The 121,896-nt window shown below is 34.2% G+C and overlaps 20 protein-coding genes across 30 annotated transcripts; 13 read left to right on the forward strand and 7 right to left on the reverse strand.

Annotated features, from left to right (window-relative positions):
• Window positions 1-2,362: 2,362 nt before the first annotated feature.
• LOC18610035 (vacuolar iron transporter 1-like) lies at window positions 2,363-4,685 on the forward strand. The gene is made up of 4 exons (XM_007045468.3): window positions 2,363-2,768; window positions 3,018-3,103; window positions 3,211-3,325; window positions 4,241-4,685. The coding sequence occupies exons 1-4, from the start codon at window positions 2,521-2,523 to the stop codon at window positions 4,536-4,538; spliced, it is 747 nt and encodes a 248-aa protein (XP_007045530.1). The 5' UTR covers window positions 2,363-2,520; the 3' UTR covers window positions 4,539-4,685.
• A 1,126-nt stretch (window positions 4,686-5,811) lies between these two features.
• HSFA8 (heat shock transcription factor A8) lies at window positions 5,812-9,782 on the reverse strand. The gene is given in 4 exon segments (XM_018115616.2): window positions 5,812-6,010; window positions 6,013-6,955; window positions 9,380-9,607; window positions 9,722-9,782. Coding segments are annotated over 4 exon segments (1,242 nt in total). The 5' UTR covers window positions 9,773-9,782; the 3' UTR covers window positions 5,812-5,990.
• A 1,089-nt stretch (window positions 9,783-10,871) lies between these two features.
• Window positions 10,872-12,573, forward strand: CCOAMT (caffeoyl-CoA 3-O-methyltransferase). Its single transcript, XM_007045470.3, has 5 exons — window positions 10,872-11,085; window positions 11,207-11,292; window positions 11,376-11,520; window positions 11,951-12,082; window positions 12,186-12,573. The coding sequence occupies exons 1-5, from the start codon at window positions 11,029-11,031 to the stop codon at window positions 12,474-12,476; spliced, it is 711 nt and encodes a 236-aa protein (XP_007045532.3). The 5' UTR covers window positions 10,872-11,028; the 3' UTR covers window positions 12,477-12,573.
• On the reverse strand, window positions 12,121-14,487 carry LOC18610038 (UDP-glycosyltransferase 74G1-like). 2 transcript variants are annotated; one of them, XM_088803798.1, is made up of 3 exons: window positions 13,717-14,487; window positions 12,944-13,610; window positions 12,121-12,412 (listed from the first exon to the last, which is right to left on the reverse strand). In XM_088803798.1, exons 1-3 carry the CDS (start codon window positions 14,365-14,367, stop codon window positions 12,399-12,401), a joined length of 1,332 nt encoding a protein of 443 aa, XP_088659924.1. In that variant the 5' UTR covers window positions 14,368-14,487; the 3' UTR covers window positions 12,121-12,398. The 2 variants fall into 2 exon arrangements, with proteins under 2 accessions (XP_088659924.1, XP_007045533.3); XM_007045471.3 differs by lacking the exon at window positions 12,121-12,412 and having other exon boundaries at window positions 12,814-13,610; window positions 13,717-14,484.
• A 1,934-nt stretch (window positions 14,488-16,421) lies between these two features.
• ADA2A (ADA2 2A) lies at window positions 16,422-22,984 on the forward strand. Of its 6 annotated transcripts, none has more exons than XM_007045476.3 (14): window positions 16,422-16,530; window positions 16,641-16,726; window positions 16,860-16,918; window positions 17,253-17,440; window positions 18,768-18,833; window positions 18,979-19,104; window positions 19,234-19,309; window positions 19,546-19,606; window positions 19,696-19,754; window positions 19,874-19,966; window positions 20,342-20,564; window positions 21,320-21,530; window positions 21,975-22,256; window positions 22,519-22,984. In XM_007045476.3, the coding sequence occupies exons 2-14, from the start codon at window positions 16,674-16,676 to the stop codon at window positions 22,708-22,710; spliced, it is 1,689 nt and encodes a 562-aa protein (XP_007045538.1). In that variant the 5' UTR covers window positions 16,422-16,530; window positions 16,641-16,673; the 3' UTR covers window positions 22,711-22,984. The 6 variants fall into 6 exon arrangements, with proteins under 6 accessions (XP_007045538.1, XP_017971760.1, XP_017971762.1 ...); XM_018116271.2 differs by having other exon boundaries at window positions 16,423-16,530; window positions 16,857-16,918; XM_018116273.2 differs by having other exon boundaries at window positions 16,428-16,530; window positions 16,661-16,726.
• Window positions 22,985-28,390: 5,406 nt separating this feature from the next.
• LOC18610041 (alpha,alpha-trehalose-phosphate synthase [UDP-forming] 6-like) lies at window positions 28,391-32,711 on the forward strand. The gene is made up of 3 exons (XM_007045480.3): window positions 28,391-31,150; window positions 31,242-31,515; window positions 32,187-32,711. The coding sequence occupies exons 1-3, from the start codon at window positions 29,124-29,126 to the stop codon at window positions 32,472-32,474; spliced, it is 2,589 nt and encodes an 862-aa protein (XP_007045542.3). The 5' UTR covers window positions 28,391-29,123; the 3' UTR covers window positions 32,475-32,711.
• Window positions 32,712-36,047: 3,336 nt separating this feature from the next.
• On the forward strand, window positions 36,048-42,541 carry LOC18610042 (MAC/Perforin domain-containing protein). Its single transcript, XM_007045482.3, has 8 exons — window positions 36,048-36,531; window positions 36,635-36,876; window positions 39,493-39,685; window positions 40,022-40,099; window positions 40,577-40,760; window positions 41,086-41,255; window positions 41,504-41,568; window positions 41,652-42,541. Exons 1-8 carry the CDS (start codon window positions 36,292-36,294, stop codon window positions 42,262-42,264), a joined length of 1,785 nt encoding a protein of 594 aa, XP_007045544.1. The 5' UTR covers window positions 36,048-36,291; the 3' UTR covers window positions 42,265-42,541.
• Window positions 42,542-47,535: 4,994 nt separating this feature from the next.
• On the forward strand, window positions 47,536-51,255 carry LOC18610043 (loganic acid O-methyltransferase-like). The gene is made up of 3 exons (XM_007045483.3): window positions 47,536-47,714; window positions 49,806-50,465; window positions 50,791-51,255. The coding sequence occupies exons 1-3, from the start codon at window positions 47,577-47,579 to the stop codon at window positions 51,127-51,129; spliced, it is 1,137 nt and encodes a 378-aa protein (XP_007045545.3). The 5' UTR covers window positions 47,536-47,576; the 3' UTR covers window positions 51,130-51,255.
• Window positions 51,256-53,817: 2,562 nt separating this feature from the next.
• LOC18610044 (loganic acid O-methyltransferase-like) lies at window positions 53,818-56,524 on the forward strand. Its single transcript, XM_007045484.3, has 3 exons — window positions 53,818-54,004; window positions 55,306-55,965; window positions 56,082-56,524. Exons 1-3 carry the CDS (start codon window positions 53,888-53,890, stop codon window positions 56,418-56,420), a joined length of 1,116 nt encoding a protein of 371 aa, XP_007045546.3. The 5' UTR covers window positions 53,818-53,887; the 3' UTR covers window positions 56,421-56,524.
• A 503-nt stretch (window positions 56,525-57,027) lies between these two features.
• ABO5 (ABA Overly-Sensitive 5) lies at window positions 57,028-61,465 on the forward strand. Of its 2 annotated transcripts, none has more exons than XM_007045485.3 (3): window positions 57,028-57,866; window positions 58,353-59,595; window positions 61,086-61,465. In XM_007045485.3, the coding sequence occupies exons 1-2, from the start codon at window positions 57,126-57,128 to the stop codon at window positions 59,556-59,558; spliced, it is 1,947 nt and encodes a 648-aa protein (XP_007045547.3). In that variant the 5' UTR covers window positions 57,028-57,125; the 3' UTR covers window positions 59,559-59,595; window positions 61,086-61,465. The 2 variants fall into 2 exon arrangements, with proteins under 2 accessions (XP_007045547.3, XP_088660116.1); XM_088803990.1 differs by lacking the exon at window positions 61,086-61,465 and adding an exon at window positions 60,872-61,071.
• Window positions 61,466-65,017: 3,552 nt separating this feature from the next.
• On the forward strand, window positions 65,018-67,996 carry LOC18610046 (acid phosphatase 1-like). The gene is made up of 3 exons (XM_007045487.3): window positions 65,018-65,469; window positions 67,081-67,290; window positions 67,452-67,996. Exons 1-3 carry the CDS (start codon window positions 65,075-65,077, stop codon window positions 67,627-67,629), a joined length of 783 nt encoding a protein of 260 aa, XP_007045549.1. The 5' UTR covers window positions 65,018-65,074; the 3' UTR covers window positions 67,630-67,996.
• A 950-nt stretch (window positions 67,997-68,946) lies between these two features.
• Window positions 68,947-70,330, forward strand: LOC18610047 (loganic acid O-methyltransferase-like). Its single transcript, XM_007045488.3, has 3 exons — window positions 68,947-69,036; window positions 69,148-69,807; window positions 69,950-70,330. Exons 1-3 carry the CDS (start codon window positions 68,968-68,970, stop codon window positions 70,286-70,288), a joined length of 1,068 nt encoding a protein of 355 aa, XP_007045550.3. The 5' UTR covers window positions 68,947-68,967; the 3' UTR covers window positions 70,289-70,330.
• Window positions 70,331-71,387: 1,057 nt separating this feature from the next.
• On the forward strand, window positions 71,388-74,530 carry LOC18610048 (loganic acid O-methyltransferase-like). 2 transcript variants are annotated; one of them, XM_088804045.1, is made up of 3 exons: window positions 71,388-71,646; window positions 73,593-73,877; window positions 74,000-74,530. In XM_088804045.1, the coding sequence occupies exons 1-3, from the start codon at window positions 71,557-71,559 to the stop codon at window positions 74,336-74,338; spliced, it is 714 nt and encodes a 237-aa protein (XP_088660171.1). In that variant the 5' UTR covers window positions 71,388-71,556; the 3' UTR covers window positions 74,339-74,530. The 2 variants fall into 2 exon arrangements, with proteins under 2 accessions (XP_088660171.1, XP_007045551.3); XM_007045489.3 differs by having other exon boundaries at window positions 71,395-71,646; window positions 73,218-73,877.
• Window positions 74,531-74,905: 375 nt separating this feature from the next.
• Window positions 74,906-84,395, reverse strand: RDR1 (RNA-dependent RNA polymerase 1). Of its 2 annotated transcripts, XM_007045490.3 has the most exons (6): window positions 84,238-84,386; window positions 83,400-83,492; window positions 82,644-83,203; window positions 79,805-81,636; window positions 78,479-78,629; window positions 74,906-75,988 (listed from the first exon to the last, which is right to left on the reverse strand). In XM_007045490.3, the coding sequence occupies exons 3-6, from the start codon at window positions 83,154-83,156 to the stop codon at window positions 75,155-75,157; spliced, it is 3,330 nt and encodes a 1,109-aa protein (XP_007045552.3). In that variant the 5' UTR covers window positions 83,157-83,203; window positions 83,400-83,492; window positions 84,238-84,386; the 3' UTR covers window positions 74,906-75,154. The 2 variants fall into 2 exon arrangements, with proteins under 2 accessions (XP_007045552.3, XP_017970690.2); XM_018115201.2 differs by lacking the exon at window positions 83,400-83,492 and having other exon boundaries at window positions 84,238-84,395.
• A 693-nt stretch (window positions 84,396-85,088) lies between these two features.
• On the reverse strand, window positions 85,089-89,817 carry LOC18610050 (putative RNA-dependent RNA polymerase 1). Its single transcript, XM_007045493.3, has 5 exons — window positions 89,670-89,817; window positions 89,030-89,583; window positions 86,511-88,354; window positions 86,185-86,335; window positions 85,089-86,057 (listed from the first exon to the last, which is right to left on the reverse strand). The coding sequence occupies exons 2-5, from the start codon at window positions 89,552-89,554 to the stop codon at window positions 85,200-85,202; spliced, it is 3,378 nt and encodes a 1,125-aa protein (XP_007045555.3). The 5' UTR covers window positions 89,555-89,583; window positions 89,670-89,817; the 3' UTR covers window positions 85,089-85,199.
• Window positions 89,818-90,852: 1,035 nt separating this feature from the next.
• Window positions 90,853-94,801, reverse strand: LOC18610051 (semialdehyde dehydrogenase family protein). The gene is made up of 7 exons (XM_007045494.3): window positions 94,009-94,801; window positions 93,239-93,325; window positions 93,076-93,120; window positions 92,883-92,978; window positions 92,653-92,754; window positions 91,335-91,489; window positions 90,853-91,257 (listed from the first exon to the last, which is right to left on the reverse strand). Exons 1-7 carry the CDS (start codon window positions 94,564-94,566, stop codon window positions 91,176-91,178), a joined length of 1,125 nt encoding a protein of 374 aa, XP_007045556.1. The 5' UTR covers window positions 94,567-94,801; the 3' UTR covers window positions 90,853-91,175.
• A 1,218-nt stretch (window positions 94,802-96,019) lies between these two features.
• Window positions 96,020-97,640, forward strand: LOC18610052 (uncharacterized). Its single transcript, XM_007045495.3, has one exon. It carries the CDS (start codon window positions 96,078-96,080, stop codon window positions 97,263-97,265), a length of 1,188 nt encoding a protein of 395 aa, XP_007045557.3. The 5' UTR covers window positions 96,020-96,077; the 3' UTR covers window positions 97,266-97,640.
• A 411-nt stretch (window positions 97,641-98,051) lies between these two features.
• On the reverse strand, window positions 98,052-114,593 carry LOC18610053 (ADP-ribosylation factor GTPase-activating protein AGD4-like). 2 transcript variants are annotated; one of them, XM_007045496.3, is made up of 19 exons: window positions 114,363-114,593; window positions 113,855-113,931; window positions 113,100-113,200; window positions 111,312-111,382; window positions 110,289-110,351; window positions 108,982-109,026; window positions 108,452-108,517; window positions 107,768-107,815; window positions 107,563-107,658; window positions 107,413-107,454; window positions 106,457-106,672; window positions 106,202-106,333; window positions 104,660-104,875; window positions 103,132-103,218; window positions 102,763-103,017; window positions 101,879-101,997; window positions 100,423-100,513; window positions 99,397-99,860; window positions 98,052-98,516 (listed from the first exon to the last, which is right to left on the reverse strand). In XM_007045496.3, the coding sequence occupies exons 1-19, from the start codon at window positions 114,408-114,410 to the stop codon at window positions 98,402-98,404; spliced, it is 2,352 nt and encodes a 783-aa protein (XP_007045558.3). In that variant the 5' UTR covers window positions 114,411-114,593; the 3' UTR covers window positions 98,052-98,401. The 2 variants fall into 2 exon arrangements, with proteins under 2 accessions (XP_007045558.3, XP_088659533.1); XM_088803407.1 differs by lacking the exon at window positions 114,363-114,593 and having other exon boundaries at window positions 113,100-113,195.
• A 177-nt stretch (window positions 114,594-114,770) lies between these two features.
• On the forward strand, window positions 114,771-116,880 carry LOC18610055 (uncharacterized). Its single transcript, XM_007045500.3, has 3 exons — window positions 114,771-114,904; window positions 115,261-115,796; window positions 116,027-116,880. The coding sequence occupies exons 2-3, from the start codon at window positions 115,371-115,373 to the stop codon at window positions 116,444-116,446; spliced, it is 846 nt and encodes a 281-aa protein (XP_007045562.3). The 5' UTR covers window positions 114,771-114,904; window positions 115,261-115,370; the 3' UTR covers window positions 116,447-116,880.
• Window positions 116,881-119,714: 2,834 nt separating this feature from the next.
• Window positions 119,715-121,362, reverse strand: LOC18610057 (gibberellin 2-beta-dioxygenase 8-like). Its single transcript, XM_007045504.3, has 3 exons — window positions 120,786-121,362; window positions 120,357-120,678; window positions 119,715-120,255 (listed from the first exon to the last, which is right to left on the reverse strand). The coding sequence occupies exons 1-3, from the start codon at window positions 121,226-121,228 to the stop codon at window positions 119,947-119,949; spliced, it is 1,074 nt and encodes a 357-aa protein (XP_007045566.1). The 5' UTR covers window positions 121,229-121,362; the 3' UTR covers window positions 119,715-119,946.
• Window positions 121,363-121,896: the final 534 nt, after the last annotated feature.

The raw sequence follows: 121,896 nt of genomic DNA on the forward strand, positions 1-121,896 counted from the left end.
AAATTTAAAATCTTATTTTTTATATCCCATAATGATATGCTGTAATTCCATTTTTTTTTCACTTTTTGGTATTAATATTTATACAGCAACGATATTGCAAATATAATAAATTTTATTTTATTTTTCTTATTAAACTATGTACAAACCAAGGAAGATGTTAATTATTAATAGACAGAGTATATATGCTAAAAAGAAGTTACAAAATACCAATATTAATACTTTCGCATGTATACCAAATGAGAAAATATATGACAATACAACAATTAAATCTACTTCAAATTATTTGCAAACGGATCAACTCAAATTCAATTCTTTTTTTTATTGAATTATCTAAGTAAAAGGAAAGTCAATTTACTTGCTTTTAAAATAATAATCATGACATCAATCCGCTACGAGAGGTATCTTTCATGATTACTTTGAGAATTGGAAATGTGATTTCTTGATAAATTCAGATGTTGTTCCATATATCGAGTAGAATTATAGGATGTTAATTGGGATTTTGTTGATAGTATAGGATAAGAGATGTCGTAAGATAATCTTGGTTATGGATTAAAATCGCTACACAAATGATTCAACTCAAAACAGATAAACTAAATGTTAATTCAGATTTGACTTTGAATATTAAAAAATCTTTTAGAGAAGGAATGACAAGTCTATTTTTCATATGTATCGCAAATTCAATCGTTGGATGAATTTTCTTGTGAATATGACTTTTCAATATATTGTGCTTTTCAGGGAAACTCCTAGAAGCGGTGCTTTAATTTTATTAAACAATGTTCTGAAAATTTTATTCTCAAGCGTTATTTTAACATAAATATATTATTTTTTATTTCCTTGTAAAATATAGTAATCATGATGAATCAAACACTTAGGGTGCGTTTAGTATAAGAGATGTAAAGTCACATTCCCTGCAATGTGCCCAATTAAATTACATTACAGTGTTTATTTTATAACATACCACTACAATGTAAGATTGCAATGTAATTACATTGCAGTCAATGGATGTAATGTGATTATAATCCAAAATTAATACAATCATATTACATTACACTCTACAATATTTTTAAAGATATTTTTACTCATCATCTTTTAAACAAATTACTCACAATCGAAGCAAACAAAGCGTAGGGATGCGAATAAACCTCAACAAAACCCTGTCCTTGCTCCCCGCTCCCCGAAGATGGCCTAGGTCCCGCTCCAATTCCGTTAACAGCAGTGGCATGAAGTTCGCCGTGAAGGCATGGAGCACCGGAAGAGCACAGGCAGGTGTGCTCCACCTGGGCTGCTGCCCAACCCCCATCGAGACTCCATCTCTTCTCCTCTCCACCCGTAAAGGCCTGCCCCTTTTCATCTCTCCTGACCTTCTCTCTTCCTTCCCTTCCCCTGACTCCCGTCTCCTCCATGTTAGCCCCCTTCACTTGTAAGTTCTTTCTTTTTGCCTTTGATTTATCTTTCATTCCTTGTTTGCTAAAAACATTTTGTATATTTTGCAGCTTGGAAGGCCTTTCGATCAAAACAATATAAAAAATCGGAGGGCTTCACCAACTGCTCGGTTTGCATGAATATGGGTTTGTGGCTGTACCCAGGGATTCCAATCAATGCCTTCCGGAAGCTATAAGAGTAGTTTAATAAATAAGGATAGTTTTGAAAATTAACATTACATACCCTATAAAGTACTTGTAAAATAAATATTGTAATGTTATATTCTCTACATTTTAATTATTATATTACTTATATACCAAACACTGTAATGTTATCTATAAGCACATTACATTGTAAAATACAAACGCTACCTCATGACAAGTGACTCTAATAATTAATTTTACACTATTATATAATTGACAAGTCAAGTAACACAAATTCAGTTATAAAAATTATAAAAAAAATATTAATAAAAATACCAAATTAACATTGTATTAGTCATTTAACTTCCTATATATTAAGATTGACACTTCACATGCACTAAAAGAAAATCTTTTTACTTAAAAAAAATACAGTAGTGACTGTGTCACAAATTTTAGCTATATTTTAATCCAATTTCTTTTTTGATTTAAAAAAGAAGAAATTCATATACTTTTTAGAGTAAAATATACACGAACTTATCATTGAGTCAAACAGACGTATTGTTTTAATCCAATTTCAAGTCATAACAAAATTCAAGTTCACTTAAGGGTGTGCCTGTGTGTGTCTATGTGTGTATATTTTGGATTTAAATTGAAGTCATTGAGAGTGGTTTTCAATTTGTTGATGTTATTCTTAATCAAGGTTGGTATAATCTGAAAGGACCAAACCACTTTGTTGCTATTACTCACGTGTGGTCGCAATTTTGGTATCTGAGACCCACCCAAGCAGGAAACACACCAACGTCTGTTTTCCAATTTAGTACTCGCACCAAGGCAACCTTTTCTTCCCATTTATTTCCACCATTTCATCATTTGGATTTAGGCATTCATCATTCAGTGAGTTACCAAACAACAACAAGAAAAGAAGAGAAAAAAAAAAAAAACGCGGGTTTTCGCCATGGCTGGAGAAGAAATCATCAGAGGAAACATTGAACCCGAGAAGCAAAGCCTTCTCAATCAGCACAAGGAAAAGCATTTCACTGCCGGGGAGATTGTCCGCGACATCATCATCGGCGTATCCGACGGTCTCACCGTGCCCTTTGCTCTTGCCGCTGGATTGTCTGGTGCCAATGCCACCTCTTCCATTGTTCTCACCGCTGGCATCGCTGAGGTTGCCGCTGGTGCCATCTCCATGGGACTTGGCGGGTAGGTATCTATTAGAATTTCAATGGTTTAGTCTGATTGTTTAGTGTTGTAATATGTTCATTGACGGATACCGTTTGGTTACTAAGAAACTATACGAGAAAGAAAATCGAACGGTGGAAAGAGATTGACACCATTAATGACTGCAATTAGTTTCGCAGTTTCCCAAAGGAAAAGGAAGTGTAAACTGTAAAGATGTTAGTAGGATTTTATGGGCTGTGTTTGACTGTATCATAATGATTTCGTGTACAGGTACCTAGCGGCTAAAAGTGAAGCCGATCATTATGCGAGGGAGTTGAGAAGAGAGGAAGAAGAAATCATTTCCGTGCCTGATACAGGTAACCAAATAAGTAAATTTGAGCCTTTGATTTCGTTTTTGGTTTGTTTGATTAAGTTAAGGATGACATGCACTTGCGAATTAATGGGTTTGTTTCGGAAAATGCAGAGGCGGCGGAGGTGGCTGAAATACTGGCGGGGTATGGGATAGAACCCCATGAATATGCGCCCGTAGTCAACGCTCTCAGGAAAAGGCCTCAGGCTTGGCTTGATTTCATGATGAAGTAAGTCCATTCTCTCTGCGAATTCTTAGGTCAAAACACACATTAAAAACTTACAAATCTTGGTTGGGGGGCTTCATCCCCTCAGGGCTGAGCCACAAAACGAAACAAGTGTTTTGTTTTTCTGTGAATGAACACAGAGTCAACATTACTAGACTTTGACAAATTTGAGTGGCTCCACTGTCACTCCCCTAAAGCAGAATAAAGTGCCAAATTTGCTTTTGAAATGCTCAGATAAAAGGCTGGCTGCCCTTTCCATATGGAGACAAAGCCCATGTGGTCCGGAGACAGGGTTGATGGCAATGGCATGCAACTTGGGCCTTATATTTTAAGGAAAACAAAATATTCTGTTGGTTACAGAGAATTCGACCTTTTTCTTACATAGATTCATTACTTGGGACACTTTTCGGATATTGTCATATTGATCCAATCCTAAAATATTCATTCTTCATCTCCAGTGGATTATTGAAAGGTAAAGGCAGCTTGGTTTTCAGGAGCTTTGCTCCTCTCTAAGTACTAAATGCCATCGTAATTGAAGCTAATTTATTATATAATGGAAAGATTTACTTGGGCATTTACAATGGAACAGTATCTCTGCATATTTGACTAAAAAGTTTATTGTAAGTATGTGAATAGTAGAAACGGTTAAACTATCACTATCTTTTTTTTTTTTTTCTTTTGGGGGTTGTATGAATTGTCACCATCTTTATCATCCAGGTGGCTTTCGCAATTTCTCCATGGCTTTTGTCTTCACAAGTTGTGTGTGTTTAACTGATATAATGGTTAAGCATGTAATTTTCTGATTCTTGAGTGAGATTCGTTCGCAACCTGTCGAGCTTCCCTGTCCCCATTGTTTTAACGGAAACGACATACATACACATACAGGCAACCATTGATAAATGCTCCTGGTAAATTCAGGTTTGAGCTGGGATTAGAGAAGCCAGACCCAAGAAGAGCATTACAGAGCGCATTCACCATTGCTGTTGCTTACATTTTGGGTGGATTGGTGCCCCTCTTTCCTTATATGTTCATTCCAAGAGCTAGGGATGCTGTGGCTGCATCAGTGATCTTAACCATAGCAGCACTCCTGATCTTTGGCTACGCCAAGGGTTACTTCACCGGCAACAAACCCGTAAAAAGTGCTTTGCAAACTGCTTTCATTGGTGCCATTGCATCTGCTGCTGCTTTTGGCTTGGCTAAGGTTGTCCATCCATAGGTCATACCAATGTATGAACTAGATAGTTATCTTGCTTTTTACGGAAGTTTATTCGTGCCTGTTCTTAACAACAGAATTATCTGGATTTGTTTTCATCTGTTTAATGTGCTTAATTAGATTAAATCCGATATGATCGGTATTTTTCTCCTCCTGTTCTTATTGCCACCTACTGTGAATTAGTTGCGATCAAAGTGCTGCTCCAGACTGGTACTAATCATCATCTTGTTGACATGACGTGCAACATGTTCACAAGTGGAAAGATAACAATGCAATAGTTTTGAAAGGCATAACATTGATTTTGGAGATCTAAACCTCGAAGGGTGAGATCCACCAATCAGAGCTACCTGCTTTAGCTGAGTGACTCAAGGAGGGGGGAAATGCCCTTCCATTTGCTAGCAATATAACTCAGTTCTTGTGTGCTTGTGTGTGCGTGTGTTTGTATTTTTTTTTTACTATTCCAACCCAAACCAAAGGAAATACTTGTCAAATTATTTCTTTCACAAAAGCAACAGGAGAAAATCAGAGTAATTGGCTTTGCAAACATCAATGCATAAAGTAGAAGATACATCTTTTGAATACGACACAGTCAGGAATGTCCTATCCATAATAAAGTGAACGAAAAAAGTTATAAAGTTAGGAATATACTAGTGCGCGGATAATCTCATCCAGTCTCAAGAATTTTGCAGATAGGACAAGCAAGCTAAATGGTCCCATTTTGCAATCAACAAGCACGCATGCAACCATGTGCACACCAAAAGAGAGAGGGAGGGAGAGTGATCTCAGCACTAAGAACAACAGATTTGTCCTTGCATATGCCAGTGTATGCATTTGTGTATGTTTCTTTGCGTGTGTTTGTGTGTGCACCTGCACGCTGAGTTAGCGTTCATATCAAGAATCCATTCGGTTGTGGCAAAATCAAGTGATAATCTCAGTCAATAGCACTTTCCTTATGCAACAAAATTATACTTAAAATACAAAAAGAGGGTAGTTATGATTTTTTTTTTGTACAGTGGGTAATTAGGTATCATAAACAGTACTAGTATTCTCATGCAAATACATAATTTCTATCATAATAAATCCTGAGATTGTTTCAGAACTCTATTGACACATGCTTGTAAGCAATTGAGAATAGAAGGCCACAAGTTTAAAATGAAAACTTCTTTTGTGGCAATTTCCTTAGATAGCTACAGCTACTTTGGCATAAACAGAGTCACATATTATCCTCTCACTAGTCACTAGTTGCATTACAATTGTATAAATTGCTAGGCAGCCCTTTCATGAAGAATATGGTGCATGTATTTAGATATGGTGTAATGAAAAGAATAGAAATGTATAGAAACAACTTACATATAAATTGGATATAGTCTAAGAGAAAACATAATGTGAGGAGATCACAGGACAAGCATTCTGCACAAGAAATCCCAAGTACCTTTCTAAGGAGTTCCTTGTAGTTTAGTACTTTTGGAAGTCAGATGTCCCATTTGTTCTGTCAGAAGTTCAAAGTCCTGATAGTTCTCCAACTGTGATTCATTTACCAGTGGTTGAATCTCCAGGTTTTGTGATTTCCCCATATTTTGTAGTATAAGTTCAAAATTATGAGATTTTTCCAAATGGGTTCCAGAACCTGTTACCTCCATTTCCATACCAGAGTTGACGGGCCTTTCTTTATCTAGATTTCCATCATCATTATTCTCTACAAAAGTATTAGCTAAAAGAAGCTTTTCCCATGCACCATCATCTTGCAAATCTGGTGGAATGAAAGGTATATGACTTTCATCCATAAGCACTTTCACAAAATCAATATTCATCCAAAAATCTTTTGTTGCATCTGAAGAATTATCAGATTCATGAGGATTTTCAGAATCTACCATTGGTGTGAGTACCGGCTTTGATGTTCCATCGATTGGTGGCTGGTACCTTACTATCATATGATCAAAAGGCACTGATTCACCATCCTCTGGAACTTGTTCTAGCATATTGCTTGCTTCAGCCATGCACCAATTATTTTCGTTTGGTTGAATCAGTTGGACCAAAAAGCCTGGACTTTGCATGGCCATTACTAAGAATGACAGCAACTGCTGCTGACTTTTCTCCATCCCGTGAAGACGATCCTTCAAAAGAAGCATCTTATTGTCTGCAGTCTCCTGGTGCTGCCTAAGTTTAACCAACTCCTGCATAAGAGCATTTTTGTCAGTCTTCAAATTCTCAACTTCTTTCCACAGCCCAACATTTTCATTGTTTTCACATGATCCAACAGAGTTCTCCAGCTGCTGTGGTGGCTGCTGCTGCAATGATTTACGCTGATCAGATCCCTGGGAGTATTTCCGTCTAGCAATATTCTTCAGCAAGTCCTTTTGACCTCTGACAAACCCATCATTTGCAAATTCCCAACGATCTGTATCAATTTTTCTAAAACCCTGGAAAAACTTGAAGGGTTACAAATGTCTTCTCCAATGGTTAACAGTCCAAATAGAACACCCATGCATACACACACTCACCCAACAAATGCTTTCTAATGACATGCACACACATAGAGACACATGCACAATTCACAGAAACAGAGATGCTACATTTGCTCACCAAAATTTTACCGTTCGAATTCTATTATAAGCAAATCTATCACAATTAATAAGACTTTCTATTTATTACTCAATTAGTATAGTCCTCTTTTGGTTCACAGAAATTACAAGAGCTACAATAGGTTCATAACCATGCCTGCAATTGTTTAATGTCGAAGATAGCTCAAGTGAAGTAGCCAATGTCCCACTAAGAATATCAAATTTTACTGTATAGGCTCATGCATCAGATACAAACTAAGCTACCTACTCTGTTTAGGCTCAGCATCAGACATTTAAATTTGGCAATTTATGGAATTTGCAACTACTTCAAATGTCAAATTAATGCCCTAGCCAGCTAAATTGCAATCAAACAGCACAACTATTTTGGCACCAGTTGTTTGAATAATGCCCTAGTAGATGCCTGAACTAGTGAGAAACTTCTATTACAATAGCAACTATTTTTGCACATTATGTATGAAAGAAAACACAGATGCAAATTTTAATGATAGGGTTGTTGGCCATAATTACCACAATAATTAGCTAGAAAAAAGAGGTAATCAATCAAATGGGCTAATCAACCAAGCTCAACCTATATGCTTATTAACTAATGAAAAGGCATCCCATGAAAGAATAAACATAGCATGAAGACTACAGTAGGCTATTGAAACTCATATCTTTAATTCTTCATGATGGTACAGATATAAAGGGATCTTTTATCAAACAATGGAACATTGAACAATGATGGAGAAACCAAAATAAAAAAAAAGACCAAGACAATGTCAACCTAAATTCTAGTAGAAAAAAGCCACATATATTTAAGCATTTGCTTCTGCCTCTCTTCCCACTCGCAACAAAGTACAATGGAAAAGGTCTAACAAACTTGCAGAAATTCCTTATGAGTACTTCCTAAAGAAGCAAGAAACAATAAATCATTGAAAAGATATGACAACTTCAACGAATTAATTATTACATTCAGTGTTGTTAGGGTGCGCACCTAGGCGCTAAGACACAGCGCCAGATAACTGAAAAGATATTAGACAACATTTAGATGTTGCTTATTCTTACAACTGTGAGAGTAACCATAAATGGCACCACACACAACCAACAATTTTCACTAGATTCAAAGGGTTACCAAATTTAGCTACTGCTAATCAGTATAGTGTCTCTAACAGATTTGAACCTAGCATAGAAAGATTGCGTTCATTTCATTCTTACTAATATTGCCCTAATAATAGAAAATAATTAGTTATTTTCCTTTTTTCTACTCTTTTTAAGTTAGAAAACCTAGAAGTATCAATACAGAGAAATGCAAATTGTGGACTATGCTTCATTATCATTTTCTCTAAACATTATTACTCTAGGAACCTGTGAATCTGACCTAGGTGTGTGAGTTTTTTATGTGCATTCCTTCTAACATTAAGTCAAAAAAAAGTTTCAAAAAAAACTAGTAGAAAAATGCATACAGGAAAGCAATTGTTGAGTTCCCTAGACTACTGACATCTACTAGCTCTTTTACCCTTTCATCCTAAATTAGGCATACAAGTTCAGAATTGAAAGCAAATAATTTCCCCCCTCTTGCAAACTTCTTCCTTTCCTATCCTATTTTACTGCTACCATCAAGAAAACTTTATAGGGCAATATATATTGAACAGCACCATCCCATGAAAATGAAAACGTCTATCTAGCAAAACTGTCGGACTATCTTTGGCACAACATTACAACAAAGAAGGTAATAAAGCCGAGAAATTTATCAGGCCAATAAATTTTTTTGCTTTTTCACACAGTTCAAACTGATACTCCCTCACCATTACAGCAAAATTGAGCAAAGGTTCACCTAGAAATACTGCTAGCAAAAATTTCTTTCCACCACTAAAGTAGAAATGGAAAACAAGCAAAAATACCTCTACAAATTTACACTTAAAAACTTGAGTTCCCACTACTTAAAAACATAACATCCAAGACTGCAACTTGAACACACAACCAAGCTCTCACAAGCAAGAAACAAATCTCAAAACTAATAGCAAGCAATGTTAACAAAGGCCGTAAGCAAGAAAACAAAACCCAATTGATCAAATAACCAGCATTAAAATAACAAAAAATAACTTCAACAAGGAAAATAATAATAACAAAAACGAACCCAGTAACAGTTCGCAAACAACACACTCAAAACCCGTTTCAGAACTCCAAAATCCAAAACCCAACCCAACGAAAAAAATCCCAACTTTGACATGGTTTATAACGAAAATAAATACCCATTAAAAATTAGAATGAAAAAAGACTCACATAAATATTGAGTTGCCTGATGAAAGAAGAGAAATTGCTGTGCTTGAAGTACTTAGGAAGCAAATGAATTGAAAATTCCGTCATATCCCAAATTATAAAACTATCACTGTTTTGGCTCCATGAAATTACTGAATCCGTGGCCTCATCATCTACCATTTCATAACATTTCTTTAGAAAAGGTGCTATTGACTGAGACCCATTCTCACTTGGTTTCACCATAACTGAAATCTGCTAAGAACCACAAAGAAATTTGACAGTGAGGAACTTCCTTTTCTATATATTTAACAAAGAGAATGAGAAGGGTAAGTTGGGAATTCTATAAATGGAGACAATTGTACGGGCCTTGAAGGAAAGTCCTTGCTCAACCGCGTGAAGTTTGGAATATGCTTTCATGGAAAAAACAAAAGCACTTTTCCTTTTTGTTTTCGAAGAGGCAAAGATACTTTAGAGGAATGGTGTTTCGCCGTTGGTCCCCGCAGTGTGGTCGTTTCGGCACCAATCAGTGAATGTCACGTGGAGGATGTTTGTATTTTAGCTTCGTAATTATTCACTTTTACATCGATTTGTTCTGTTCTGGGAACTGGGAAGGGACAGCGAAGTTACCTTGCAATTGGGGAGGATGATTGTGATTGACGATTCTGACTGACTGGCCTAGTGTTTGTGTTCTTCGTCCATATTGGGAGACTTTCTTTTTGGTTAAGTTCGAGTTTGCTACATGTATCATATCCATTTCATGGATTTAATCTCTCTATTATAATCTTAATTTTATTTTATAATAAATTAAAAATAATCATTATCACAATAATATGAATATTCAACTGTTAAATTAAGTGACTGGCGTAATCTTAAGCATTTAACGTGACACATGAATTTTTATATTAATTGACTACATATTCTGCATATTTACAACTATAATTAGTGATTAATAATCGAAAGAAGTGGTTAGTTAGCAAAATACACTCAATGTAACTAAAATAATGTCGCCACATCAATAAATTTAATGATTCAATATTCAAGTCAACGAAATTAATTACATATTCTGAACACTTACAACTATAATTAACGATTAATAATTGAAAGAAGTGGCTCGTTAGCAAAATTCACTCCATGTAAGCAAAATAAGTCACCACGTCAATAAATTTAATGATTCAATATCCAGGTTGATGATTATTATATATAAATTAAATTCAGTAAAAATTTTGATGTAAAGATTAAAACTTTATTATTGAAATAATACATACTTCAATGTTATATATCAATGTTGTTTTGTAAAAAAAAAATTTAAAAAGAGAAATTTGAATCTTACTTTTTAAATAAAAAAAGTATGCACCGTTTAATAAATTACATTTAAATGTGTACGTATTGTACAATGTTTTATCCGAAGAATCGAGTTTAAATTTTATTTTAATTTCTTTACAAATGTTGATTTGTCGATGGAATTTTTGCATGCATGTCATAACACGCGGCGGAGTTGCCCCTTGGAAGAGCGAGCAATACGTTACCTCGACGCCGTCAACTACGCGGGAGTTGGTTGCTATTTAAGCTGAAGAGCATTTTTGTACACATACACTCATCATCTTCTTCAGCAAATTATCTTTTTGCAGAGTCTCTGACAGAGAGTGATAGAAGCCGCAAATTAACCCTTTGCAATGGCAAACATGAACACTTCTTCTAAAGGTCTTCTCAAAAGCGAAGCTCTAAAAAAGGTTACTAAACCCATCTTCCCCTATCTCTCATTCTTTCTGTATATGCCAACTATATGTTAAAAGTGCCTCAATTTATATATTTGATAGTGCATTTATGATTTACCCATTTTCATGGAAGCAGTACATCTTGAATACTAGTGCATATCCTAGAGAGCATGAGCAACTTAAAGGGATAAGAGATGCAACAGCACAGAAGTATCCTAACCTGTAAGTTGGATATTTCTTCTTTGAAAACAATTTTGAAGGTATATATGACATGGGATTTAGATTGTTTTTTTGGGAGGTTTCAGATGCGCAATGGGTGTGCCAGTAGACGAGGGACAGTTCCTATCGATGCTTTTGAAGCTCATGAATGCCAAGAGGACAATGGAGATTGGCGTTTTCACAGGCTACTCTCTGCTTGCAACTGCCCTTGCATTGCCTGATGATGGCAAGGTGGGTTTACTTAAACCAATTAATTAGAACAATGATTTCAATTGATTCGATTTGATGATCACATTGTTTTTCTATTATCACTTTTGGTGTGCTGAATTGGTTTTGCTGAAAATGAAAATTGCAATTGACAAGCTGCCAGTGTATGTCAATTGACAATACATCTTGAGTCGAGACTGATGTAGATCATCATATATATTGTTCTTTGCAACCAACAAATTCTGCTCAAAGTACCTTAATTATTCCCATAAACCCCTTATCCTGACTAAATATCAAATCTGATCTTAGAATTTTGGTACATCAAAATGTTGGTTTTGCCCCTTTGGTTGTTCTTTCTTTCCAATCTCAGTTCTTTAGAGTTGCAAAACTTTCAATATTTTTGTGATCAACATGAATCTAGCAATTTCACTGTCTCTCTCTTTTCCTCATTCAGATAACAGCAATAGACACGAGCTGGGAGTTCTTTGAAGTGGGGCTGCCATTCATTAAGAAAGCAGGCATGGAGCATAAGATCAATTTTATCGAGTCAGATGCCATGAAGGTTCTAAAAGAAATGTCGAGCAATGTAAGTTCTCTAATATCAACCCGATGTAAGCTGCCATATAAGAAAGAGAATATATCAAATCTCAATTTTCTGCATGCTGATGATTACAATTCTTTTGTTGCAGGATAAGCAAAAACCAGAGTTCGACTTTGTTTTCGTGGATGCTGACAAAACCAGTTACATGAAATATCATGAACATATAAAGAAACTTGTGAAGATTGGTGGTGTAGTTGCATATGATAACACATTATGGTTTGGCTTTCTTGCTCAAGAAGAAGCAGAGGTGCCGGAGAGTGCCAGGGCTTCACGAAAGGCCATGTTGAATTTCAATGTGAACTTAGCTTCCGATCCCTGCATGGAGGTTTCCCAAGTTTCAATCGGTGATGGTGTTACACTATGTAGAAGGATTAGTTAAATTAGAACCAGTATCACCTTTACAAAATGTCTATGCTGCTCTTTTTAATATGTTGACTTCTGTCTTAATTTGAGGTGAATTTGATCCATCATCTCAACTAAATTGGTAAATTTGTACTTTAATTTAATAAAATAAAAGCATATACCAAGAGAAACCCACCTTACAACATAACTCAAAAAATCACATTTCAATCCAATTATGAAGTATTCTACCATTGTTTGTTGAACAAGTCTTTGAGCACAAGATTTATAATGAAGTAAAAATTAATTATGCTTTAATTGTTCACCATAATCGAGAAACAAAATTAGTGATAGAAATACTAGCTACGCATCTATAATGAAGCAGAAATTAATTATGCTTTAATTGTTCATTATATTAATTGAGAAAGAAAAGTAATGACAGAAAAACTTGCTAGGCATGGAGTAGTTTAGCCACAAATTCGTCAATGTTCTTATCTGAACTTCCACCTTCATCAGTTGCGTCTCTAGCCAAATTCTTCCACTTGTTTGCATTCTCCTTAACCTGTTTGCCCCTTTCTCCTTCCATTAGTTCCTTTATGCACTGTTGTATAATCTCTCCTCTCACAATACCTTTCTCATCAGGGAAGGCTCTAATTCCAATTCCCCAAATCTCTTCAACGTGCTTTGCATTTGTGGCTTGGTCAGCCCATTGCGGCATTCCCAGCATTGGAACCCCTAAACACAATGCTTCAAGAACAGAATTATAGCCACAATGAGTAAGAAAGCATCCCACAGAGTCATGTGCCAGCACCTCCAACTGAGGGCACCATTCCACCATCAAACCCTTCTCCCCAGTCTCCTCTTTGAAATTATATGGCAGCTTGGTCTCTTCTGATTCCCTCACTACCCACAAGAAATAGAAATTGCTTACTTTCAAACCCCAAGCTATCTCTGCCATTTCTTCGACTCCTAGATCTGCCAAGCTCCCAAATGAGACATAGACCACTGAGCCATTTGGCTTGCCATTTAGCCAATTCATGCAAGTGTTGGTGTTCGGGTTGAAAAGATTCATGCCATAGTCTTTGTTACCTTCTAGCCTTCTGTCCAAGTGCATGGATGGAATGGTTGGTCCTACTGTCCCTAGCTTCCAGATTTCTGACATCCAATCTACAACCTAAATAAAAAACGACGACGCAATAATTTCTTTCCATCTGTCATGTCCGCAAAATTAAGAAACATTTAAAAACAAAGTCAACCAGGCTTTAAGAAGATAAGGGTACCTCTTTCTCCAATTCGTAAAAAGTGTTTACCAGAACCCAATCAGCTGCATCAATGTTGGAGAATTGATTCACGATCATATCAAACCAGGCCGGGTGTGATCCATAAAGATACACCACAGATGGCAGCTCGGAAACTTTATATAGAGGTAATCCAGGAAGGGAAACATTAGGTCCTTCAAGTGGCAGCTTAAGAAGCCCCTCGCTCACATGGTAATTTATGCTGTTAACAGCACAAGACTGCGTGAAAAACACTGCTCCGAGTAACCCTAACTGCCTTGCAACATCAAGTGCCCAAGGCAGAAATGAATCATAGATAATGGCATCAAATGGAAAATCAGTATCACCAAGTTTCTGGATTAAACTTGCTAGACTTTGCGAGCCTACTGACCGGAAAGTTGACAGGTAAGCACCAGGGCTTCCGGCCTGAGCAAAACCACCTTCGTCGAAGCCATCAGATATTGTCTGGAGATCAATAGAGCTGGTTGGGTCGGAAAGAATGGAGTTGTAGAGGAAGATGGTGGTTACCAGTGTGGCTTTGACGCCTTTGGAGACTAAGCGTTTGGCGAACTGAAGCATAGGGTTGATGTGGCCTTGGCCTGGATACGGAAGGACAAGAACATGACCTTTGTTGGCCTTGTTTTCCTGCGCCATCAATTGGACTTTCAGGGCGTCCTCCACTTTGGTCGCCTTGTTTAGCCCACTTTTAATGTATGCATAGTGTAAATATACAAAAGCAGATTCCCTTTGCTTTTTTTCTTGATAAGAGCATTATCTCCTCCACAATTTCTACATAGAAAGTGTTTTATCTTTTCCTTTTTTGTGTTATTTTATATTTCTCTTCCTCCTATTCTACAATATTTTTCCTGTATCATGTTTCATCTTACTCTTTTTCGTTTTCACTACCAAGACCCGCAAATCCTATTAAAACAAGGAGCTACGTCATCCCAACCTCCATTATTTGTTGCCCTTTATGCCATTATCTCTCTTTATTTATTTATTTTTTTTAAAAAAAAAGTAGTATATTTCATCGCATAATTAAGGGAGTTAATAGAGGTAGTACTTGCTTCAATTTAATTCTTTTAATATTTTTCGTTTAAATTTATCATTACATGTGACGTTGACATATCATATAATGCTTATGTGATAATACCACATCAATATGTCAAGGTGACGATAAAATGTGATATTATTAAGATTTGAATCAAGACCTCTAATAAACATATAAGATCTTTTACCCCCACAACCAAAGCCTTACTTTTAATTGCAATTTGCTTGTATTTTATTTCTTCTTTTCTTTTCTCTTGTCTTTTTTATTTTTTTTCTTCATTCCTCAAAACTACATCATTTTAAAGTATTTTTACATTTTTAAAAATCTTAATTATAAAAACCCTTCGAAGCCTTCTTCTCTAAAAAAAAAAAAACTCCAAAATGACATAGTTTTGAAAAAAAAAATAAAATAGAAAAAGAGAAAAATAAAGAACAAAAAAAAAACATAAGCAAATTACAACTACAAGTAAGAGTTTGGGTGTAATGGTAAAAGCTTGGCATACTTATTGGAAATTAATTTAAATAAAAAATATCAAGACTAAAATGTTATGATTTTGAATAGAAAAATTAAATAGAAGGAAACACCCTCATCCAAAAACTTTCCAAGTATTTTGAGTGGGTACGGAGACTATTGTGCATTTTTTTTTTATTGTAGTAAGTCTTGGAAATTATGGGGTTCAATAGTTCTGTCAATATCACTGATTTGACACTAATGCAATTTTCCCAAAACAACCAAATAACAAAATATATTTTACAAAATCATTCAAACAATAAAAAATGTAACTTTTTGAAAAAAAATATTAATACTTTCACAAAATTATTTTCTAGAAACCCATTTTTTTAAAATTATTTTCTAAAAAAGATTTCATAAATTTTTTTCCTTTTTTTTTTTTTTCATATTTGGCCATCCATAGCAAGTTGTACTGAAGAATGGTTTATCATGTTATTGGTTTTTGTAATCAATTTGTCTCCAACGTAAGCCTAGTAAGTTTTAGTCATATTTGATGATGCTACCTTGCCCGGTAATTTCATTTGAAATAAGATGGAGCCTCATGAGAGTATAATAAAATAAGAATGAACCCAAATTAGAGCAAAATGGAAAGTGTGGCTTTAAAAAATTGAAATCGAGCTAAACCATCAAGAAATATTACCATTGCAATTTAAATTGAATTGACCCATCCCATGAAATGAAAATGAAAACATCTTTTTAGTAAAAATTGTCATGACTTTGTTTAAATCGAAGATACATTAATAAAATTTTAAAATAAAAAATAACAAAAAATTACTTAAAAAAAGAACCCAATAATCGTTGCATTCAAAATACTTAAAACTCTAATTCAAAACTTTAAAAATTTAAAATCATAAACACATATATTAGTATTATGATATTTCATATCGGATAGATAAAAGAAGGGTCTTTGAGTTTACAAGTGTTTAACTTTTTAAAATAGCTTAATAATTTTGTTATAAATTAGTATTGAAGTCAACTTGAATCCAACTTCAAAGTCATACCAAGTGTTTTAAATAAATCACGAGTGAAAGTAATTTTCACTATGAATGTGTAACGTGAAATTTCATAATTTTTAAAAACTTAAAAAATCATCGGGAGGAGTCAATTGATGACAACTTAATAAATAGAGGATTTAATCGAAACAATTTAAAGTTAGGAGCATCAAACGTGAAAATAATACAACTTCTGGGTTCAGGTCAAAAGGTCCGAGTTTCGCCAACTTCTCGCCCCTTACCGCCTCGCTTTGCCCTTCCTCAGTAAGCAGTTACCGTTAAAAGTTCACAACTTTTTTTTTAAAAAAAAAATCAATGAATATAGTTATAGTTTCTTGATTCTCTGTTTCGAGCAATTAAGCGTTTTTGTGTAGTTACTCTTTGGTGGAACCAGGTGAATTGAAGGCATGGGTCGGTCGCGGACAGTCTCTCGTTCCACTGAAGATGATCTCAATCAAAGGTTTCTTTTTAATTTTGTTTAAATTTCAATTCTTCTCTCAAAAAATTTCCCTTCAAAATCTTGTTTTTAATTGCAAATTTTGCCCCCTTTTCTGGGTTTTTTATTTGTATTTTGATTTCGATCGTTCCAGTAGATCCAAAAGGAAAAGGACCGCGTATGGTGGCGTCGAGAATCTAGAGCTTCCACCTTCAGGTATCGGATAATTTGGGCCCCATTCAATTGTTTTATTATTTGCTTGTTGTTAATCAAACGTAATTTTACTTTACTTTTTTAACAATTTTTGGAAATATTAAATAACAAGAAATCAAGCAACAAAAGCAACAATCAAATGGAACCCTAATTGTCTGTAAAATTATTTATAAAAAATAAAATGCTACTGGTTTATCTACTCGGTTGCTTTTGCTCGTTTTAGTTTTGAAATCTTACTTTCTGTTTTAGTTGTAGAAGTTATGAACTTATATACAAGGATGTAAATGTGTCTCTGCTAATCTTGTTCTTCTCCACTGATTCCATTTCTTTCAATAAGGTGTTGGACAAGTAGCGAATGAAGCGAAAGGGCCAGCATTATATCACTGTAATTATTGCAACAAGGATATTTCTGGAATGGTTCGGATTAAATGTGCAGTTTGTCCAGATTTTGACCTTTGTGTGGAGTGCTTTTCTGTTGGAGCTGAGGTTACTCCTCACAAGGGCAATCATCCATACAGGGTTATGGTTAGTTGCCTTCTTTAGAGTTACTTTTTCCCTTGTCATTTAAGCAATTCATGGTCATTGCATGATTGCAGGTGGTTAGCTCCAATTAAGATTGTTTGCCATCAGTCTTATCTGAAATCTGAAACCTGCTGTTTCTTCTCATCCTGCTTGGGGAGTATATACAAAATTCAGGAACAGAACAAAGGAATCTTTGTATTTGAAATATTTCCAGTCTTTCATTTTTTATTTCAGCAAGTTGTTAGCTCTATAGTACAGAGAAGTGATGTAATTTGAATAAATGGAGACTTTTTTTTTTTTTAAGAAATAGTAAATGAAACTGTGGACATTCATTGATAAATAGACGTTGTAAGAACTGTTTATCTGTATTCCTGTTTATTTTGACATAAAATAAAAGCATTAAATGTGCATAATGCATAAATCAACTAGAACTTGCTTTGCAAAACAAACTTAAATCATCAGAAGATGTCTAATCTCCATTGAACATTTTGGCATCTGCTTAGTGGCAAAAGGTTCACTTTAATAAGCTAAATCATCAGAAGATTCACAATCTTGTGCTTCATGTCATTTGCTTGGTCACAAAGGATTGCCATCAAAGTGCAAGTCTCTGTCCAGGCTTTCTTGTTCAATTCTCAGGAAAAAATAAGCAATGTGAGCATCCTGTTTTAGTAAATTTTAAGTCATTTTAGACTAGAAAGTACAGTCATCTGGTTTTCAGACACAAGTGCAGGGTGGAAGAGATAAAGAAGTCTCTCTTTGGCAGATATCGGAGCTGGTTCTTTGTCAACACTTCTGTCTATATACCTCTAGATTGAAGTATGAGGGTGTGCTTGGGCTGTAAATGCATGGAAATGGAAATTAATTTCAGGTTTGACTTATTTTTTAAAAGAGTCCCACAAAGGTAAATGAGTATAGCATACTAGAGCACTTGAAAAGAAGTCAAAGAAACATGGTTACATAGATTATAAGTGAGTTAAGAACAGATTAGTTTTCAGTTTACTACCATTGGCATTTTGAGCTGAAGTTCAAACCATAGATTTCATATGTGTGTCACAACTGCATCCCCCACCCTCTCTCCTTTTTTGTGTAATGGTGGAAAATTCTCTTATTCACATTGCCTGAATATCTCACTTTGGTGGGACATAAATGGGTGATGACCACCTGTAAATTTCTCTACTAATTGGTTCATTAAAGCAGTCATTTTTTCATCATCTCCTCTATTTCCTTCAGCAAGTCTCAGGATAAATGACTTCAAGCATTGTTTTGTCCCTTTTGCTATTGGTTTGGTAGACATGTTATGGGCATATGTTAATCATTTTCTTCCATGCAGGACAATTTGTCTTTCCCTCTGATTTGTCCTGACTGGAATGCAGATGAGGAGATATTACTTCTTGAGGTCTTCCTATACACTATAATCGCTGCATTTTTGAGGCAAATTTTTTTTTTGATTGATCAATATATCCGGTAAATGCTGCTTGTATTGCTCCTGATTCTGCTTTCCATTGGATTTGATGGTTAGAGGGTGGCTGTCTTTATTTCAGGGAATTGAAATGTATGGATTTGGGAATTGGACTGAAGTTGCAGAACATGTTGGAACCAAGAGCAAATCGCAATGTATTGATCACTATAATGCTATATACATGAACTCTCCATGCTTTCCTCTCCCGGTAAGACTTTTGCCATAATCTTGGCTTTGAAGACATAACCCACATAAGAACATGCAAATGCACAGAAGCACATACATAAACATGCAATTTCCTAGTAATAACAATGATATTCCATGGTTATTTTCTTAGGACTTATCTCATGTTATGGGAAAGAGCAGAGAGGAACTCGTTGCTATGGCCAAAGGGAATGGTCAAGTCAGAAAAGGTTAGAAAAAACCCTTTCAAGTAATTCTCTTGTCACTGATGTGTTGTATTGACATGATTTTATGGCTGTTTTCCTTCCCACCGTGACTTTTTTTTTTTTTCCTTTTTTTTGTGGGGAATATGGGTAATCTGCAAAATGTCAATATTCTTGTCTGATATCTTTGGTTTCTGAGAGTCCTAGTTTTTACATGTGCTTTTGTGAAATGAGATTGCTAGACTAAATGTTTATTTCTGCAGAGTTCACTGCACATGGTGAGCATACCCTGAAAGAAGAGTCTTCCGTTGCTGCAAAAGTCAAGTAATCTTCCCTGTGCTGTCTTTTTTTTTACTTCAATTTTACATTTTTTTTGGATATTTATTTACTCTCCTCCTGCTGTGCTTGATCAGATATGACGCACCCAGAAAGGACGATCCAGCTTATCAATCATCATCTAGCTTAACTGGAGGTATGACATTAGCAATTTTGAGACAGTTTTATTTGACAGTTTTTTTTTTCTCTCTCTTAAGGCATGAATTGGTGGCAATATTTGCTTGTATAAACTTAATACATTCTCTTTGACATCAGAGGCTCATATAGATTCAAGCAGTGGTAACTCATTTCAAGGTTCTGGTAAAAAGACCAACTTGGCCCAGAGTAAAGATGGTATTAAACTAGAAGGTATACATGCTCTCTCATTTTATTGAGCATCATGACTGTTGCTTGTGGATTTACATTCTGCATGAGGTCATTGACTAGGCCGCCTTGAAAGTGCTGATACTCAGTTTATAAGTATTGACAATGGAGACTTATTCTGAGGGTTTGGGCTGTAATGCTCCCAGTCATACTTTATGAGGCAAATGCTAATTAATATCTTTTCTATCTGTAACGTGAGTTAGAATGAGTCACAGTTTGTTTAGTAGAAAGGCCCTTTCTTTCCTTTTCTTTTCTTTTTTGATTTTTGGTGATTAGTATGATGTATTATGTTGTTTGTCATGTTCCATGGATTTTTTTTCAAGTACTCAACACCATGTTTGTTTTAAACCTTGTTCTCAGAACCTCAAGCTGACAGGAGCATTGGTGAGAAAAAACTTAGGGTTTCCACTGACGAGGAACCTTCTATGACAGAGCTCAGTGGCTATAATTTCAAGAGGCAGGAGTTTGAGATTGAATATGATAATGATGCAGAGCAGTTATTGGCAGATATGGAATTTAAGGATACAGACACCAAGCCTGAGCATGAATTGAAGTTGCGTGTACTACATATCTACTCAACAAGGTATTTATCTACTTAAATGAGTAATCATGTTGTAAACAATGTTGACATGGCAAAGGTTGTTGACCAATCAGCATTTTTCAATACTGCAAGGGATCTAAGACATAAATGTAGAAAATGGGTTGTAGGCGTAGTCAATGTGAAAATAATGGAGTCCTTTAAGAAAAGATGTCTTTGTTCTTAATTATTATGAATGCTCTTAAGTGCTGATCCTCCAAAAGTACATGCACTGTCTGGCTGTGGATTGAAGCAATTTATCTAAGCACCTAAATCTCTGGTTTGAAAACCACCTGAAGCTGCTCTAAGGTGTTAAGTGTAAAACTCAAGTCCATAGCACGTGAGTTTTCAACTTCATGCACCAATGTGCTCACTTGATAGAATTTTCCTACAATGTCATGAGAATTTGAACTTTATTTCAGAATCTTGTTTCTCTACATTAAATCTTGAGTCCAAACAATTCAGAGCATTTCAAGTACATTCAAGGCTGGTTGGTTTGTGCTTGCATTCTTTCATTTATACAATTCTATGTTTATCATTTGAGTTGTACATCTTATCTATCTGCTTTTACATTTAGTTGTCAGTTGGGTTCTACTATTTTATCTTAACTAGTTATAACTGGTGAGAAAGATGAAATACTCGTAGGCCCATGGACTGGTACTCAATGTCATGCCATGTTTTGCAAAGTATGTTGAATTGTGTATCATTACTTTTGTATCATTTTTGGTATTCAGAATTATTCTATGGTGACTTTTTAACAGGCTTGATGAGAGGAAGCGTAGGAAGGACTTTATATTGGAACGAAATTTACTTTACCCTGACCCTTTTGAGAGAAACCTCTCACCTGAGGAGAAGGAAATATATCAGCGTTACAAGGTCTTTATGCGCTTCCACTCAAAAGAAGAGCATGAAGAGTTGCTTAAGAGTGTCATAGAGGAACATCGGATTGTCAAAAGAATACAAGACCTTCAGGTTAAATGCTTGCCTTGTGCTGACTTTGTCTGCTTTATTTGCTGCCTTCATGCAAAATATCTTTCAATTGCTCGAGCTCTGTAGATTATTGAACTAGTGTAGACTCCCACAAAATGAAAATTAGGTTTCCATTGAAGTATAATTACATTTTTTCCATTCCTGGAGGGTGGTGCCAAATATTAGAACTTAGAAGTCGATATGCCTTCAATTTGGTGCTGGGTTTCATCCTTTAATTATGCTGTTGTATTTCTTCATATTTAAATGGTTCAATTCAATAATGATTTCCTTCCCTTAGGGCTGAAACATTTTGCTTCAGATACATCTATTGAAGCATCTAAAATTTGGAGCATTTATCATGACAGACTTTAGGCACATTTTGCACATCTGCATTCATGTATATATACATCATAAATACTCTGTACTCAGGTAAATTTTTCAGTGCAGGAAGCTCGAGCTGCTGGTTGCCGAACTGCTGCTGAAGCTAATAAATTTATTGAACAAAAGAGGAAAAAGGAAGCTGAAGAAAATGCCCAGAGACTGAGGGAAAGTGTCCAGGCTGGTCCTAGTGGTAAGGTGTTATTGCACGGAAGCCCACAGGGTGTCATGAGGGGGTCCACTAGTTTACAGACTATCAGTAAAGAATCTTCAACTGTCATAGGAGGAGCTACCACCCTGGATGATTGGGATATAACTGGATTCATAGGGGCTGATTTATTGTCTGATACTGTAAGGATACCTCCCTATCTTCTTGTTCTACATCACTTACACTCTCATGATTATCTGATCAGATTGCAGTTATTTTTACAATTCAATTTGCATTCTCCGGGATACTTGATTCAACGTTTAAGTCATTGAATAACTGTCAAAACTTAATGGATGCATGTGACACGTAAAGTAGCATCAAGTTTAATTGGAAACCATTTGCAGTCTGTACTCGTCTGAATGTCCATTTCAGATTTTCAGTCTCCTATAATGTCCTTTTGTGCAGGAGAAAAAGCTTTGCAGCGAGATCAGAATACTGCCTTCACATTATCTCTCCATGTTGCAAACCTTATCAGTGGAGATTATGAAGGGCAATATTGGCAAGAAGTCTGATGCTCACAACCTGTTCAAAGTTGAGCCAAGCAAGGTGGATAGGGTCTATGACATGTTGGTGAAAAAGGGGATTGCTCAAGCATGAAGAAAATTCAGCATCTCCAATTTTGTAGATCCACATTGTACAGTTATGATTGGGACAGGTGAAAAAGACAGCTCATATTGTTCATTCAAAGTACATTTTATCATAAGCAACCACATTTATAGGAAGAGTTGGGCACTTAGTTGGAGTATAGTACCAGATTCTTTTGTTTTTTCTTCGTTTTTGGTCCCTTCCACTTGAGCATACGTTAAGTACACAGGTCAACATTTTCTCATTAAGCAATCATTGATCCATAGCTCTTATTTTTCTCACGCAAGAGCAAGTAGTCTCCAATCAGAAAGTGTAGAGTTCCCTACCCTCTTTTGATGGCAATGTCTCTACCAGCATTAAAGAGACCTGCATTTTTCTATTTTTAAAATGTGAACATACTGTTCAGAGTTGAAACACCCGTATTCTTTTAGTGTATATTTAATGCATGCTGTAGGTTTGTACGTACATGCACATAAAAAGAATTAATATAATAAGAGCGTTGCATAATTATATAAAGCAAAATATCATAAATCGCGCATCAGTAAAAATAAAATAAATTATGGATTTATAAATAAAGATTTTTCATGCAAGAAACATGTTTTATGGATCGAAAATACGAATCTATAATGTTTACTTATATATGTATATATTTTTACGCATTTGTACATATGCGATAATTTATTTCTATAAAATCCATTTTAGTGAATTCTATCCACTCGTAAAAACCCACTAGTATGCCTTTTTTATTACTTTTATATGGAACCTAACTTATCATCATCGTGGTCGTCATCAAAACAACTACTAGAAATGGTGACCACTGACTATTCTTACATGATTTATTCTTCACTAACTAGTTACTTGGGGTGGTAGGTGCATGAATTTCCCATTCAAACAGCTGAATTGGTTCATTGGAATAAACAATGATTAGACAGTGATAATGAGAAGGAATCACTTCCATATTGCTAGTGATATCAAACTTTGCGGCTCTCCTTTCCTCCTCCTTCACAAACCTCGTTGAATTACCCAATGCATGAAACGCTTTATTCCATCACTTGAAAGGCAATAGGATCAAGGGAAGCTTGAAAAGTAGCAGCAAGGATTTCCAAATCAAAGCCCCATTGAAGGATCCTCCACTAGTGATAAAAAGAATGGTGATCAAAATATATAAACCTATCTTGTCACGTACGGAATAAAGTAAATTTGATTTAGAGATTGTTGTCTTTTCTGAATCCACGCTCCAAGTGTATTTGAATTATTGTAACATTCATGATTTCGAGTTGTTTAATTACAAGAAAGCATAATACTTATAAAAGTTTCATAAAATTTTAAATAAGTTTTTATTTTTTTATTACATTTAATTAAATTTTTATATTTTTATTTTTAATCAAATAAACTTTTATAATTAATAATCGATTAATTGTTATTAATCAAAATATCATACGTCATTTTATATCATGTGATATGTTGACTTGTCATAATGAATAATAACATCACATATTGATATGATATGATAATATTGCTATATAACATTTTTCACTTGTTATGTCAGCATTACATAAATATAAAACGATTAATGATAATTAATCAATTATTAATTATAAGTACGTATTTAGTTTAAAATAAAAATGTTTCTTGACTTGAATGAAAGTAATATAAGAATAACTAGTTATTTGAATTTTTTAAAATAATTTTGAAATTTTTTAAAATTTTTCGTCTAAAAAATAATACATTTTCTTTTCCAAAATTTTATTTGTTCATTTTAAAATTGGAATATAAAATTTTCAAATCTAAATTTTAAATTCTAATTTTAACGTGTTCAAATGATAAATACATATACTATTTTTATTTATGATTGAGCATTGAATGAAAATTCTCAAAAACTTATAATTAAGGTTTCGAGACTATAAATGAAGTGATTGGACTTGATTTTGAGTTATCTAATAACAAATAATGCCCATTCATTTGAATATGAAATTCTCAAATTTAAATTTAACGTATCCAAACCATAAATACATATGTTATTACCCACTTTGATCCAATTCGAGAGGCTCTCAACATCAAATAAAAAGAAAAAGGTAATAGGATCATTAAAACTTTTTTAGAAATTAGGGATCATTAATTATGTTTATATACTTTGGACAATTCTTACTTAAATTTTACTTACAATATTTAGGGGTTTTCATTGTCAAATCCACTGCAAACCGCGACATGAAAACGCCTCTAATAATAAATAAACCATTGATTAACAATAGGACCCAAAAATCTCCAATGGGCATTAAACCAAAAAGTAATCCCCACGTGTTAAGAGCTGATTGGTAGGTTTTTGTTTAAGCTCCCTCCACTTGTGCCACTTTGGGGTTTGAAGTGGGGTGTGACTTTGCTAGAGTGAATCCCCTAATAACTCGTATTTTATGTTTGCCAATAAGAATAGAGTCAATTCTTAAACTTTGCTACATAATCAACCCTTCATTCATCCAAAAGCCATAATGTATAGTTGAGAATTTCCAAGTAAAATAATTTATTAATTATAGCAAACACAATTGGAGAATAAACTAATTCAATGCATCAAACCATAAAATAAATACACTCTAGCATTTCATCTTTTTGACTAATATCAAGTTGGGAATAAATTAATAGATACTTATCAAGGTCATTGTCTGTTTATGGAGTAAAGTATAGAGGGCTAGGTAAGGCTTTACAAAGCACATAATCTCTTAGGTAGAGAGTACTTTTTACTTTTTAGGCAAGCTTTGAATGGCCATGTCCTTCTAAAAGCACTAAAGACTGCTTAAAGTTTTTAAATGTGACCTAATTCAATTAGGAGAAGGTATATCCCGACGTAAGTGCATTCGCAATGTGAAATTAATTTAATCAATAAGTTTGGTAATCTTTTTTATTATTATTAATCTCGAACGCATTTGAAAATTATCGGATAAGGATGCAATTCTATAATATTAAGGAAAATGTTAGAGCCAAGTGGATGTATGATCACTTAGTTACTTCGTTCAAAAATAAAAGGGGGAATTGACATGTTGGTGTCCAAAAATGTTTGTTGCTCTGTCATGTCAAGGTGCAAACGGTAGATAGAGAAGAAGGCATCTTGAAAGCATCCCGTGCTCCCCATCTAACCATCATCTTTCCTTTTGTCCCTCTTTGCCAAGTTCAAACCACAAAGAGGTCAACAAAGAATATAAGACTTGTTCCTTTTTTCTTCTTTATTGTTTTAATAAAAGGGATGGGTTTGTTTTCGTGTTAGGAATTTCATATCAATGAAAGATCAAGATGGATTTTAATTTATAAATAAAAGTGTTTTTCTACTTACGATTAACATGTTTCATGATGTCTTTATTAAATAGGTAAAATCCTGTCATTACGGTGACAAATATCAAATATTTTAAAAATAATATCTACAAATTCAAATTATAATTATAATCAATCAAGGTTTTATATTCGTATACGATTAATATAACAATTATCTTTAGTATAAACAATTAATAAATAAAATTATCATAAATTGTACCACACTCATATATTATTATAATTATTAAAATACTTAAATTTTGTTTTACATGTAACAATTATTTGATGAGTTGCTATTTTATGAAATCAAATAAGATTTTATATTATATTATTATTCCTTTTTTTTATAAATAAAATCATTCACCACCAATGTCAAATTAAATATTCACTTTTAATTTAATATAAAAATTTAAAAAAATAGTTTGACTTGATAAAGTATGTAACAGTAATATATATTATAATTTTTAATATAAAAAAGAAAAAAATATTAAAAATTAATATAAAACATAAAAGAATAAAAATTTAGCATAATTTAAAAATGGAATTAAAAAATATAAACAGTCCTTTTATTATTCCATTTGAAAATTGCATACCAACTTGTTAAAGCCGTACTTAAGAGATTCCACCCTATCCGTCCTTTCTCAATGAAAAAATCCCCAACTTTTAGCCCTATACTCTGCAGTGCTACCCCATCCGCTAGATCTAACAACAAGAATTATCAGAGGATAATATCTCTCCACGTAATCACTCGCATCATTTGGCCATGTGCCGCATTTGTAAACGGCACAAACCTTACTTAAAAACCTTATCTTCAAAGTTTCAAGGGAAACTGTGCAAAGGCCGTTGCCGGCTAAGGGATTTTGTCGTTACAAAGTTCTTTCCTTTTTTTTTTTTTTTTTGCTTTGCAAATTCAGACAAACCAAAAAAAATGTGGGGTACGTGGCGGGTGTGTGGAAGTCCACACTTAGGACTGCTCGTATATCCGTGCTTATCCACTTCAATCAACTCTTTTTTAAAATTAAAAACTTCCCTGTTTGCGTTGTTAGCCCTTGGGGTTGTGGGTCCCACTTGATGACGTGGCGGATAAGTCAATGTGACGTCCAGCTGTTGTAGGCCCTCACGCCCCACTTTGTATCTTTTTCTCGTTTCGCCCCGATATTTTGATTTTAATGATTCGAATTTGAAAATAGAAAAAAATAAAAATAATAATTATGCGTGTAAATTACACAAATGTTAAGGTACAAGGATTAATATATTTTATTTGCGATATTTCAATTGTTACTTGTTTGAGTTTTTTAGTGTTTTTATTATTTTTTGAAATAAATGATTTAATGTGCAATTTTTTGAAAAAGGACTTAATATTTTTTTTAGAGATTTTAAGGTTGAAGAATCTTTAAAAAGTAAATAATTTTTTTTCCTTTTATATTACTTAAATTCAATAAATTTTAAACATATCATATTTTTTACTAACTAAGATCCATAACATTCAACACCATTTTATTGTGTAAAGTTTTGGACTTATAAATATAAATATTTTTTCACTTGAAAGTTATATTTTTTAGATTAAAAATATGAGTTAAATTTAATATTTTAATATAAAAATTTAAAATATAATTGCATCTTTCAGTTTTAAAATATTTTAATAACATGATAAGATTTATTGATTATAAAAATTGTTTCCTTTTAATGTGTTATATAAATTAAATATAATATTGATTGAAATTTAATTAATAAAAAATAAAATTATAAAGTCTATTAAATATCAAATTTGTTCTTAAACTATTATTATATTTACCAATCCAAACATTTGCTTTCTTTTTACTTCAAGTAAAAGTAAAAACTAAGTGACAAATATAACAATAAAAGAAAGGGGAAAATCCACTTACATAAGTAACTTTTCCACTTTGGTATCACACAAGCCTTGTATTTGTACAGGAAGAATTCAATCTTATCCTTCAACGAGAGTGTTGTCGGATCAAGATTTTTTGACGTTTAAATTTTATTATCCCATGAGATATCGTGTGATTGCAGTCAAAACGAGAACACATATCTCGAGAGACCAATTTCTTGTTTTGTCAATGAAGCAAGGAGAAAACGCCACGTAGCCTAATGAGGCCTTCCAAAGCCACGTGGGATATCCCGCGACCCATTTCCAGCTATTTTCAGACAGGACCCTAACTTTGTGGGTCCCACATCCGCATGTTGCCTCGTGGCGAACTAACCAAAGGACAAAAGGATAAGAACTTCAAGTGCACATTTTCCTCTACTCTGCACCTTTGGATCACACCACAATCTCATCCAAGGGTCAGTGTTCATCTAAATTATTTAACCCCACAAAAAAAAAAAAAATGAAAAGAATAAAGAAAACTTCCCAAAAAAAAATCAGTATATTTTAATTTTCTCAGCCCAAGCTTTGGCTAGAGAGTGTTGATTTGGCAAAGAGGATTTGAGATCAGCTAGAGCTTCAAGGAAAGCTAATTTCAATTCTTTTTTTTGTTTAAAGCTCTAAACTTTTTGGGTGAATTCGAATTTTCCTAACAACCCAATAGGGAAAAAGAAATGGAAATTCTTCAAATATTCAACAACAGCAACAACAACTGCTGGTAATTTCTAGAACTGTTCTTGATTTATTTTTTAACTTCCTTTCAACTTTAGATTTTTCAATAGTTGTAGTAGTTGTTGTTGTTGTTGCAAGTGTGACAATCTCTAGTGGAAATTCTTTTGGTTTAAGTATATTTTCTTAGCTGTATAATCTCGAATCTATTCCATTCCCCCTTTTTTCCTTTTTCTTTTTTTATTTATCTAGATATCAACTCATATCCACCATTTGTTTTTGATTCACTTCATCTAAGCTTATCTCCCAATTTCATTCTTTCAACTTGTTTCATTCACCATTTTCTCCCTTAAAAGGTTGCACCCTTTTTCCCATTTGTTTGCACTCAATCAAAGAGCCAGTCTTTACCCTGAAATTATTTATCTTGTTCTTTAATTTTTTTAGTGATTTTAGAGCTTTTTAGTATAAATTCTGTAAAAGGGTATCTTTTAATTGTGAAAAAATTTCCCTTTAATGGGACTCTTTCTGGATGTGGGCATAGTAAAAGCTCGGTTTTGATTAGCTTTAAGCAATGGTATCAAGATCGTATTCGAATCTCTTGGAGCTTGCCTCTGGTGAGGCTCCATCTTTTGGCCGAATGAGCCGGAGGATTCCCCGGATTATGACGGTCCCCGGGATCATTTCCGATATTGATGATGATCCATCGGAGAGTGTATGCTCTGATCCATCATCATCATCTGTTCAGAGAGACCGAATTATCATGGTAGCTAATCAGCTGCCTATAAGGGCACAGCGGAAATCGGATAGTACTAATAATGGTAGTAGTAGTAGTAGCAAGGGTTGGATTTTTAGCTGGGATGAGAATTCACTTCTCCTCCAAATGAAAGATGGGTTAGGAGATGATGATATTGAGGTGATTTATGTTGGTTGTTTAAAGGAAGAAATCCATCCAAATGAACAAGATGAGGTCTCGCAGATTCTTTTAGACACCTTCAGGTGTGTGCCGACTTTTTTGCCACCTGATCTTTTTAGCCGGTATTATCATGGGTTTTGTAAGCAGCAGTTGTGGCCTTTGTTTCATTATATGTTGCCTTTATCACCAGATCTTGGTGGTAGGTTTAACCGGTCTTTGTGGCAAGCCTATGTGTCGGTCAATAAAATTTTTGCTGATAGGATCATGGAGGTTATTAATCCAGAAGATGACTTTGTGTGGGTACATGATTATCATCTGATGGTGTTACCAACTTTCTTGAGGAAGAGGTTCAACAGAGTTAAACTGGGGTTTTTCCTTCACAGCCCATTCCCGTCATCGGAGATATATAAGACATTGCCTATTAGGGAGGAGCTTTTACGTGCCTTGTTAAATTCAGATTTAATTGGGTTTCATACTTTTGATTACGCAAGGCATTTTTTGTCATGCTGTAGTCGAATGCTTGGTCTTACTTATGAATCCAAGAGAGGGTATATAGGCCTTGAGTATTATGGAAGAACTGTTAGTATCAAAATTCTCCCTGTGGGGATACACATGGGTCAGCTTCAGTCAGTTTTGAGCCTTCCGGAGACTGAAGCGAAAGTTGCAGAGCTCCTTAAGCAGTATTGTGGTCAAGGCAGGACAATGTTGCTTGGGGTAGATGATATGGACATATTTAAGGGTATCAGCTTGAAGCTGTTAGCAATGGAACAATTACTTTTGCAGCATCCTGAGTGCCAAGGGAAGGTAGTGTTGGTTCAGATAGCAAATCCAGCTAGAGGACGAGGGAAAGATGTGAAAGAAGTGCAGGAAGAGACACATTCAACTGTGAAGCGGATTAATGAAACTTTTGGGAAGCCTGGGTATGACCCTGTTGTATTGATCGATGAACCACTTAAATTTTATGAGAGGATTGCATATTACGTTGTTGCAGAGTGTTGCTTAGTAACAGCTGTAAGGGATGGAATGAATCTTATTCCTTATGAATATATAATCAGTCGACAGGGTAATGAGAGGTTGGATAAGGTTTTGGGGTTGGAGCCATCTACACCAAAGAAAAGCATGTTAGTTGTTTCAGAATTCATTGGCTGCTCCCCATCTCTGAGTGGAGCAATTCGAGTAAATCCATGGAACATTGATGCAGTGGCAGATGCAATGGACTGCGCCCTTGCGATGGCAGAGGCAGAAAAACAGCTTAGGCATGAAAAGCATTATAGATATGTGAGTACCCATCATGTTGGATACTGGGCTCATAGTTTCCTTCAAGATTTGGAGAGGACATGTCGAGAACATGTCAGACGGAGATGCTGGGGTATTGGTTTTGGGTTAAGTTTTAGAGTTGTGGCTCTTGATCCAAACTTCAGGAAGCTCTCAATGGAGCACATAGTATCAGCTTACAAGAGGAGTACTACTAGGGCAATTCTTCTAGACTATGATGGCACTTTAATGCCTCAGGCTTCCATTGACAAGAGCCCATCATCTAAATCCATTGACATCCTAAATAGCTTGTGCAGAGATAAAAACAACATGGTTTTTATTGTCAGTGCTAAAAGCCGAAAGACACTCACTGAATGGTTTTCTCCTTGTGAAAAACTAGGAATTGCTGCTGAGCATGGCTACTTCTTGAGGTGAAATGAACCAGCTTTGATTCTAATTTCTATTTCTATCCTTATCATAAGATTGTGGTTTTGACCGGATAGTTATACTTTATTGTTTCAGGCTTAAGCGAGATGTGGAATGGGAAACATGTGTACCAGCAGTAGACTGTACTTGGAAGCAGATTGCCGAACCTGTGATGAGGCAATACACAGAGACTACTGATGGGTCCAACATTGAAGATAAGGAAACTGCACTTGTCTGGTGTTATGAGGATGCGGATCCAGATTTTGGATCTTGCCAAGCTAAAGAGCTTCTTGATCATCTAGAAAGTGTGCTGGCCAATGAACCTGTTACAGTAAAGAGTGGGCAGCATGTTGTGGAAGTTAAGCCACAGGTTTGGATCATATGTTCCCTGATGAAGTTGTAGAGTACTTTTATTTTCTTGGCGACATTGGGCCATAGAGCCTCTTTTTAAATTAACAACATGAAATGTTAGCTATGCAAACTGAGATGGTTAACTATACTGAAAAGCCTGTTGCTTAATGGCTTCCTGTTCTCCAATCTAACCACACTTTTATTTGGATTTTTGACAGAGTAGGCTAACCTCCTTTAGATGTTTGCTTCTGTCCTTGCTTTTATTCCTGACACAGTCTACGCATTGTCCTAAGATAGGGTGTTTATGGATGTTCCTTCTAGTGAGAAGGGAATAAACATCATAAAATTTTTCTTTAAAAAGTCAATGATCATATTTGGATCCTCATGAAGCCAAGGAAGGCCAAAACGAAATAGGGTTAGCCCTTTGAAAGAAATTGATTGTTAGGATGTTAGCTTTCTAATTGATATAACTATGCAAGTTACTGTTTATTGATACTATCTATTTGTTGCTAATTTTCCTAGTTTGCTTTTGGATATCAAATTGCACCTTTTACTTTTATTGAGAGCTTCAAACCAGTTAGCTTTTTGAATCTACCTCGTGTTTGTATAGCTCTCAAATTATCATGTTTCCAAAGGTGTGTTTCCTCATGTTTTTGCAAGCATTCTCTAATTTCTTTTGGCTATATGCAGGGTGTAAGCAAGGGTCTAGTAGCTAAGCACCTACTTTCCACCATGCAAGAGAGGGGTATGTTGCCAGATTTTGTTCTGTGCATAGGAGATGACCGATCTGATGAAGACATGTTTGAGGTAATTACCAGTTCAATAGCTGGCCCATCGATTGATCCCAGGGCAGAAGTGTTTGCATGTACTGTTGGTAAAAAGCCCAGTAAGGCTAAGTACTATCTGGACGACACGGTGGAAATTGTTAGGTTGATGCAAGGTCTGGCTTCTGTTTCCGATCAAATGCTTTCTGTGTAGCCTTAGCAAAGACAAACAAAGGTGCATTGTTCTTTGTGTTTGTAACTTTCAAAAAGATATGTAGGCTGGGCGGTAGACTTATATTTCCTTGCCTTGTTTTGAAATGTACATTATCGTAGTTTTACTAAGAGAACCTGTGCAAGCGGATACCTTTTTGTGTTTGTTCGTCTTTCTAGTAAAGCTGTAAATATGTGCTTGTGCCATGAAATTTGAGCTTCCCAATTTCTCTCCCCCTCATTCCTCATGTCAAACTAAAATTTAGCTTTTCTTTAAAGAGGATTTATGAGATTCAATGCATCGTTGGTTCCGGATTCATGAAGGGTAAAGTTTCAGCTAAAGTTTCTAATCTGCTGTGGGTGCTATTTTTGCCATTCTAGTAAGTTCCTGATAGTATAAAAGTGGTTCCCCTAGTTATAGTTCTGAGTTGCTGTGGAATGTCTGCTTCGGTTTTAGTTCCAAGTGTTCTTTCCTTGTATCATTTTCCCCCTTCGTGCGGTGCTTTCTACAAAGTGGACGTTACACCTTGCCTGCTTCAACTCTTCTTTAGCCAAAGTCTTGCTTTACAAAGGCAAAAAGTATGGAAAAAGTTCGTTATATTTTCATTTTCCTGAGAATGGTTACTATCATTTGACAATGTCTGATAGCAAAAACGCGTTTGAATGGAATCATATTCAATTCTCCACATTGAAAGTTACAAGGTGCAGTCACTCTTAATTTCTGTCCTTGCAGTCCTCCCCTGTGGGGGAGCTTTCCTTAAAAAGGACTTTCAGCAAACTCAGTTGTAGCATTTGGCTTTATATTTGATGTCAAGTAACCCCAAGTTTGTCCTTCTGCATTTGTTTGTATCATTCGTCTTATTTATTTGTCATCAATGGCTGTTCCCATGCACATAGAAGTGGAACAAGTTGAACCAACTGATACAAAATATGGTTATGGTCTCGGCCCAAATTAACTTCATGGGCAGAAGAGGGAGGGGGAAACTCAGACCAAAAGCTTTCAGAAGACGTATTTGATTTTTAATTTGTTTTAGAAAAGATTGAAAAAAATAAAATAAAGTTGAATAATTTCACCGCTTTGATATTGTCAAAAAAAAATTATGTAAAATACTTTTGGTAATTCTCTATTTATTGTTGATAAAAATTCTAGCAATTCCCTTTTGGTAAATGATTTCCCCTCAAAGACAACTTATATATTGTATACTAATGATTAATTCGAATGCTTAAACCCCTAGTTTCATTTCTTCTTTTACTTCTTTATTAATTTTTTTAATTATTAGTAGAATTTAAATATTATAATTGAGTTTTTTTTCTTTTATTAATTTAAGCTTGTAGAAGAGCCAATTACATAACGTAATATGGTGTCAGAACTCTTGAATTTGATAGTTTTACCCAATATCTTGTTATTCATTGGACTATGAAATCAATGGGTTAGTCCGGATTATCTAAATGAAATCAAGGGATTTTTTTTCTTATTAGTTGAATAGGTCATCAAATATAACAAGAAATAATGAAACTAGTGACTAATTGATCTTATACTAACTTGCCACACTTGCTTTGTCTTCTGTTTCAGTCTTGTTATCTAATAATTAAGTGTGGAATTCTTCTTAAGAAAAACTTGATGAGTATACACATTTGATTTCCATGATAATTCCTTTGACCATCAATCTTTTGCTTGACCAGAAGTCAAGCAAAATACCAAGTCTCCCTTCTTCCCACCTTGTGATTTGTGAACACTATGGCTTTTCCAACTGAAAATAATTCAGTCCTGTGAACACAATTGACGGGGGGAGTCCTCACCCCCATCAATGCCATCTTTCCAGTGAAGAACCAATTCTTGGGTGGAACAATAATTGAACAACTTAGTCCATTTTGGTCCCAATAATCATCTGTCTGAGATGATGCCAACACGTTTTATTGATGTGTACTCCCTTACGAACACAATAGCTTGATCCAAGGACTCTTTGTTTCTACAATTAGGCTTCTGCTTTCACACTTCACTTCAGAACCAAGTGTGGAATCCTCTTTGTCTCTCTCTCTCTGGTGTGAAAACTTCAAAAAATAGTCGTAGATCCGTGAGACTGTGACCACAAGTTTCAAGCATCGGACAGATAGAGATTGGTGGGAAAAGAAGAGGAGAAGGGTTTAAATAATTTCCTCCTCAAATCAAAAACCAAAGGCAACCCATTCAGCGGGTTTGCCTTTGTATCTACTTCCGCGTGGATAAGGAAACTCCACCTTGTTGACATCGATAATATCCTACAACTCTCGTACCTGTCTTAAAGTTGACTTATTTTTTAACTAAGAATGCAAGTCTCTCGTTTCTTGTAAAAAAATTAACGTAAAATCATAATTAATTTATAATTAATGATTTATAAATTAAACGGCCAGTTAAATTTGTTGACTTGAATCAATATAAGTCGAGTTTTTAATAAAATTTATTAAGTTTGAACCCGACATAGTTTCTAGATTATTATAATATTAATCAATATTATATTTTTTATTTAGTTTTAATTTTAATTAATTTAAATGAACATTCAATCCTGAATCTTGATTTTTTTTAGATGTCAAATGAACTTGGCCCCATTCATGACACCTCAGCTTGTGCTTTCATTGTTGAAATGACGGTCGAAGACTAAGCATATTAGAACTTATAATATAAAACTTCATGTGATCCATAATGTGAACAAATGCAGAGAGTACAGCAAGTAATGTGAAGATTTGATGGGAATTCACCTGAAGATGATCATTGAGAAAAAAATTAGAGTTATAACTAGAAGTCAGTTTTATAGCTATATAGTTTATTATTGTATATTAATAGATATGACCCAGTTATTTGGTTTGGATCGGTGGGCTCCCTTTTTTTGTCATCATTTGACCTTAGAGCAAATAAAATATTTGGGAATTGAAGTATTCAATTCTTGCAAATAATATCTTATTAAAACTTTGTTTTGTTATGCAAAAGACATATAAAGGCCTTAAACATTATTAGTTCAAAGAATTATCTACTTATATAAGCTCAACATGTTCTGCAAAATTTGACTTTTAGTAATTGTTTCACAAATTTTGACGATTTGTAGGTAGAAATTGACATGGTCAATGAAAAATCATTTAAAAGTCGACGGAAAATAAATCTAAAAACTTGAAAATTATTTTCAATTTTATAAAAGTAAAAATCAATTTTCAGATTAATCAACGAATAAAGCAGACTTTTTACCCTAACTAGACTTGTCCACGAGCTGGCTATTCGACTCAGATCAAGCTTTAAACAAGATTTTTAGGCCTAAGCCTGACTTGACCAGAATTAGAATTTTATTATATTAATGAATAATTATTATTATTTAATTTTAATTGAAATATTTATTCAAAAATGTTAAAATATTAATAAATAATTTTTACTATTTTGAATATAATTATTAGTATTTTAATATATAAATATTACTATTTATTTTTAATTATTCCTAGGTCGATCCAAATGAGGGTATATATGTAAACTTGTGATATGAAAGCCAGGCCGTGTGAAAGGACAGATAGACAAGCAAGCATTATTCTGTTCTTATGTATATAGTACAATGGGTAACCCCAAGAGGAAGAGAAAAAGAAGCAGTCAAAGTTGAGCTCGAAAACAAGAAATGGAACGAAGCAAAGCGAAACTTCCTAGACTTTTTTGATCAGAAATTGTACCGTTTCACAGCGTTCTCATGAAGACCCACCACGAATATATCCACTCTTGACATCCTCTACATAACCCCATAGTTTTCTTACGCCTTCCCTTCCCAGGGAAAGAAGGAAGAGACGGAAAAGAGGAAGAGGGAGAAGAGATGAGCAGAAATGGAAGAGTGGAGAAGGCTCTTAGCAGCCTGGGGAAGGGATTCGATTTAACATCGGATTTTCGACTCAAGTATTGTAAAGGAAAGGAAAGGCTCATTTTGCTCAACGAAACTGAGAGAAGAGAGATTGCCATACCTGGATTTGGAGCTGTCAAAGACGTTCCTGTTGATATCAAATGCGACAAAGGTGATCGCACTCGTTATCAGTCTGATATTCTTGATTTCAATCAGGTAATATTATGTGTTATCAACACTATATTTAATTTTTTTTCTTTATTTTTTTTATTCAAATTCCTGACAAAAACTTGAAAAAACCAACCAAATTGATTTGCAGATGGCGGAGTTTTTCAACCAAAAATGTTCTCTGCCTGGGAAAATTCCATCAGGGCAATTCAATAGAATGTTTGGTTTCCAAAGCAGTTCATGGGCAAAAGATGCAGCCAATACCAAATTCTTAGGCCTTGATGGATATATCATCATATTGTTCAATCTTCATATTGATCGCTATCCGCTCCTTCTCTCTGATGAAGTCGTTAATGCAGTTCCTTCTGCTTGGGATCCTTGTGCCCTAGCAAGGTAATGCTTTTATTTTATTATATATATACATATATATTCTTTAATCTTCATTTTATGACATCATGATTGTTTTTTAATAAAAAATGAACAGAAATAGTACAAGAATGTCAGCATATAATTAAAAAGAGATACTAGATTCAAGTTACAGTGTCATAAATTCTATGTTCGTAAGACATGTGATGGATTATAAAAGTTTTTTTCAACATAATTTTAGATCGAAGTGTGAATATGTAACCGAAGTAAAAAAATAAAAATTAAGGCTATTTAAACGTTTTTAAGATAGAATTAATGGAATTAATTAATAAATATAGGAATCATTATTTCTAAATGACATTATAGAGGATGCCGTTTCAATTTTTTTTTGGGGGGGTGAAGATACCGTTTCATATTGGAATTGATCTTTGGGTGGACTTTGCCTTTAATAGGCTAATATTAATAGCCACACCAATAGTTGGGTTGTGAGAGTAACCATGGAAATGGAATGTTGACTTTAAGATACTTATAGAAACATTTACAATATTAAATGCGCACGTTAAGTTCATTTAGTATAAATAGAATTTAGGATAGCTATGTAAACTTAATCAACCAATCACTAATTCTAAATTTGAAGATTTCAAACTTAATCATTCAAAGTAATTGTACCACACCTCTTCAATTTCAATTGTTAAAGTTAAAGTATTTTTCAATTTTTGAATTGTTAAACATATATTTTCATCATTAAATCAAATATTTTGTATCGTTTAGCTCTTTGAATCTTTTTATTTTTAATATTTTCTATATGTTTCTTTTTTTTTAATTTTAAAATAAATTACAAATTACAAAAAAGAACTGATTGTTTTTATGATCTATAGAATGTTTGTAGGAAGAGTAGAAAGGCGTAAAAATTTTCAACTGTTAAGCTATTTTTATTTATGGAAGCTTCATTCTTACCTACTTTTTAGGTTATAGGATTTTTTTTCTGTAAAGTACAAAGTGAATAGAATTAAAATTAAAATCATTTTATTTTTTCTGAGTAAAGATCGTAATATCAATGTGAATCTGAAGTTTGTTTGAGTACAATTATAGATTTAACTCAACATTTATGTAATCTCACCTTTAATTAATATATGAAATTATGACTTTCAAAATGATATTTAAAATCATACTTTAATTAGTTGCAAATAATAAGCATATATAAGCATATATTAGTACAAGGCAATAAGAGTGATAACTAAATCGAAAATATTAGTAGGACAATTCCATGACGTGGCATGACAAATACTATCATTCACGTGTTGCATGTTTACTTTTATTTAATTCATGCAATCTTAGGCCATCTCCCATCATTTTATTTACTTCATTTACATGCCTCACATGATTTAAACTAAAAAAAAAAACCCATCAATAATTTTAACTTTATATATCATCACTAAATTATTTAGTCAACGAAAAACTTAAAAAACATTCTGCTGAATATGATATTTATTAAATTATGTACCAAGAAAAAAATAAATTAATTAGTTATTAATTTATACTACAGTCAAAAGCTTAAGATTCAATAACAAGAATGTTTTAATACTCCAAGACCCTAAGTTCATCTAATTGCGTAATATAAATTGCTAAATTTTCTAAGATTAAGTTGACTTTATGATATGTTATTTTCATAATGAATTTGACATATTTTTGCCTTGCATATGACTATGTATTTTGGCAGCTTGGTAATTGATTAAAAACTAATAATTTTTATTCACTCAACTAGGATCGAATTTGACAATTAATTAGCCAAATTAATTAAAGAAAATTTAATAAGATAACTTAATGGTTGCTATCCTTTTTTAAGTGAGACTGAATTTCTTTCATTGAAATTTGCTTACTTCAAAGAAAGAAAACAAAGGGCCAAAAAGTCTGAAGGAGAGATTAGAGAAACAACAAACTGAGATTTCTCCTCTAATCAAATCAGAATTTATGTAAAAAGAGGGGCTCTCTTTCCCCTTGTCTGACAGCAAATCTGGATCAGAATTAGTTCTAGTCTTGTTTTTTTAGCAAAAGTCAACAATTTCAGCCTGCTTCAAACCTTATCTGCTCCTACAAAAATGTCAATAAATCTGGCTTATCAGAGAGAGAGAGAGAGAGAGATATAAAATATTTTTTATTGATTTCTAGAAACTTAATAAATGCAGTACCAAACACAAAAAAAAAAAAAAAAAAAAAACTTTGTCAAAATTATACATTGGCTAGCATTTGGTTGACAATTGCAAGCAGACCTTGGAAGTTAGGTTAGCAATTTGCCAGAATGTCTGAAGGTATTTAATTAAAAAAGCAAACTCAATTATGAAAATGTCAAAGTAGTTGTTAGATGATATACCATTTAGTCATTGAATGTTAGATTAATCCTTCCCATATTCAACTCCCCTCCCAACTTCTCCTGTGTAGATTCTCCACTGTTAATTACCTGAAGCGTGGACTGGAGCTGAATCTTTTGAATGTACCCCTCATTTTGTTCTTCACATGAAGTTTGCACTATCGATTTGATTCATTGAACTTTTATTCATTAATTTCTTTGTCATGGTAGTTGGTAGAAGAATGTGACCAATACCTTACTTTGATGTGATCAAATATTTGGAAATTCTGTGGCAGATTCATTGAGAAATATGGGACTCATGTCATTGTGGGGTTAAGCATTGGTGGTCGAGATGTCGTTTTGGTTAGGCAGGACAAATCTTCCAACTTGGAGCCTTCACAGCTCAAGAAACATCTCGATGACCTTGGAGACCAATTATTTACAGGCACCTGCAGCTTTACCCCCAAAACCAAAGAGCAAAAGCAAAAGGTTCAAGCTACCCCTTCTCCATTGTTGCTTTATTAATTCTACACTACAGTTTGATTGCTTGACTACTCATAAGAAACAAATGTTCATGAATTCATTTTTTATTACTTTCATGTTATTTATGAGTAATCAGACTATTCGACTGCTAGATAAAATGATATTATCCTTTCATTTTAATACGAAATCAAATTAAACTAAATATTGTTCTGATATCAAATTCTTAGTACATTTGAACTTAACCAACAAAGTCAGCATCCTGCTTGTTCATTTTATTACAATTACCTAAAGTTAACATTTTTTCCTAACTTAACTTTTTTTTTTCCCATTTATGCTGTACAGGTACCACAGGCTTTCAATATCTTCGATTCAGAACCTGTTGCCTTCAATGGCTACCACTCCAATATCAGTACCAAAGATGTAGGTCCGATTATAATTTCTATTTAAAATTCTCTTCCCAATTTGCATTTTCCTTTTTGTCCATCTAATAAAATGTGGATATAATTACTTTTCAAAAAAAAAAAATTAGTGCTTGTTTTGGATTTGGAAAAGAGATCATACAAAACAAGGGAGTAGAACTTTTATCATTCTGCATCAGTATTAAAAGCATAATGTATATCAGGGGCCAATCCAATTCATATCTCTGCAGTAAGCAATTGATGAAAGTTAGGTCAGTTTTATATCCGAACGAATTCAGCCGAAAGAACCAGCTTGATATTGGACTGGATATCTTGAAAATGTATGTTGTAAGTAGAAGGCAAGAAATTACTATGAAAAACAAATGGAATCTATAAAAAAAATAAGGAACCCTTTAGTTACTTGCTTACTATAAACTACTGTAAAGTTAAAAAAAAAAAAGGACTAAAGGATTAATAAGAAAGTGAATGGCTTTTGCAGGGAATCATTGTTATAAATTCAAAGAAGGGAGGTGACCTAGAAGCTTATAGCCATTGTGAGTGGCTTCCAACAGTTCCACAAATGCCTGATGCCATTCATTTTAACTTCATTCCCATCACTTCTCTCCTCAAAGGTGTCCCTGGCAAAGGTTTCCTATCACATGCCATCAATTTATACCTTCGATGTAAGTTTTTGGTAACCGGCCATCTCTCCATGCATATATGCAAAATTGCACCTTAGCAAAGGCATAGGCATGCGCCAAGCCTTTGCGTTGTTAGCATTGGGTAACTTTATTTTTGAAGATTATTATGACTTGAACTCAACAGTAAATGGTAGCATGTCCTAATTGGATCTTTGCATTTATTTCATGATAAAACATGATACAAAAATCCATCAAATTTAAGTGTATTGCAATAAATTTTCTTTAAATTTTCTGAAGTGAACTTACCTATTCTCTATGTATACTGCCTTTTTAATCTTTATGTGTTCCAATTTTTATGTAATTGTAGACAAGCCTTCTATAGAGGATCTACGGTACTTTCTTGACTTCCAAGCACACAAGATTTGGGCGCCCATCCACAATGACCTTCCGCTTGGTCCTTCTCCAAAAAGGGCTTCTTCAACCCCAGCTCTTCATTTCAACTTAATGGGTCCTAAGCTTTATGTAAACACTTCTCAGGTACCTCTAAACCTGTACATTCATACATGGAATCCCTTTCTTTACCACCATGATCAATTAAGATTGTTATCTCTAGATGTGGTTTGATCAATACTTCTATTTTCCTTTTGTAAAAATTAAATGGAAAAAGAAATAAAAAAAAAAAGACAAATATGTCAGTGTTCTAGCAAATTTCACTTTATATTTCATGTTTCATATTTAAGTAAAATGGTAAATTAACTAACATGTGTGACCTGTGATCGTATCAGGTCACAGTAGGGATGAGACCTGTCACTGGGATGCGCTTGTATCTCGAGGGCATGAAATGCAATAGGTAACAATACCTTGGCTAGTATGGCAATTTGTTTAATATAATTCTGCTTTTTTTTTTCTTATTTTTCAATTTAATCTGATCAGGCTAGCTATACACCTTCAACATCTGTGCAATCTACCAAAAACATTCGAAAACAAGATGGACGACATACAATACTGGCAAGCATCAGAAGATACAGCTGATGTTCGATTCTTCGAAGCTATTCATCACAAAAAGTTTTCTCACATATGCACAGCCCCGGTTAAATATAATCCGAAATGGACTGCTGGCAAAGATGCTGTCTTCATTGTCACGGGTGCTCAACTTCATGTAAAGAAACATGACTCCAAGAGTGTTCTCCATCTTAGACTGTTGTTTTCCAAGGTCTCGGATTCTTTCCTGGTGCAATCAAGCTGGGCACAAGCTGCCTCTGGGTTTTCCCAAAGGTCTGGTTTACTTTCAGCCATAAGCCAATCCTTGACAGGCAACCCTGTCAAAGAAAAGAAGGAGGTGGTTGTGGTGGATTCCGCCGTGTACCCAACAGGGCCGCCGGTGCCAGTTCAAACACCAAAGCTATTGAAGTTTGTGGAAACCTCACAGTTATGCAAAGGGCCGCAAGATAGTCCAGGGTATTGGCTGGTTACGGGTGCCAGGCTACAATTGGAGAAAGGGAAGATCAGCCTGCATGTAAAGTTCTCTTTGTTAAATATATGTTAGCCAAAAAGACTAATTTGGGGATTAAAGTGATAGAAAACTGTAGTATTAATGTCATTTTTTTTATTTGTCATTTCACCTTGGGGGAATGTGGTTGTTTAAAGCAAAGATGGAGTTTTGTTTGACCTGAAACCAAGAGGTTATTAAGTTAGGGGAAGTTTTGTTATAAGCCTAGGCACAATATGGTTTTGATGTGTAATTTCCTGTAAAATGTACATATACAAATATTTTTAATGGAATTAATTAATTGTTTATAATAATATTCTAATTTAATATCTAATTCACTCTCTTTTCTATCAAAAAACATAACAATCGATTTCATTATTTAATGATCGTTATAAAACCTACTTTGACAGTAGAGAAGTAAAACATCACATGAAGACGAAGATTTCCTTCTATATATATTTACGTATGGAAACAAATAACAATCTAAAACGGTTGTATTTAGGATCGAACTCATCAATACTCACTTTACACAGCATGTCAGTATAAACAAGAACCCCAAAGAGCAAATATATATATATATATATATATATATATATATTTACATATATATCTTCTCACACCAAGCTCAACTACCAAAATATCGTTACCATTTTTCAAGCTCTTGAAAAATATAAGCCCGGTGAGTTTTGGGTCAGAGCAGGGGCTTGATATATTTTTGAAGCCTTGTAGTGTTCCTTCCCAAGTAGGCTTAGGCAAGATTGTAGCAAAATACCAGCCCAAGCCAGCTATAGACTTCTCTCATTGTAAGAAATTACAGATACACCTATATGAACAAGTCATTGCAAGAATGCAAGGCAATTTTTCCCATCGAAAATGATTACATAGAGTTTATTTTCTTTTTAAGTAAACTCACCAGTCACCAGTCTGATTCTCTGTAGGTGTAAAAGCGACTTTATTTATTTGTTTCATGATTTCACTTTTAATTCTAATGTAGTGACAATATTGCATATAAAAGTTAAACCATACCAATGAGTCCAATTTTTACTTGGCTTGGATTCATAATTCTTCAAAATTAATATCTGACCTTAATAAGCTAGGGTTTACGATCTTATAGAAATGAAATTATCTCCACTTTTTACGCTTAAGTAAGGGGTTAATCCCAAGTTTAATGATTTCTTTTATTGATCATTTATAGAGTAAGAGTGAAAATACAAATAAAAAATAATTTTCTAAACAAAACGAGCCAAAATGTGTAAAATTTTACGTAAAATTGATTTGTGGATGGGAAAGAACAGAGAAGATAAGACATGGACACAAGATTTATGTGATTCGATCATACTCTCTTACATCTATGGAAAAAAGACCCAAAGTCAAAGGATTGTGTGTAATTTTTTTTTATAGAAAATATAATTCAATTAATTAATTGATAATAGTACATAAATATCAATTTAAATCTATTATCATGAATGATCTAGCTACAGACTTATGCAACATTACCATTACAGTTCAATATCAATCTTAAGTGTATTTATTTAAAAATATTAAACACTTTAATATTTTTCTAATTGTATACTTTTTTTATATCTCTATTTTTTTATATCAATTTAAATCTATTATCATGAATGATCCAACTGTAGACTCGTGCAACATTACAATTACAATTCAATATCAATCTTAAGTGTATTTATTTAAAAATGTTAAACACTTTAATATTTCTCTAATTTTATACTCTTTTTTAGATCTCTCTTTTTCTATCCTTAAAAAAGAGAAAAAACTCTCATATCTTAAATTTAATCTATATAAAAGTACCCATAATTCGAGCCAAGACTACTAAACTTTTCTTCTAAAAGTTTAGTAACCCGCCCAACACTTGAACAGCTACCTCTGGTTTTAAGTATATATATATGTGTGTGTGTGTGTGTGGGGTGGGGCAAAAAGTAAAGAATTTCGATTGAAAATTAAAATTTATTCAACACAAATCAGAAATCACACTGTTCACGTTATTCATGTTGTCCAGTTCAGCCCTACGTCAGCTAAAAAGAGCGAGCTATAGCTATAGCTAGAGGATTAATTTAAGATTTTTAAAGTATTAATTAGTGTTTGATACACCAATTGGATCGTTCCTTTGCGCCCTTGTCGTCTGTCTCCTTTCAAGAAATCAAGCGGGGCTTTTAGAAGACACAAAAAGTGTGTGCAAACTCCAACATGTTAACCCTAATGGGGTTTCAGGGTTTCCAGCTCATGAGTTGCCTCGTTTATCTCCAATATTTTCACTCTTATTTTAGTATATCCTTTTTTTCCTGTTTTGATTATATCCTCGACAGATCAGTCCTGATCAGCTAGCTCAGCTACACCTTGCAACTACCAGTAGTTATAATCATCCTTTTTTTTTTCCCCATCTTAGCCATGTGATCAGCTTATCGTGCATCCATCATGGCATTGGCTCAAAAGAGCTGCAGACCCAAAATTAGTATTAATAAATTTATATGAAAAATTAGACATTTTTAACTATGAAAACTGTCATTCTCCATTATAACTCTTTATGGAAATTTTGATACCTTTAATAATCAGATTTAATTGGCTTTTAGGGTTTCACGTATCATTTCGTATTATTTTTCGATGAGACTTTTATCTTAATAGTAATGAAGAAGTCTTAAAAATTCTAGATCCCAGCTATAAGTTAAAGTCATATTATGTGTGGATCTCATATAATTTCATGTTAAAATTGTGTATATATTAAAATTGTTAAATTGTAAGAAAAAACTACAAAATTTGAAAAAAATAATTCTGAACATATAGTTTGAATGAGAGATATAAAATCTTTACTCTTAAAATTTATATTATTGACACACACTGTTTTTATAGTTAATTATAATTATAATTCTTATTTATATACATAATTTAATTTCATAAAAATTACACTAATTTTTGTGAAAGATGACAAGTTGTAGCCTTGGGAGGACCTATATACCTAGCTAGTAGCTAGGTTGATAGGGAGTTTATTAAAAATATTGGCAGGAATAATGAAATGTTTTACAGTTGGTCTTATTCCTAAAGAACATGGGGGAGAGTTACAGATTGGTTGTGGCTTTCCTGTCGTATCACCAGAAAAATTCGAAGTTGAAAAAAAATATATGAATTAATTTTATAAGCAGCAAGCAAAATTAACTTTACGCATGCACCATAAAAGATTGGTGTCGATTTTCTACCACCAATTTTCTTTCTTATTTTATGAAGTAGATGCTTTCATTTAGAACCTTTTGTACTATTACCAATATTTTTTATAGCAAGGCTCGGAGCATTTGACCGAATGCTCTTTGCTTCTTGCTGTTTCATTGGTTTTTAGGGTATAAATTCTTCAATTACCTTTTTCCTTTCTCTATAAAGGGTGCTTTTTTCCCAGGTAAAAAGTTAGAAAACGAAAGGAATTTCTCAAAAAGCAACAAGAAAAAAAAAATTCAAATTAGAGTAACGAGAATGCTTTTTGCTTCCAATGGTCGGTCTCTCATTATGCAACAGTTCTATAGAGAAAATAAACCCCAACTTTAGACCAAACCAAACAACAACGACAAAGGAGAAGTACTTAGCAAATTGTTTTTTGAAAACCATTTGTGATTGAATTAATTGATGGCTGATATTTCCATGGATATCGATCAAGTTTCTAATCTTTGAATTATAGGTAAAAAACTTGATATATCATAACTCTTTTAATCACAATGTATCACTATAAAAACTTCTCCTATCAACGTCGATCAACAGTTTTTAAATATTTATGAATTAAACTTACATTGTCTTATTTCGAAGGTTTTCATGTGATACTAACTCATCTTCTGTATCATTAATGAATTTAAAGACCTTTTCTAATGATCATAGAGAGAATTTTTTTTTCTTTTGGACTGAGGATCTGATGCTTTGCATAAATTTTTTTGTTCCAGGAAATTGGGTCCCTGCTCTAACTGATACAATATCTATAATTTGAAGAAATACAAACCATGCATTGCTTGGTACAAAGAAAGAAGATTATCATGTGATAGAAATATAAAACATATAGCTTTTATCTCTTTGGCCAAAACCCTAAGCTAAGGGTCTTTGCTAACTTGAGGTCGGAGAGTTGACTGTGTAATGGTATTGGACCATTGCCAGTAATGCAACAATTTATTAATATCTCACTACCAAGCTAGAATACAAGAAAATTTAGTAAAAGTTAATTGCAGAATTAGTTTTTTAGTTGTTGGTTGCATATGTTTGGGGTTGGACCTCAAGGAGTTTTCTTCTTTATAGCCCTCTTTCCATGGATTTAGATCTCCTCGATATAGCTTTTTGCAAAGAGAAAAAGTGCCATTAAGGAATTCCATAATGGCATTGAAATTTAATTGAAACCACCAAGTTTGACTTGTGATTGTTTGTTAACCCTTCTTTTGGTTGCTTTTGAATGTGACCACACATGCTTTTGTGGTTCAAAAAGAGTAGTTCGAGCATACACTATTATTAAGCCCGAGCCTCCTTATTTAGTTTCTTTACCCCCAAATTAACAACATTCTACCACTTCATAGCAATATGAAACCCTCACATATAATAATTATAACCATAATAATCTTTTACCAAAATGTTCAAATTGTACAATTTTTCGAATTTTTTCATCATAATTTTGAATTAAAATAACGATTCCAAAGTGGGTCTTACTGTAGTTGCACAATGGTGAATCTCAAATACAATTAGTGAACTAAGTAAAAGTGTTTTCAATAAATTCCTACTAATTTTGCAATTTAATTATAATTTCTATATATATTAAATTAAAATAAACACCACAAAATTGATTCTTTGAATTTTATGATTTTTTAGATAATAGTCTAGGTATATGAACATTCATCAATTAGTTTGCTAATGAATTTACACTAGGATTTATATATTTATGAATTAATGAAAAGAAATTTATTTACACTTAATTTAATTCCATACCTATATACTAATGTAAATATATTTCAAAAATCAAAAGTATGAGAATTATAAGTTGAAAGAATCAAGTGAGAAAGAACAAATTAATTAACTAAAAAATTTACAAGCATATATGAAAGTGTAATGATCAACATCGGGTACTGTCCCTAATAGTTTTAATCTTTCTTAGGGGGTTGAGATCTAAGGATTGAATCAATTCCCCTACATCCTCATATACTTTTAAAAAAAGAATCTATATATATAGCCTTTATAGCAGATAACATTTAATAATTTAAAAAAAGAAAAGAAAACAATATAGTATGCATTCCTCCATGATGCTAGACTGCTAGTATGGTTGGGTACCATGGCATTCATGCTTCTATATACTCAGCATTAAACCTTGTTCCATCATCAGTGCTCTCTACAAAACAGCCATGGCAAAGGTAGCACATGATCCATCCTCACTCATCGACGGCGGGGAAACCATAAGAGTAAGACCAGTTCCAGATTCATCACTCCATGTGAACGGTGGAGATGGCGCTTACAGCTACACCAGGAACTCCTACTATCAGGTATATAATTAATATACCTCTCCTTCTGTTCCTTGATGTATTAATTTTCACCATATTTCAACAAATCCATGAACGAAACATCATGCGAGCATATTGCATGCATAACCAGCTGCTGCTCTGAAATTATATAACCTGTCTTCATTTACCCAGGTTGTGTCTTGAACAACATCTCTGTTTTCTCTGCACTTTTGTTGTTTATGCGACTATAGAGGTGGATCTATGTGATAAAACTTTAAAAAACGAAACTACTTTCTGAAGAAAATGTGGTCGGAATTGGGCTAGTGATTGCTTGGTTGCTTAATGCAAGAGTTGACTCCTTTGGAGAAGGAAACCAAGCGGTTGGCCAGTTTAATGCAAAGATTCTTTCTCATGCCGATTACGGCCTAGCTATATACCCTATGTGTTAATATTCTATGCTAATATATACAACTAAAGTCTAGAACCCTACACACACTTCAATTTTCCCTTTTCTTGGACAACTATATCTTTGTTTATACCAATCAAATGCAATTTTTTTTTGTTTTTAATTTTTACCTATATATATATATATATGCATACACACATATATATATTAGTATTTTATGATTTCAATTTATGTAAACAATTACAGTAATTACATATTACCATTTTCTTCATATTTTACAAGTTTGAAATTTCTTTCATATAATTTTCTGTTATGAACAATAATAAACAATTACATATTACCATTATGCAAATCACTTTTATTCAAATTGTATCATTTCTTTTATTTTCTTTTTTTAAAGAAAGAAAATTGTATAGATAGATCATTTCAGTTTAATTAATTGGTCATCGAAAGATGATATCTATATAATATATTGTCTAATAATTACTCTGTAAATTGACATTCTCGATAAAATTTTCAAATATGATTTCTTTATATTTTTAAATTCTTATTGCTCAATTTTTTTTAAAAAAAAAGTTCTTTAAAAACTTTGAATATAGTAATGTCAAATACTTATTTTTTTTAGATTTGATTTAATAAAATACTTAAATTGATAAAATTAAAGCAGAAGAGTTGTTTCTCATAGCAGATTGGACTTCAAACATGAACATGAAGAGCTAAAATGAAGGAATGAAGAAGAGAAATTGAATCTCATTGTTCATTAGTAGAATCCTTTATAAATAGACTTGAGCTATATTACAAGAAGTCACTCTCTCCTATTCCATAAGACCTAATCTCCTTTCCTCAAGATTTTTGAACTTGAGATCTTTATATTGAAAGTTCAAAGTTCTAAATATTGGAGCTGTCCTTTGTTTTAATACTTAATTAATTAAGTTGAAAAAGAGTAACTATTTATCAATTATATATGGAAGTCTTCAAGGAGATACTTGATGGTTAGAACTTGCTAAGATCTTGCATCTTTTGAGAAAGGGGAGTGAGATTTATGGGATGGGAGAGCTAGTGTTATTTTTGTAATCCAAGTCCGATGGGTTTTCACATTTAAAAAAAGTATAAAGTATTAAATTCTCGAATTTGATTTAAATGGGCAATACCTTATTTCATTTAATAAAGCTATATAAATTGAATTCTAATATGATTAAATTCAACTACAAAATAATAATATATATGTGGTATCCAAAGATTAGTAATAAAAACAAAAATATAAAATTTTTGTAATAATAAATAGTGTGGATATGAAGGATTTTAAAATTTTTATAACCACTTCTTTAGGGAGATATGTGACTTCTAATTATTGAATTAAGATGAATTCTATTAATTATATATATATATAGACTTGTTCATTAATAATAAATTTTATGTATGCGAAATATGATAATGAATGTATTGAAACGTAATCAATAAAAAGTAACATAAGAAAGCAGTATTATTCAAACATACCTCAGCCAATGGAAAAAGAAAATTATTTGCATCATAAATGTAAAAAATATCATACACAACAATTAAAACCAAACGATTAGTTCTAAAACCAATTATAGTTATATGAAACATTGTCACCCAAATTAATATACGAGTATTAATACAGCATTCTTTTAGTAATACAGTCCTTCTTACTTTTCACAAAAATATTTGTTGACTTTGATATAAAAAATGCGGGTCACAATTGGCAGAGACTAGCTGCAAATGTGGTTAAGGAAAAAATCCATGGAGCAATTACAATGAAGCTTGATGTGGAAAAGCTCTCTTGTAGATCGAATACAATTTGTGTTGCAGATTTGGGATGTGCTGTTGGGCCAAATGCCTTCCATGCAATGCAAGATATTCTGGAGTTCATTAAACAGAAGTACAAGCTTCAATGCCCCAAGTCTAAAATGCTTGAGTTCCTGGTGTTTTTCAACGATCAACCCTCCAACGATTTCAATGCACTCTTCACGTCTTTCCCACAGGAAAGGCCATATTTTGCAGCCGGCGTGCCCGGTTCTTTCCATCAGCGATTATTTCCGGAATCCTCCATCCATTTTGTGCATTGTTCGTATGCACTCCATTGGCTTTCCAAATTGCCGCAAGAGTTGTTAGATAAGAATTCTCTTGCATGGAACAAGGGGAGGGTTCACTACACAAATGCTCCCGACGAAGTTGTCAAGGCTTATGCATCTCAATTTGCAAAGGACATGTTGGACTTTCTAGATGCTAGAGCAAAGGAGCTTGCGATTGGAGGGATGATGATCATGATCATGCCAGGTATGCCTGATGGGATGCCTTATTCTCAGCTGGCAGCTAGTCTGATGTATGATTTTATGGCATCTAGCTTCATGGATATGGCAAATGAGGTAAGTTATCCAAGATATTAGTGATTGAAGCATTAAAAGCCTTTATATCGTCCATAAAACCATCTAATTTTCCTTCTCTCTTTTTGGCTTTTGGTACAAGAAAGAGATTTACAGGTCGAACCCAAGATCTTCACCCAAATCTCATCATATTTGTTAAATTTAATTAGAATCACCTGAAAATATAAAGATTGAGCTGAGTCTGGTGTCTTACCTTAATTTAGAAAGAAGGCATAATTCAAATACCCTTTGCATCTTTCGAATATTAAAGTGACCCCCCACCGAGAGGCAAAATCAAATACATATGACCAACATTTTTCTAATACAGGGATTCATAAGTGAAGATCAGGTGGATTCCTTTAACTTGCCAATATATACCCCGTCTCCGGAGGAGATGACCACTCTGGTGGCCAGAAATGGGCATTTTAGCATTGAGAGCTTGGAGTTAACCAACCCAGCTTCCTTGGTGGATGGTGCAGTCGACATAAATGCTTGGGTAATTCATGTAAGGGCAGCAATGGAGGGAATGTTGACCAAACACTTTACCGGCGACAGTATCGATGAAATGTTTGAACGGCTGACCCAAAAACTATTAAAGTTTTCCGAACAGGTGGAATCAGGATACAAGGAACGAACTCAGCTACTAGTAGTTTTAATACGAAAATGAGGGTTTAGTGATTCTATCTTACTGTTTCTTGCTAATTCTTCTATCTTAATGCTCCTTTTCTGTATCCTCCCAACCCACTTAATTTACTCGCTGTTTAACCTTCCAAAAAATAAAATAAAATAAATTTACTCGTTGTTTTGTTGTAATAATATATACAGTAGCTGCAACACTACCTCAGTTAAAATATAAAATTTTATTAACAAAGTATTGAGCTTGAATCTTAATATATAATTATATATATATGAGATGAAAATTGTTTTTTTTTTTGTAATTCAAGGTTTAATGAGTCATTCATATGTGTCAAAAGAAAAAACTTAAAACTCTGTTTCAATAAGATAATGTGATTTTTAAGATTTATACAAAAGTCTAAGTTAATGATATGTTATTATTAATTTGAATTTAAGTTTTTGAAGTTATTTAGTTTAGACCTTAAACATTGTTACATCTGTGGTACTTGACCCAATTTGTTATATTATGAAGTTCACATTTTCAACTCATGCTTAGCATACTCATTTTTATTTTGGAAAGCAAAAATAAAAATTTCATTTCAGAACAGAGAAGAACCAGTGCTTACAAAGGCAAAAACCACAAGAATACAAAAAGTTGCGGTTAAGGAACCAATGCTTAACATACTCATTTTTGTAAATGGTAATTTTATTATGACATAATATCTAAAAAATATATTTTTAAATTATTGTAAAATTTTTTTAAAAAATTATTTTTTATTACGTTCAATTAAACCTATATATCATGAGTCATTTAATGTTATAAAACAAATTGATGTATCATAATAAATAATTATGTGACATATTAACATAATCATGTGATATTTTTAATCTTACGTTATTATTACGTCAAACGTGATATGTTGATATATTATAATAAATAATAATATAATTATATAATATTTTTAAATTTCATATCATTATCATGTTAACATCATAGTAAATATAAAATGATAGTTAAATGAATGATAATTAACTAATTATTAATCATAATGATTCATTTAATTTAAAATAAAAAAATAAAAATTAAATTAAACATAATAGCAAAATAAAAATTTATTTAAAATTTTTTAAATACTTTAACGAATTTTTAAAACATAACACCTTTTATTATTTAAAAAAAAAAAAAACATAAAACATTAAAAAAGCACAATGGAACGCAGCCTCTCTTATTCGTTCCAATGCAACTTTACTTTGTCTTTGGCGGAAGCCTCGCGTATTGTACAAGACAAGTGACAAATGATTTAATGTGTAGATACCCTTTCAAGTCAATCAAAGGAAGCTGGCTCGCTCTCCTAGCTACTACCATTTTAATAAATAATTTTAAAGATGGGCAAACCAGATCGCAAGGACCACAGCCAAGGTATGGGGCTCCCTTTTATTTAGTGAAATCAGTATCATGATTTTTGGCCGAAGATTAACGAAATATAAACTAATTCCATCTTTTCTTAATACAATATCATTTCTAATTAGTTAAATATGCATCTGACAACGAAATCGATCCATATCATATTGATGCCGTACAAATTGATTGGAAATATAATAATTTTAGGTCTCAATCCATGTATATTGTGGTCCTTAATTCGTTTTCTGTTTTTTGGCCCTTTTGATGAAAGGTGTGGTCCTTAACTCGTGATGCATGCATCATATGACAGTAATGAAGAAACACAATTTTTTATGCATGCATCATATGGGATGGAGTAAGCAGGAAATAGGATTAGTGAAGAAAATTAATTTCCTTTTTTTTTTTTTAAAGAAATAGGAAAAGGAAAGGGAAAGGGAAAGATTATTCACCCATGCAAAGTAGTCATATTCTTTGACATAATACCTTTTTTTTCTTTTATTTTCTTCCTTTTCCCTCCTTCATGCATGCTGTTAGTCATCCTGTGTTGACCCGTATATGTCCCAAACGAAAGAAATCAGCCAAGTTAATTGGAATTAATTAAGCTGTTTGTTTTGTTGTATATTAGAGGGATCTCATATGTGTGCTTACAACCAAACATCTAATGATTCTAATGTAGTCTGTTAAATATTGTCTGTAATCAATGTAGTACAAAGGTCAATATGCCATCTAAAAGATACATTAGTACAAAAGGGAATATTCATTTTTCTTTATATGTAAACCAAAACACCTCACTTAATATATGATTTAGAGTTCTCATAGTGGTAATCCACTTAATTAGTAGTCGAGATACTTCATGCGTGCATGGCTAACCAACTAACTTAATTCGTTGTTAGCTTGGAATTTGGATGAGTATTATCAGCTTGATTTTATTAGTTTTACTCGTATAGTAATTTCACTTGTTTATCGTATATAAAGAATGATAAATTTTATATCGATCGAGAATTCTCTAATTTATTCAATATTTGATTCAATGATAAATGCATGTATTTAAAAAATTAGATTTGAATTAATTTTTTTATACAAATCAGAAGAAGGTTCTTAATATTTTTTTAAAATTGAAAATGACATTAAGTTAAGCTTAAACTACCATATCCCTTTCATTTAGAGTCAGCTTGGACCCCTGATTTTAACATATATATAAATTATTTAATTTATTCGAAAATGACATTTCATGCCCCCAAAAACATTATGGCCAATACATTTCGCATGCATATATGATCTCACATACTCCTCTGCCTATATAAGTGCAAATTAAGTTTACTAATTGTAGTCACTAAGCCTTGCTCTAGTGATCTAAAGAACACAGGAATTAATTGGTTCGTCTCAAAGAGACAACAAGAGAGGAGGGATGGCGACTATGGTGTCTAATTCACTTACAAAGAAGAGCGAACCAGCAGTGAATTCACCAACGCAGGTGATCGGTGGACATGGCATTGACAGCTACTCCAACAACTCCTCCTACCAGGTTTACAATTTAACCCATATTTGAAACGCAAAAGAAAGAAAGAAATTAACCTATACGATCAATGTTCGAAATCTCATGATATTGATTACTCCTTTAGTCTCTTTTCTGTTATTTTTCTTTAATTTTTACAAAAATTAAGATAAAAATTTTGATTTTAATATATATTATATTAAAATTTTAAATTTTTTTATGATATTGATGTTCAATATTTTTTATATGAAAAAGTAAAAAAAAAATCATGAAAAGTAAATTTGTAATATTAAAAATAAGAGTTGATGTCTGAAAAAGGAAAAGAAGGACTTCAATGAGGGACATCTTAAAAAAGAAAGATGAATAAAGAAAAAGAAACAGAAGGAATAATGTATTGCATGTCCAAGTTAATTTGTCTATTCATATTCGTGTACACACACGAGATTCACGATTAATAATTAAATTTCATTCTATTCTATTCCGCAAACTAATTAATATATAAAAGTATTTCAAAATTTAAATCCCTTCATCTTTTTCAATGAAAAAGGTAAATTGACAACCTTAACTATCTTAGTAGTAAAGTGGGTGCTCGAGATTAATTGATTTTAAAATTTGGATAACTATTTATTTAGTTACTTAATTTTTAATTTTTTTTTATTTTTATCAATTAATTTTGAAAATCATGTTTTGGCCACTAGTGTCTAAAAATTGAAATTTTAATTACTCAACCCTTAAAAATTAAAACCTATATTTTATAACTTTTTAAGTTAACTGAATTTGACACGTGATATATCCATATCAACTCATTTGTCACGTGATAATACATCTACCACGTGCATTATCAACTCATTTGTCACGTGATAATACATCTACCACGTGCATTATCCTTGGATAAGTCATGTGATCAAAGTTAGCAGACCTAAAATCATGTCAGATAATCGATAATTTTTAATAGTTGAATGATCAAAATATTAATATTTATAAATGTTGATGATCAAAACGTGCTTTTTTAAAATTAAGTAATCAAAAAATAAAAATTCTTGAAAAGTTAAGTGATTAAATTGGAGATTTATTCTGTAATTTTTAATTATGTTTGAGTTTCTTATGAGTTTTATCATGACTTATGGATGGTTTTTGCCTATATATATTGGTTCTCTTCTTTAGTGTATATTAGCAATAACATCTATAGCAAGAGTTTGACTATTTAATAAATTGGATTGTCTGCTAATAAACGTATTTTGTTAATATTTAGCTACTAGTAAATTATATAGTATTTGTTATTACAAAGAAAAAAAAATTAAATGAAGGGCCTATTTATACCCCATTTGCAGAAATTAGCAGCAAATGTTGTGAAGAAAAAGATTGAAGATGCAATTATGATGAAGCTAGATGTGGCATCCTTCTCTTCCACTTCCAACATAATTCGTCTTGCAGATTTCGGTTGTGGAGTTGGATCAAATACAATAACTGCTATGCATGATATACTAGAGTTTGTAAAGAAGAAGTATATGTCTCAGTGTCCTGCATCTCAAATGCCTGAATTCCAAGTGATTTTCAATGATCAATCCACCAATGATTTTAACACCCTCTTTACCTCTCTCCCGCAAGACAAGGAATACATGGTGGCTGGGGTGCCAGGTTCTTTCCATGACCAAGTGCTGCCCAAGTCATCTCTCCATTTAGCCCATTGTTCGTATTCACTGCATTGGCTCTCTAAGTTGCCGAAGGAATTGCAAGACAAGCACTCTCCTGCGTGGAACAAAGGCAGGATTCACTACACCAGTGCTCCGCAGGAGGTTTTAAATGCATATGCCACTCAGTTTGCTGAAGACTTGGACAATTTCTTGAATGCTAGAGCTCAAGAGATTGTATCAGGAGGAATGATGGTGATTGTTGGTTCAAGTATACCAGACGGGATGTCTTATTCTCAAGTTGTAAATGGTTTGATGTACGATTGCATGGGATCCATCCTCATGGACATGGTGAAAACGGTACGTCTATTGCACTGGCAAACGTATAAGATGACGAGTCATTAGCAAATTTTGGTATTCGTTGTCTTCTGATATTCCCCTATTTCTAGTTCTAAGAATTTGAAACTCTGTTACAGGGATCTATCAATGAAGCCGAACTTGATGCGTTCAACTTGCCTATATACGCTTGCCCTCCTGGAGAATTCACTGAGGGAGTGGAAAGAAACGGGTTGTTTACTGTAGAGGTGATAGAATTGATGAACCCTGCACCATGGCTGAAAGGTCCCATCGACATCCCTGTATTTGTGAAACATGTGAGAGCTGCAATGGAGGGAATGTTCAGCAAGCATTTTTCCAGAGAGGATATTGATGAATTGTTCAATCAGCTTGTTCCAAGACTGTCACAGATTTCTCAGCAAATGAAATCATGTGACAGGGATGGGCTTCAGCTATTTGCCATACTAAAACGTAAATAGATTAAGATTCAAATGCTTGAAAGTCGTGCTTGGATTTCGTAAATTTACTATTGCACTGTAATTGTCTTAAGAAGTAATGGAAGTGCAAATTTATTCTGTGTTTTTGGATCGACTGCATGTAGAAATGGGCGTATGTGGAGTAAGTGAACCTATTCATGAAGAAAATACATATTTTTTAAATAATATTTTGATATATAATGAATAAATTCAAGAGAAAAGAATGCATTCTAACTTTAAATATATGAAAAATAATATATTCATTTTATATAAAAAATAAAAAAATCTCATCTTTTTAAATCTAAGTCTATTTTCTTATTAGCCACTTATTTTCAAATGTAATATAAAAAAAATACATTCTCTCACTAGTATTTATATTTATTAGAACCATCGACTTATGTTTAATTTGATTTATTTTATTAATACAATGATATTTGATATATTTTATACTTGTTTTATATACTTTTATAAATAAAAATATCACAATAAAAAAAAATCTTAACATAATTTGTACAATATTTTACCTATTTTATGAAAATTATTACCTATTTTCCCTTATTTATGTTAATAACCGAAAATTCAATTTTTCATGAAATTTACCGTAGAATAGCTGGAAAACGTAAAGGTACTGTAAAAGCGACATTTGATTCTCTCCATTCTTTTTGAAGGGATAGGGCGGAGCTAAGGCGCCACAATCAAAAAGCCTCCATGAAGCACCACTACCGCCGCCACTTCCACCAAGTCATAACCGTTAACCACCGCCACTATGCCACCAAATACATAGGCAAAATAACCTCAACTTCCCCAAGCGGCCGCATCCTCTCCGCCGAAGTCTCCACTCCTATCCTCCCCGCCGACTCCCGCGGCTACCCAATCCCACGCCACCACCTCATCTGTAAAGCCACACATGTCCTCACCAAATCCCCATCCGACCCTTTCCACGATCTCTCCCAATACCTGTCCTCCCTCTCCCCAACGCTCACCACCACTGAAGCCTCCCTCATTCTCAAATCCCTAAACTGCCCTTCCCTTGCATTAAGGTTCTTCCACTTTTGCCCGTCCCTTTCCCCCAATTTTCGCCACGACCCTTTCACCTACGCCCGCCTCTTCCTCATCCTTTCCAAATCATTGCGCCCCGACCGCTTCGACACCGTCCGGTCACTCCTCCACGACATGGAAAAATCCGGCACTCGTGGCAACATCTCCATCATCAATATCCTTATCGGTTTTTTCGGAAACACTGAGGATTTGGACACTAGTAAAATGCTAGTGAAGAAATGGGAGTTGAAGATGAACGCTTATACTTATAAGTGCCTGGTTCAAGCTTACTTAAGGTCACGCGACTCCGGGAAGGCGTTTTCAGTTTATGAGGAGATGAAGAGGAAAGGTTATAAATTGGATGTGTTTGGTTATAACATGTTGTTGGATGCTTTGGCGAAGGATGAAAAGGTTTGATTCTCTTATCTCTTCTTAAATTGATGTATATGTTCTTACTTCTTACAAATTTTATTTGGTCTTCTTGTTGTTATTGGTCAATTCCTTATTATTTGTACAGTTCTTTTTTGAGTGTGAGGAGTTTGACTCCATTGAGAATATTCGAAATTTTTTGGGTTTTTGGAGTAAGAGCAAATTCTGAATTGATTGCAAAAGCGAAGTTTTTGATTGATTGGTGCTTGATGGTCGGAATTTATTGGGAGCATTTACCTCTGAATCTCATATATTTCTGTTTTCGAACTTCAACATTGTTATTTTGAGTGTGAAGTTGCTTAGCAGTAGTGTTAGTGGGGTACTTTTATTTCCTTTTAATAATTTTGAAAAATTCATAGGAAGGAAATGTTTCAATATAATTGCATTAATATCAAGTTTTGATTTTGTTACTGAATGTATCAGTTTCATTGGCCCTGAAGTGATAATCTGATTTGCAGCATTTGGCAGGTTGATGAGGCATACATGGTTTTTGAAGACATGAGACGAAAGCATTGTGAGCCTGATGAGTACACATATACAATTATGATCAGATTGACCGGAAAACTTGGTAGATGTGATGAATCACTGAAATTTTTTGATGAAATGATATCGAAGGGCTGTTCTCTTAATTTAATTGCTTATAATACAATAATTCAGGCACTAGCCAATGGGCGGATGGTTGACAAGGTTATTAGCCTCTTCTCTAAAATGGTGGAGAAAGGTTGTCGGCCCAATGAATTTACATACAGTGTCATTCTAAATGTTCTGGTTGCAGAAGGGCAGCTTAATAAACTAGATGAAGTTATTGAAGTATCAAAGAAATATGTGAGTAAGTCAATATATGCATATCTTGTAAGGACGCTGAGTAAGCTGGGTCATGCAAGTGAGGCGCACCGGTTATTTTGCAACATGTGGAACTTCCATGATAAGGGAGACAAGGATGCATATGTGTCAATGTTGGAAAGCCTGTGTAGTGCAGGTAAAACAACTGAGGCTCTGGACCTGCTCAGTAAGATTCATGAAAAGGGAATAAATACTGATACGGACATGTATAACACAGTGATTTCAGCACTTGGTAGATTAAAGCAAATATCCCATCTTCATGATCTTTATGAAAAGATGAAACAGCATGGCCCTTCGCCTGACATATTTACTTATAATATTCTAATCTCCAGCTTTGGACGGGCCGGGAAAGTTGACGAGGCTATTGAAATCTTTGAAGAACTTGAGAAAAGTGATTGTAAACCTGATGTTGTATCCTATAATTCTTTGATCAATTGCCTTGGGAAAAACGGTAATCTTGATGAAGCCCACATAAGATTCAAGGAGATGCAAGAGAAAGGATTAAATCCTGATGTTGTAACATACAGCACACTCATTGAGTGCTTTGGCAAAACAGATAAAGTTGAGATGGCTTGCGCATTATTTGATGAAATGCTTGCCGAAGGCTGCTATCCTAACATTGTGACATACAACATTTTGCTCGACTGTCTTGAGAAAAGTGGGAGGACTGCTGAAGCGGTGGATCTCTATGCAAAACTTAAGCAGCAGGGGTTAACACCTGATTCAATTACATATGCGGTGCTTGAACGGCTGCAAAGTGGTCCACGGAAGAAATTCAAAGTTCGCAGGCAAAATCCCATTACTGGTTGGATTGTTAGCCCGCTGAGATGATGGTGATGATTAAATTTTCAATGCATGACTACAAAAGGTTACCCATAAATTTTACCACTGTTCATTTGGTTAGCTAATTTGTGTTTTTTTTTTTTTACCTTATAAATCCCTTTATGAGTCAGAATTGAGAAAAAGGTTTCTAGAGCTGACCCTAAGTAGTTATTTTTTTATTGAAAGGTTGTAATTCATTAAAGGGCCATTGGCCAATAAAAAAGCTGAGGAGGTTTGATGTCTTTATGCAACACTGGGGGCATAATGAATTCAAACCTCTAGAATTCAAGTAATAGTATCTCTACTGAGCTGACCCTAAGTAGTTACATATCTAGGCTAGGGTGAGTTGAGTTGTGTGCTTAGCTGGTTGGTTGGAGAAGCTGCTTAAGGGATGCATCTGGTTTAAATAATATTGTTACAGGGTATCTAATTGGTTCTTGGTACATTGTGGATTAGTTTCATAGATAAGGTACAATAAAGCACAAGGGGAGAAGATTTTACTTATTTTGGCTCCTACTATGCTTGTTGGTTTGCTGCTAAGCTAGTGACAGCAGGGAGGGCCTCAATGGTGACACAAGCATTTCTATCTGAAATAAGGAGCCTGCTAGAAACCTTCTCTCATGATATATCTAGGTTCATAATGCATTTGGCTTCTTAGAATGCTCTTCCCCTCCCCTCCCCGACCTTTTTCTTTGGATAAGCACTGTATCTGTTCTCAATCTGTACCATATCTGTTTATTTGCAGATACATTTGAATTTGTGCCCCTTCCAATTTTATTAAAGGTTGGCATTCTGAATAACACTTACAAATTGCAATGAAGTTGTAGGATAGGGTTTTGAGATCCCCCCTTTGCAATCCTAAGTATCTTTCTTCTAGTGTAGTTCAAAAATATTCTTCGTTCTCAATTTTATATAGTGAAAATAATAAAATTTAGTCATCCCCCTTTTTCCTCATTGTTCTTTTGTTAGGGCCATATCCAATGCATCTAGGTTTAGCCCATGAGTTCATGATGCATGGTTGCATGGCATATATAGCTTATTAAAACATGTATAGACCATTAGCATTGATCATTTTATTGTGCATATTTTATATAAAACATGTTTTATGTGGGTGCCTTTATGAAATATTGGAACTTCAGAATATTGTGGTTGGCAAGAACTGTTGACAAGTGATGATTTTCGTATTGTCATAAAATGGAGAAAATTAAGCTAGGCTCTTTTAATAATCTCCCATCATTATAAGATTACATGCTGCTGCGAAATTTGTTCTTTTTGGCTAAGCATTGCATTGCAGCTAAATGTTGATTTTTTATTTTTTGTAGTTCTACTGATGGACAGTTTGTTACTTATCATCGAAAGCAGGCTATTAAGATTCGTTCCTCAATATTTTAGCAGTGAAATTGAGTTATCATTTGGTCTCTCTTGATTAGTTGTTTCTTGTCCAGTGCATGCACTGCATCCTTGTGTTAGCTTTCTAACACTAGACTTGGACTTAGCTGATGTTATAATTCTTCCCATGTCTTTGCTTTCGAACAGCGCCATTCCTGCACCGGATGAACCAAATGGACCCAAGATTCAAGGCAGAAACGTGATCCATCATCTGGCTTTACTTGTCATCAAGGTTCATCGGGGAGACCATTAATTCATTATGTCTAGAACTTGGAATTTCCACCCGGTACCCAACCCTTCAACCCTCCTCTCTCCCTTCTTATCTAGGTATTGAGGCTGAGCACAAAAAGTACTTGTGGTAATCACCAAATACCAATATGTAATAATTAAATTAATAATAATAATAACAAAAATTCTTAACTTAATTGCTACTTAAAAATACCCTTAATATAAACTGGCCCTTCTTGATTTTTATTCCTAGCCTCCCTCTCTAGAAAGAAAAGAATTGTACTATACTTAAAAGAAAATGGAAATGGAATCACAACGTACGAATTATTGAATCAAATATTTAAGTGTAAATTAACTTTTAATTTGAAGAGAAGAATACGTATATAGATTATTAAATCAATCATTAAAAAATGCTTTCATTGCTTAATTACTATGCTGAGTTTGCATGCAAATTTTGACCCATGTGTCTAAACCTATGCAAACGTGTCTAAACATAAACGTAATATTCTTCCAACATTCCTGTGAGTTAAGCTATGATCACATGCATAAAATCCAAGAGGAAAAGCGGATGATCATATATACCGGTGCCCTAATGATACCATAATCCTCTAATGATACCATAATCCTCTATAATACAAAAGGAAGGAGTTGGAGATAATTTTTTTGGTATTTTTTAATGAATAAAAAAAATTATTTATTTATGAAATGATTTAATTTATGTAGTGGTGGATGTTTTATTTTATTCTATTTTTTTTGGTAAATACAACTTTATTTGAATTGATTTTTTCTTTTTAAGCATTTTCACCTTGTAATTAAGTATAATAATTTTTCCGATTTATTTCTTTTCTAAATAACAAATTTATAAGAAAATAAATAATAAAATGATAAACTAAAATAAGTAAAAAAAAATATCTTATTTCAATATGTACAGCATCAGGGGCGGTCCAATAAGTTCAAAAGCTTAAAGCGAAATATTTAAATGAGGTTTTTTCTTTATTGAAATTAAAAAAAATTATTAAAATTTTATTTTTTTAGCTTTTTGAAATGTAAAATTTTTAATTAAACTTTTACAATCAAATTCTTCTAATATTTCTTTTTCAATTGATAATATAATCAATTCATTTAATCTTTCTTGAGACATTGTTGATCTTAAATAAGATTTTATTAATTTTAGTTTTAAAAAACTTCTTTCTCCTGAAGCAACATTTATCAGAATTGTTAACATTATTTTAAAAATATTTAACTATTATAATTATTTTATATTTTTTAAATAGTTAATATAAAATCAACAATCAAATTTTTTAATATAACAGTATAATATAAATCTAAATTAAAGTAAAAAAGTCTGTAAAAATTAGAACAATAGTACCTAATTGTTGAATGTTTATTGCAAATCGTAAATGAAGCTCACAGCTTTATGAAGATAATAAAAAAACAAACTTTTTGTGTATTTTTTGGAGAAAAATTGAAGTTAAAAGAAAAAAGAGCAAATGAGAAAGAAAGATTTCAAAAGTAGATATTATACATTGAAAAAAATAATTAGTTTCATATATAGGAAAAAAATAGCTGTTGGAAATCATTAAATGTGTTGATTGAAAATAAGAGAAATAAGTGAGAAAAAAAATAGCTGTTCGAAATGATTAAATACATGTAACTGTTAATTTATTAGAAATAAAATAATATAGTTGAAAATTAATAGTATTTTAGAAATAAAGAAATAATAAAAAATTAAAATTTATTAGGCACATAATTAAAAAAAGTAAAAGAATAAATAATTTGATGAATTATTTTTTATTTTTATATTTTTTAATATAATTAATTATATTATAATTATTATAAAATCATACATCTTTTTTAAAATTGAGACCTTTCTAAATTAGAGGCCTAAAGCCCTTGCTTGGGTGGCTTCACCCTAAGGCCGGCCTGTACAGAATCAGTTGAACTCATGCACTAAAATAGACAAATCGTTAACCAGCTACCATGTGAACTTGCGGTGACGAATCAGTGGATGCATTTTGCATATGCTTTCAATTTTTGTTTACTGGCAAGCTGATACGGCGGCCAAGCCTTGGTGAGATTAATAATGTAAGCCACAATTTCAACTCTAAATTTTAATTAAAACAATTTAATATTATTCGTTGAATTATTCACAAATAGAAAAAAGATGATAAATAATAAATTTATAAACATATATTTTTTATGAATAGTAAATTATGGGATTATCGAGACACTTAAAACATTATTATTATTATTAATTAGGCTGATTGAATTGGTTTAATTTTGACTAGGCATCCGATGACTAATCTGTATAGGAAAGGCCAAGTCCTAAAAGCGTCGGCATCTCACAAAATTGTAGATAAGAGCTTTGGACTTCCATTTTCTCTTCAATTCTTTGTGATATTCTGCCCTTTGGTGGGTTTTCCTTCTTTACTTTCAGAATTGTCAACGCTTATTCATAATTGCAAATAAAGCGATTGGTGACATATCCACAATATTAGGAGTCCATCCCTCCATTATTAGATGAACATATGTTTATATTTTTTCATTTTCATTATGTCCATTAGCAATCAATCCAAACATAAAAGATTTTAAGTTGTCAAATAAGGTTTTAGGATTGTGATAGAACTTTGATTTGATTTAGGAGAGATCTGTGGCCAAAAGGGCAAAACAAAATGCCTTAGGAGTGACTTTAACCCTTTGTGGTCCACTTTTCCACTCTAGAAAAGCTTATAAGTTAGGTCAAATAGAATTTTTTTTATAAAGGAAAATGTTAATAGGTTCCTATTAACACTAATTAAGGTGATATTTTTAAAAATAAATTTGTAACTAATGCATATTTTTTAAGCATAGTGAATTAAATTACAAAAAATATTTTAACTAATCTTAATCGGTATTTAGTATTTATAAGCACCCGTTAATCGGACCCTTATTTTTATAAAAACTAATGCAAACTCATATTCCAATTTTGAACTATTACTTGAAAATGATTATGAAATGATTAATTGAGAATTAATCCAAAAATGGGTTTTTGTTCTCTTGGTTCAATGTGTCTATTTATGTGTTACTTTTCTCCACTTTTCCTTTCTCAAATAGTCCTGCCTTGGAAAAGAAGGCAAGCCAGAGCCGGTTGAAGCTTGGTAATGGAGGCTGTTAAAATCCAAATATTCTTTTTCTTTTTTCATGTGACTTGTTTGTGGCCTAATGATGATCACTTAGAGAAACATTATCATGAACCTTAGATTCTCCAAATATTCTCCCATGTATATATGGTCAAACACACTACAATTGCTTACAATGTTTTGCAACAAATGGAGAAGCAGAAACCTCAACTCAGCTTCATCATCTTGACTGTACATTTCAGCAACATATGTGTGGAAAATCATTTCGAAAATGATTTCCATTGAAAAAAGGGGGATGCCATGTAATATAATCCATCAAATGTGAATCACATGAATCCATGACATCTTTGATTGCCCCAAAGGCTAATGTTTCAAAGGCCAAAACTCAAATGTTTAAAGCATATACAATAAGATTCCCTCTTGAACCAGGAAAATAAAAGATAGAGAAATCAAGAAAATTAATAAAAAAAAACATAAAAATTTGAGTAGTTCGATCATTTTCATACATTCAGAGATTCAAACATTCATAGAATGATTCACTTTAGAAGCAGTAGGTTTTAGAAATGAGAAATGTGAACAGTATATTTTAATAACTATATAGTCTTATTATTATTTTTATTATAAAGTTAATCAAAAGGACTCGGGTTCCAGTTCGATAAGTACAAATTATTGAATAATACATAAAGACAAAAAGGAGACACGATATACCCTACTTAAACCGAAGGAAACTGGCTTAGCAGGTTATGTGGCAAGTAGAATAATCTAGTTATTCTTAGAGCAAAAGACACCATGGCATTGCTCCTTGTCTTGTTTCTTGCCAACATTCTAACACTTTCACAGGGATCATCACAACCGGCTCATGTCCACCGCCAGATTCACCTCCTCCGGCCACAATCCGGTGCCGGGGGAGACCTTGTACCTGGTTTGTCATGCCTGAGCTGGCGACTCGGCGTGGAAACTAACAACATTATTGGGTGGAAAACTATTCCACAAGAGTGTGAAGGTTATGTAGGTCATTACATGTTAGGGAAGCAGTATCGGAAAGACTCCAAAGCAGTAGCGGACGAGGCTTTTCTCTACGCCCAAAGCCTGAAGCTGCCCAGAGACGGCAAAGACGTTTGGATCTTTGACGTGGATGAGACTACCCTCTCCAATTTGCCTTATTATGCTGAGCATGGATTCGGGTATGTAATCAGTCACTTCATTGTATATATTTTATCATATATATATATATATATATTATATATATATATATTATAAAAATCATTTTTACTTTGTCTGTGTAAAGAATATTATAATAGTTTTGTAAGAAAAATAAGAATTTAAAAAAAAATTGAAAATAATCTTCTTCTGATCAAATATGTGTCAGTCTTTTACTTATACAAGATTGATGCAGATCTTTCAAAATATTACACTTAACTCATTAGTAGATATATGATTCTTTTATTTCAAGTGTAGAGTTTGAATTTTTCTTTTTCAATTTTTTTTAAAAAAGGAACAATGCTTACACTGTTCATAATGTTTTCATAGTACTTAACAATGAAAGAATATTTTCATTTTCTCCTTAATTTCTCTCATCCTATTTTGATGAAAATCTTAAACATAGATAATCTCTTATTAGATAATCTGATAACTTTAAATTACTAAATAATCTTAATGCTTATTGAACAAATAATAATGATAAATACGATTAAATATATCGATTAACAATATTATTATTATTATCATTATAGAGAGAAGTGTAGTGTTTAGATTCAATCTTAGAATAATTTTCAACTAAATGAAGAGCCAATCGAAGTGTTATTATGTGGAACATCTGACTCCTTGACAGTTGAATATGAAACCATTTTAACCATTTTTTTTTCTTTTTTTGCTTTTGCTATGCCTGTGGGCGGCTGGTTTACAATCTTTTTCTCATTATTACTCCTCTGTGTTAATTAAAATTATAAAGAATAAGGCAAGTGTGGCCAGTCCATTATTAACTCTATGATGTAAAATCAATATTTAAGGTTAAACCCATTTCTTTTCCTCATCAATATCTGTATATACCTGGACAAGTTTTACCTAAAGATTCATAGAAAAAAGTTGGGTGAAAAGTAAAAAAAAAAAAAATAAAGCAAATGTTTTCTTCTTTTCCATTGGGTCCCCTTCCGTCCTCTTTACTTTTCTCTCCAGACAATCAGAGCCTCGTTTATCAATTTGGCATTGTCGTTTTGCATTACTATATATATATATATATTTGATTTTTGTCGAATTCTGTAGCATTTCATATCGTATTATTCAACTTTGTTGAAGTCTAGTTACATTTTGTACGAGCATGGAACACGTGACATAAATATTTTGGGCAGTGTGCCATGAAATACTATATGATAACGATATGTCGTAAATGTCTGAGCATGCGAATCTTTACATATCTCATTAAGTATTCAATTCTCCAATTTCGGGGAGAGATTAGCAATCACAAGGCTAAATTATTACATTATTTATTTCTTTTCCACATATATAATATAATAACATGAAAATTACGACGTCGGTTGGCTGGTCATGTTTAACTTTTTTGGGAAGGATAGAAAATTTTTTTAAAAATGAGTGATGATATTTTAAATAGAATGATCCAAATGATTGAAAATATTTTTTGTAATTTATTTAAATAATATAAATATTGAATTTTTATATAAAATATTTTATGTAAAAACATTTCAAGACCGGAATATGTAATACATTTCTCTTTTTTCTTTTTGAATAATTAGATGGGTGATTTTGTTGAATAGTGTTGACATGAATGAAATTTTCAGGGTGGAGCCATACAATGCCACACTGTTCAATAAATGGGTAATGGAAGGCAAAGCTCCAGCTTTGCCTGAGAGTCTTAAGCTATACAAGAAGTTATTATCTCTTGGGATTAAGGCTGTTTTCATAACTGGAAGAGCAGAAGACCAAAGAAGTATAACAGCTACTAATCTAAAGAAAGTTGGATTCCACTCTTGGGAGAAGCTTATACTTAAGTAAGTTTAATTACTTAAAACCATTGCAAATTGTTCTTACTTTTATTGGTTGAAACTATATTGTCTCTAATCATAGACACAATGATCTAGCTCGTAAATAAATCAAATGTAAGAGACAATTACTTTTTGTATCTACTCGAACATGACATTCTTCATTGCAGGGAATCATCCTATTCAGGAAAAACATCAGTAGGATACAAATCCAATGAGAGAAAAAAGCTGGAGAAGAATGGGTACAAAATCGTTGGAAATATAGGTGATCAATGGAGTGATCTCTTGGGCACCTACACTGGCAATCGTACGTTCAAGCTGCCAGATCCAATGTACTACATTAGCTGAAGCTGAAGTTAAGAACTATGACAAAAATGTTGCTGCTCCTGCCCTTACGAAAACCCTATAGCTAGCTGGAACCTGTATTATCATTTCTTTACTACCTTATGTCTAGGGAAACTTGCAAAAGTTCAAGGTCTGGATTGATGCAACCCTTGTTAAGATAAAACTTGCTTGAGCTTTGTTTATTTTCTGAACCAAGTATTGGATATGTGTCCATGTTGCTTCGCTGTATTGGTCTTATAAGCCAGATCTTATGTTGTTTATGTCTCTTATGATATGTTATATTTTGCATGCAAAGCTTAATGCAATGTTAAACACTAGGTAGATATTGTACAAGTGTTAATCATGCATGTAGTGCATATATACTTGTATCTCTCTGCAGTTACTGCTACGCTCGATGTTTACAAAGTTACTTTCTCTTAACTTTGTTCTATGTTCTCTGCATTATTGTTTTCATAATCTTTAATGCTTTGAATATTTGTTTTAATATCAACCATAACACCCTTCAATTTGATTTAAATGTAATAAAAATGCAAGTCAAATAATTGTTGGCATCACTCGAATTCCCGAACTGAAAAATCAAATTTTGATAATTTCTTTACTGTTGTTTGCACAAGAAAATTAATTATGATCTTGTCTCCGAAGGGGCAATAGACAACTTAAAGATTGGTAGTATTTTGATAGGTACTAACCAAGAAAGGGAGATACTGGAAATAATTACATGATCTCCCCTGCATCGCATGGATTCAAGAACAAGTTCCCAAAAGTAACAGTAACAGCAAGGACAAAGATCAGTCCCTGTCCAAGTTCGAGCTCTAATATGCAGCTGCTTCGTATATTAACAAGCAGAAAGCATGTCAGCTGTCGAAACTGCAAAAGATACCATCCGAAATTTAATATAGTTGGAAAGGGAGAGAGATTCTGAAATGAAAGAAAATGTTTGCCGCTTCATGGGTTAGACACCAAAGAAACAGAATTCTTCCCTTTGTTAATGCTAAAAAACCTGTCAGGTTTTCTCGAGTGTAGATACCCAGTCTATTCTTTAACAAGGATCCTCACATATCTTTCTTTCTGTCTTATTGTAATAGGAAACAGTCAATCCTCGTATTGACAAAAAAGGCAGACTTCTTCCTAGGAGTATACAAGAATATTCCAAGACAAAAGAAGTCAATTCGGATCACTACAGATCAGACTCGTTGAAGATGGAAACCAACAAAATTTGTATCTAGGAATTCACGTTACACTTTGGCATTGAAGCATATATTTAAGCTAGAAGTTCACATCCCAATTTGACTTGTATAGGGAGATAGTTTTAATTTCTGACTAATTAACTAGACAATCACAATGCCGGAATCCTATCCAATGAATGGGGGAAATGGCACCTACAGCTACACCCAAAACTCCTATTATCAGGTGGAAATTCCTTATTTTGAAATTCTCATTTGCTAGCATACTTATATTTCTGTTGTAGTTGGTGCTTACCTGGTGCTCTGTATTTTTTAACTGTACAATTACATATTGCAGAAGACAGGTATAAATGTTGCGAAGGGGATGGTCAGTGAAGCAATTGGGGAGAAGCTTGACATCAATAACTTCTCTTCTGGTTCAAACTCATTTCGTATTGCTGATTTGGGGTGTTCAGTGGGACCAAATACCTTCACTACTATGCAGAATATAGTAGATGCTGTGCAGCACAAGTACCAATCCCAAGGCCTTGCTTCAAAATTTGCTGAATTTCAAGTGTTCTTTAATGATCAAGACTCCAATGATTTCAATACCCTCTTTACCTCCATGCCAAAGGAAAGGCCATACTATGCAGTCGGTGTACCAGGGTCTTTCTATGGCAGATTATTCCCAGAGTCTTTTGTACATTTCGTGAACTCCTCTTTTGCATTGCATTGGTTAAGTAGGGTGCCAGAAGAGTTGCTAGACAAAAACTCCCCTGCCTGGAATAAAGGGAGAATACACTATACAAATGCCTCTGATGCAGTAGTTGATGCTTATGCAGCTCAATTTACCAAGGACATGGAAGGCTTTTTGGATGCAAGGGCTAAAGAGCTTGTATCTGGAGGGATGATGGTAATAATCACACTAGGTTGCCCAAATGGGATGCCATATGCACACCTTGCAGCTGGGATAATGTTTGATTGCCTGGAATCCTGCTTGAACGATATGGCAAAAGGGGTGAGTAACTTAACAGCTGTAATCTTTACTGAAAATATTGTAAAACCCAACAGTTGATTGCAATTGTGTTGATAAAAGCTCACTAATAGATGGCCAAAAATTCCAAAAGATGTGAAACTGAAATGCTATTTAAACATTGCAGGGATTATTAAGTGAAAATCAAGTTGATTCATTCAACTTACCTGTTTATGCTCCCTCTCCCAAGGAGATAACTGAGCTGGTGGAGAGAAATGGATGCTTTAGCATTGAGAGACTGGAGTTAACAAATTGGCGAACTGAGGCTGATCCCAGAGGTGATTTAAGAGCATGCGTGATGCATGTAAGAGCTGGCTTCGAGTCAATCATCCGCAAACATTTTGGAAATGATATTATAGATGATTTTTTTGAACGGCTTCTTAAGGAAGTCAAGGAATCCTTCCACTTGATTCAGTCAAGCTATATGGAAGGAACTCAGTTATCTGTTATTTTGAAACGCAAATGATGGATTTTGCAGCTGAAACTAGCACTGTTTTCAAGTACATTTCTCTGGTCAGCATAACTTTGTAACAGTAAGACTACTTTGTTATAATCGAATAACCATAAATATATGTTGAGAACCAACTTGCAAGCAGCCTCATGGCTAATTTCTTATACATTTACTCCTTTTCTGGACAGTAGGGAACATACATATCACTGGTCTTTCCATGGGATTTAGGGTAATTACTGTCCAACTAATAGAATTGCTAAAACTTAATATGCTTTTTCAATCTTAAAAGTTCATACGTGACATGGATTGTTGGATAGATTGATTAATGAACCTAAGAAGCACTAATGAATCTAATCCATTATAATTTCTGCTTGTTTTTGTCTTCTTCTTTACTCTGGGTTTTTTGAATTTGTCTTGTTCCAAGCAACCCTTGCCTTTTCTCCATACTCAAGCCTTTCCTTCCTTTTCTCCCCATATCCCCCTCTCATTTCTCTTTCTTGCTCCTTTCAAGCACAGCCAATTACACTACCCTGTCTCAATTATTTTTATATTTTCAATAAATGTAAATATGTTTTTAATAATCTCCAACTAACAATAATTTTTTTTAACTTTAATAAAAAAAATTTATTTAAATATTTAAGCGTTTTAAGCTTTTGAAAATATTGAATCGCCCATGAGAAGTGATATACTCACTCACAAGTTTCACTTCTCTTCTCACTCTGTTTCCTTATTTGCAGCCACCGATCATGGTTCGCATTGAATGATAGACTGCTGCAGAATAGGAAGTGAGGGTGAGGAGTGAAAGTGATGGTGAATTCATCATATGTTCATACATACATACATACATTCATATACATGCATATATTCATACATACATATATACATTCACATACATTTTCTAATGTAAGACTTTTCTGCCACAAAATATTTATAATATTTCTGGATAAGAAGATTTCAACATCAAGATAGGTGTCTATACTTGACTTTCTACCCTGCAATCTAGATGTAGTGAATGGTATTTACAATTAATATTACTACAATTTCCGTGTCAGTGTTGCACTAATTTTCTCTTCAAACTCACTGAAACTCCCGTCAATATGGCTTGCTTTAAAGTCAATTGTTAACCACTGAAATATCTTTGGGTTGAAACTATGCCAAATCCTAACATCGTTTGAATATTGACATTATATAAATAGGTAAAACCAAGGTGACTCTCACCCCAAGCCAAATAGGTTCCTTGAGTGAGAGTGACAAAGAGAGTTGAACCGTTGAAAGGCTTGAGGATGAGCAATAACACTGGTAAAGTTCTGGAGTCATATCCCATGAATGGCGGTGACGGAGCTTACAGCTACACTAAGAACTCATATTTACAGGTATGCCTGTTTCAATCTTTTGGTACTGCTCGACAATGATACAAGGACAGCACAGTCGAGAGTTTTGACCTTGACCCATCATTTTAGGGTCTGTACTTCTTTCTTCAACCTGTATGCTATGTTGCTTTATGTCAAAACATGTTGCAGTTTTTTTTTTTTTGAAAATTAACTGGTTTTATTAATAAGGCCTGGGCAAACATTCCAGCCAGGCATGGGACGATTTGTAGCCTATGAGTTTTGATGTAAAACCCACTTGCATAAAAACCTTCCCTTACAAAAAAGCTAGGGCTCTGTTACACAAAAAATCAGAGCAACAGCCTGCTATACGGTCCCAAAAAAACCCCCTGATATACAGTCTCGTATTTACTCAAATCCTAGCCCCTCCCAGATTTACATTCAATCCCACTCATAAATGACAAGAAAGTTTGCACAGCTATAAACATCAGTCAAAATGTTCATAACAGAGTCATAAGGACAATCCTATCCAGACCAAAGCAAAAACAAAAGTGGGTCAGACATGCATAGCTTTGACGGAACCTTTTATCATAGCTCAAAACATCAGACCTGTTTCCTTGTTCCAGAAATCAGAAACTTTGCTTCAGTTCCACCCTTGCATGCTACTTTCTTTCTTTCTTTCTTTCTTTGTTTTTCTTTATATTTTTTTTAAGTAAAATACATTGAATATGTAAGTTTTGATTATAATTTTACACGAATTAATATTTCATCTTAAAAGAATATCTTTCACTAGATGGTAAGTCTAATAGTTAGGTAATTGTTAATATTTCTATTAGTTCGATGACAGGTTAATATTTCTCAAATAATTTTATTTTTTATTAATTTAATAAAATATCACATTATATAAATTAGTATTTTTTATTTAAAAAATTTTTCTCTTATTCAAAAAAAAAAAATTTCTCTCTACCCTACCTCTTGCAAGTTAGTCATCTTCGGAGTGTGATTTGATTGTAGGGAGAATGTCCAAATCGCACTCCTCTTGGGGAGATCTGAACTCGTGACTAACTGACATAAGTAAGTGTAGTCAATGATTTAAGAATAGAAAAAAAAAAAAGATATTTTAAATATTTTATATTTATCTTTTAATATTGTTTACACATTTGAAACGGATTATTCATTTGAATATTAATAAATTCGCGTGAACTTATAATTAAAATTTAAGTGATAAAAATTTTTTACATTTTTTTCCTTTTTATAAAGAATAAAGAAAATTTGGAACATAAATAGTAAAATACTTCAAGCTTTACCATGAGAATTGAGGTGCAAGAGTTCAAAGTTCAATAAACAGATTTGCAGTTAATTTTACAATCATTATCCTCCAGCATGCTTCATGGCATGCTAACAAGTTTTCTCATCAGTTTCCTAGGCAAAGTGAGTGTCAAATCTGGCTGACTGGTTTGGCAGCACCAGATCCTCCTAAGACAGACCCCACAGTCTTCAATGAGGGCACTGAAAATGTCAATATTATTTCACACAACAATAATAAGAAACAAGTAGCTGAAATTATCAACTTTTTAGTAACACTACAAGCTAAGTGAGATCAGTAACTGTTGCAGAGAGCAGCCACAAGCATTACAGATGCAAAGATCCATGAAGCGATAACGGAGAAGCTTGACATAGGGAAACTCTCTTCTACTTCAAACACATTGCGTATTGCAGATTTAGGATGCTCAGTTGGACCAAACACCTTCATTGCCATGCAAAACGTACTAGAAGCGATGCAGCATAAATACCGAACTCAGGATCCTTCTTCCAAATTTCCAGCATTCCAAGTGTTGTACAATGATCATGCTTCCAATGATTTCAATACCCTGTTTGCTTCCCTCCCATCTGAAAGGCAGTATTTTGCAGCTGGAGTGCCAGGATCCTTTTATAACCGGTTATTTCCCAAGTCATCTCTCCATTTTGTTCATTCCTCCTATGCATTACAGTGGCTGGCCAAGGTTCCAGAAGAGGTGCTAGACAAGAACTCCCCTGCATGGAACAAGGGGAGGATTCACTACACAAATGCTGCAGAAGACGTGGGCAATGCTTATGCTGCCCAATTTGCCAAGGACATGGGGATATTTTTGGATGCTAGAGCTAAGGAGCTTGTGGCTGGAGGGATGATGGTGCTCATCTTGCCATCAATCCCTGATGGGATACCTAACTCTCGCGTTCCAGCCGGTGTGATGTTTGACCTTCTGGGTTCAAGCCTCATGGACATGGCAAAGGAGGTAAGTCGCATCATCTGTTCTCAAACCTAACAAACTATAAAATCCAAGCAAGAGCTTTACAAGTTACCCTGAAATGTCTAAAACAAGTATATAAATGAAGAAGCTGATATGCTTTGCTGCAGGAAATAATAAGTGAATCCCTGGTGGATTCATTCAACTTACCTGTTTATGCTGCCTCTCTGAAGGAGATGAAAGACATCATAGAAAGAAATGGCTGTTTTAGCATTGAGAAAATAGAGACAACAAATCCCTTATCTAAGATAGATATCCAGCTTGGAACACGACCTTGTACAATGCACTTAAGAGCTGGCATGGAGGGAATCATCAGCAAGCATTTTGGGAACAAGATTATCGACGAATTATTTGATCGATTGGACAGGAAAGCTGAAGAGTACTCTTACTTGTTGAATGCAAGCTACACTGCAGGAACTCAGTTATTTATAGTTCTGACCCGCAAATGATAGGTTTCAACATGGTACTTCAGAATCCTTTACCACTCTGCTTTGGTCATTGAACTTGTTTCTCAGCACGAACTATATAGTAGTATTCTATAATTTTACCATTGAATAAGTCCCACAGTCCAAAGCAAGTCCTTATTTGGGCTAACCTGATAAAAATTTCTATTATCGTATGACATTTCCAGTTTGAGTAAATTTAGAGCTGATGATGATGATTTAACCCACCGGGAAATAGAAATTCCTGAAGGCAGCAACTTCATTACAAAGTATAGACTTGTCTATGGTTGGACACAGATCTCATATTTATAGTCTATGAACAACCAATATGTACAAAAAGGAAGAATCCTAAGGAAAGTCATGACCAGTTGTTTTCTTTTACCCGACCCCATCCATCAGCAACCTTGCGCCTGCAATGAAAGCTTATACAGAAAAGAAGAGCAATGTATTGGAAATCTCTAGGCTTTTAGCACTACAAATCCTCAAATTCCATGCACTGGTGCATGTCATTGAACAGCTCCAATGATTATGGGGGCAGTGAAACCCACTGTGATTTGTTGCACAATCTCAAGAAACCAAACCAACATAAATAAGTAGCATATCGTACAGTGTTCTTTCTCGAACATCACCGCTGGGTATTTACATTAGATAGCATTCAGTCGCTACCAACACCAAACATCAACACTGCGTATTTACATTAGATAGCATACAGTCAGCTACCAATACAATATTTGGTATGAATATACACACACACTTAACTAGGACCGACGAGCTATCCATAGTTATCTGCTTCAGACTAAAGGGGAACATCCACCAAATCACTCAATGCAAACGCAATCCACGTGCAAACAGAGATTCTAGAGATGACAATCGCGAATTTCTTCTACTAGTCACCTTTTTCTTGATGAGGATCAGCTTGTCATAAACACACCAAGGAAAGCTCAGAAAATGATTCCTATTCATTCCCTCATTATACAGGCCCCAATAACTTGGATGATACGTGACATGGTACCAAGCAGAGGCTTTTGCATATAGATCATCTGCTTCAGAATCTAACCCATTTCCCTTTTCATTAAACCATGACCTAGCTTCCTTCCTCAAGGACCTCACAGCCACACCAATTGCTTCTGCATCTCTTTGCTTCGTGAAAGATCTCGACATTTTCATGATACCCCCACTGAGTATTTCAGCCTCAGTTTTGATCCCATAATATTCCATCAAGTTCCCCAATTTGTAATCATAATTGCTTTTGTGATAGAAAGCATCATCAACATAATCCTCATAGCCATCAACTTCCATATCAGGATCATAAAACCTCTCCAATCTTTCCCGAGTTAAGGACCTGATAAAGCATTCATTGGGTGCAAGGTCTTTCACCTCTCGGAAAAGCTTTCCGATAACATTGTATGATTGATAGGTTGGTTTGTCTGGCTTCTCCATGAAATCTGGATACTCTTTAACTCTCAGTTCTTGTGGTATTTCAGCTGGTACACCAGTTTTTGGGAAGTCAACTGCAATTGAAAACAGCTTTGCAAGCCATTTACATTCGCTGCTCATTGCTTTCCGAGGCTCTCTATCAGCAAAAACAGTATGAGCATTTGCAATGATTCCTAAACTGTCATTGACTATGTAGTTCGTGAAATACTCTTCAACTTCCTGCACGAAAATGAACATCATTCATCTAGAATACAGAAGAAATTATTCTCATTTTTAGCATGAGCAAGAAATTTCAGGGGAACATTACAGTCATTAATTCATATGGCCTTGGTGCAAACAAAGATGTAACATCATGACCCTTCAAGGATTCGGGAAGTATCCAAATGTTGCATTCACAAAATACAATTTAGAATTAAGCATGACGCTGCAAGCATGTAGATATATTAATTGTATAACTATTTGATATAGTCAACGTTTCTCCACTCATGAAACTTTGCTCTTAATTCTACTTTAATTTTCTCCAAGAAAGGTGGAAAAGCAGAGGATGAAAGGAATTGGGCATTTTTAAGAATATAATCACTAGAAAGGGGGTAGAGTTGCTCTGGATTCAGAGTCTGGTCCAAAGAAATACAAAAGAAAGAAAAGGGATTTTGAGGAAGAAAAAATATTAGGTTATAAATGCTTTGGCTGTAAGAGGATCAAAGATGCACAGGACAAGCAATGTTAGGTACCAAAACAATATGCACACTTTTGTGGCTATGCCCTTCTTTTGACCCCTATACCACCCCTCCCTCCCCTCTTTTCTTTTCTCAGGAAAGAAAAGGTGGATGATATAGAAGTGACCTTTAGTCCCCTCCACTCCCCTCTTTTCTTTTCTTAGGAAAAAAAAGGTGGATAATATAGAAATGACCTTCAGTCACCCCTCCCCCCCCCCCCCCCCTCCCCCCCCCCCCCAACTCACTCTCTCTCTCTCTCTTTCTCTCTCAATTATTATTTTTTAAGTAAGGTATTATTTGGTAGCCGGATAAAGTGTAAAATCAAAATTTTCAACAGTTGTAGTTTCTCCAATATATTTTGTTGCTCATTTTAAACACTAATTAACAGAATATTTTAAGTGACAACGCATTGAAAACATCAAGTAATAACCTATTTAGTGTTCTATGCAGAATATTTCAATTAAAATGGTGATAGCTTTTATTTCAAATGATTTAGCTCTTTCGTATTTTTCACTGCTCATTCTAAATACCACTTAATAGAACTAAAGACCTACTAATGTTGAATGCAAAAACAACTTTAGTATAATTGGTTATGAGAAAATATTATTTGACTACCTTATACCCGAAATTCTAATTAAATTTCCTTCTATATCATCTTTTTCATTCTTATCAAAAGCAAGAGACTCATGCACTAACCACTAGGTATCCATCTTTTATTGTTATTAATTTGTTTTCTAACATTAAATATCAATATCAAGAATCTCACAACTAATTCTACACAAACCAACAAAAGAAAATATAGATATCAATTCTGCAACAGAAGCAGCCATAAAAGGTATTACAACATAGTACAAAAACTATACAGATGCTTTGATATGATAAGAGAATTGTAACTCAATACTTAATTTCAATTTGCATATCAAACAAGTTCAACCAAGCCAATTCAATATTAAAAGCTTAGCACATAATTTTCAACATTGAAGTCTTTTACTTAATCAAACAACAGTCAATTAAAATTAAAATGTTTCTCATAGGCAACCAGCCAGTTCCTCTATGGAAGCCTAACTAAATAAAGAGTCCAGTAAAGAAAGGGGAGGAAAAGAGCTATAATTCCATTTTCATGCCAAAGAAAGTTCCTAAATCTTCTTGTTTTCCTTATATAACTTTTTTTATTAAATTTGTTTTGGTTAGTGTTTTAGTTTTCACTTTATTGCAGTCCTCTCTATTGTCTCCCTTTTTTTCTCTCTATTATAGTTAGCTAATACGGATAACCATAGTTTTTTCAAATTAACTTGCTTCACCTTCCTAAAATGTGGATTAAATGAAAATTATCAAAAAAAATTGCATAGATGCTCATCCAAAATACCTTAAATAACACTATTGCTTAACTATCTTGTTGGATTACCATAATCTGCATTATCATACATTTGATTTATTTAGATAATAATTAGTCAACAATATTTGCTTTCAATTGGAGTTCACATATTTGCGCAGTAGTTATAAACTTATCTAGTTTAGAGCCTTGGAACTCTGAACTCACTCACAATTAGTTACTCACATTCCTATAATTTTGTAAAGAAAATTTACTTTCTGTAAGCAAATGCCCAATACACCTTTATGCATATATCATAAGAGCAGTTATATAATCCAACATAAGCAAATTGTGTTAAAAATGACTTCCAAAATAAGAAGTAGGATCCAACATGTAACATTAAATAATTGGTCCTTAGCTGTTACATTGGTGTCACATATAGATCATTAAATGGTTGACAACATGAACCCGTAAGAGTTTTGAACAATGTCAAATTGATAATATCCTTAAACCAAAAAATATGTAGCAGAGAGAGAGAGGGAGCATAGATCATGCATTTTAGCATCAAGAAACAATAAAAAGAGAATACGATAACAAGCACAATCCTTTTTTTTTTTGAAAAGTGGATAACAAGCACAGTTAGATAAAATTATACAGAATATAATCTGAATGCTTCAATACCTCAATGGTAACTTCATGCTCCAATGGCTTAGTTGGAGCTGGTGAATAATCCATAGGAGGTATTTGTTTAGATGGAATCAATTCAGGGTCCCAACAGACAAAGTAGATATCACCATCCAGATCACTTCCAGAACACTCATTTGGATGAGGTCTAAAAATTTAACACAGTTTTGGGTCAATAAATCACTCTGCATAGTGAAAATTCTAAAGAAAACAATCAAGTTGCCTATAATCTTGTTATGTGTAAATACATCAAAAAAAGAGAAAAACAATACAGATAACATCCGTAAATAGGACAGAACTTATCCGTATAATACAAAAGAATATAGGTATAGCAAATATGTAATTCAGCACTACCCTGCTTAACAAAAATGTATGCTACCATAGCTAAATCCCTTGAAGACTAGATGGAGTCAGGTGCAACCACCCCCAAGATCCCAACCCTGAGAAGAGCTACAATTATAATCACATACGTAGTTTCACATTTTTTATCCCAAACTTTTTAATACAATCTGTATGCTCACTCATTTATGAAGTTGTATCAAGTTCAGAAAGGTAATGTTAGGAACCCTCAGAGGAAGCAGAAATAATATTCTCCCAACTGTAAGTGTCAGTTGCTCCCTTAAGGTATATTTCCCAATTTTAAATACACGGTCAACTAGTTCTACCAAGAAGAAAAGGAAATATATGTTTTAGTACTGTGTAACATCCAGTGATGCGGTACCTTTAAAAGGCACAAGCAAAAAATGCTAAAAATCAATACCCTATACAAAGAGAGACAAAACAACCAGCAAAATTTGTGAGTGACATACAGCCACATAAACTAACCAAGCCCTCATGACAACAAACTAGCAACAATTGCACAATCAAAATAACCAGATTCTGGAAATGGAAGAGATAGACTGTAGTGGAGATGACAATTACAATGGAGATAATAAAAGTGCCAGTTAACTCATAGTACCATATTAAGTCCATATAAAAAATGGTTGATAGAGAGGAAGAATAAACAGAAAGCTTTGACAAAAAATAAATAGAAAAAATATTCGACAACATAATCAATTGTACGCTGCTAACACCAAACTTCTGTTCAATTCATACTTGGTCTTATGCCCCACCCACTCCATATTCCCCATAGACAGTAATGCACACATGCCTACTTCTATTTAAGATGCATGTACTTATTTAGCCAAAATGTGATGCAGACCAAATCTGGTAAGGTGCACAATAACCGCGGTCATGTAGATTTTAGGTTTTTTAGCACACTATAATGAAGAAAGAACACTCTGTGTATGGTATTGCAAAAGGTTAAGTATGGTCTTGATTTACCTGCTTCCTTTCTGTGGAAAAACAACACAATCTACCATATGGTGCAAATCAGGCACGTTGACAGCCGTTAAAACACGCACATCGCCTGGGTGCAAGCAGGGATTTTTGGCAACAACTACCTTACCTTGAACAATAAAACGCTGCTCTGACCTAGAGCCCGAAACCTGCACAAACACCTGGCCATAATCCAATGTTCTGGTTTCATCCAGACATCCCATCATAGACCTTCCATTTGCAACAAATATCCTGCTTTTAGTCCGCAACTCCAGTAACTTTGATGCTCGAAATGTTTGCAACATCATGGAAAGGAATGGTTCAGCATCAGGTTCATAACCACACAAGAGCATTTCCTTGAGAATGTTAGTATTCTCTCCAGGAGACATTAACTCCAGAGCCTCCTGTGCCTTTAAAGGATCTGTTAGGATAGCATTGAGTTGATCAACAACCTCTCTTTGTTTTTCCTCAAAAGCATGATCTGGAACTCCAAGAGTAGACAAGAGAGTGATCAACTGGCGATTCAGAAAACAAGGTTGATACTTACTCCAAGCCAAGACATCCAGTTTTGTGTTCTCTGATTCATACTTTGACATGCTCCCTCTAAGGGATAATTTCTTTGATGAGGTGGGGTCAACAGCCACAACACCTTTGAATCCACCGATCCGAATCTGAAATGCTGAAGGGGTGCGACCATTCAAGCGACATTTTGCAGCCACCTTCTTCGCAAATTTAGCCGATATTTTTCCAATTCCATCAGAAAAGACATAATTAATTCCATCCCTTTTAATTTCTACATCATCAATAATTTCGATTTCATCTTTAGCAACACTAAGAGTTTCGGTTGATGAACTGAAAGATTGGCCCAGTCTAGCAGCATACTTTGCCACATTTCTTATTTTACTAAACTCTCCCATCCATGTCCTTATATCTGCTGCAGTGAGCCCTTCTCTAGAAGCAAACATCCATGCTGAATTTTCCCGTAATTGACTAGATGAAAAGGCAAGAAATTCAAATTGCTTATCACCAATGACTATGCCATTTTTAAGAGTAGAAAGAATCCTTCCATAAATTTCAGTTATCCTATTCCTCGTCAACAAATCTGTGGAATGGATCTTTTCCAACTCCTCATCAACAAAAGTGATGCGAAGAAAGTTATCAATGTCATCATGAAAATGGCGTAGTACACGATTTGAAACATTAATCTCCGGACCACAGAAATACACCCTAGAAGGTGTTATCTGAACCCTTCTTACATTTACCAAACCATCATCCAAGGATATAACAGGTGACCCTGGGTTTTTCTTAGATGCGATGTAACCTTTGTACTGCTCAAGGAGCCACTTTGAAGGTTCAAAGCAGCATTCTTTAAGATAATAAAGTTTCTCCAGAGCATGGTCGATATAGACTTTGTCTATTCTACATGGATTAACCAATCGGTAAAAATTAGCATCAAGTGCTGGTCCTGGGATACACCCATTTTGGACCAACAAATTAATCTTAAACAAGATTTCATATGGCAAGTCAATTCCCAGTGAAGGGCCTACAATTGGGACTAGATTAAGATTACGGGAATAAGAAGAACCACTTTCCAAAACAAATTTCCCTTCACTTTCCTTGTAGTAAGCAAAGTTTTCTCGGAAATTTGGAAGTTGCAGGTAGTAAGGAAGCTCCAAACACAATACAGAAGACTGCCCGATACAGGATGATTGAGTGAAATCAGTTGTCCTTACCCATTGATCATCAGGCACATCCATAAAATAGTTCAGCAAGGGATTCTCAAACACAAGTCCAGAAGAGCGTACATCTTTCTCATATATCCGAGGAGCGCCAAATAACTAAAAATTACCAAAAAAAAAAAAAACACACAGAGCATTATAATATGCATTTTTCATTTATAAGAGTTAAGCATCGCAGAGAGGATAAAACTTTGGGAAATGGTATTTTCCAGCATCAATAGAATAGCTCAAATTTCTTGCAATGGAAAAGCTAATTCCTCGTGTTTGTCTCTGTGTAGTCTATCAAAGACCTTGCACAAGCCAAGTTTCAGAAGACAACATTTAATTCATCTGTAAATCACCATTGTGAACTGCCTGTTCCAGACTTACAAGTACATATAGGCTGATCTGTAGTCTTTCTCAAGTACATATATATTGATCCCAACCATTTTCTTATTTGCATAAATTCTCAATTGCAAAATATAGCTCATCTTTAATACAAGTAGCATTTGTTACTTAGAGTGAAAGAATCCCATAGAAATCCCCTTTGAACAACCTTAATTAAGAGAGAACATGAGTTTTCCAAATTATGTATTTTAGATCACATAGATCCAAAATTTTATATACATCAAAGTTACCCGAGAAGATCATAGAACTACTTTCAGATAAGTTTTTTAGAGTCACCAACATGTAGCAATGTTTTGATGGTTTTAAGAAGTATAAGTTGTCATATAATGGAAATAAATTTGTATTTCTCAAAAAGCAAGGCAAGAGTAGTACCAAATCATTAACTTATCCACAAATCCATAATGACTCTGAAGTGATGGGATGATATGACACCCGCCACAGAAAAAACTTTCTATTCCCCTAGATCAGCAGTAATGACAAACTCTATACAATTTTCATGGAAATAACGTCGTCAGCCATTTAGCAAGTTCACATTCAAATCATTTCATACTAGACTAGAAAACAGCAAAACAAAAGTGACATACACTGCTAAGGACAGTAAAATTATTCAACCTGATACATCAAAGCAATTATGATATGTTGAAATATTATTTCTAGGTACCTAGGGTAACACTATAGAGACTAACGATGAATTTATAGTCAAAATTTAACAAAGCAACCTGAATCAGCAGATACTTTGATGTTTGATTGCGCGGACGATGCAGCTCAATCTGCCAGATGTTCTCATAGAAAAGATCCAGCCTGTATTCTACGCAATGATGTGACAGTAAAAATTGCAATTTCCGCATTCCCATCCCAAAATTCACTGTAACATCAACCTCTTCCCAGAGAACATAAAATTTTTCATTTGAGACCTGACAACCAAAATGCAGTGTCACACCTTCCATGGTATGCAAAAAGGTTCTTGGTTTTGGCACAATATCATTCTCCATTTCTCGAGCCTTGAGATATGAACTCCCATAGTATAGTCTTTGATTCGTCAACCTTATGATCAGCTCAGCATCTGTGCTTTTGGTAAATTGCACAATAGCATATGCTCTTCCTCCGTTTTTTTGCTGCCTAATTTTTAGGGCATAAACAGTTTCCTTGCCTGTATACAACTCCAAAAATGTTTTAACTTCCTCTGCATGCACATTTGAGGGGAATCTAGAAACTTGAATTGTCTTACCCATGGAATCAATTTACTTTATGCTCTTACCACTTTAAAACATAAAAGTCACTGCAAAAACCAGAGACCAATATTTATATAAATACTGCAAAATACACCAAGATAGGGGACAAATTAAGCATACTTTAAATGAAACAGTCAAGCTTTCAAAACAAAAAAGAAAGGAAGAAGCAACTAAAATTCTATGTATTTTTACAAGTAGTAGTAGAAGATGCATTTAATAGCACAGATATCTGGCGATTTTTACATCAATGCCCTGTATGATGAGGATCTGCGTTCCCTCTGCCCAAACAACACAAAATATTTGCAATGCTGCATGATCCAACATCACCAGAGATTCCTGTTTATTTGCAAAAAACTCTTAAATACAGGTAGTCATTGAGCAAAAATATATTAGTCCCATCCAAATACAATATCAGTCCCGTTCTGAAGGATAACTGGTTCACTCCTTTTTTCATGTGTTTAGTAGTTTTAGAGAGTACCGTGTATAAAACTACATGTTTGTTTAATCATTGATCAATTTTACCTCCTTAAAGAGCATATAATCTCACAACCGCCGCCATATAAAAATAAATTTCCATATCAGTTTACTTCTACATTAAGGTTAAACCATTTATATCAAGTATTTGAACAAGTTATAAACCATGAACAAAGGATAAATTGAATATTAATATTATATACATATATATATATATATATATGACAGATCATCATCAAACAAACACTTGTGAAACAGAAACGAAAGCAAAGTAAAATGGACAAATGGAGATGCATCCAACTTCTAAGACAGGGAAAGATATCTAACTTCTCCAGAGTCACAAAAGGCTTAATATCAAACAAACAGACGGCCAAAGAGCATTGTTTCGAATTGACTTTCCGCTTTTAATCTTGTTTTCTTGGAACGAAATCAACTTTTATCATTATTTCATTATAACATCATGTGTAATTAAAATTTCCAAAATAAGAAAGAATGGAAATTGAAAATGATTGAGAGAATGTGAGTCATGCAGGAGGAAGAAATCACGATGATCCCAGAAAAACAAACAGGTACTATTTTTTATCATGAGGAAACAAATAATCCTTACCAGAGAGAAGGAGATGGGATTTAGAACAAGAACTCAAATGCACAAAGCTTCTTGACTCCACTTCACTGAGAGAGAAGGAAAGAATCCATCGTCAACTCTCAGTCAATCACAAGACTGACGAGAATACTGAACGGACGAAGAAAAATACCTAAGCTAGCAAGAATGGCCTCGATCACCTCCATCGCGGAAGTTTACAGTTAAATTACTGCGACTGTGCCTGACACGTTTCATCATTCCATTGCTTGTCTCTGACTATTACCCAATGGGTTTCCGCCACGTCAGTAATTGGTTCATGTGAGAATTTCGTGGAATTTGTCTCATTGGGTTACGAAGTCAGAATATTTAAATTTATTAAAAGGAAAAGTGCGCTTTCGTACGGTAAGATGGGCCCATATCATATCATTTTTTCCATTTCGTGGGACCGAAAACTTTTTCCAAACTTGCTTAGGAAGGAGTTCGAAGGAGTTATCCTCTGTGCACAATCTTATTTTTCCAAAAGATACGTCTCATCATCACCATCCTACATAATAATAATAATTGCTATATTTATTTTTATTATTTGTATTTATATCATTTTATATATTATTCAACACATAAGAAAGGAACAAAATTTCATTTTATAAATGTAATGAGTTTTTTAAATTTGTACTAAAAAGGTTGACAAATCTCTTTTTTTTCTAAATTAGATTTTTCAAAATAATAGTAATTTTATTTATTTATTTAATAAAAAATAAAGTGACAATCTATATTATATTCATATTTTAAATTAATATTTGATGAGTATGTTTATGCACTCAAATATCTATTTCAGAAAAAAAATAAAAATAATTTACATATTAACATAAGGATCATTATAAAGAAAATACATTATTTAGTATTTTTTATGAACATATATTTTATGTACTTGGGATTATTCAAAGACTAAACAAATAAAGCCTCCCACAAGTTTTCTATTGCTTAATTCACATGAAAGAGCAAACATCCCACAAACTAGTTCTCTGATCAGAATCCAACCCACCAAGATTAAGCGTACGTTCTAACGACTTTTTGCTGCTGTTCTCCTTAATCTGAAGAAGCTTGTCGTAGACACACCATGGAAAGCTGATGAATTGCTCTCGATCCATTCCTTCATTGTAGCGACCCCAAAAGCTGGGATGGTATGTCACATGATACCAAGCTGAAGCTTTTGCAAATAGATTACGCTCATTAGGCTTTAATTCATGACTTTCTTTTTTATTGAACCAGCCTTTGACTTCATTCTTCAATGACTTGACAGCCAAAACAACTGTTTCCAAGTCCCTTCTTCGATCAAAAGATTTCGACATTTTCATGATGCACCCACTGATCATTTCAGCCTCAGTTTTGATCCCATAGTAACGCATCAGGTTTGAAAGTTTATTATCATACTCACTTTTGTAATGGAAAGCGTCATTGACATAAGCCTCGAAGCCATCGACTTCCATGTCAGAGTCATAGGATTGCTCTGCTGCTTTCTTGGTGAATTGTTTAGCGCCACTCTCCCCTGTCCCGAGAGCTCTCACCTCGCGGTAAAGCTTCCCAATGACACCCTCTGATTCATATGTGAATTTATCAGGCTTGTCCATGAAATCTGGATATTCATGGACACGTAGACGATGGGGTATTTTGGCAGGAACACCAGTTTTGGGGAAGTCAACTGCAATGGATGATAGCTTGGCAAGCTCAATGCATGGCTCACTCAATGCCTTAGTAGGCTCTTTATCAGCGAAAACTATGTGGGCATTAGAAATGATCCCCAAGCTGTCATTGAGTATGTAGTTGGTAAAATACTCAGCAACCTCCTGTACACGATGAAGTAGATATGTTAAAATGTAGACAGATAGCAATTAAAATTTAACACATATAGAAGCAAACATTCCTTCCTGGCTGCTATAGATAGTGATACAGAATCCAAGAGTTTAGTAATACCTCTATAGTAACATCATGATCCAAAGAGGAACTTGATGCGGAACCGTAATGCATGGGCGGGAATTGGCAGGGAGGAATCAGATCTTCATCCCAACAAACAAAGTACAAGTCGCCATCCAGATCACTCCCCGAACATTCATTTGGATGAGGTCTGTTTGATCATGTAAACAGTATCAGTGAATGAAGTGTTTAACTATAGAAAGAAACCTGTAGATAATTGAGTGCTAAAAGGAAACATCTTACGCAATGATATTATAATTAAGTGCTAAAAGGAATGCATAATTCAAAAACATTCACAAAAGCAAATGAATATCGGATGGTCATACCTATTTCCTTTTTGTGGAAAAACAATGCAATCCACCATGTGATGCAAAACCACGGCATCCACAGCCTTCAGAACCCGTAGGTCTCCAGGGTGTAAACAAGGGTTTTTAGTAACAGCTACTTTCCCCTCAACAACAAGGAGGGAATCTGCGGAAGATTGCCCCCTTTTAGACACAGAACACTGCACAAAAACCTGACCATACTCTAAAGTCCCCGTTTCATCGAGGCATCCGATCATGATTCTCCCATTTGGAACGAAAATCCTGGTTTTGGTCCTCAAATCTAGCAATTTTGAAGCACGAATGGTTCGTAGCATCATTGACAGAAACGGTTCTGAATCTGGGGGGTAACCACACATAAGCATTCCTCTTAAACAATTGGTAAGTTCTCCATGAGATATCCACTCCATTGCCTCCCGTGCCCTTTCTGGATCCACCAAAATTGCATCCAATTCATTTAAAACCTCCTTCTGTTTCCTTTCAAAAACAGAATCCTTAACTCCAAGAGTGGACATAAGGATGATTATTTGGCGATTAAGATAACAAGGGAGACGCTTGCTCCATGACAGCACATCTAGACTAGTACTATCTGCATCGAACTTCTGCATACTCTTTCTCAATGATAATTTTACCGAAGATGTTGGATCGACAGCTACAACTCCTTTGTACCCACCATATCGAATTTGAAATGCAGATGGAGTGTGAATTCTCAAGTTACATTTCAAGGCCACTTCCTTAGCAAGCTTTTCAGATATCTTTCCAATGCCATCAGAGAAACAATATTTAACTTCACCAGTTTCCACTTCGATGTCAGGAATGATTTTAATTTCATCCATTCTCACTTCTAAAGTTTCCCTAGATGAGCTCAAAGACTGACCTAGTCTGGCTGCATATTTTGCCACATTCCTTATGACATGAAAATGACCCATTTTCTCTCTGATATCTACTGCCGTTAGCCCAGGTTTTGACGCAAACATCCAAATGGAGTTTTCTCGTAATTGACTTGTTGAACAAGCCAGAAACTCAAAGTTCTTGTCGCCAATAACGATGCCCTTTATAAGAGTCGACAAGATCCTGTCATAAATTCTATTGTGCTTTCCATCACTCGTAACAGATGCGCTCGAAGACAAATCTGTCGAATGCATCTTTCCCAGTTCCTCATCAACGAAAGAAACGCGAAGAAAGTTGTCAATATCTTTAATGTAATTACGTAGCACACGATTTGAGAGATTCAACTCCGGACCAGAGAAGTACACCTTAGATGGTGTGACTTGAACCCTTCTCACTGCTACTATCCCATCATTAGAGGGAAGAATGGGAGGTCTTAGAGGTCTTTCCAACTTGCGGTATTTCTCATACTGCTCAGCCAGCCACTTTGCAGGTTCATAGCAATATTCTTTAAAGCTATACGCTTTCTCCAATGCACGTTCTATGAATGCAATATCAATTCTACGAGGGTCAACCAACTGATAGAAATCGGCATCAAGAGTTGGCGGGAGAAGACAACCATGTTGGACCAGGGAATTTACTTTGAATAAGACACCATATGGCAAGTCAAAACCTTCAGGTGGAGTTATCATAGGAACAAGATCAGGGTTGCAAGAAAAACTAGAACCATTCTCCAGAATGAAATTGTCTTCAACTTTCCTATAATAAAAACTCTCATCAAATTTTGGGAGTTTCACACCTCGAGGGAGCTCCAAACATAATGCAAAAGACTGACCAATGCAATGGCCTGGAGTAAAATCTACATCCCTAATCCACTGGTCATCATCGTCTTCACTAACTTGCTTAGCAGAGTTAAGGATAGTTAAATCTTTCTCATAGATCCGAGGAGCCCCAAGTAACTATAAATGTAAAATAAGATAGAAAGGAGCAAAATAAAATCAATAATAATCCACCATGATGGTGGCAAAAATTAAAACTATTGTACCATTTTATAACACTAAAAATGGGGGAAAGTCATAAATATTAAAGGGTAAAATACATATATATATATATATATATATATAGACACACGCACACACACGCACTATCGCGAAAACAAAATTATTTAAAAAAAATAAAACATATATTTTCAGAAATTATTTAAAAAAGTGATCTAGTGAGTAAAATAAATAAATAAATTTATTTTTCCTTTATCATAAAGCATAGAACTATATTTTATATGAAAATTATTAGCAAAATAATTAAGTATATCATAGCAATGGTTTGAGTAAATTTTTTACTCTTTTTTATTGTATATGTCAATAATAAGATATTTTAACAATTGAAAAAATAAAAAAATTAAATTAATGGGTGAAGTTCAAATTTAAAATTATTTATGGGAAAGAGACATATTTATAGGATAAATTAAGAATAGTGTGTGCATGGTGATCTTAGAAGACAGGGTTATCTAATTAAGTCTCACAAGTCACAAAACCATGCATTGTTCTTCAAATAAGAAAGAGGCTTTTGTAACATCTAGTAATAGAAAGAGAACAGGAATCAATCCAAATCAAACCAACCAATTTGCAGCATACCTGAATGATCAGAAACTTCTTAGTTTGATCCAGGGGAGAGTGTAGCACAATCTGCCAAACACTGTCATCGAACAGTTCAAGCTTGTAGTCCGTCGAATTATAAGATAGAAGAAAGTATAATCTGTCCAATTTGGAGCCATACTTGAAGGAGACCTCATCCTTTTTCCAAAGGACAGAAAACTTTTGTCTCGAAACCTGACATCCGAAGTGCAACGTCAAATTATCTATGCTGTTCAGGTGGAACTGTGGCTTCGGTGTTGGGATAATGTTATGCTTCTGTGTCCAGGCTTTCAAATAAGAATCGTTGTGCCATAGCGCTTGATCAGCAGTCCAGGCCAAGACCATGTCAGCATCTTCATTTGTTTTGAATTGGACCTTGGCATGAGCTCTCGAGCCTTCCTTTCTAGACTGCCCAACTTTCACAGCCTCGATGGCTCCCTTCCCTACATATTCCTCTAGAAATTCCGTCACTTCTCGTTGAGACACACCATTAGCAAACCCAAAGAGCTTAATTGTTTTACCCATTTATTCCCTCCAATCAAATTACTTTTTTCCTGCAATTCCCATGAGCAGCACAAAACCAATCATTAAAACATGAGGGCAAAGCAAATCAACATGAAAAAGGGCAAGAGAAACTTACAACTTTCAAGGGATATCAGGCTCACAGCAAAAGAGATAGGAGAATAGCCAAAACGAAGAGAGAGAGAGAGAGACAGAGGATATCCATTGTGGCGCCATGGAAATATAAGGAAGCAAGGTTTGAGATTCTATGCTTTGCATGATTATTTTACTCCGTTTGCAAGTATCTTTTTGCTGACGTCTGAAGCTGATCTGAGGGGAGATGACATCAAGCTCCCACGGGGTAGCGCTCCTCAACGGCCTAACTTGTTTGCGATTGACACGTTTCGACATCCTATTGGTTACCCAACCAAATTAATTTAAACAGAAATTTTATAAGAATTTATTATTTGTACAGTTTTTACACTCCACAAATAAAAATTCGACACGTGTCTATTAATTTATTAATTTTTATAAATATTAAACTTATTTCAGAAAAGCATATATAGTTTAAATTGCTTAGCCAACAAGGATTCCATCTTCATTAGTTTAGATTTGCTTAAAAACACCTTGGTAATCCAAGTCTGCAGAAACTGGGGCGATTCTTTACCTTTGGCAAGGGTGAAAGCTATGCCTTATTTTACCAAGAAAGATACAAGAGAAAAAAAGCCCAATCTGTTTTTTCCCTGACAAGGAATTCTCTCCTTCTCAGGGGAGAAGAAGGCATATATTTTTTGTCCAAAAGGAGTGATGCTTAGACGTGCTTTGAATCCTTTGATAGAATCACACTTTGATGGAATCTTGCCTTGCTACCCTTTTAAGCTTGGGGAAGATGGATAACTTGGCTTGCCATGATGAATGGGAGATACCCTTCATGCAGCAGTTTAAGTTTCCTACTATGTTTCCCTTTTGAATTCTCAAGTATTGAGTGACTGGAATTTTAGCTTTGCTTGATTACCTGAATTACTCAAATTCCCGCAAACTTGACAATAAACAAATTCAGAATATTCTTTGAATTGAAGTTCAAGTAACTGGCCAGTAGAATTTTCTTCATGGACACAATCAGTCACAGTCACTGCTGATGTTCAAAGTAGTCCTTTGATAGTTTATATGATCACAACAACACGCCTGGTAGACTAGCTCAATCGAATTGACTCAATGTGTTCTTCAGGTTCTGTTAACAGCAATTGTATAGTGTTTTCACTTTTCACTATTAATTTTCTGTATTGAAATGTAAAATTGGCGAACTAGGCGCATACATAATCTGCAGCTACGAAGTTCTAAGTTGACCACTGGAGCCGAATGCAGCCTGATGTCCCGCAAGTAGGACTAATTTACAAGATCATGTAAACAAAATTTTCCTCCAAGAGGAGATATTAGTGCAAATAAATATACTTTCAAAGACAAAACATCAAGCACCAAGCTACAAACCTAATTTGTTTATGCTACAACAAGACATTCAAAATTTTGTTCAACCTCACCAAGATAATAAATATCTGCATTTGAAGACCAAAATAAATGAACTAGATGCCAGTGAGTTCAATTCTGATTGACTGGATGAATTTACCCAAGCAAGATCATAAGTAGATTATAACAGCAGCTCGGCAATCTGAACAGCATTAAGTGCAGCTCCCTTACGTACTTGGTCACCACAAACAAAGATGTCCAACCTATTTGAAGACTTCATATTAGCATGCAAATCCTCTAGAAAAGGACAAATAAAAATGCAGGGAAAGAGGAATTTTACCCATGATTTCCTTCTTGAGATACATCCCGGCGAATTCTGCCAACTGCAACATCATCTTTGTTTGACACCTCCAATGGCGTAGGGAAGTGATTAGAAGCCCGATCATCAATAACTACTACTCCAGGAGCATTTTTCAAAATTTCTCTTGCTGTTTCCTGATCAACAGAACAATTAACAAAAGACGAGTTTAAAATAAAACCAAAGCTACATTGCTCATGACAAAGATATGTTTTTGGGCCAGAAACAGGAAATCAGAAGACTCTTCTATATAGGAACAGATGTAGCCAAGCTTTTTAATAACTTGTGCTGTACTTTTAACAATTAAAACGCACACACACGCAATGACATAAGCTTTGATTTAATCTTATATCTTTCATCATTCTAATCTCTTACATTCACAACCCTTTTGAATAAAATAGCAATTATGTCTTGATGGAAAGACAACATAGCATTTAATGTAATGTATTCTTTTATTAAATTTAAGCTAACACATTCTCAGGATCCAATTGTTAAAACATCATAAAATTTACTTGTATAATATTTGAGACTCAACAAATGATTGCAATTTGAAAAAGATACCAGAGAACAAATAGTAATATAAAGTATTAAATAATTCACAGTATGTTTGTGAGCGCACTCTCTCTTTAAGATCAATAGCAATAAAACATCTTTCCAAGTTATCTTAAGATAGCATGAAATAAGATTTAGGACAAACAAGCTCTAAAAAATGTATATCAACTTCAGATAAATTGCCATGGGCTAGCCAAAAATGAATTGGCATTGTTTTTAAACAGGAAAACTCTGATTTTGGTTTCTAGTTTGAAAATCTGATGCTCTTATTTCTGCTGCAGTCTGCTCCATTTTCTCCAATATTGACCACTATGGTTAGGGATGATATAAATTGGGGGTCCTAGGCTGCTTTACTAGTATTGTACTACATATAACATATTTGACAACATTGTCCTCAATAATGTGAATTGAATGTATGACGTCTCTTCCATTTCTAATTTTCTTTCTTCTGTTTATATAAATTAGAACAAAATCTGAATTTAAACCTAAGCCACTCTTTACATCTTCCATCCCCAGAGATAAAAATGATGAAAGGAAAAGGGGGGGGGGGAAACTCACAACTACAAGTACAACCAGCTAAAAAAATTACTAAAAAAGAGCTTAAAATGACAAAAGATGAATTTAATGCATGTAAATGTCCTAGATGTAGCTATAATGACAGAAGAAGGCAAATGTTTGTGACTTGTTCTTCATTTTATTTCATATATTGATGATGAAATTGTCAATTCACAAAATTATAAAACATTACCTCGTCAAGGGGCTTTTCAAACTGAAGATTCACACTCTCAGCATGTGCACGCATCACAGGAACTCGTATGCATGTGGCAGTCACTTTGACATTCATGTCGTTCTGAGATAAGGGAAAGGACAATCGTGTAAGACAAAACATGTTTCTATTACAAATCTCATTCTCCAGAAAGTTCAAAGGAAAAAGATATATTAGATGATTTCATATATCAGAACCCTTTAACTACTTACCCAGATTTTCCTTGTCTCTTTTACCATTTTCATTTCCTCTTCATTATATCCATTCTCAAGAACAGGGGCGTTATGTGAGAACAAATTAAAAGCATACTGCAAAAGCAAAAGGAATAAAAGAAAATTATAATAAACTTAATGAGATGAAAAGATATTCATAAATTTATGGATACTGTGAAACATATATACATACTTGTTGGTTAAAGATATTACAAGTTGGTGGTTTCCCTTCCAGGACCTAAAAACAAATGCAGCAAGAAATTGATTTAAAAGAAAAAATTAGTCAAATGCTCAGATAGACAAGTAAACAATAAAATCAAAAAGAGGGAAAAAAAAAAAAAACTGCATCAAATAACCTCACGGGTTTGTAGCTCAAGCTCATGCATGGCAGCAGCACCAGCACCACTAGCTGCCTGATATGTACTAACCACCATACGGGTCACCTGCAACATGGCATGAACAGAATCAATGCTTGAATCATACGTTGTCAGGCAAGCATCAGATATTTAAGTTGCTTGATGCAGCATAGGAAAAACTTAGGCAGTGAAAATGGCAAAAGCTCAAAACAAGGAACAATTGACATTCTGCCCTAAAGATTCAAAATATATTTTTTTCCTTTCTCAGTATCTAATTAAAGTTTCAGTTAAAATTAATCCACTATAAAATACAAACAACCTAAATCATTATATCATACTAATTAAAACTCTAATAGTTCATTTCTTGCCTAGTAGCTTTTACAAGCAATCAATTATTCATCTAACTTCAAACTTGCTATGACTTCAATTTGTTACCTATTAGTTTTGCCAAACAATCCCTTCATTCCTGTTTCTATTTTACTTTGCTTTATATTGTACGTCTGCAAGAGAAACAACCCAATCTAAAGTAAATGGCTAAGATTGTTATATGTGGGAATATCATATAAAGGCTATAGACTGTTTCCATAACAATACATTTTGTACTCTCCATTACTTGAGCACTTTAAAACATCATCCATCTAATAAAACCCAAATGCAGCATCAAACAAATGATGCAAAAACAATTTCTACATAAGGCTTAGTCTACCAATCAAAAATTTTCAGTATACATAAAGTTAATAACCCCAAATGATGGAAACTTCATCTTATACCTTAGAATGGCGATGAAGAGGGGTAGCAGCCATTAAGCAAATGATAGTAGAACAATTCGGATTCGCTATCAAAGCACCCTTGTTCATCCCAACTTTAATCCCATCCATTGCTTCCGGATTCACTTCAGGAATCACTAAGGGCACTCCATCAACCATTCGAAACGCCGAGCTGTTATCCACCACAATGGCACCTTTCTCAATCGCAATGGGACCGAACTCTTTGCTTATCGACCCACCAGCACTAAAGAGCGCGATGTCGACGTCGTCAAAGCTGTCGGCGGTGAGTTCCTGGACAGTAAAGTTGCGGTCTTGGAAGGAAACGGATTTGCCAGCGGAGCGTTTGGAGGCGAGGAGCTTGAGGGAGCGGTAAGGGAAGCCCCGGTCAGAGAGGACGGAAAGGAATTCTTGACCGACGGCGCCAGTGACGCCTACGACGGCGACGGAAGGGCCCGATTCTTGGAAGGACATGCGTACTTTGGTAGGGAATTTGCTGGTTTGGAGTTTGGGCTTTGGGGTGGAAAGGAAATGGGGTTTGAGAGGGTGGCTGAGAGAGGCCATTGTGAAGACTAAAGAGTGATGGGGTTTAAGCTTCAAGAAAGAAATGGGTGTGATTCGAAGGAAGGGTTTTAGCCTTTCAGGACAAGCAGAGAAAGGGATGGTGCTGGCTGCTGACTGCTCTTCCTTCTAAATTTTGTGTGCGCTGATAGCTGAATAAGTGAATAAAGATGATGGGAAAGGTTTCAACTTTGATGGTTTTGGACTCCCAGAAGTCGGACCAATGTTTTTCCTCGGACGGGATTGCTGTATGTCCTGCCATAACTCTTGCCGTATAATACAATATATACAATACATTATACGTATGATATATGATATAATATGATATTAATAAAAAATTATATATACTTGTAATTATATCTTGTTTGATCAAATATTGAAAACATATTTACGATACATGAACATATCTTGTACAATACAATAGATGCATTTTTTATAAACTTAATTGAAATTTGACTTTTAACAATATGGAAATGGTTATATTATATATTAGTAATAGCACTTTTATATATAAAGATTTTTTATTTATTATGAATTAATTTTCTCTTATTTTATAAATTGTATCGTACTTATATCAACATAAAATTTTTTATATCTTCCAATTATTTGAGATAAAATTCAAAGTTTAATGGAGAAGATATCTCTTTAGCGATAATAATTATTTTTCTAAGTTCATTGTTATTTTAACTTTGTAGAATGAAATTAACCTCTTATTGAAATCTTAAAATTTTGGATATTTTTAAATTATTCAGACGATTTATATGAAAATATTTGAATTTATATAATATGATGTATTTTTATTTTTAATTCGATTTTTCCATATTCAATATAACACTATGAAAAGGTTGAAACATTAATCATGTCAGTAAAAACTAAGGATGAATATGTTTTCTTATTTTTTTATAAAAAAATCAATTTTAAAAAATAAAACTACCCATTTTTTCTTTTTACATAACTTATTTTCTGTTTTTAAAACACTATTTTTTTACCTCTTTCACCCACATAATGGGTGTACCAAATTCTAGTAACTTTTATATGTTAAAGCGATAGTAATTATAATTATAGTAAAAGCTCAAGAAATTAAGTATTTAATACCTTATGAAAAAGCTAAAATGAGATTTTAGAGGTTAAAAGAATTTTAAAATGTTAATAAGAATGTCCTTTCAAATATTTGATTGAAAAAATTTAATAAAATTATTAAACACAAAATTATTTTTATTTTTTAAAATAATTACTACCTAATAAAATATTTTTTAAAAACCCCTTTTAGCATCACCCCGCAAAGATTGGATTCTGGCCCAAGCTCCTGCAAGCTTGGGCCATGTGCCCCAAATCAACCTAGCCCCAAAAGAGTAAAACTTTCTACACTAAACAATAATAAACTTTCCATTACGGTCACCTTTTGTATTACTTTAACTTGAATACACCTTTTTGGAAATTCTCTTTCCTTTTTCCGAAGGGATACTAAAACCCTACTCTCTCCCCCATTTCCCCCAGCTTCAGCACTAGACAACATGGCTTCCATCTTCAAGAACCCAAGACTGGCAATCCCCAAATCATTGTTCTCCACTCAAACTCAAAAACCAAACCCTCCGTTTCCTTCTTTCAAAGCCGCGAAATCTGCCATCATATCGGAAAAAAACCCTGAAAAGCTAGCAGAAATCTTCCAACAATGTTTGCATTTGCCCACTTTCCTCCGGCACCGCCCCATCTACCACCTCTCCATCCGCAAGCTAGCTCGTGCCAACCGCCTCGACCTCGTGGACAGCCTCCTCCAAGCCCAAAAGCTCCATTCTCAAAATGCCTCTGCCCTCAAGTCTGAAGGGTTTTGGATCCGTCTCATTATGCTTTACTCAAATGCGGGGATGGTCCCGCAAGCACTACAGACCCTCGAAGATTTGTGTCAAAACAGGTATTCTATTGTATCCGAAAAATCCCTTTGTGCTATTCTTACAGTTTATCTAAACAATGGGATGTTTGAGCAAATTTACGAAAGCTTTAAGACAATTCCTGAAAAGCTTGGCGTTAAGCCCAGTGTTGTATCGCATAACTTGATTTTGAAAGCGTTTGTGAAAGAGAATAAGCTTGAATCCGCACTCGAATGGGTTGAGAAAATGGATGTGAGTCCTAATATTGCTACTTATAATATATTGTTAGGTGGTTATTTGAAGAATGGGGATGAGAATGGATTTGATGGGGCTATGAAAGAGGTTTCCAGGAAAGGTTTAGAGGGCAATTTAACTACTTATAATCATAGGATTTCGAGGTTCTGTAAGAGTAAGGAATGTGCTAGGGCTAACAAGTTGTTGGATGAGATGGTTTCGAAAGGGGTGAAGCCGAATTCTGCTAGTTACAATACTATTATTGATGGATTTTGTAGGATAGAGGATTTGGAATCGGCTAGGAAAGTTTTGGACAAGATGCTGAGTGATGGGTATGTTTTGCCTTGTTCATTTACTTATTATACTTTGCTTAGGAGCATGGTGAAGGAAGGAGAGTTTGATTCGGCTTTGGAAATGAGTATGGAATCTATAAAGAGGAAGTGGGTTCCTCCATTTGAGGCAATGGAAGGTCTGGTTAAAGGGTTGGTGGAAAGGTCAAGATCAGAGGAGGCTAAGCAAGTTGTTGAGAAGATGAAAAAGAGGCTTAAAGGGGATGCCCTAGAGTCATGGGGCAAAATTGAAGCTGCTCTCCCTTTATAGAAGCCATGGAAGGTCTGGTTAAAAGGGTTGGTGGTGGAAATGTCAAGGTCAGAGGGGGTAAAACAAGTTGTTAAGAAATTGATAAAGAGACTAAGAGGGAATGTGCACAAAGCTGCTCTTCCTCCATTGGACTATGGAGATCAATTCAGTCCTCACAAGATATGATCATTTGCTATATGGTGAAACGGCTATCAAACCTTCAATTTAAACAATTTTTTTCATGTCCGATATATCTAGTGATTTTATGTTTTGTACACATTTTTGGAGAAGTGTTCTGATTGTAGCTGTTTAGTTTGGTTAGCTGGTGATGATGTTGCAATTTTGAGCGACAATGGATGATTGCTAAGAAATAATAACCGTTGGAAATTTTGGCTTGGTCTTGCTCCTTCAAGCATTTTCGTTTTTTCTTCTTTTGGGCATTTGAAAGGCTGAGAAAGACTTTTTTTTTTTTTTTGGGTACATAAAATGTTCACCTCTGCTTCTAAAAAAGGAAAAAGAGTTCGGCTCTGCATTGCACCTAATAATAACTTTCCATTGTAAATCACTAGATACATTTGTGATTTCTTTTGCAAATCAAATTTCATGGTTGGAACATCATATGAAATTGTAGTATTCATTGGATTTTAAGTTTGTTGATGAAGGGTGTTTTAGCTAACACGTGTGTGTGTGTGTGTGTGTGTATTAAGTTCTTTGCAAGATAACAGAGCCCAATCTCTGTGACCCCATGCAGCAAACTTTAAGACAACATAATAACTTTTCGCTATGGTTAAATAATCTGAAACTGGATTCAGGAAACAATCAAGGAAAATTGGCCATTATGCCTTAAATATATTGTTACATACAACCAACTGACCATCAAATTTAATTTTCCCCTGAATTTTAGAGACATTAGTTTGTAAAAATTTGGAAATACAATCAACAGAGGAAAAAAAAATCATTCGAAGCACAACAGGAGCAAATTAGCACTCAAGACTGCATCTAGTTTTTAAGCATAGGAGAAATAATTCAGTAGAAAACGTCAACAGATTCGAAGAGGATCAAAGGCTCTTATTCTGGTAATAGGCAACAACAGCCAACATAAGTGAAAATCACGGGAACAGAAGCAGGCTTACACATTTGAGGAAACCAAGTCTCTTTCACTGGCTTTCGCTGAGCAAAATAAATAGCTCCTCATCTGTGATTGCTCCCTTCTCCATAGCCCTCTCTAATGCGCTTAATCCCCCACCATCTTTAATTGATGGTCGAGCACCTCTGTGTAGTATTGGCAAATTAAATCCACTTAGCCAAGAGAGATGAGACTAATAAATGCTGCAGTATTACATTCGAAGGCAATCCTTAACTTATATAAATCCTCTTTATCAAGCACTATTTTAGCAGAGAAATCAAGATACTGAACGATGAAAGTCTGTTAACCATATGAAATAGGTTTAATGAATAATTTGGTATGATCTACTCTAGTAAAGCTTCAATCTCCAGATTTAGGAACATATATGTATATATGTATATAAAGTAAGGATTTTAATATGGTAAGCATTATTTATAGCTTGTACACATACAAAATGAAACTCAGCACACACCTACACCACGTGACAGCCCTCTAGACCAATGACATCTCATTAAGGGGACTCACACCACCATGTGTGATCCAGAGCCAAAGTACCCTCGAGTCCACATGATAGTACCCCCAAAATGACTCTAATACCACTTTAGACATGACCACATCATATGTGTACTAAAGTGATCTTAGACATATATAAAGGGTTGACCACCTTAACCTAAAGGCATAAACTTTTAGGTTGAGGCCCAAGCTTGTGACTGGTATCAGAGCCACTCTAAGAATACTATCATGCGGACAGGGGCACCACAGCATCAAACCCCGGTGTGGTTCACCCTGACAAGGGTGCTAGGATTGGCAAGAGAGTTGTCCCATGGTGCAGGTGTATGTTGAGTCCCATGTAAGAGGTGTACTACAGTGATCTTGGGCATATGTAGAAAAAGGTCCCCTCACTTAATATTGACTTTTGGGTTGGAGGCCATGCTAAAATTAGTAACATTCAGGCTAGGACACGTCTATTTGTCTGAACTTTCAGATTTCTTATGCGTAAGTGTTTATGCAAAATATGCAGCCTACCTTCTTAGTAGATGCTTTGCAAATGTGTTGTTCCCAATAGAAATGCAATAGTGCAAAGGAGTCCTGCCATGGAAGTCGCGCATATTTATATCAGCACCAAATTGCAGCAGCAGTTCAACCATCACAGGATTGCCACATTGGCATGCCAGATGCAACACTGAACAACCTTGTAGACAATTCCCTGGGTCATTTGAATCCTTGATTCTCTGACAGGCTGATGGATCATACTGTTTCCTTTCCTCTTTGTGGCCATCAAGTGATGAATCTTGTGCATCAATATGGTGATACGACTCAATGCTAACAACATCATCAAAGGTGGTATTGATGATATTGGTGTCTGACATTGCAATTAGACGATATACTTCTCGTAAATTATCCGTCTTAACTGCTTGCCAGATGTTTGTTGAGTTAGGAGGAACTCCAGGTAGTGTTCCATCTCTGATGATTAGCAATTTTTCTACATACTGGTTAAGAGCAAGGAATGATGTTAGGCTTTGTATTAAAATTCACACCTCTTATCATAGCAGTGTGAGAGATGAAAGACTAATCTAAACACCATGGTGTTTTCATTGACGATAATTGGCATATTTTCTAAAGGGATAGGTGTGTATGTGTGCCTATGCACCTGCTTTTCAGCTTAAATACAACTTCAGGCATATAGAACAGAGAAAGCAACAAGAAATAATCTAAAATATGAAGAGTAACACATAATGTCCTAGAAAGATCCTTTTCTTTCTTGCATAAGAAGCTAAATAATCCACAGATCAATGTAGAAGTGATTACGAGTAGCAGAAGACTAATATTTTAAATAATACCACATTTTTTTCCTGCTATTACTTCAAGCAGCAAATATGCTAGAAGAAGATCCCTGCTGACTAAAAACCCAGCCAACCACCCCATGAGTTAAATGGCACAATGCAAGGAGGACTGGGAGACAAGGAAGAAGAAGGAAATAAAGCAATGCATAGATGGGAAACATGAATTTCAGTGCATGGAGAACAAGAGAAATAAAATGCAACCGAATACCTTAGCATGAATGTATTTCTCTTTATGGGAAATAGCATCTTTGGCACATGGTTTTATAATTGATGTGCTAATAGCATTTGTATCATCCACTCTGCAAAGAATTACATCCAACAGGAATTAGAAAGCAGACTATTGTATCAATAGCTACTAGAAAACAAATGAAGCTATCCAGTTAACCAGTTACCAATCATCAATTCAACCATTACCATCTTTCATTTCCTCAAATTCACATATAACAACTTAGATGATTATCAAGCTAACATAACTAACAAAAACAGCGAACCTTTTGGGCATATTTGACACACTAGTTATGAGGGGCAAAAGGGTGCAATAAGGAAGAGAAAAGGATGCAATAACTCTTATCCTATGTCATATTAATGCAGACAAGAACGAAAACAAAATAGGATGAGGGGATTTTTTTTTTCTCAAAAACAAAAAGAGTAAAATATACCCTCATTATATTAAATACTATTTTAACAAAAAAGACAACTTTTTCCATTTTAAAAGCTCATCATTTTCAAGATAAAGCATAAGAATTAAATATATTGATAAGAAACAATCCTTTCACTTAACACTTCAATGTCATCTTAGACAGTAATTCTTGTTGGCAAAAAAAATGGTAATGAAAAATAGTTGCTTCAAAAATATGACTAGACGAAGGAGTGGGACATCTCTTCATGAACTGTTCCCTACTTTTATAAATTACATTTCGGAAGATCTGAGATGACAAAGTTTAAGCATGTGTAAACATAAAGCTGCTGCTGATCCATGTGCTAAGAAATGTTATACAAGTTGGATCAGTGTATTTTTAAGTATGACCATGATTTCTCTCAAGAGACAACATGTTTAATAGACATTATGTTATTTTTGTACTTAGCTCCTTAACGTTGTTTCAATAAGAATTCTTACTTGTTATGATAATTTTGTTTATCATCTATAAGGCATAAATATTTTTAATTTCAAATAATGACAAAAGTGGTTTTAGGTGTAAACTATTTTTTGAACACAAAAAGACCACCAAAGGTTATAGGATTTCTATACTTCCTCATAATTAAGATATTATGTTAACCTAATTTAAATTATTTAGAGAAGATTTTTAGATATCACATTAAAACTAACATACGAAAAGGGAAAAATACAAAATTTGTTTTCTGAGAAACAAATAATAGAGAAAAACAATGCCCCAATCATACAAAATCTATATTTAACAAGATAGGAAGACAAATAAAGCAAACTTAATGCTGAGAAAATAAATAATAATAATAATAATAATAATAATAAAGCAAATTAATTTTTTCTTCCTTGCCTGATCTTCTATACCATATGTTTAACACTGGATGCTTCTATGAGATATAAACAATTATAAATTTACAATTAGCCAAAGGAATAGCATTCACAAATTAACAGATTTGTAATAGCAGCATTTTATTTGCTGTTTAACCTGAGGAAATCTTACCTTTCATTCTTAAGGAGAGAACCTTCCCATACAGAGTTACAATAAGCATTGCCCAGAGTACGAAATAATTCCACGATTGAAGGTTCCCACACTTTGACATCTAACGTCAAAGATCTCACCTGCACAAAGTAGAAGAGTATTCTTTTATTGGAGACTCTTAAAATGAATGAAACCTTATTATCTGCCTGGTCCCTCCTATCTGTTCTTTTGACTGTTAAATTTTCCTTATTTTGCTACTTAAAATAGTAAGCAAACTGTCATTCAACTCATGAAATTCAGAGTAAGGAATTTAACAGCATGACTCATATTGTCCACCAGATATGGGCAAACTACTTATAAATCAGTGACAGCAAAGTCAGTTGTAAGTATAGAAGCTGGTTTGAAATTGCATAACAGCCTGGTGCAGCACCCAATCGTGTAGGATATGAAGGGAATTAGGCACTTTAAAAGGCGATAATGTGAAATTAAATTCAACAATCTAATATATGTCATCTAAAATGGAGGAATTCTTACCTGCGCACACCGATTGCCCAGGTAGTAATAATTAAGACATGGTATATGCATTTAGTGTAGTTTCATGAAAGTAAAAGGTGGAAAGTGTAATATCCAAAACAACAATACCAAGAATAGTAAGAAGCTGCAACCTAATACTGTTCAATTCCCTGCTATGGAAATAAAATTTTGGAAGCTTAAAAAAGGTACATCAGCTAACAGTGGACACTAATTTTTAGTGGTATCAAGGGAATGAGCTCCATGTTTCTAATAGACCTCAAACAGCTAGAAGACCAAATGTTGATTATTGATATAAATTCAAAACGATTATAGCAAAAATTAACAAATACTACAAGCAAAAAAAAGAGGCCATAAATTCAAACAAATTGCACCTTTGAAATGTGAACACCAAGATTCCGATGAACACCTGAGCATTCAATGCATAATAATATGCCAAGATTGAGAGATGCCCAATCGGGTTCAGGAGCACTGCACTCTGCACAAATATCATTTCCAGGAATTTCTCTAAAGACTGAAGAAACAGGCTCTGCTCTGTTTCCTATCCGGTCAATCTCTAAACTACCAAGGCTATCAAGTGACCTAACATCAGAAGTAGCTCGGCAAGCATAATCATTATTGTCCACATGCTTTTTTCCATGATGCAGCCACAACAGACAAACAAATTAGTGGTAGTAACAATTTCATGTGAATTACTTTTTCAATATCATTTAAAAAAATGGCTTTAAAAGGAAAAAAAGTACCTGCTGCAGGATATGAGAATTCAAAAGAGATGTAATAACTGCAGTTATCTTGTTTACCCAGTCCATTCTATCTGCCCCATTTTCAGCCTGCCCGAACCAGTTTGACAAAAAGTATAGCATAAAAATCACAAAGAAAACATCAATTTCGAGCATAATTTAGAAAGTTTGAAAAATATTTTCCTTTGTTTTCCTTATATTCAATTATCTAATTCAAGATCTAATTGAATAATTTGTTTCACACTCAAGTTTGTACGAGAGAATTTCATCCATGCTTCTCGCTCTTTTTAGGGGCACCATATTATGCTGGTGGGAGTGCAAAGTTATAGGCAGCAAGGAATAAAAGCTATTGTTTAGGAACACTTCCATTCCAATTTTGCTTTCATTAATATAACGAAACAGGAAAGGGCATAATTAGAGCAACTTTGATAAAATCAGGCTTATCCAAAAAAGAAGTAAAAGACTTTGAAAATCACAGCAGATCTTATAAATCAGCACTATTGTACACTTCCTCCATTCATCAAGCATTTTTCAGTCATTAAAATCTAAATAAACAAATTTGTCAACCAAGTTAGCGCCACATAACCTAATCATTTTTTAATCTCAATAGGGCTTCACCAAGGGCAACTGCCTTTCTTCTTTGGATTTTCTTGAGGACCTCCTTACAACAAATACTCTAATTCCACACATTTCTAGACTTCGTCAAATTGTTTTTATGGCATTCCAAACTGTCCAGATACTTCTGGTGGATAATGTATCAAAACAACTTATCACCAGCTTTCCTCATGTCTCTTCACTAAACTTCTTTCATTTTCATATTTGGTGCATTAGATCATTTGTTCTGTTAAAATTAGCCTTGTTCGCACTCCTTTGGTGAATTGTAGTGATTTTTTCCCTTTATCTATCTCAAAATGTCTGCAATGCATTTAAACTCAAGCTCATACACTGGCAGAATCATCATGTCATTGATCCTATGGGTTTACTATTCTAACAGAAGTATAAATTTTCAGTTTTGGTACTTTTGATTCTGATTTCGCACTGGCATCTTCTGTATCATTGAAAATAAATGCTAGCAACATATGGAGAGGCTATACAACCTGCTTCATCTTTCAAATAATTCCATTCTATAAAATTGTTACGGAAATTGATTGCATTTTCCAATTTTTTTTTCAATCCTGAAGATATTAAAGTGATTTATTATAAACTGTTCAACACCTTGCTAAAACAGCAACCTAGCAAAATACATTTACGTGCCTAGTACCTTCATCTTGCAACATTAGATCAGGGGTTCAAACTTTAGTCAATCTTAAATAGCTAAAATTAAGGCTTCATAAGATAACTGATCGTACACATTAAGTCACAAGCAAATGTCCAACAATACCAGCAAGAACAATATACTAAGCCTATACATACTATTTATGATCAGCTAAATGTGTCATATTGCAACTTTGCTATTTTTAGGATCATCCCCTTGATAAGTTCAGCAAAAGTGAAGTGAAAAAATTCCAATGACCAAAATCAATTAAATCACCTGCAATGTGTAAGTTTTCAGTGGAGATATAATTCTGAAACAAAGTCGTAAATCTGTATCCTCTGCATCCATCTTTATTGTTGAAGTATGAAGATCAACAGTATGACAGCCCAAAGTTTCTTCGTTAAATGATGATGACCGATTATGCCTTGCACGAAATCTAGCAAATACACCACTATTTTGTTCAGCTGAACCAGTGTAATGATGGTGAGAGCCCTGGAAATAAAGCAAATAAAGTAAATATCATGCCTCATCAAGATCATTTTCACAACATAAGCTCATGAATGTTTCATTTTTCAATCACATTTCTGTAAAACCAGAGAATTTATGTAATACTTCTTTCATAGAACCCACTCTTGCATGCAATCTTCTATCTATACATATCATGCTTGTCGGTTTTCAAATCAATTCAAATATCTGAATATCTAAGCAATTTCAAAATAGAAATGTACAAAAGGAGAAAACACTAAACCGAACACTCTATTAGGGGAAAAATGAACCACTTAAAAAGATGTAGTGGCCTTTCAGGTTGCCAATGTCATAAACACTCATGTATAAACATATACATATATACAATAATAAACATGTGAAATAGCATTAGGCGCTAGATACTTGGACAGCCTATAAGTACTTTTGCTCTAGCTATCTTAAAGAATAAGTTCCTAGCAATTAGAAGTCAAAAGATTATGCATAAGAGTTAGCTCTACCTATAAACACAACTGAACAAGCAATCAATCTACAGGTAAAAAGAAAAGTAATGCACACCCCACTGGCAAATCAAAAGTTTATGATAAAGTATACTCGTGCAACTTAAAAGCCTTTCTTTCTCTCTTTCTACCAGAAAAAAGAAACATAATGCACCTTACCTCTATAATATTTAATTTCAATTATAGAATAAAGAAAGTCCATGCAGGTTTCTAAACAGTTGAGCTCAAACACTTTGGAAGAACTGGCTGAAAAAGAAGGTTTAAATATCTTAATTTTTCAGGTAGATACAGCTTTTTACCATTTTGAGCATATCCAAAATTACCGTCTGTTTTAATTAATATGAGAGATGAGGACTGACAGTAAAGAAATGAAATAAGTGACGTGATATAAATTTCAATGTCTCTTGTTTAGATATAGAGTTTTTGACACACATTTTATCACTACCTCTGTTGGATTTTATTGAAAAACCAAGTAGAATTACATTAACTAGTCTCTTTGCTCTGCCAATCAAACCACATTTGGAGAGATGAAAATTGGGGCAAAGAGAAATGATAGGTCTGGTCTGTTCTCTTCTAAGCTTGCTATCTCAAAACGAATTAATCATCTCTCTCCATCACTTCTTTTCTCTCTACTTCTCTCAGTCAGAAAAAGACTGTCGTAGTGCAATAAAACCATACAAGCACTTAATTATCTATGTCAAACATCCTCAAATTTGCCAAAAGCATAAATTAGCAACCATTAACACTAAAATCCAGGTGAAGGTACATGTCCCCATTATCAACAATAATAATTAAAAGAGATCAACCAATGACAGTAAAAGGTAATATAACATACCATTGGTTTGATACCCTTATTCCTATAATAGTATAAAGTCCCTTGACTATCAAGTACAAAGAACCTCCTCTTCCAATCTCCCCTCAAACTTGAAGAACGTTTTAACAAATATCCTTGTTTGATTGTCTGGACCTGCAAATCAATGAAAAAAAGAAGTTTATTCCATTTCTCCAAGTAATACCATTGATGAAATAGAGATGATGCCAATATGAAAATACCAGCTTAAGAAAAAGACTATGAAGATCAATCACTCACCTCCCCATTTGTTGAGGACTGCATAATTGCTTCTATGTTTTTGTCCGAATTCATGCCAATAACATGAATGCGATCAGCACTTGTTGAAGGCTCTAGGTTACTAGAAGCTCGCAAACTGTCTATCTCAGCTTGAGTCCTGAATTCTTGTATACGCTTTTCAAGCTTATCTTGCTCAGCATTTGCTAATTCTTTTGATTGTTGAGCATATGTCAATACCTGTTATAGAAAAGTCAATGCATTCATCAATTGAGACCTTATAGCAAAGCAATCGAATCAGATTATGTTAGATTCAATGACAAGGACAGGCAGGGTAAGGGCATGGGATCACAAAGCCACCTGTTCAAAATTCAAAATGACAAGCGTCCACAGATTCTACACACAACATGCACATCTAACAGAAAGAATTCAAGAATCTCAATGAAGGATTAAGTACACAACTAGATGGTTCTAGCATATGATAAATTTTAATGCATTTACACAGACAAAGAGTGTCATTTGAAATGGAATCTCCCAAAAAAAATAAAATAAAACACAACACAAAGCTGTCTCTGTCTGTGTCTGTGCCTATCTCTTTACACATTGTAACTGTGAACATTCACAAATAAATGAATAATCATATGCTTGCAAACAGAAAAGAGAATAAGGAAGAAGTATGCATATAAATAGTCTCTATACGAAGAGCAAGTGTTCCCAAAATTGCATGGATTATTTAGGTAAATCAAAATTCATTTATAATCGCCAATACAAGCATCCAACACTATACTCATAGCTATTTGGAGTGCTAACTCTTCTGTGGAGAATTTTCCAAAAATCAATGGTTCAACTGACTACATGTCATTAACTTGTTTAACATCATGGAAAAGAACAACCCTCAGTTAATAAATAATCCAATTAATTGGACAGTAGTAACAACACCTTCCTCTCATTTTTCTATGATATAAAAGATAAAATATTACCTGGTGAATAAATGGCTCTAACTGGCTCAATAAGTCATACCCCTATGACAAAAAGAAATCAATCATATTTAGTCCACACACAATGACTTGTATAAAAAACTCAGTCTAGGGAGAAAAATTAAGAAACAAATTATAAAAAGAAATACAAACCAGCTTAAAATATCTAAGATGGGCATCCATAATTGCACTTATAGATTCCAGAAACTCATACTTCTTTTTTGCTTCTATATTCATCAGCGCATTTACCTGTTTTCCTTAAAGCACAACGAAAAGTCACCAAATGAAGAATGAAATAAAATGGAAATATAACTTTAAACTAAATAAACTGGGAGATTTGTAGCTGTAGTTAACATACTAAATTGAAGCGGCTTCTCTCAAAAGCAGATTTTGAATTCTGTAGATCCTGTCAGAAACAACATCCAATCCAATTCAACTCAGAATACAAGCAAGGTTAATTTTATGATGAAAAGACAACTGCACTCTGCAGACAAGTTTGGACAGTTATCAAGAAAACAAAACATAAGGGATGGGATAATGACATGGTATAATGTGAACAAATAATGCCTTTATTAGCAAAAACCACCCTGTATGAGCTATTAGATACTGGAAACAAAGTAATGGACATTCTAAGCAGAAAAGGCCGGATTATGCAAAAATTAGTTGGTAACTGGAAGCATAATTTCTTGAAATGCACGTAAGCAAAGATATAAATCAATCATTCATGTAAGTTGTCAAGAAAGTAGACACAACACATCAGGATATATAGTTCCAAAAACATAGAGGATTGCAACAATTACAAGCTAAAAAAATTTCAGATTCATAGTCTATGGTCCAGTGAAACAGGTTTCTTTTCTTTTTTCCTTTTTCTTTTTAATGGTACTGAAACAGTATCTGTAAACTAATTAGTGAACCAGATTCGGTATAGCATTATAATGAAAGAACAAGTGAAACATACAAAGGATAGTATAAGAATGGCATCTCTCAACCTTTTTAAAAACATGCGAGAAGTCAATAATTACACAACAAGGAAAGAGCATACCTCCTCTAGCTCAGCAACAATATCTCCTCGTGTATTCCTCTTCAATGACACAAACTTTTCACGTGCCTGGCAGAGTGGCATTACAGACCATTTAGTGAAAAGCATTATATTTTACAGGAATCAGGAACATGAAGCTTCTAATGTCTATAATGTTAAAACTTCTACAAGGCATATCCATCTGCATCACATTTATATTCTCAGCACCTGTATTAGTAAATTCATTGGAGAGCTTATTTAGAAATGAGACATCTTCATTAATGTTAGCCACATAATGTTCAAGATAGTAAACTAGCAATATATCTGTCGGCTGCAAGGGATATCTAGATTTCAGAGCACAGAAGAAATGAACACCGAGAGAGAGAGAGAGAAACAATGAAGAGATCCAAACTGTCATTAATACAAAAGGTTTTCTACATGACTAAATGATTAAATATGCATTACAAAAAAATTTTAAATAATCAGTATTTTCCCTTACTGATATCCAAATTCAATAATTAAGCCAGAAAGGAAGTTTTAATTGTCTTTAATACCTGATCATATGCATTGATAGCTTTGTCAAACCGCCGACGAGACTCCTGCAAAAGACAGAGGATAAAAGCTATGAGACAAATTGGGAGGGGAGGGGGAGTGAAGACATGAATTTAGCTCTAGACTCTACCCTAATTAGCAAGAAAGAAAAGTTATTAAAAAATGTTGAGTTCTTCAATAATGAATGCAACCATTACGTTTTTCATCTGATTTTTTGCTACCTCCCAATCTCCCACAGTCCCACCATCTAAATTAAATGCATTTTAAGGACGCATTTCAACCAATCCTGAAAATATTTGGTTTCCACATTTATGAACATGTAGATCCATTATGTTCATCCACAATGAGTGCTTATGTTGGCAATATACAATCTCTCCTAAAAGACTTAGTAATGCCATAAATTGGATAAGAAACACTGTAATATCTCTTGTGCAAAAAAGGAACATCATATGGCTCAATCATTGGTTCTTCCATTAATTTGAGGGTCCTATATTTTCCTCAACATTCTGAATTTCAGATTCCAAGGAGGATTGCTCAATTATGTTAGAAAGGGCTTCATTTCCAAAGATGATAAAAAAGGAAACAAAGAAAAATTAATATAAAAAAGTACATGGCAAAAGTAAAGTAACATTTTTACTTAGAGTTCAAAAAATAACAAATAAAACCTATTTTTTTAGGCTAGAAGCAAAATACATGGATGCATAATGTGGTAACAGATAATCAGAAAAAAAAAAAGGAAGAAGCGTCAAACATTTAAGTTGAAATAAAAGGAGGTGGGAAGACAAGAAAAAATGAAAATACTAAACTATAGAAGTAAAAAGACCTCAAAAGTGCGATGTGAAGGATTGTTTATAGTGGTGGAAAGATTTCAATGAGGTAAGGCCTCCTCAAAAGTGTCTTAACTAATCAGAACATATCACATCAATAGACAAAAAAATGAAGAACATGACGAGCAATCTTTTGCTACAAAACCAAAGTTATGTGTTTCACAGAAATTGGTCATCCTATGTCATAAAGTGCACAAATGTGGAATTTAAAGATTTACAAGAAAATCCAAAGAAAGTGTGGCTCTCTTTAACAACCCCCATTTCAAGCACATGGAGCCAAGGTTTCAACGAAAATTTTCAACAAAGGAGTGATTAAGTTCCTCTCTCACTGACCCAGTTTCCTTTAAATTTTAAAAAGTTTAATGTACACACATATAGACTGGAGAAAGTAGGCTTAATAATAATAATGTCAATTCCAAAGAAATTGATGATCAAATCAGCAATTTTAGAAAAACAAATTTCAGTGAACAGCTTATCTTTACCTTTGCTTCTTGCAAATCAACAGTCATAAAGTGCATTAGCCGATCAATTAACACATGCTCCACCTGTAACAGGTATTCTTTGAAATCTCAGATACAAAATTGAGCATGAGCATCCCAAAAAGAACATTCATAAGACAAGTAACTAATCTCTCGGGCATGTAACAAGATAGGAGGCAAATGTAATACTGACTGTCAAATATAAGAAGTATTTTAAAAAAAAAAATTGCTTGTCTTAAGTTATGCAGCAGGCGCCTCAAGATTGTTAGCCTCTTCACGCACAGCAAATATGTTCAGTGTCCACTAGTGCTATTATTTTTAAAGAGCAAGGTAGCCTAACCAGATTGAACACAAAGGCATCTGATAGCAACTAAAGAACTCACAAAGTAACTGCATATGTAGAAATTAACATGTTAAATACTTTTTTAGAGTGAAGCTACAATCTGATCATTGAATCTATTTTCAATTTCAAAAGATAATGTCGTAAGATTGCATATAACTAAGGTAAAAGTCCATCCTCTTTACCATATAGCCGCTTATTTCCTCATTAAAAGCGGGTTGAAGGAGTTGATACCTTATATACACACACCTATGTTTCTATAAGCACAAGTTCTAAAGGCACATGATATCTGTCATCTAGAAGCTCATCTTCCCATTAAGAATAACTTTTCACACTTATGTTGAGGGTAAAGGTAAAGTGATTGTGACATCTGAAGAATAATTTTCCAATCTAATCTCACTAACAAATCCTTCACGCATGGTTTATTAGTTCACACAACTTTAAAACATACTCAAGAATATGTCATACAGATCTACATATACCTGCCGCACCAAACACTATGTAATCATGCACAATGAATTCAAGAAAGAAAAAGAAAAACTGAATGTTACTGGTCAAAGAAAATAGCATGTGCTAAAGTGTTGCTAGTAAATAGATACATTTGGTATAAGCATTAATGAAACAAAGGCTAATTATCCCCTTGTTATTAAAGAATCATTTTATTTGGATGGTAAATTAATACTCACTTGTGAACGTAGCAACTCCTTATAGCTAGCAAGCTCACGAAAGGCATTGATGAACTTGGACATGATCGGGCCTAGAAAAGGGAAACATGTAAAAGTTCTTAAGGTAAAATCTTCAATCTTTCAGCTAGAATATTCTATCTTCAACATCACAAGCAGCTATTTTGTTTTTGAAAGTCAGACCCATCATATTCCTTATCATTTTATATTTTAATTTTTTATATGTAAAATTATGTGAGATACAACAAATGGGGTAAAATATTAATTGGCACACATACAAAATCACCTCAACCTCACCTAAGAAGCAAGTGGACTACGACCTGATAAAATATCCATTTAGGAAAATGGAACAGAGGTTATAACATTTGGGAACAAGCAGCAAGTTCAAATGAAAGAGGTTGCCTCTAATTAGTAAGTTAATGGACCAAAATGATTATCTCCCTATCTCTTCCAGCAAGACAACTCAACCACCAGATGAGATGTAGGGCAGCCAGAATAAAGAGTAGAAAAAAAATACAGACCATCTCTTTCCAGCAGCCAAACAATGAAATAATAAAACATAGACCAGTTTCACCCATCTTGTTTTCAGAAAAACGCCCACATACCGTATGCCATCTCTATTCAATTAAAATCCCCAAAAATATGGTTCCAACCAGCTTCCAAACAAAGATCTTAAGAGACACCATGATATTCCAGGCACTCATTGAGGAAAATATTTTACTAGCACCACCATCAGCACATTGTCATAGCGCCTGACAGAAAATATTCCTGGTTCAACTTTGGGAAGTTTCCATCAGTCCGAGGTTAATAAGGTCACAGGGAACTCAGATCCTCTAGCCCAACTAACAGGTAGCTTCCTTCCACAGCTAAACCAAACAAAGTAAGAACACAAGCTTCATTTGTCATTCATAATGGTATAATAGATTTCTCCACCATCCTCTAGAAAATAAGCATTCCATATATATGCATTTGAACCAGATGGAAAAGCTAACTTTACAGAAGCTTCTCATTTCCATTGTGCTCTCCCATATAATTCAGCCTCACTGCTAAATGTCTTCCTACAACATATTTTACACCAGTCACACTCCTCCAAAGGCCTCCCTCTCCCTAAGAAATTATTAAAATCATTTTCCTAAAAGTCTAAAACCTCAATTTACTCACCTAACTTTTAACTCTGGAACAGGGGGACATCATTCAATGAAGAAGAATATTTTAAGGTAAGCTGAACGGCTAGATGTATCCATTCATCCCCCCATCTTGTTTAGACCCAAGACCTCTCCTTTTAAAGTGAGAAAGGTCCAATATGCTGCTTCACCATATCTAGCACTGTGAATAAGAGTGCATACTTCTAACTATTCACCAAGTGATCTGAAAACTAACTTCATTTGCCACCCAATGGAATCTCCTAACACTTCTTTCCTTTATGTTCTAAATACATTATACTCTAACAAGATGAACATAAGGGCTTCAACTGTAAATCAAACAATGAAAAAGATATCGCCTTTCAATAGAATTTGATATGCAAAAACCCAAAAAGCAAATTTGTCTAATAGTTTTTGGCTTTCTGCCATTGATTGATCACAGAAATTTACTTGTCAGAAGTCACTGAGCAGTAAAAACCACACACAGTGCAGAGTCAAATGCACATCTGTGTTCATGATCCGGTAATTGACAAAACTAGTAACACTAGAATGAAAGCTTTAAACCCAATCAAAATCATTAAGATTCATTTGTACAAAACAACCGAGCTAACATTGTAGTTAAAAAGTAGTATGAAGACACATTGACTACCTCCTATAGAGACACTAACAGGATCATCTTGTCCACCACCAAATGCTTCTAAAGAATCAGCAAAGCTAGTTTCTCCATTATATGCTTCTCCAAGAGCTGCCCTGCAAAAGAAATAGAGATACAGCAAAATAAAGAAATGAATAAATGTATACACATATACACATACACAGAAACAGAGAGAGAAATCTTAGCTAATTTTTTTGTATTGTTACAATTTAAATTGCTGATGTGAACCCTTTTTCCCCTTTTTTTTTTGGGTTGTCAGCAATAAAGTTAATCATGTCCACATTATTATTGTAGCACAAATAATACAATACAGGGGAGAAAGGACAAACTGGAAGTCAGATGTTAAGGGAAAGAAGGCAGCCATAACAAAGATACATTGGCATCAGAGGCCAAATTTTGAACCCATACAAAACTGCTGTTTTTCAATGTAGAATTCAGGGCACTTAGAATATTTGTCAGGTAGTATCATGTGGAAGAGGCAAGAGAAATAGTAATCAAAGGTACAAAACTAGTACTAAGAGTGAAAAAGATAGAAATTCTGTATATTATAAGAAAAACTTGCTAGCATGAAAAACAAAACCTAGATAAATTATGATTGACATGAATTAAATCCAAGCATTTCTAACAGATTGACAAAGCAAATCCAATGCTACAAGTAAAAGTTTTAGCAAATATATGTACATGTATATGTATATGTATGTGTGTGTGTGTGCGTATACAGAGAGAAAGAGAGAGAGAGAGATACATACATAAACTTCTTACTTCCTTTGTATAGTCTTTGACAGCGGTCTTTCAACTCATCAGCCGTGAACTCTAAAGAACATAGCTGTTCAATTAACAAACATATTAGAACCAATTTTTTTTTTCATAATTCAAAAAAAAAAAATGCCAATGAAATCATGAAGTCTATTTATATATGGCAAAATAAAAATAAGCCATTATTTGACCAACACTATTTTTTTCATAAATAAAAAATGGAATAAACAACTGCTAATTAGCACAGATTCAACCAAAAAACAAAACCACGACGGATCCAAACAACGGATTTAATCGAATTTTGATTATTCACTTAAAAAAAATCAATTGAAACTGATTTTCATTCAACTAAAACGGTTAGAATTTGTATCACAATCCGATTCAAAAAGAATAATTATGCAGCGATTGATTGGCTAGGAAATTAAAAGAAACAAAAAAATAAATATAATTCTGGACTCACAAATGAGTAATAACAAAAATGTGGAGAACTTTTTGAGTTACCTGCTTTTGAAACATAGGCGAATCTTCTAGCTTGATAAAGGCCGCCATTGATAATTTGCTTCTTTTTTCTCTTAATTTATATTTATTTTTCGAATTGCAACACTGAAATATCTCAGGGCCTGTGTCTCGGATCCAGAATGAAAATGTTGGAATGGAAATGCTTGTCGCTGTTCAATGAGAAATTTTGGTGGACCGCCACGAACTGAAAATCTATGCTAACGACTAATAATTGATACCAACTGAGCTGGATTTCACGTGTTTGCCGGGGGGTGATATGGGCCACAGTAGGCTTGGGCCTAAAACCCAAACCTAATAGTAAATACAAACTGGGCCTAAAATTGGACTGGTCCTAAGGGCCTTCTGAATTACCCGACCGTTGGACACCTATGACCTTAAAAAAAAATTACAAATTAATGTTTTGTTCGAAATCTTCCATAACACGGAAGAAAAAGAAAAACAAAAAGGAAAACTCTTTGCTGCTCGAATTCTGGACGGGTAGATGGAGTCGGTTGATTGTGGGTGTTGTCGACGGTGGGGCTAAGGTACGTCAAAGCCCTTAAACAGTATCATTTTCCTTTTTTTTTTTTGTTCTTCTCTTTTTCCTTTCAGTTTCATTGTAATAATTGCGGTGATTCTTGATTATGGTCCTGAAGAAATTCAGTTTTTGGTTTAAATGTAGGAAGAATAAAGAAAAAGAATGGAATTGAATTGAATTGAATGGAATTTCAATCTTCGTAAACGTTAAATTGATTCTGATTTGAGTTTTGGAGTAATTTTTTAACGTTTTAATTGGTGTCTAATTCTTTTATGATTCACTGTCTCACTGTTTTCAATTGTTAAAATGATCATTGCTGTCATGGAAATGTTACTAAAATTTGTTCCACTTTTGTTGTTGCAGGGTAGTGTTCGTTTTGTTGCTTTACTTGTTCGTCTTGTATAGCAAGTGGAGCTTCGGGTTTCGAAGTTTTTCGAAGCGGTTTGTTAACCTGTAATAAGGAAGAAAAATAAATGGTTGAAGTTGGTGGTGGTGAGGGGACTAGACGGCGATTGCCGCTGTGGATGCAGGGTAAGGCAAGTAAGCCTGACGGCGGAGATAAAAGCAGTGGCATCCAAGAGGATGGGGATGGACTTGTCTCTGGCAATTCTAAGCCCAAAAAACAGCCTAAAAAAGCTGTCTTGCCTAGTGAAAATGGTGAAACCAAGAAGAGGAGAAGAAAAATTAGTCAACAAGATGAAACATGTGATGTTGAAACTGCTTCACACAAGAAAATGAGTATTGGGCTTCAGGAAAAACAAGTTCGGGAGTCTTCTCTTCAGCGAAAAAGAAAAGCAACGAGTGGTAGGTTGAGAAGTGGCAAGGATAGTAAAATCCCATCTCCATCTGATGATGACATGGAACTGACTCCAGAAGATTTGTTGAGCATTGCCGAAGAGGTGAGCTTTTTGCTATTTTTAAAGGAGGGAAAAAAGTTTGATAATTGTATTTCTTCTGGTCTTTAAATTTTGATACAATTGTGTGTTCATAACATTACTATTGGTCAAGGAGAATGATTTGAGTGATCAAGCAGTGAATCGGTTCTTAAAACCACTACTAAAATGAAATAGAAATTTTACTTTTGTAAAAATTGCATTAAATATCTCAATTTGCTCTAATTTATGTACAGTATGTCAAAGCTGATAAGGGCGTAGAGCTGCAAGAATTATCAATTAGGGAATGTGAATTTGGAAGGCAATTGTCAACCACAGCTTCTTCCAAAACCAAGTCAGAAAGTTCTCTTATTGATGATAACCAAAGATTGCCTGCTCATGAAACAACTTATGATTCAACTCAAAGTCTGACAGATGAAAAACGTTTCATCAATACCAGCAGAACAGGAGATCCTGCTCAGGACATGCTGGATCTGTTTTTAGGTCCTCTATTAAAGAAAACCGCGGAGGAGAAGAGGACTGAATTTTTTACAAAGGATCTGGCATTTGCCAATGAATTAGGAAAGGGAAGTCAGAATGATGTTAAAGAAGAAACAGCCCCCTTGACGAAGAAGAAGAGCACACTTAGGGATAAGGTAGCAATGCTACTTGATTGAATAAGAACACAAGGCATGTTAATAACTATTCATATTGTGATATAAGCATGAAATCCAAGGCGAATCCTGATCTTCTTGATTATATATTGTGCCACAGTTGCCAAAGGACATTTTAAGTAGATCTTTGCTGTGGTGTCGGTCTGTTAGGTGCACCTTATTACATTGGCCTATCATTGTTTATAAAGTGTACAGCTTACCAGCATGCTAGGTATTTTGGGGTTTTTTTTTTTTTTTCTTTCATACTATTTTAGCTGACTCCATACAATGATACGTAATTGATTATGTGTAACTTTTCTTTTTGAACAAAGCCTCTTTCAAGTATCAATGTGTAAGATCTGGCCTTTCATGTTGCTAAATTCTGTTTTAAATTGTAAAGATTTAATGAAAACTACTTGTAATTTTGCCCAGTAGGCAAAGAATTAGTCATTTTTCCCTTTTCGTTCTCTTTTATTATTCATGAAAATGTTGCCTGTAATGTTTTAGATGAATCAGAGTTTACAACTTTTTGAAGGACACCAATGACTTGCACCTAAAACTTACTGTAATATTATTATAGAAACTATAATCTGATTTATGGTTTTAGGAATAATACATGGACTGTGTACAGTTGGGATCTATACTTTGTGATGCTGCCTAGGTGAAAGGTTATTGTGCATTTGGGTTGAGCAGTATCCTTCCAGTTAAGTGCATTTAAATCTGTAAATAATTGCGGTTGAATGATAATTATTATGTCCACAGAAGCTTTTATCGCACTTTTAGTTTGATCATTCTTTGGAAATTTTGGTAACTTGTAGGCTTTTGTGATACCATTTTTAAGTTTAATAAATATGCTTTGTTTGGTAATGTCAACAATTTGAATAATAGTAGCGCATAACCATGATGATACACTGTTAATTGTTTCCCAATTTATCCTAGTCATTGGTAATGTTTCCTATCGTTGAAATGCAATGTTTGAAGTTACTCGTGTAAGTGACAAGTTCTTTTGCAACTTTATAATGCTATTTTTGAAGTTAGCTTATGTAAGTGTCAGGTCAGCAAGAGTTTAACTAACCTTAATTAATTAGAAAAAAAAAACACTTACAAATTATGATAATATCTAACAACATCTTGGAGCCTGCTGCATTGTGACCTCAGCCTACATGTGATAGACATAGCTAGTATCCTATATCTGATATATATTGGGCAAATAGTTTATTCAAATGCCTTATTGCCAAGCTTAAAACCATTTTAAGGATATACTATTTGTTTGACTCTTACAAAGAAGTAAGTATTCAGATGGTTTAAAACTTAAATGATTATGCTGTCAGTTTATGCTTAGACATCAATTATATTGTTCCTTAATTCATGTATGTAGATTCTTACAAGATGTGAAAATGCTCTAGACTTTGTTGAAAAGTGTATTACGACTAAGTATAAATGGATTAGTTCAATGGGAGAATGATTTTGCTCCCCAAAGATGCATGTACAAGAACATATCAATGCTTTTTAGTTTGTTTGTGCATTAGTTCTTGTCTTTGGGGTGAAGCTGGGATGGATCTCCTATGCCCAAGGTTATATCATATATTGCATGATGATTGGTGAAAACTTGCCAATCTGCTGTTGAGCATTTAGCAATGAATCTTTCCAGTGTCATTCTGCGGCATTATGCATTATGATTCAACACTTAGCCTGGTTCATTGTATGTTAGTTCTTTTGTCTTTGTGGTGAAGGTGGGTGGGATGGATGTTAATGTCTGAGTTTGAATATACCGGATGGTGATTGATTAGAATTCTGCACTCAACCTCATATTGGTTCGGTTCGTTCTTTTTCCATAAATTTTATGACTTGATACTCATTGCAGCATGCACATGCTTTATTAGTTTGCAAGGATACACGTGCTTAGGCCGAAAAATAAACTGCTGATGAGCATTCAGCCGTTCCAGCAGTGAAACTAAGTCTTTGAAATGTCATCCAGGAGCAGTGACAAAATGGCCTGAACTAATGCATTCAGAGTCCCAGAATTTGTACTAACACTGAAAGCACTTTGGTGTGAAAGCATGCCATGTGATGCAATGATCATTAAACACTATGCCTGGTCCTTCTGGTGCAGTGGAGTTACAATCACAAAATGTGAATTGACGTCCACAAGGTATTTTCTTGCTTTTAAATCATTGCAATCCTGGGTGGTATGGTGTGCCAGGTTGCTTTTTTTACTTTGTTTAATTGGAGTTAAAATACTTTGTGCTAGTTCAACCCTCCACGTGCATTTGTTTGAGATCAGTTTTAGACATGATGCGTAGGATCTGTTCATCATCGGATTGGTTTCATTAATCTTCTTAGTTTGGCCTTTATTCTTTTTTAACTTGTGTCAGGATTTACTTTTCATTTAGGGTATAGCTTTGTTATTCAGATAGGATCTTAATTTTTTATTACGTTTAAATAAATTTTTTATTTTTTATTTAAAGTTTAATAAGCCATTAATGGAAATATAATTGTTGTTAGTCTCAATAATTGTTGTCGATCACTTGACATGGTGACGAATCTAACGGGGATGAGATTGTAAGGTGGCAAGTGACACATTATGGTGGTGGATGAGGTTGTAACTCGTCAGTCAATCGGCATCGGAATCACAAAAAAAAAAAAAAATCATTTTTCAATTTCTCGCCTTCCCCTCTTTTTTTAATCAAAACAATATTCCTAAAATCTTTTTCTTTTTCTCCAAATCTAAAAAAAAAATCAAAAATTTAAAAATTCTACATCTTTAGACTCAAATTAAAAAAAAAATAAAAGAATAGAAATCAAGATACGGTTTTTTTTTTATATTTAATTCAATATCGTCGATGATCAACGATTGTGAATTTTGATTTTATCACGTGGTTACATCATAAATCATGTGAAAAAAAGGATGACTAGCATTAAATCTAATTCCTTGAGTTGAAGGGTTTGTTTGATTTAAAAATAAAAATTCAAAGACTCATTTGAATATAATAAAAAAAATGAGAGACTTAATTAAATAAAAGAGTATAATATTCTTGTAGGGTTTAAGACTTTTTTTAATAATGATACAATAAGAGGGTATCAGCCGCAGATTATACTTATACCATGTAAAGTTGAAATAGCGGGTTCCTGCTAGTTGAGAAAGATTTGCCTACCCCCTTAGGCTTTTAGCTAGTAAAAAGGTACAGGCATCTTGAGCTTTCAATCATTTGTAAACATTCTTATAGAATAAGTGTCGGAATATTCGGTGGGCAGGTATAGTCTATGATTGTATTCCATAGTTAAAGAATTAGAAAAGATGATCATAAAATTCTAGTAGTATGTACTACTTCTCAGAGGAAAGCAATGTAAGGACTAAAGTTATATACACTATTGATTACAAAACCTTATTAGTACAATGATCACACATTAGTTTCTCTGGAAAATGTCTTAACACTTCTGGATTCTGCTTGTTAAATTATGCTAATTAGATTCCTAAAGGCTAACAACTTTGGCAGCAAGAGGCATTGTAGTATTCATCTTTTTTAACTGTTGGCTGTGATGCTTGGGATATATAGTCTGGTATTTGACTCCTTATTACTTCTTGTAAAATCCTCTGTGCCCTTAAGTAGAAACCTTGGAAGGCCAACCTTATAGCCAGTTTTTCTTACATCTTCTTGAACTTGGTCTCTATATTCCCTGAAGGTAAATTTTCTGTAAACGGAAGGTTCTCTGAAGCTCCCGATGGAGGAATCGAAAGAGGGGCACAGGAAATAAGCTATTGAGTATCTCTCCATCTTTGCATTGGTCACCACCTTATGCTCCACGCTTTTGTAAACATCATTGCTCCATGCCTGTATTTATTGTGGTTGCCGTTTGGTTAAATATTTTATATAGTGAAGGAAATGTTGATTCCACTCAAGAAGTTGGATTTGTATGGTTTGGGTTTTTTTACCTGGAAGAGGTCTCCAATGTTGACTATAAGAGCATCTTGGTTAGGTTTGACAGTCACCCACTTGGAGTCCTTCGTGAGTTGAAGTCCTCCTACCTGATCTTGACAAAGGATTGTTAGGAAATCGCTGTCAGTGTGGGGCACTAAACCAGAAATCTCCGGAGATATTGGACAGGCCGGGTAGTGGTTCAGGCGAAGGAAGCAAGTGCTTTCGTCACATATATTGTCGATCACTTCCTTTCCATGGCCCAAATTTTCTGTCAGAACCCCTGCAAGAAGTCTTGCCAGTTTTGACATGGCAGCTGCAAATTCTGTCATCACTTCCCTGTAGAAAATCATAGGAAAACATGTTATACGTTAGCACCTGGCAATGCAAACAAGTTAAACCTTGAGATGAGTCCAACTCCAAATCAACTGGAAATAACGTAGTACCTTAAAGACGTAAACTCTCCATAACAAGCTTCATCTGAAACCTTGGTAAGAGGGACATGGAAAGCCTCAGACCAGGAGAATTGCTTAGGACAAGTGGCCGTAGGAGTTCCCCACGTGTAAGAATTATTCAGAAGTCTACAACTAGCTTTCCTTTCAAAGGGTGTTTGGAACAACTTCACCTGTTCACTCCTCATCTTCTCGAGTAGCCGAGGGCTAATGCCATGGTTCACCACTTGGAAAAAACCCCATTCTGATGATGCTCTATAAATGGCTGCAGCACAAGCTTTTCTCACCATTTCGTCGCGACTGCTTAGACCCCTAAGGTCTATTAACGGAAGTTGGCATTCTTCCATGATAAGCCGGCTTTGAGGTTCATCACATTGAGTTGAGCGGCATAAAAGAGCTCCATAATGGTTAAGGAGAGGTGGGTCTGAGTGGATCATGGCTGTAGCAATGGAAGTTTGGAAATCTTGGCCAGAAGAGTCTTGAAACTATGTGTGTGGTTCTTAGAGATGAGTTGCAGGGTGGAAACTTGAAGAGTGACTCTGTTTATATATGGTTCGGAGACAGAGTTGGGGGGAAGAGTCCAAAAGAGAGGAATTGGAGGGGACAATGAGCACAAGGGCAAGAGAACAAGTAAGAAGCTACCAAATGTCGACAGATGTCATAAGGAGAGCGTTTCCCCCTCTTAAAGTGTTTGGGGAGAGAACCAGTCTAAGCTGATACACCAGTTTTAAGCCTTTGCGCAGGTGGTGGGATAATGATAAGAAGAACAAATCCAAACCCACCTTCATTTTTTGACTTTATTGAAGCTTGATTACATGCGCAGGGTCCTTTTACCATGTAAGATGGTGACTTTGTTGAAAATAATTTATTGTAGTTTTGGACTCTCCCATGTTCTTCTTCACCCCTTCCCCCCCACTTTGCTTTTTCCTCTTTTTCTATTTCATTTGACTTTCAAGTATTCCTTTTGATCTTTTCCTTCTTTTGGCACCTTGGGGGTTACCAGGCTTTGGCTAGTTGTGGAACCGTTGAGAAAGGTGCTGAATTGTTTATACCTACCCGAGTTGGAAATCCTGGAAATCAAACATGCAAATATTATAATAATTGT

This window comes from Theobroma cacao, chromosome 2 (assembly GCF_053813885.1).
Source record: "Theobroma cacao isolate CCN51 chromosome 2, ASM5381388v1, whole genome shotgun sequence".
Taxonomy (NCBI): Eukaryota; Viridiplantae; Streptophyta; class Magnoliopsida; order Malvales; family Malvaceae; genus Theobroma; species Theobroma cacao.

Bases quoted from the DNA above. Each gene is read 5' to 3' on its own strand.
- LOC18610035 (XM_007045468.3), top strand. From the start codon at position 2,521: ATGGCTGGAGAAGAAATCATCAGAGGAAACATTGAACCCGAGAAGCAA. The intron at 2,769-3,017 runs GTAGGTATCTAT...TTTCGTGTACAG, and splicing joins ATCTCCATGGGACTTGGCGG to GTACCTAGCGGCTAAAAGTG. The intron at 3,104-3,210 runs GTAACCAAATAA...CGGAAAATGCAG, and splicing joins CATTTCCGTGCCTGATACAG to AGGCGGCGGAGGTGGCTGAA.
- CCOAMT (XM_007045470.3), top strand. From the start codon at position 11,029: ATGGCAAACATGAACACTTCTTCTAAAGGTCTTCTCAAAAGCGAAGCT. The intron at 11,293-11,375 runs GTAAGTTGGATA...GGGAGGTTTCAG, and splicing joins GCACAGAAGTATCCTAACCT to ATGCGCAATGGGTGTGCCAG. The intron at 11,521-11,950 runs GTGGGTTTACTT...TTCCTCATTCAG, and splicing joins CATTGCCTGATGATGGCAAG to ATAACAGCAATAGACACGAG.
- LOC18610038 (XM_007045471.3), bottom strand. From the start codon at position 14,367: ATGGCGCAGGAAAACAAGGCCAACAAAGGTCATGTTCTTGTCCTTCCG. The intron at 13,611-13,716 runs GTACCCTTATCT...TTTTTTATTTAG, and splicing joins TTTACGAATTGGAGAAAGAG to GTTGTAGATTGGATGTCAGA.
- ADA2A (XM_018116271.2), top strand. From the start codon at position 16,674: ATGGGTCGGTCGCGGACAGTCTCTCGTTCCACTGAAGATGATCTCAAT. The intron at 19,310-19,545 runs GTTAGAAAAAAC...TTATTTCTGCAG, and splicing joins GAATGGTCAAGTCAGAAAAG to AGTTCACTGCACATGGTGAG. The intron at 21,531-21,974 runs GTTAAATGCTTG...TTTTCAGTGCAG, and splicing joins AAAGAATACAAGACCTTCAG to GAAGCTCGAGCTGCTGGTTG.
- LOC18610041 (XM_007045480.3), top strand. From the start codon at position 29,124: ATGGTATCAAGATCGTATTCGAATCTCTTGGAGCTTGCCTCTGGTGAG. The intron at 31,151-31,241 runs GTGAAATGAACC...TTATTGTTTCAG, and splicing joins GAGCATGGCTACTTCTTGAG to GCTTAAGCGAGATGTGGAAT. The intron at 31,516-32,186 runs GTTTGGATCATA...GGCTATATGCAG, and splicing joins TTGTGGAAGTTAAGCCACAG to GGTGTAAGCAAGGGTCTAGT.
- LOC18610042 (XM_007045482.3), top strand. From the start codon at position 36,292: ATGAGCAGAAATGGAAGAGTGGAGAAGGCTCTTAGCAGCCTGGGGAAG. The intron at 36,877-39,492 runs GTAATGCTTTTA...ATTCTGTGGCAG, and splicing joins GATCCTTGTGCCCTAGCAAG to ATTCATTGAGAAATATGGGA. The intron at 41,569-41,651 runs GTAACAATACCT...TAATCTGATCAG, and splicing joins GAGGGCATGAAATGCAATAG to GCTAGCTATACACCTTCAAC.
- LOC18610043 (XM_007045483.3), top strand. From the start codon at position 47,577: ATGGCAAAGGTAGCACATGATCCATCCTCACTCATCGACGGCGGGGAA. The intron at 47,715-49,805 runs GTATATAATTAA...CACAATTGGCAG, and splicing joins CCAGGAACTCCTACTATCAG to AGACTAGCTGCAAATGTGGT. The intron at 50,466-50,790 runs GTAAGTTATCCA...TTTCTAATACAG, and splicing joins TCATGGATATGGCAAATGAG to GGATTCATAAGTGAAGATCA.
- LOC18610044 (XM_007045484.3), top strand. From the start codon at position 53,888: ATGGCGACTATGGTGTCTAATTCACTTACAAAGAAGAGCGAACCAGCA. The intron at 54,005-55,305 runs GTTTACAATTTA...CCCCATTTGCAG, and splicing joins CCAACAACTCCTCCTACCAG to AAATTAGCAGCAAATGTTGT. The intron at 55,966-56,081 runs GTACGTCTATTG...ACTCTGTTACAG, and splicing joins TCATGGACATGGTGAAAACG to GGATCTATCAATGAAGCCGA.
- ABO5 (XM_007045485.3), top strand. From the start codon at position 57,126: ATGAAGCACCACTACCGCCGCCACTTCCACCAAGTCATAACCGTTAAC. The intron at 57,867-58,352 runs GTTTGATTCTCT...AGCATTTGGCAG, and splicing joins CTTTGGCGAAGGATGAAAAG to GTTGATGAGGCATACATGGT.
- LOC18610046 (XM_007045487.3), top strand. From the start codon at position 65,075: ATGGCATTGCTCCTTGTCTTGTTTCTTGCCAACATTCTAACACTTTCA. The intron at 65,470-67,080 runs GTATGTAATCAG...TGAAATTTTCAG, and splicing joins TATGCTGAGCATGGATTCGG to GGTGGAGCCATACAATGCCA. The intron at 67,291-67,451 runs GTAAGTTTAATT...TCTTCATTGCAG, and splicing joins TGGGAGAAGCTTATACTTAA to GGAATCATCCTATTCAGGAA.
- LOC18610047 (XM_007045488.3), top strand. From the start codon at position 68,968: ATGCCGGAATCCTATCCAATGAATGGGGGAAATGGCACCTACAGCTAC. The intron at 69,037-69,147 runs GTGGAAATTCCT...TACATATTGCAG, and splicing joins CCCAAAACTCCTATTATCAG to AAGACAGGTATAAATGTTGC. The intron at 69,808-69,949 runs GTGAGTAACTTA...TAAACATTGCAG, and splicing joins TGAACGATATGGCAAAAGGG to GGATTATTAAGTGAAAATCA.
- LOC18610048 (XM_007045489.3), top strand. From the start codon at position 71,557: ATGAGCAATAACACTGGTAAAGTTCTGGAGTCATATCCCATGAATGGC. The intron at 71,647-73,217 runs GTATGCCTGTTT...TAACTGTTGCAG, and splicing joins CTAAGAACTCATATTTACAG to AGAGCAGCCACAAGCATTAC. The intron at 73,878-73,999 runs GTAAGTCGCATC...GCTTTGCTGCAG, and splicing joins TCATGGACATGGCAAAGGAG to GAAATAATAAGTGAATCCCT.
- RDR1 (XM_018115201.2), bottom strand. From the start codon at position 83,156: ATGGGTAAGACAATTCAAGTTTCTAGATTCCCCTCAAATGTGCATGCA. The intron at 78,630-79,804 runs GTAAATCAAGAC...TTAAATTTTTAG, and splicing joins TTTCCACAGAAAGGAAGCAG to ACCTCATCCAAATGAGTGTT. The intron at 75,989-78,478 runs GTATTGAAGCAT...ATTTTCGTGCAG, and splicing joins AGCATGAAGTTACCATTGAG to GAAGTTGAAGAGTATTTCAC.
- LOC18610050 (XM_007045493.3), bottom strand. From the start codon at position 89,554: ATGGGTAAAACAATTAAGCTCTTTGGGTTTGCTAATGGTGTGTCTCAA. The intron at 88,355-89,029 runs GTATGCTGCAAA...TTACATTTATAG, and splicing joins AGAAGTTTCTGATCATTCAG to TTACTTGGGGCTCCTCGGAT. The intron at 86,336-86,510 runs GTATGACCATCC...ATGATCAAACAG, and splicing joins TTTCCACAAAAAGGAAATAG to ACCTCATCCAAATGAATGTT.
- LOC18610051 (XM_007045494.3), bottom strand. From the start codon at position 94,566: ATGGCCTCTCTCAGCCACCCTCTCAAACCCCATTTCCTTTCCACCCCA. The intron at 93,326-94,008 runs GTATAAGATGAA...GCCATGTTGCAG, and splicing joins CTCTTCATCGCCATTCTAAG to GTGACCCGTATGGTGGTTAG. The intron at 92,979-93,075 runs GTATGTATATAT...TTGCTTTTGCAG, and splicing joins GTAATATCTTTAACCAACAA to TATGCTTTTAATTTGTTCTC.
- LOC18610052 (XM_007045495.3), top strand. From the start codon at position 96,078: ATGGCTTCCATCTTCAAGAACCCAAGACTGGCAATCCCCAAATCATTG.
- LOC18610053 (XM_007045496.3), bottom strand. From the start codon at position 114,410: ATGGCGGCCTTTATCAAGCTAGAAGATTCGCCTATGTTTCAAAAGCAG. The intron at 99,861-100,422 runs GTATTCGGTTGC...GCTCTTAACCAG, and splicing joins AGAAATACATTCATGCTAAG to TATGTAGAAAAATTGCTAAT. The intron at 98,517-99,396 runs GTAGGCTGCATA...AATACTACACAG, and splicing joins GCAAAGCATCTACTAAGAAG to AGGTGCTCGACCATCAATTA.
- LOC18610055 (XM_007045500.3), top strand. From the start codon at position 115,371: ATGGTTGAAGTTGGTGGTGGTGAGGGGACTAGACGGCGATTGCCGCTG. The intron at 115,797-116,026 runs GTGAGCTTTTTG...ATTTATGTACAG, and splicing joins TGTTGAGCATTGCCGAAGAG to TATGTCAAAGCTGATAAGGG.
- LOC18610057 (XM_007045504.3), bottom strand. From the start codon at position 121,228: ATGATCCACTCAGACCCACCTCTCCTTAACCATTATGGAGCTCTTTTA. The intron at 120,679-120,785 runs GTACTACGTTAT...GATTTTCTACAG, and splicing joins GGAGAGTTTACGTCTTTAAG to GGAAGTGATGACAGAATTTG. The intron at 120,256-120,356 runs GTAAAAAAACCC...CAATAAATACAG, and splicing joins ACATTGGAGACCTCTTCCAG to GCATGGAGCAATGATGTTTA.